A 144179-nucleotide genomic window follows, 5' to 3' on the forward strand; every position below is an offset into this window, starting at 1 on the left:
TTCCTTGCTTTTGAGGGAGACATGGGGACTCAGGCATGGAGGTCCACCAGCCAGTCAGTGACCAGGGCTCAGGGTTCCCCAGGACCCACTTGTGTGTCTCAAACCCCTCCCTTTGCCTTGGGGACCCACCCCACTCCCCACTCACTTCCTGGTTGTTGCAGAAGATTCCAGAAAAAAGCTTCCAAGCAGCTGTCGGGCCTGCTCACCTCATCATCCCCCACTTGAACCTTTGGCTTCTCCCCGAGCAACTTCTGGCCTAAAACGTTTAGTTATAAACACCTGAGAGTACCTGAGAGCTAGAGCCTGGTATATTAAAGGCCCTTTGGCAGGAAGCCACCGCTGTGTGGCCCAGATTTCAACAAAGGCCCCTTGTCACACACAGGCACCGAAGGCTGCCAGGCGGGGCTGGGTAGGATTGATTCCAAAAGAAGAAAAAGGAAGCCACTCTGCTTCCCCTCCCCCCCTTGTTTTTAAGCAACTTTACAGGTTTTGCTTTTAAACTTTGTATTGTGATTTTGGTCCCATGACAGCAATATGACGTGCTTGGTTTGATAAACTTGCTCCACCTTCACAGGACCCTCCACTGCGGTCTCAGACTCCTTGTCCCCACACCCACACACTGAGTGATGATCACAGTTTGGGACTTAAAAAGAATTCAGGATCAATCCAGGAGGAGCACCGTATGTTCCATCACGGCCCTCCCCAGCCTCCAGAGACTGACTGACCGGGGAGTCTGTGGAGGACACGTCCCTCTCACCTGCACGGGGCTCCCCCACTGTACAGACACTCAGAGAGCAGAGTGAGCGACTGAGGACCTGATGCCTCTTCTCCCCCACCCCCAAACGAGCCTGAAGCACTGCCAAGCACCCTCTTCCTGTCCACCTCAGAGGGACCTCTAGCCGGTCCCCTCCTTCCCTCCCATCAAGGTGAGGCCAGTTTCCCGCAGAAATCTCTGATCTCGGCTCGCAACACCCCACAGCCCCTTCTATTGTCTGTGCAGGACACCTTCCAGGAGCCTGGGCACTCCTTCGCCCCTGCAGTGAGAGGAGCCTGGGACCCCTCCTCTCACCAGTACCTGCTGCTCAGACCACTACGAGCCCCTCCCGTCACTCTCATCGCTGGCCTGGCCTTGCAGGTGTCCAGGTTTCGACGCCCCGAGCTCAATCTCTCCCATTGCCTTCCTGGGGCTGCTTCTAATCTTGCACAGACACCCCAGCTGACCTCGGGCCTCCTTCCCCTTCCAAGCTGACCCGGCAGCTCGCTGGACCAGTGAGGACAGAAACTGCTCCTGGTGTGCGAGCGTCCCTCACAGGTGGCTGGGCATTCTTGCAATGGCTGCCAAGGGCAGGTGAGGCAGGTGACCCTTCACCTGCTCCACTCTACCTGCCGCTCCCGGTTTACCTTTGTGTTTTGTTGTTCTGTTTGGGGGCCACGCCCGGCCGTGTTTGGGGTTCAAATCCAGCTGACTGCATGCAAGGTAAGCGCCCTAGTTGCTGTGCTGTCTCTCCAGTCCCTGCCGGGTTTTCCCCTTCCTGGCAGGTTTTCACTGCTGAAGCGTCTGGTTCTGCATTGGGAAATGCCTCTGGTCCCCCATGTCCCGAGCCACATCCTGTCATCACACCTCTCTGAAGGGTCACCTGGTGTCCCAGAGCCAGAAGCTTGGAAGGTGAGAGCTGCTGGCGACAGACCCCACGGCCAGCTGCTACCTGGGCAAGCAGTGATTCCCAAGCTGAAGAGCGCAGGTGCCCGGTAACCCCACCCTGCCTTGCCTCCAGGCCCGGTTTACACATGACTGACTGTTCCAGAGGGTCCAAGGCTTAGGGAGCCCCTGTCCTCCTCAGGCAACACCCTGGCAGGGTGCGCCTTTGAGGAAGATGAACCCTCAGTGGGGGTCTCCAGTCACTGCAGGAACTGGGGCCGTCCAGAGAATGCCTATCTCAGCCCATGCTGTTTGCAAAACACCTGGAGTGGAGCAGGAGACAGTGCAGACATTAAAGGCACATGCCTCATGTGCACATGACTCAGGTTGGTTTCTGGCACTGCATGGTACCTGAGCAGCACTAGAGGCAGCCCCGAGGCCCCTGAGCACAGTTGGGTGCTCCAGGTGTCCCAGCACTGCAGGGCTCAAGTAGCAGCGCAGCCTCAGGTTCTGGAATCGAATCCTGGGCCCAGTTGGTGGAAAATTGCAGGTGAGGGCTCCCAGCCTATTGAGCACCACTGGGGAGCCCCTCCACGCCCACCCGAGCAAAAGAGAAAAGTGCCATAGTTCAAAATTATCAGTAGGCCAAAGCAGCAGACATGCGCGCATGTAGCGTGTATGTGGTATGTCTATGCGTGCACATTTGTGTCTGTGTTTGTGGAGGACTAAGCTCATGGCCAAATCTGCTGCTGGGTCCCAGCCCAGAAGCAGGGGAGGTGGCCTGTCCTGCCACCCGCAGAGCCCTAAGAAGGGGTTGGCAGAGTGCTGCTGTGAGTGGCCGCACAGCAAATGCTGTGGTCTTGCAGGCCACTGGGTCTCGATTGCAGACTCACCTCTCCCATCACATTTTACTTAAGGACACGGGAAACTGAATGCAGTCACGGGTCACCAAATACTCATCTTGAATTTTTTTTTTCATCCACCAAAAATGTACAGTCATTCTAAGGGGCCTAGAAAGACTTGCCAGAGGGAAATTATGAGTTCACTCCCCAGTGAAGCCTGGCGATGCCCCCGCACTGACCCTCTGGTATGCAACAAAACATAGGATGTGTGTGTGGGGGGTGGGAAATGGTTGAAGTTTGTGGCATGTGTGATATGTGGAGTGTGTGGCGTGTGGAATGTGTAGCGTGTGTGAGGTGTGGTGCGTGAAGTGTGTGGTATATGGAGTGTGGTGTGTGGAGTGTGTGGTATGTAGCATGTATGGCATCTGTGGCGTGTGGTGTATGTGGCATGTGTAGAGTGTGTGATGTATTTTGCATGTGTGCAGTGTGTGGTATGTGGAGTGTGTGGACTGTAGCATACGAAGAATGTGTGGTGTGTGTAGAATATGTGATGTGTGACATGTGTAGAGTGCTATGTGTGGTGTGCGTGCAGTGTGTGTTGTGTGTAGAATGTGTGGTGTGTGACATGTGTAGAGTGCGTGGTGTGTGGTGTGTGTGCAGTGTGTGGTGTGTGGTATTATAGCATGTAGGGTGTGTGCAGTGTGTAGCATGTAAAGAGTGTATGTGTGTGTGTGTGTGTGTGTGTGTGTGCAGTGTGTGGCATGTGTCGAGTGTGTCTGTGTGCCGAGGAGTGTGCAGCACCAGGTGCCGGCAAAGCAGCAGCGGAAGGAATGGGGAGTTTTCATGAAAACAAACCCACGCAGGAAGGCCATCAGCTCGGGTCTCACGCTGTGGCTGGTGCTGGTGCTGGTCTCACCCCTGCAGGCTGGTGCTGGCCCGGTTACCCCAACAAGGATCCCACCGGAAGCAGCTCCCTGGGGACTTGCCGTCACCCCATCTTACCTCAGGCACCCAGAGGGGAACTCAGCCCCTGTCCTCCTCGGGTTGCTCCCTTGGGCCCACAACAGAGCTTGAGAGGGAAGGCGGGGGGGGGGGGGGGGGGGAGAGAGAGGGGGAGAGAGAGAGAGAGAGAGAGAGAGAGAAAGCACTCAGTTCTCTCAGTTCTTTCCCTTTGAACCCTGCTCCTTACACACACACACACACACACACACACACACACACACACACACTGATTGTGCACTACATATTCCTTCCCCAAATGCTTTGCCAGATTCCAATTTGGGGGACCCTATGGGGTACTGGGGATCAGATTCTGCAAGGTAAGAGCCTTACCCACTCTAGCTAAACCCATAGGCTTCACACTGGGATCTGGCCATTCTAAGGACATCCAAGACTTCTCAATGACACTGGACGTAAATCTTTTCAAAGAAGACCCTTCCCTTCCCCTCCACTCACCTCCTCCAGGCAGGCCCTCTGTCTTGCCCAAGAGGTCTTGCCTAGAATCAAAGCCTTCTCCATGCTCAGTAAAGAGCCTTGGGGCCTCAAACAAAGAAGCAATTCTAAGTTCTCAGGGTCAAGTCCAGGCTCACAGGGCCAGCCAACAAGTCCTCAGCCAGTCCACCCATTGGCTATTGCTTCCAGTAAGAAGGACCCAGGACAAGCGGTCAGCTGACAGAGCGTTTAAGATTCTTTCCCTGTCCCTTTGTTGTTGGCGATGACCAAGATGACGCTCACCGGCTCTCTGCTCCCGGTTCCAGCATGGCCCAGCCCTGCACTGCTGTGGTGCTGATGGTGCTGATGGAGCCCTGCAGTGCTGCCTGGGGCCGGTGCTGGGGATCAAACTCAGGGCCTCGTGCCTGCAAGGTGGGAACTCTGCCACTAAGTCAGCCTCCAGAGCCCTCAATATTGTTATTAAAAAATAATGTGATTTTTGTTTGGATTAGGGGCCACGCCCAGCAGTGCTCAGGACTTACTCCTGGGTCTGTACTCAGGGATCACTCTTGGAGAATTTGGGGGACCCTATGGGGTACTGGGGATCAGATTCTGCAAGGTAAGAGCCTTACCCACTCTACTATCTCTCCAGCCTTTCTTTCTTCTTTCATTTTTTTTGGGGGGCGGGGGGCGTCACTGATGGGCTGGAGCAAATAGCACAGTGGGTAGGGTGTTTGCCTTGCATAAGGCCAACCTGGTTCAATTCCTCCGTCCCTCTAGGAGAGCCCAGCAAGCTACCGAGAGTATCCCGCCCACAAGGCAGAGCCTGGCAAGCTCCTCATGGCATATTCGATATGCCAAAAATAGTAACAACAAGTCTCATTGGTGCCCACTCGAGCAAATTGATGAATAGTGGGAGAACAGTGCTACAGTGCTACACACCTGGTGATACAGGTTACTTCTGGTTCTGCACTTAGGAAATACTCCTGGCAGTGCTCAGGGGATCATTTGGGATGCTGGGAATGGAACCCGGGTCAGCTGCGTGCAAGGCAAATGCCCTCCCCACTGTAGGATCGCTCCAGACCCATCTCCAGTCCTTCTCTATGTGATTTTAGAAATATGTATCTTGATGGGGCGAGTGTCACCACATGCACTAAGCCTATCCTGGCGGCTTTGCTGTCTATGGTGCAGCACTGAGGGGTGTCCCAACAAGTACCAGACACACACTGGAGTGATCCCCGGATCTATGTGTGGCACGTGTGAGCACGAGAGGCAGAAGCCATGTGAGCACCTCCACCCAAGCACTGCCGGCCTCGCCGAGCACCATGGCCAGGGAGCACAGTACCCTGGTCATCGCAACATCAACAATAGAGGGGGGGGGTCGTGGAATGAAATTAAACAACTTTTGGGTAAAATTCTGTAGGGAAGAATGATGGAATTAAGATTGACAATAACAAGGCTGGAGAGAACATGCAGTGTGTGAGGCACTTGCCTTGCAAGCAGGAGATTAGGGTTTTTGTGCCCCACCACCAGGAGTAATCCTGAAGCACAGAACCAGGCATAAGCCCTGAGCATAGCCAGCCAGGTATGGACCACAAAAAATTCTCTCTCTCTGTCTCTCTCTATCTCTGTCTCTGTCTCTCTCTGTCTCTCTCTGTCTCTCTCTGTCTCTGTCTCTGTCTCTGTCTCTCTCTCTCTCTCTCTCTCTCTCTCTCTCTCTCTCTCTCACACACACACACACACACACACACACACACACACACAGAGGTATACTGTCATAAAACAAGCTAAAGCCAGCTGAGGCAAAGGCACCTCTCAGATCACTTTCAGTAGCTGCCCAAGATCACTGGAGCCCCGGACGGGAGCCCCCCCACAGGAAAAGGCAGCGACCAAAGCGTCTCCTCACACTCCTGCTCCCGTCTGACTCTGTCTTGCATGCTGCAGACGGAAGCCAGCAGTGCACGCTGCCCTGGTCCACCAGCTCACTGAGGTTCCAGAACCAGGTTCTTGGAGTTCAGTAGATGCCAGGTGTGGAATCACTCACAGTCAAGGAGTGTGGATCCAAGTGGGGGTGGGTCTGGGCCTCAGGGGTCTTTGCTGTGGGCGCAACGCCTTCCCCCTACTCAGGATGGGGTGGAATAAGGGAAACCTCTCAGGAGTGACCAGCCCTGGGTAACTACAGATACCTTTTTTTTGTGGTAGTTGTTTTGTTTTGTTTGGAGACCACACCCAGCAGTGCTCAGGGCTTACTCCTGACTCTGCACTTGGGAATTATTCCTGGCACGGGGCGGGGGTGTTGGGAGACCCTATGGGATGCCAGGAATTGAACCCTGGTCTGCTGCGTGAAAGGGAAGTGCCCTCCCGCTGTACTATCAATCCAGCCTCAGCTTTAGATATCTTTGGCAACTACTGAAAGTGACCTGAGAGGTACCTTTGATCAACTGGGTTTAGATTAGTTCGTGCCAGCCCACAGGTCTGGAATACTTCTCATTCCCCAAAGAAAAAGCCCTTTGTTAATATTTATCACGCCAGTTCACAAGTCACTGCTTTTGCAACTAGGAGACCCTTGGCCAAGGAGCAGAGCGGGCAGGAGCTGGGGAAGTGCAGTGCCCTGGGGAAGCCCCTGGCCGGTCCCCGAGGCCGGCTGTGTTTATTCAGCTCACACCACGGAGAGTTTAACCTAAGAAACACTCTCATGCTATCATGCTTCAGGGAAGAGGTAGGTTTCGGTTTTTTTTTTTTTCCTAATTATTTGATTTTTATTGGTAGAGGGAGGATGTTTGGGTCACACCCCTCTGTGCTCAGGGGCAATTATTTACTCCTGATTTTGTACTCAGGAGTGACCCCTGGTGGTGCTGACCATACATGGTGCTGTGGCCGGAGCTTGAGTGCGAGGCAAGTGCCTTATCCAAGATGTTCTCTCCAGTCCGGGGCAGATTTAAAGCAAATGATGGGCATTTAACAGTGAGTTTGGAGCCACCCGTGTACTTTGGTCCCAATCAGCATCTTTCAAAGATTTAATTTCTGGGCTAAGTGTGAGCTCAAAGAGTTAGTGCATATGTCTTGCATGCCCAAGGCTCCAATTTGCATTCGAAGCATGGGGTGGGGAGTGGGGGGGTCGCCCTGGTGGCCCCCAGCACCTCTGTGCCCAAGCAGAACCATGCTGCTGGCATGGGCACTACCTGTGCAAACTTCTGGCTAAATACAGCATGGCCTGGCTCCCACAGACCCCTGAATGTTGTCCCCCACCCCCGAAAGGTTTATTTTAATATGTTGATACAGCATCACATATAGACAGTTCTTCCCTAGCTGATGGTGGGACTCTGTCCTGATAAATTCATGGCACGGGGCAGGGCAGGGGGGAGGGAGGGGAATCTCTTCATTGAGAACGCTGCCACGGGGTAAAGCTTGTAGTTTCTGCCCAACACAGGGAGTCTCCTACACCCTGGATTTCTATTGAGCATCCAACACTGGCACTCAGACCTGCAGAAATGGGGGCCTGTCTGGACAAAGACCTTCTGTTTAAATTTATGATGGAAGTTTTTTTTTAATTTTTTTATTTTGGGGTCACACCTGGCGATGCTCAGGGGTTACTCCTGGCTCTGCACTCAGGAATTACCCCTGGCGGTGTTCAGGGTACCATATGGGATGCTGGGAATCGAACCCGGGTCAGCTGTGTGCAAGGCAAATGACTTACCCGCTGTGCTATCGCTCCAGCCCCTTATGATGGCAGTTTTATATGTCCTATTTAGTTGTTTGGTCTTGTGTTTGGGGGCACACCCAGTAGTGCAAAGGGCTTATTCCCAGCACTGCATTCAGGGAACCATATGCAGTGCTGGGGATCAAACCCATGTCAGCTGCATGCAGGCCTTACATGCTGAACTAGGTCTGCAGCCCCTCCCTCTGATTTTTCCCCTCTTTCCTTGCCTTTGCAGCTGTTGTGTTATGATGGCGGGCTGGAGCGATAGCACAGCGGTAGGGCGTTTGCCTTGCACGCAGCCAACATGGCCGACCCGAGTTCGATTCCTCCGCCCCTCTCGGAGAGGCCGGCAAGCTACCGAGAGTATCTCCCCCGCACGGCAAAGCCTGGCAAGCTACCCGTGACGTATTGGATATGCCAAACACAGTAACAACAAAGTCTCACGATGGAAACGTTACTGGGCCCGCTGGAGAAAATCCATGAACAATGGGACAACAGTGACAGTGTTATGATGGCCAGAGGCAGTGCCCCCCTGTGGCAGTGCCGGGTCTGCACACAGAACCTGGGGTGCTGGGAATTAAAGGACTCTTAGCCTCAGGCCTGCAAGGCCACTGCTCTGCCTCTGAGCTCTCTGCAGAGAATACCTTGGTTTTGAACATATTTTGAATAATATTTCGAGATTATTGGGTGGCAGAGGAGGGTGTCTCCTTGGCCTTCATGCCCTCTCCCCTTGGGGTTCTGCATTGCAGGATGCAGTGGGCAGCTTCCTAAACAATCAATTTCTGGTGTCACCTGCTGCTAGGCTGGACTTCTTAGAGCCAGAAGAGGGTCCTCTAAAGATTGTTCCAGAACTGCATCTCCGTCATGCATTCACTTCACTTAAACTGAGATGCACGGGTCCCTCAAACAGCACTCTCTCTCTCTCTCTCTCTCTCTCTCTCTCTCTCTCTCTCTCTCTCTCTCAACAGAAAACTTGGGGTCAGAGAGATAATCCGGGCATTAAGGTGCCTCTCTTACCTGTACCCAACCCTGACTCCATTCTCCCAAGCACCACATATGCTACCCTTGAGCACCCAAAGGAATGATCCCTGAGCACAGAGTCAGGAGTAAGTCAGAGCACAGCTGGGTGTGGTCCCCAAACTAACGAAAATAACAAAATTTTTCACTTTACCCATAGCCCTTCTCAAAGCCATTCTGTTCTTGGTTCGTGCCTTATTAGACCACGAGCACCATGAACACAGGCAGGGCCGTGTCCAAATCCTTCACCCCTACAGCCCACCAAAGCCTTAGTGTTTAACAAAGTGCCTCCCTGGCTTAGGGCACATCTATGCTTAGACTGTAGAGACACCGGGGCTAGGGGTCCCCAAGGCCTTTCCAACAGGGGCCTGCAGTGCAAAGGACCCCGCAGGTCCCAGGAGAGCAGGTGCAAATACTGCTACAAGCCACTGAGTAGCTGTCAGCCTGACGCCAGAGAGTCTAGTCTAGGAGTTCAGGTGTTTCTGACCTCCAGGCCACTGGTGTCACCCATTTCTCCTTGGAGAGGGTCCCTGGCTGCTGGGGGATGAAGACCACCCACTCTTGTGGCCTCCTAGGGGGTCTGGCGCTCCTGACCAGGTAGAAATGGACTTGCCCAGGTTGAAAAATGTGGTGACTTCAGCCAAGAACACTCTCTGCTGATAGGCTGGTGTGTGTATCAGGCGCTGCTATCTCACTGGTCTGCAGGCCAGTCATATCAGCTGCTATGTCTGATATTCTTGCATGGTCAACTGTGAAGTTTATGACTCCAACCAGGAGGACTGAAAGATGGAAAAAAGCATCTTGGAAATAATTGTACAACTTCACAGATCATTAGTAACTTGACTTCCCATTCCCCACCCCAGAGTTGGAATATGAGATTTATTTTCCTCCACCGTGAGTCAAAAGAAAAGCTACCCTAAGTTCTTTATACTTTTCGTAATGAAACCCATTTCTTTCAACATCCAAGGATCGAAAGGGACCAAGAGAAGAACCATAAATGAACCAAGTATAGAGAGAGCCTCGGCGTTCTGTGAGGTGGGTTCTTTGTCTGGTGGTAGATACTAAGAGTTCACATTGAAAGCTCAACCCTCAATATCCTACAGATATTAATGAACATTAAATCAAAATCCTTTGAGTAAAGCATCAGTATTTGCCATCTTAGTTTTTGTTTTGTTTTTGAATGCCAGGGATCAAACTCAGGGTCTCACACCTACAAGGCAAGTATCTTCCTCTTAGCCACACTGTAATCCTCCTCCCTTAGCTAAAGGTTTGTCTATTTTTATCTTCTCAGAGAATTAGAGCTTCGTTTTATTATTGTCTATTTTTCAGCTTTGCTATTGTCTATTTTTTTTAAATCTCCATTTCACTTATTTCTGTTCTAATCTTACTGTTGTCATCCTTCAATGGATTATAGGCTTTGTTCTTTTCTTATTTTAGGTTTAAGTTGAATTGAGATTTTTATTTCTTCCTTCGCTTTCAAGAGTATACTTTGCAGAGCTTGAGAGTTACTCCTGGCAGTACGTGAGAAACATGCGGTGCCAGGGATGGAGCCTGGTCCTCCCACATGCAAAGCCTGTCTGCTGAACCTGCTGGGCTGAAGCCTATCCTGTCTCTTGAAGTGCATCTGGATTGCCACATCCTTTCCTCTTTTGATACATCCTCTAGATTTTTGGTCTATCATCCATCTTTCCATTTCCTTTTCACTTCAGACTTTTCTATTTCTCCTTAGAATTCTTTGCTGACCCCATGTTTGTTCCATAGCATATCGTAAAATAAAGGAACTTGTGGAAATTAAACATGTTTTCTCCTGGTAGTTCATTTCTAGCTTCACATAATTGTGGTTGGAGAAGAGACACTTGATATGGTTTCAGCCTTCTTACTTCTAATGAGACCTGTTTCGTGGCCTAATGTACGGTCCATTTCTGTGTTTCATGAACACTTGAGAAGAATGTATTCTGCTATCAGATGGGATGTGCTTCTGTATATATCACCAACCAATCCAATATGTCCTTCAGATCAATGCTTCTTTATTAATTATCTATCAGGGATGACCTATCCGTTATCGGAAGTGGAGTGTTATAGTATCATGCTTATGTTCTTTTCTCCTTTAGACCTATTAGCAGTAACTTTATGTATTTGGGGACTGTGTTGGGCCCAAGCAGCACCAGGACAAGTATTATCAGAAATGGGCCCAGATTTCCAGAGCGCTTAGGAGCGCCCCTTACCATGCCCCCCAAAAAACAAAAAACACTCTCTTCTTTTGGGTACTGTGTTTTGCCAGAGAGGCATTGAGTGGCAGTCATGTTTGGTCTATAGACCACTTTTAGCATGTCTCTCCTACCCTGGGAGGGTCTTCACAACACCCTTTATTTGGTGCTCTCCTCCCTATCTGAGCTTCCTTCTCACCTAGCACATGTGGCTGGCCTTCAAGTCATGGAGCAAAATTCCTGGTACTAATCTGAGCCCTTCCTGGGTGTTAGTCTCCCGTTTTGTTGCTTTATGTTCCCCAGATGAATGCAATCTTTCTGTGTCTATCCCGCTCTTTCTGACTCATTTCGCTTAACATGATACTTTCCATGTAGTACCACTTGTATGTAAATTTCATAACTTCATCTTTTCTAACAGCTACATAGTACTCCATTGTGTAAATGTACCAAAGCTTCTTTAACCAGTCATCTGTTCTCGGGCACTCAGGTTTTTTCCAGATTTTGGCTATTGTAAAGAGTGCTGCAATGAACAAACAATTGCAGATGTCACTTCAACTATACATTTTTGCCTCTCTGGGATATATTCCCAGGAGTGCTATAGCTGGGTCAAATGGGAGATCGAATTCTAATTTTTTGAGAATCGTCCATACTGTTTTCCAAAAGGGTTGGACCAGCCTGCATTCCCACCAGCAGTGAAGGAGGGTCCCTTTCTCGCCACATCCGCGCCAGCACCTGTTGCTTTTGTTCTTGTGGATGTGGGCCAGTCTCTGTGGTGTGAAATGATATCTCATTGTTGTTTTGATCTGCATCTCTCTGATGATTAGTGATGTAGAGCATTTTCTCATGTGCCTTTTTGCCATTCGGATTTCTTCTTTGCGAAAGTTTCTGTTCATTTCCTCGCCCCATTTTTTGATGGGGTTGGGTGATTTCTTCTTGTGTAGTTTAACCAGTACCTTGTATATCCTTGAAATCAACCCCTTGTCGGATGTGTATTTGGTGAATATTCTTTCCCATTCTGTAGGCTGTCTTTGTATTTTGGTCACTGTTTCTTTTGAGGTGCAGAAGCTTCTTAGTTTAAGATAGTCCCATTTGTCTATCTCTGTTTTCACTTGCTCGGCCAGTGGTGTGACGTCTTTGAAGATACCACTAACTTCAATATCGTGGAGAGTTTTGCCAACTTTGTCTTCAATAAACATTATGGATTCTGGTCTGATGTTGAGGTCATAAATGCATTTTGATCTTACTTTTGTGCATGGCGTTAGGCAGAGATCTGAGCCCACTTTTTTGCATGTAGCCGTCCAGTTTTGCCAGCACAATTTATTAAAGAGGCTTTCCCTGCTCCATTTCACTTTTCTTGCCCCCTTATCGAAGATTAGATGATTATATGTTTGGGAGGAGATGTCAGTATATTCAACTCTATTCCATTGGTCTGCAGCTCTGTTTTTGTTCCAGTACCATGCTGTTTTGATTATTGCTGCTTTGTAGTAGAGCTTGAAGTTAGGTAGGTTGATTCCTCCCATTTTCTTTTTCCCAAGAATTGCTTTAGCTATTCGTGGGGGCTTATTGTTCCATATAAATTTCAGCAGTGTTTGCTCCATTTCTTTGAAGAATGTCGTGGGTATCCTTATAGGGATTGCATTGAATTTGTACAGTGCCTTGGGAAGTATTGCCATTTTGACAATGTTGATTCTCCCCATCCATGAACAGGGGATATTTTTCCATTTCCTCGTGTCCTCTTTTATTTCCCGAAGTAGCGTTTTGTAGTTTTCTTTGTACAGATCCTTTACTTCCTTAGTTAAGGCGATTCCTAGGTACTTGATTTTCTGGGGCACAATTGTGAATGGAATTGTTTTCTTCATGTCACTTTCTTCTCTTTCATTATTTGCATATAGGAAAGCCATGGATTTTTGGGTATTGATTTTATAGCCTGCCACTTTACTATACAAGCCTATTGTTTCTAGGAGTTTCTTGGTAGAGGTTTTAGGGTTCTCTAAGTATAGTATCATGTCATCTGCGAATAGTGAGAGCTTAATTTCTTCTTTCCCTATCTGGATGCCCTTAATATCTTTTTCTTGCCTAATCGCTATTGCAAGTACTTCCAGTACTATATTGAACAGCAGTGGAGAGAGTGGGCATCCTTGTCTCGTCCCTGACCTTAGGGGGAAGGCTCTCAGTTTTTCCCCATTGAGGATGATGTTTGCTGTAGGTTTGTGGTAGATGGCTTTAACTATATTGAGGAAAGTCCCCTCTAGAACAGGGAGGAATGCCCTGCCACAGCGGCAGGGTGGGACGGGGGGGGGGGGGAGGATGGGGGGTCGGAGGGATGATAGGACCCGTGGTGGGGGAGGATGGGCACTGGTGGAGGGATGGGTACTTGATCATTGTATAACTGAAACCCAAGCACAAAAATTTGTGAGTCTATAAGTATACTTCATGGTGTTTCACTAATAAAAAAAAATGATAAATAAAAAAAATAAAATAAAAACGCTATATCGCTAATGTTTTTAAAAAGGAAAGGAAAGAGCAAGAACTGAATAAATTATTTTAGGACAAAACAGCAAAATATGTACTTACTGGCTCTATATTGTTTCAGCATGAAAATTAGATATATGGTTTTAATATTGACATCCGTGTTCTTAATACTTTTAAAAACACTTGGTATAATGAATTTACATAGTGATTATTAAATATATATGTAAATTAAATGAATAGAGATTACATATTAAAATATTGTTACAGAAAATTATGTTCCTTATGCTATACAGAGAATTTTATTTAGTATATGTTTACCATAATTTTTGATATTTAAGCTTTTGTTATTGATGTCATTGTCTAAGTACTATGATCTCAGATACTCTGACAATTCTAAAATGAAATAAACAAGTTAGACTCAAAAAAAAAAAAAAAAACAGATGAAATCTCCTGGATGTGAACTTTAAGCCACATTTCTACCTACCTATAGTCTGCTGACCTATTAGGCTTTATCTCCTTGTGTTTGTTAATTGCTTCTAAATAATCTGTACATACAGACCTTGGTATGTGGTGCAGATAATAGGTACTGTTTGTGCATCAAGCTGAATTAAGCTCCCTAACCTTCACCTACTACTAAGTCATCCTTTAGTTTTTAATTTTTATTAATTTTTATTTATGGGTCACACCTGGCAGTGCTCAGGGGTTACTCCTAGCTCTGCACTCAGGAACAAGGAAACACTCCTGGCAGTGCTCAGGGGACCATATAGGATGCTGGGATTGAATCTGGTTCAGCCTTGTGCAAGGCCAACATCGTACCCACTGTGCTATTACTCAAGCCCCCTCAGGTTTTTTTTTTTTTCATTTTTATTTTGTTTCATTTGGGGCCCACCCCCAGAAAGTCTCAGGAGTGCCTCCCACACCCAGCAAGAAGAGTAAAGCAGGTAGGGTGCTTATTCTTCAGCCGATGCCACATTCTCTTTAGTTTCATACTCTCACGCGAAATGTAATGGTCTTCAATAATACCCATTCCCTTCTACCCCATGGGCCCTACCTTGGCCTGACATTTTCATGTCGATGCCTCAGCTCCCTATGCTGCCTTTCCAAAGTTCAGAGAAAGTGCTGGTATATGGGCTAGTTAGCAAGGGCTGGAAGGATCCCTGGGAGTTGTCAGTTATAGAACTGGTTCCTTCAGTGCAGGTCATCTAAAACTCTCTCCACTCGCAAGCTGTTTTTTGTTTTGTTTAGTTTGGTTTGGCTTTCTGGGTCACACATGACTATGCTCAGGGTGTTACTCTTGGCTTTGTTACTCAGGAATCACTCCTGGTAGTTCTTGGGGGACCATATGGAATGCTGAGGATCTACCCGGGGCCTGCCACATGCAAGGCAATTGCCCTCCCTGTAGTACTATTGCTCTGGCTCTTGCAATCTGTTTTTGCCTGAGAAATTTTGATGCAACCCAGATTTTATAGGTATATAAAACAGGTCTATACATTGAACATCTACTGATGATACGTGATAAAGAACTTTATTTAAAAATCACCCCTTTGCACCCAAAAGGAGAGAGAGAACAAAAGGGTATGCCCTGCCACAGAGGCAGGGTGGGATGGGGGGGGATGGGGGGTGGGAGAGATACTGGGATTCGTGGTGGTGGGAAATGGGCACTGGTGGAGGGATGGGTATTTGATCATTGTATAATTGAAACCCAAGCACAAAAATTTGTAAATCTACAACTGTATCTCATGGTATATCATTAATAAAAATTTTTAAAAAATAAATAAAAATAAAAATTACCCCTTTGGGGCTGGAGCGATAGCACAGTGGGTAGGGCATTTGCCTTGCACACGGCTGACCCAGGTTCGATTCCCAGCATCCCATATGGTCCCCAGAGCACCACCAGGAGTAATTCCTGAGTGTGTGAGCTAGGAGTAGCCCCAGTGCATCACTGGTGTGACCCAAAAACGAAACAAAACAAAAAATGATGCCTTAAAGGGGCCAGAGACAGAGTACAGCAGGTAGGGTGCTTGCCTTGCACGTGGCTAACACCCATGGTGGTCCCCTGAGCTCAGCCAAGCGTGACCTCTGAGTTCAGAATCAGGAGTAAGCCTTGAGCCCCACCAAGTATTGTTCAAAAACAAAAACAAGACAAAGTATAAATAAATAATTTTTAGGAAAAATATGAGCCCCTGGGTGAGAGCCCTCCCTGCCCCAAGGGACCCAGCAGCCGAAAACCTCCACCACCACCATGCTCAAGGCTGCTTTCCACACAATCATGCTGAGCCTCACGCATGAGTGAACCTATTCCTGGACCTTGAGACTCATCATAAGACACTCCCTACTCATTCTTCAAGAGTACCACACCACATCTGATGGGTTCAAGTAGAAGGCAACCAATCATAGAGGGATATATATATATATATACATATATATATATATTTACAGATATATACAAAAGTTCACAATGCTCAACTTTTAACAAGTTAGTGGTATCTTAAAGAAGGTCTCAATGGCCCCTGCTTAATAGAACAATCTTCACACAGATTCCTCTATGAATACCTTTTTGTAGCATTTTCAGTGGTTTTTCATAACAAACAATACAAAATATATTATTTCGGTTCTGCTTTGGGACAGAGCTTGGGGCTTGGAAACATCCCAAATCTGGTGGTGAGAAGGTGTAATGGTGGTGGGATTGGTGTTTGAATATTAAATGTAATCAAATATTGTGAACTACGTTATAAAACAAAAAAAAATTTTAAATGATCCCCATGTTCAGTTTTGTGACCCCATATGGGGTTTCAACTCACAGTTTAAGAAACTAGACTCTAGCACAGGGTTGGGAAATGTTTGCCCACAGGGCTGGGGAAATCCTATGATCTGCCCCTGGGGCAGGATGGGACAAACTCGGGCATCTTGGCTGTCCCCGGTTCATCTCCTTGCATCATACTGTGAACTGTTTTATAAATATCCACATGACACTTGGCAGAAAAAAAAAGGTGCCCCACCATGCCGTAGACTGGGTACATAAAACACTTTCAGCTGATTTGAGTTCCAGGCTATGAATATTCAGTAATAATACTCTGGTGAATGTTTGGATTTAGGGCTAAGCAAACTGGAATATCTAATCCCTCGAGTCTTAGCTATCATGTCATCAGGTAAAGTCCTTTTCATAGTTTGTCTTTTTTTAAACTTAGCTGTGGCCTTGTATTTTCTAATTTAATCTTGGCTTTATTAAGAGAATGTCCTTATTATGCTTCACACCAAAGTGTTTACTAATTGGGGTTACCAGATGATGCTGATGGTTGGTACAAGTTACTAGCCCCAGTGAGTTAATAAACCTTCTTTTTATAACAATATTTTGTTGCTGCTGATTTCCTGGGGTGGGGGAGGCAAAGTGGCTAGGGAGGCTGATGAGTACAATGCCAGCTTCTAGAAATCCCCAGTGACTGGTATTCCCAATGGGGTGGAAATATTTATGCAATCAATTTTATTAAGAATTGGCAGAAAGGTTGGGGCCAGGCCTCTGTGTTTATGGACTTTTTAAGTTCAGCAGGGCTGATTCAGTGCTTTACTTTATTAAATTACTTCAGCCTATGCCATCCAGGTAATCCCTGTGCACAAAAATAATTTGAATTTAGCATGATCATAGGTACTGGAAGTCTTTTAAGTTAGAATTTGGAGTGTTTGAAACTTTCCTTTAGTTATGGATGCTGACTAAAATAGCTCAATTTAATCTGCGATTCAACATGTATTACAGAAAGGCAGAAAAGTGTTTTAAAGTAGTTGTATTTTAATCTTGTTTTAGAAATTTGGTAATATAGTTTATATAGTTAATATAGTTTAAGGACAATGGAAAAATTAAGTGGAATTGTTAAGCTGATTTTCATTTGATAAACATATGAATGTGTAAAATTCTCATGTCCTGGGACTGGAGAGAGAGTTCAGAGGATAGGGCACTAGCCTTGCATACATCAGACCCAGGTTCAATCCCCAGCACTGCATATGGACCCCTGTCCACTGCCAGAAGTGATCCCTGAGCTCAGAGCCAGGAGTAAGCCCTGAACACCACTGGTCATGGCCCCAAAACTAAAAACCAAAAACAAACAAAACCATGAGCTATCACCTCATACCAGTAAGACTGGTTCACAACAAAAAGGAAAAAACAAAACAAAACAGTACTGGCATCATGTGAGGATAAAGAAATCGTCACTCACTGATAGAGGGCATGTGGACTGATTCGACCTTTTGGAAAACAGTATGGACACATCTCTAAAAGTTAATTGTACTTCCATAAGACAATTGTACTTCCATAAGATCCAGCCATTCACTTCTGAGCATCTACCTCAAGGGCCCAAAAACTTGATTCAGAGAGACATTTGTACTCCTATGTTAACTCAGAACAATTCACAATACAAAGGAAGGAAAGAAGGAAGTGAGGGAGGGAGGGAGGGAGGAAGGGAGGGAGGGAGGGAGGGAGGGAGGAAGGGAGGGAGGGAGGAAGGGAAGAAGGGAGGAAAAGAGGAAGGAGGGGAGGAAGGAATGGAGGAAGGAAGGAAGGAAGGAAGGAAGGAAGGAAGGAAGGAAAGAAGGAAGGAAGAGAGGAAGAAGGAAGGAAGGTATGAAATCTGCACAGACTTTGTTCTACTTGAATCAACAGCATAAAAAGAATAGGAATGCTCTGTTAGCATGTAGGCATGAAAAATTCATAGATAAAGGTGTGTAAGCATGAAATATTTATAGTTCACATTTTACAGATTCTGGAGAAAACTGTGTAACATATAACATATGCTAGGAATAATCCTGTTAGATTTTTTTATATAAAAAAAAAGAATAAGAACTCTAAAGGGAAATCAAAATTTCATCATGATGTAACATTTGATGAGGCTGGTGAAAGAATGAAATATTTTAATTCAAAGATGGGATTTATGAATGTTGGTCATTGGTATTCTGATAGTTCAAATACAGTAATAATTTTATGCTCTTAATCATGATTAAATTCTAAAAAAATGACGTATTGTAGATCAATCCATTTTTGTGGCTAGTTTTGTAACTTCTGTAGGTTTTTATTTATGGTGAGTTAGGGTTGGCACAGCGGGTAGGGCGTTCGCCTTACAAGCGGCCAACATGGCCGACCCGAGTTCAATTCCTCCGCCCCTCTCAGAGAGCCCGGCAAGCTACCGAGAGTATTCGATATGCCAGACACAGTAACAACAAAGTCTCCAATGGAGACGTTACTGGGCCCGCTCGAGCAAATCGACGATCAACGGGAGGGCCTTTACCTTTACCTTTAGGTTTGACTATAAGTGGCATGATCAGTTGTTGTACCGCAATAAAATTTGGTGAGTTTTCAACACCCAAAAGGAGAGAGAGAACAAAAGGGAATGCCCTGCCACAGAGGCAGGGTGGGATGGTGGGGGGAGGGATATTAACCATGGTGGTGGAAAGTGGGCACTGATGGAGGGATGGGTATTTGATCATTGTATAATCGAAACCCAAGCACAAAAAATTGTAAATCTACAACTGTACTTCATGGTGTTTCACTAATAAAAAAAAATTGGTGAGTTTTTAAGTTGAAAAGTTAAAAAAATTAACTGAAGGAAACGTTGGTAGCGTTGGTTACAGTTATGATTACTGAGCTGACCAGGAGTGATTGCTGAATGTAAAGCCAGGAGTAAGCTCTGAGAATGACTGGGTGTGGTTACGGAGGATTTCTGAGGTTTCAGTTTCAACTACAAAATTTTCTTATGTATGTATTTTCAGACTTGTGTATGTATTTTGGGGATTTGGGCCTCACAGGGCAGTGGCCAAGGCTTAATCCTGGCTCTGTGCTCAGGGAATCAGGGACCAAATGGTAGCTGGCTTCATGCAAGGCGGCACCTTAGCCCCTGGACTATTTCTCTGGCACTCTTAGGAATACTTCTTTGGGGCTTGATCACTTGACTTCCCATTAATCATCGATTTGCTCGAGTGGGCGCCAGTAACGTCTCCATTTGTCCCTGTCACATGCTAGTGTAGCCCAATGGCGTCTGCTCGTTCTAGGAACACGAAGAGCCTCAAACCGATCGTTCATGATCTTGATGAAGAAGTCTGACCATCTGGTAGGTGGGTGGCCACGCAGTCTTTTGACATCCCGTGGAATCCAGTTGGTAACAGCTCTAGTCCAGCGATCGTCTCTAAATCTCATTACGTGACCAACCCATCTGATTTTTGATGCCTTGGCAGAAGAGACAGCGTCCCTGATTCTGGATCATCGACAGAGGTCGGAACTCCAGATTCTTTCTCTCATTTGAGTGAAACGTGATATTCCAAGCATAGCTCTTTCGATTCCTCTTTGGGAGACCCGAATAGCGTTCTCATTCTGTTTTCTTAGGGCCCAGGTCTCTGAGGCGTATGTTAATGCAGGAAGAACAGTGGAATCAAAGAGATGTGCCCGGAGCCGGAAGTTCTTTGTCCTCTTAGCTATTTCTTCGATGCTCTTGAAGGCGTTCCAAGCCGCTCTCTTCCTCCTGCGCAGCTCGGGTGCCAGGTCATTTGTCATGTTGACTTCTTGACCTACGTACACCTAACTGTTGTATTCGGAGATGGTCGTTCCGTTGAGAGTGAATGGAGCGTCAGGAACAAGGCTGTTTCTCATAAACATTGTCCTCGTAAGATTCAGCTGTAGTCTGACCTTTCCACACTCACGGTCAAAGTCGGCCAGCATTTGTGCCGCTTGGCTGATGTTTGGTGTTATTAAAACAATGTCATCAGCAAAGCGGAGGTGGTGTAGTTGGCAACTACCTATCTTCAACTCTCATTCCTTCCCATTCCAGTCATGGCATGATGTTCTCGAGGGGGGCACTGAAGAGTTTCGGTGAAATGGGTCACCCTGCCGAACCCCTCGCTTGACATCAATGATTACTTCTTTGTAGAATGCTGAGATCCTGGTAGTGAATCCGTAATACAGCTCACGGAGGATCCTGATGTATTGAGTTTGAATGCCCTGATTGGCTAGGGCTTCAATGACCGCTTCCGTCTCAACAGAATCAAAGGCCTTCTTTAAATCAATGAATGTTAGACAGAGTGGCATCTTGAACTCCCGAGAAACCTCAATGAGCCTTGGTTATCGTGTGGATATGGTCAATGGTGCTGAATCCTTTGCGGAACCCGGCTTGCTCACATGGTTGTCCTTCATCTAGGGTTCTGCTAATCCTATTCATGATGACTTGAGTGAACAACTTGTAGATGACAGACAATAGGCAGACTGGACGATAGTTGCCAATGTAGTGGATGTCTCCCTTCTTGTACAGTACTACAGTCCTGCTGGTTTTCCATTGGGACGGAACCTTGCATTCAGACAAGTAGCGTGTGAAGAGCCAAGTCAGCGTATTGATGAGTACTGATGGCAGGTTCTTCAGGTGTTCAGGTCTGACCTTGTCTGGGCCGGGTGCTGTTTGTTTCTTTACCGACGAAATGGCGTGTTGGATTTCAGAAGGGAGTACATTGGGAACAACATATCCATCCTGTGGAATTTGGTATGTCGGCAGATGGACATGGCTATCGAAGAGATTTGAGTAGAAGTCACAGATAATCTTCTCCATTGCCATTCTGGAAGATGTGATAGATCCATCAGGACGTCGGAGGGCAGTCATCTTGGTCTTGTAGTTGGCGAAGGACAGGCGGGCGTTACAAATACTTTTCCCGGCTTCTGCTGCATCTACCAGCACTTCTGCTCTTCTCTCTTTGAGGTCTTCCTTGATCGCATCTCTGCACTGCTTTGCGAACTCGGACATTCGATTGAGGTTGCCTGAGGCATGCGCCAAACCACGTTGGCAAATAAGCTCAAGAGTTTTCGAAGACAGGCTTTTTTTGTGGCTTTGGGGATTACTAATAGAGAATATGGTATTTTTATATATTTGTTGGGTTGAGGGAGTAGAGATTGTGTTTAAATAATGGATTAGGTCAGAGAGGTGGAGAAACATTTTTCTGCCCAGGCCATTTGGATGCTGGAAACCTTGGAGATCGAGTACTGTATGATACTGGAGATCCTGAGTTGACATTTTTGCTTTGTTTTGAGGAGGCTATCGACACAGATGCCTATGAAGAAGGAAATTGATTGGGGGTAGGACTAAGTTAATCATTGCTTATTGGTAGTTCTGGTTTTATTAGAGCATTTTCCCCAAGTGGGTGATACTGCCCCCTGGTGGTCTAAACGACTGGGCGGTAACAGCCTCCTGCCCAATGGGGTCAGGGGAGGGGGCTGTCGGTTTGCTTACGAGATAGATTTCCAGTGGAATGCACATTCTTTTATTTTTTATTTTTTCCTGAAAAGGGGAAAATATATCAAGTCAGTTCAGGGACATCATAATGGTAAGAGGAAAGAGAAGAAATATTAATCACACCTGTTAAGGTTTGAAATTCGTGTTGCCATTGCTTGAAAATGTGAAATAGATTTTAGCAGTACATTTTCTGGACAAATTTTAGTAATAATGGTATGATCTTTGGCTTGCTGAAAGTTAAGATGTGGTAAGAGGAGTGTGAGAGCTGAAAAATATTTTCTCTAGTGAATGATGGTCTAACATTTTAAAAGCCATGTGTATTTTTCTCCAGTGATAATACAGAGATGGTGGTATACAGGCCTACAAGCATATACAGGCCTACAAGCACTACTGCTTTTGTCCTGCCCCTGATACAGACTGGAAATTAAGATTTTTTGGGGGGGGGGGGGTCATACTCAGCAATGCGCAGGGGTTACTCCTGGCTCTGTGCTCAGGAATTACCCCTGGCAGTGTTTAGGGGACCATATGGGATGCTGGGAATCAAACCCGGGTCTCCTGTGTGCAAGGCAAATGCTATCGCTCCAGCACCAAGAAAAATTTTTTTTTAATTTACGCACCATGATTTGCAAAGTTGCTTACAAAAGGGTTTCAGGTATGCATAGATTCCACATCCAGTGGGTAAGGTGTTTGCCTTGCATGCAGCCGACTCGGGTTCGATTCCCCTGCCCTTTTCAGAGAGCCCGGCAAGCTGCCGAGAGTATCTCGCCCACATGGCAAAGCCTGGCAAGCTCCCCGTGACGTATTCGATATGCCAAATACAGTAACAGCAAGTCTCACAATTTGTTGTGAGACGTTACTGGTGCCCGGTTGAGCAAATCGATGAACAACGGAGGACAGTGCTACAGTGCTACAGTGCTACATTATAATTATTGTAAAACGCTATTAGGTTTTACACTAGCTGATCTACTGAACTTACTGTTTCCATGATGAACATTGTACCTTGTAAGAATAAAATGAGGATAGGAAAATGGAACTCGCATACTAATAGTCCCATAAGATACTATAGTAGACTAAGGAAATTGGACAATCAGGAAATCATATCTATCATTTTGGAGGGCGTGGAGACGCACTCAGAGTTGCTTAGGGGTGATTCCTGGCTCTGTGCTCAGGAGCGACCCCTGGCAGAGGTAGGGGAACATATGGTGCTGGGGGTAGAAGCAGAGTTGGCAAACTCCTTACCGGCTGTTCTTGCTCTCTGAAGTAGCAATTTGATTTAGGTTAAACTAATGATCATATTCAGCTCATTCTGGCCCTGCTTAAATTCACAAAGGTTCAAAATGTATCTGACAGAAAGTGAAGTTCACACGGGAGTTTTCTAAAGACAAGTGGAACATGTCCCAGAAGGGGGGTTTTCCTGTCAGGCCTAAGCTCATCTGAACTGCCATCTGCACTCTTCCTTACCATGCCTCCTTGGGCGACCTCCCTGAATGACCTTCCTCTTTAGGTCTTAAACACTCCCTGCAGACTTTCTGTTGTTTGGAACAGGGGCCCACACCCAGTGATGCTCAGAGCTTACTCTGGCTTTCACTGTATTACTGTCACTGTCATCCTGTTGTTCGGCAATTTCCTCGAGCAGGCGCCAGTAACGTCTCTATTTGTCCCACTCCTTAGATTTTAGCAGCCTCTCCTTACTCGTCTTTCCCAACGTTTGGAGACTCTTTCAGGGTCATGGGAATGAGACCTGTTAGACTTACTGGTTTTGGCATATCAAATACGCCATGGGGAGCTTGCCAGGCTCTGCCCATGTAGGTGGGATACTCCGGGTAACTTGCTGGACTCTCTGAAAGGCATATATGTGTGTGTGTGTGTGTGTGTGTGTGTGTGTGTGTGTGTGTGTGTGTATATTTCTATGATTTGTTGCCAACTGTCTGAACTCCATCAAACATGGTGTGGTAATTGTGGAAAGTGGGTAGGAAGTGTCTTATGATATGTTGTGCGGCCACTTCGCAGCCATGCGGTTCGGAAAGCGGTCTGGAGTGTGGCAGAGGTTGGGTAGTGGAGGTCGGCTGCTAGGGTTGGGTCCCTTGGGGTGGGGAGGGATCTCGCCCACCCCCCTCTGGGGTGCCCCGAGTGAAAACAGCCTGGCGCGGAATCTCTACTCTGGCTTTACATTCAGGAATCACTCCTGGCTGACTCAGGGAACCTCCTGGATGTTGGGGATTGAACCCGGGTCAGCTGCGGGCAAGGTAAGTGCCCTGCCTCCTGTACGATCATTCCAGTTCCTTCTCCCTATACCTCCTATACCTAATCTCACTATCTACTTGTAGAATAGTGCTAAACCTTTTTTGGGGGGTGACATTTCTATGCTGTACTTAATTCATTAACAATAGTAACATTTGCTGTTTCTGAAGTAGCAGTAAACCATCTCTTTAAATGGTATAAAACATTCCTAAGGACTAGACATAGATGAATCAGCACAAGTTACCCAGAGCACAGTGAGCCATGCAAACTGAGTGGGGGGCTGGGGCCTGCACACACAGGCTCCTTCTGGCTCAGCTAGCCTGTCAAACTGCCCCTGGCACTGCCAAGGGGAACTGGCCTGCCTCCACCTGGGCAGGCAATTCCCCAGATGTCTGTGGAGTCAGTGACCTAGAACCCATTTTATAACCCACACTAAATGTAGAGAACAAGAACAAGTGTCCATATCCACAACTACAACAGGCTCTGTTTAGTACCAGCCACACCTGAAGCCTGACACGTGGTCGTGCATTTTACCGATCTCAGCCAGGATCCTGGTGGGGGTTATGCTAAGAGTCCTTTCACATTTCAAAGATGTGCACGAAGTGTGGGCTCTGAGCCTCACTCCCGGTGGCTCACAGAGGCCTGTGCTTCCAGAAAATTAATGAGATCACATTTCTAGAACCACAGGGCCACAGCCAAATAGCAGAGAATGTGCATGTCACCTTAAGCTCTGGGACAAGGAAGTAGCATTTTTGTAACTGAAAGGATTAACAAGTAGACTTTCAAGTTGCAAATTAACAGAATTATAAAAAGCTACCAAGCTGTGAAGGCAGGAGCAGACTTGCATTAATAGTTTGACATGACTGTTTCCAGCGAAAGCTCCAGGAGGCACCCGGAGCTAGCGCCCACCATATCTTGGTGCTTAAGAGGCGGAAGTTTATCTATGGGATCCTGTCTCACTGGCTGGCGGGCAATTTAACACCTCATTAGGAAAACAGGTATTCTCCAGGGTTTACTTTTGGGAGGCTGGCCCCAGACATGGGTGATAGAGTAGATAGCTTTCCTTGACTGCTCTATGCAATTACAGGTGATAGGAGGTTTGCAGTTCACATTTTTTAAAAAGAGACACAGAAAAAAAATCACAACAGAAGTTGACATTTCTAGGACTTTTATACCAAAGAAGATAATATCTGGAATATTTAGTAAAGTCATATAAAATATGCATGCTTCAGAATGTTTGACAGAGCACTTCTGGTTAATTACTGAACTCTGGCAGTAGGTATGTCTTATCTACCTTCCTCATAGTTTCCTATAAACTAAACTCTCCCTCCTCCCCTCCCCTTTTTTTTGGCACACCCAGGGTGTTTAGTGCTTATTCCTGGCTCTGTGCTCAGGGATCATTCCTGGAGGGGCTCATGGGACCATATGGGGCTTGAACCCTGGCTGACCACTTGCAAAGCAGACTCTTTATCTGCTCTGGCCCTCACAAACTGGCATTTTTTTGTTATTAGCAATCCTCTATTTTACATATTTCATAGTTTTTCAGAAAAGTATACAATTTTTTAAATGCCCTCTTGGAAGGAGCTATGCTAGCATGTTCGACTTCCAAACCCCCTAATTTCTGAGACACTTGGCTGAGACTTGTTACTTACTGTGCAGTGTGAAACAAATGTTCCAAGTTGCCCACTGACTATCAGCCCTCTTTTTCCCTCCCGCCAGGCCCTCCCCAGCCTTGATGGAATCTGCCCAATTACTACAACTGCTGACTAAATGCTGCGGGTGCCATTGAGATGACAGAAAGCAGCTGAAAGGATGCTCAAGTGTATACTGTCAATCACCGTATCTCAAGCAGCAGCGGTGGTTTGGGTACCCCAGCCAACGGCATTCTAAAGTAAGCGCAAGTGAACCGGGCAAGGTAGACTGGAGATGGCCTCAAAGCCTGCACGTTCTAAGAAAAACTGGTCAACATGGACTTAAAGTGCAACCTATTTCTAAAGCTAATTTTGCAAATAGTATTTTTTTTTTTTTTGGCTTTTTGGGTCACACCCAGCGATGCACAGGGGATCGCTGGTCGCCTGGCAGTGCTCAGGCGACCATATGGGATGCTGGGAATCGATCCCGGATCAGCTGCATGCAAAGAAAATGCCCTACCCACTGTGCTATCGCTCCAGCCCCAGGAAGTTATTTTCAAATCACTCCACTCATTCATTGCTTGAGCTCAAATTGTTAAAAAGAAAAAAATAAAATTTAAAGTTGATTGGATGGGGACAAAGAGTTGGCCAGCAACAGCAAGGAAATGTGCCTGTTCCCTCAGAGATGCCGAGGCTGACCTCTAAAGCAGCTGGCCCCAGTCATCCCCACAGCCCCTTCTCCTTTACCCAGGGCTTCAGCATAATGTGAACTTATATGCCGATTCTAATTATACACCTGTAGCTCTGTAGCACTGTCCTCCGGTTGTTCACCGATTTGCTCGAGCGGGCACCAGTAACATCTCCATTGTGAGACCTGTTATTACTGTTTTTGGCATATCAAATACGTCACGGGTAGCTTGCCAGGCTCTGCTGTGAGAGCAGAATACTTTCAGTAGCTTGCCGGGCTCTCCAAGAAGGGTGGAGAAATCGAACCTGGATCGACCGCATGCAAGGCAAATGCCCTAACACAACAGAGTCATAAAAAAAACCTGCCGGGCTGGAGCAATAGCACAGTGGGTAGGGCATTTGCCTTGCACGCAGCCGACATGGCCAACACAGGTTCGATTCCCAGCATCCCATATGGTCCCCCGAGCACCGCCAGGAGCAATTCCTGAGTGCATGAGCCAGGAGTAACCCCTGAGCATCACCGGGTGTGACCCAAAAAGCAAAAAAAAAAAAAAAAAACCTGCCAGATAATCTTTGCTCTTATGCCTAGTCTGCTATGCAACAACAAATTTAGAGCCGAATCACAAAATGGATGGAGCCTGAGCCCTGAGTTCCTGTCAGGAGTTGGCTCCTCCTTCAACCTTCTGAGGATTGTGGCACAAACCAGTGTCTCAGAGGATCCAGATCCTGACATGCTGGGTTGTTTATGATCGTCACCAGCATCACTTTAAGAGAGGTAGGTGCCTGGGGCCAGAGCAATAGTACAATGGGTAGGGCATTTGCCTTGCATAGTTGACCCAGGTTCGATCCCTGGCATCCCATATGGTACCCTGAGCACTGCCAGGAGTAATTCCTGAGTGCAAAGCCAGGAGTAACCCCTGAGCATCGCCAGGTGTGACCCAAAAAGAAAAAAAAAAAGAGAGAGGTGCTTGGGTTGGGGAGAGACAGAATTAAGTAAAAACAAAGATGAGAATATCGTATAAATGGTACAGTACCATCTGCTTTTTCCAAATGTTCAGCAGCTCTGACCTCAACTATTGTGCTAACATAGATTTGGCAACTTTTTCAATACTTAGGGTCATCCTTTTTCGTTTCCTCCCCGCCCCCCCCCCCCCAAATCTACTCGTCAGTTTGATTCAGTTTTGTGGTCATGCCTGGGGGTGCTCAGGGCTTACTACAGGCTCTATACATAGGTATCACTCCTGGCAGGCTTGGGGACCATCTGGGGTGCCAGGAATCAAACCCAGGTTGATTATGTGCAGATGAAGGAAGTGTCTTCCCCCTCCACTTCATTTCTCTGTTCCTAAGTCCACTGGTAAGTCTTTGGGTTTGTTTGTTTTTGTTTTTTGGGTCACACTCAGTGATGCTCTGAGGTTATTCCTGGCTTTGCACTCAGGAATTACTACTGGCAGTGTTAAAGGTTAAAGGTTAAAGGTGCCACATTCAAGGCTCTTTCAGAGTTAGGAGAATGAGACCCTTCACTGTTACTGGTATTTGGCATATTGGGTACGCCACGGGGAGTTTGCTAGACTCTGCCGTGTGGGCAGGTTACATTCGGTAGCCTGCCAGTTTGTCTAAAGTAGGAATGAGAGGATAAGATGTTGCGTGGCCGCGAATGCGGCCTCACACTTCTGGGGGTTGGGTTTTAGTCTCTGAATCTTGGCCGTTGGTGGGAGTACACAGCGCCAGGGGGCCAGTTGGTGGGTGTGACCCCCACCTACTGGAATTTGGAGGATCTGGGTGGAGGATACCCAGCCCCAATCCGAGTAGACTTGGAGATCTCGGCCCTGGAACCCGCGTGGCTTTGTTCCTCTGCCGGTACCTTCATGTGTGCGGAGAGTGGTCTCAGCATGGTGGTGGCTGGTTCTGGAGGTCTTCGGCTGCCGGAGCCCTGGTCGGGGCGGGGAGGAAAACTCAACCCGCTCCCCTCCAAGGGGCCCCGGCGAGGACAGCCAGGCGCGGGGGCAGGAGACTCTGCGCTGTTGTCTTCTGGGAGCTGGGTTTTATAGTCTTGGTACAGTATGGTTTTAATATTTTAAGACTTAAAGTTGTATTTAAGATTGTGTTCTAAAGCAACTGATGAGAAGAAAAGCTTTTGCTAAGGCTAACATCACTTAGCAAATACATTTAGTAACTGAAAAAAATGTTAAACAGTCTAACATTTTCCTAAAGACCAACTGAAACTAATATATCTAAATCTGTCCAAATGGTAATGTAAAGTTCAAAACCACTCACTCCTCCTGCTCCTCGCTTACCTTGCCCTGATGTCCATGATCCATGACATCACTATAACAACAAAAGTACAAAGACAAATCGACTGATAAATTATATATTACATGTTTATTAAGGGGCACAACTTTTATGTAAAATTTACACTTTGTGAAAAAATCAAAAATATTTACAAAATTTGTAAGATAGATTTATTCTAATTACAACTCAAAGTAGTAAATAACAATTCTTGAAAACTCACATTTGTTAGAGTTCTGTGTTTACAAATTCTTGGTTAAAGAGGCAGCTACAAAATTTGTCACTATACATAAGCAAGAACCAGCTTGCTAAATATATTTCCATTGAAAATCTACTGTTCTTTTTTACACCATTAGTGAACTTTTAAGTGGAAAAGAAATCAATATAAACTTATATGGCTTCACATGGCTTCAAAACTGTAACCTACACCCAAGGCAAATTTATGTATCACCCCTCGGTATGAAGACTGTGGTAATTAACAAAGTGCAGAAGTTTAACCATTTCGTTAATGTGTACATTTTTGGGTAATACTTGATTAAAAACAAACATGGTGAGTATAATGGTGTCTGAATTCCAATAATAAAACATTAACTGCCCAATAAAAGCAGTGTGACTGCAAAGCAGTTGCAGTTAAGATTCCAGTAAAGGACTGTTATTGGCATTTAAAAGAGCACAACAGAAGAGTCAGAAATTCTAATCTTACTCACTATTTAGTAAAGATGAGTATTTTTGCAAATTATCTTATGTGTTCCTTTAGTCAAATCTAAATTTAGAATTGGGCTAACACTGAATATATAGAAAGCACATACCGTGTTATAAATATTGCTAATGAGTAGATTTTCTGCTGTTTTTAGTATAGCAAGACATTACATAAATGTCTAGTATGGGTTTTATTTTCTGTAAAGCTTAACAGAACATTAGTGGTTTTATATAAATTATTGTATATGACAAATTTATTATTTCTACTATGGAAAATGCAGGACACTGGTATTAATCCTTATAAATAAAACACCATTTGTAAATTGTAACTCTGTCCAAAACATTTAATTCCTTCAATTACTCATGACTTGCTATAAAGTTAGGTTTATTTTTACTACTTAATATTAGTTTAAGAAACGCTTCTTCCAATACTTAAAATACGTTCCCTATTTTTAGCAGGTAGCAACAAAAAGAATAAAGACATACAAACTAGTCATTTTTCCAGTGGTTGAAATGAAAACAAATGGTGATATTTTTCTCTCTAATGCCAACTCTTTCCTAAAACACATTCCTCATAAAACGTAAAAGTCATGCTCTCAACACATTAAGTATATAAACGCATAGATTTCCAATGATAAGAGTGAAGGGAAATATTAAGATGCCAGTTACCAATTTATCCTTATAGCCTGTCCATCAGTTCCTCCCCTTGTCCCACCAGAACCACAAATTAATCTGTTTTAAGAATTACATACTTTTGATAAGATTCAGGTCCAAGAAGGTAATCTTCCCTGCCCACTTAAATAGATGCCATTAGGTACTTTTCTTTCTTGTGGCTACAGTGTATCATTATCGCTAAAGGAGTGAGCCAGGACTTTTAAGTATAAATTATTTTTACTCTGAATTTCCTTCCTAACTCTGCAGCCAAAGGATATTTACAAAAGTTGCAAATCTGGGGGGGGAGGGGGGAGCATGACCACAGTATGATTCTGAATAGAAGATCCAGACTGTGAGGAAAAAAGTGAGGCACATTAATGAACACAAACTGGATAGGCACATTTCTGGTATTTGTTAGTTTTAAAAGGCACACATTATGCAAATCCATATAAAAATAAATTAAATCTATAGCATTAATTCATCAAAACAATCACAACTTCTATAAAGTTAACTAACTGCAGAATTAAGTTTCTCTGCTGTCTTTTGCAAGCTTATTTTTAAAACACATTGCACTTGGAAGATTTAAAAAAATCATATAAAATACCATTTACACTTTATTAATGCTTAAATGATAATCAAATTATAAATTTTTGCATACAACTGAAACTCTGGTCTGATTAATTTTATGGCACATAACTCAATTTGATTGAGTATTCTAAAATTAACATCATCCAAAACTTGGAATTCACATTCTCTTTGTATCCATTCAAATCAAACTTAGTAATTTCAAAGTGATCTGACTCTAAAAATTTATGGAAAGCTAAATTATTTTGTGCTTGCTCTCCTGAAATTTTAGGCCTGATATTACATTATAACCTTTTTAAACAGACACACTGAAGGTAATTTGAAAATTCAGCCTATGCAAGCTCCATTTTACTGAGAATCTGAATGAATGTGCTTCCTGAATTATCGCAGTTGATCATTTACAGCATTGAAAAATCACCTCAGTGCTATTTCTGTCAATGACTCACTTCAAAAGTGCAATTTCATGTTTGTAGTCAGCTTTCAAATATGTCTACGTTTCAGAGACACAATGCAGGTTAGAATAGTGTTTGAAAAGAACAGGTGATGCAGAGCGGCAGAGCTGTCCTCCTCCCTGGAGCCAGCCACTTTCTGGGTCCATCAGCAGTCAGCCAGGTAGCGTCCTGCAAAACACCAAGCAGCCCTCTGCAGTTACCATTCCCCACGGCACCGCAGGGTCTCCTCACAGGTGCTGCCCCCTCGGTACCCTGAGACAAAGGGGATTTCCGAGTGCCAGAGCTTCCCTGGCAGACAGAGAAGCTCCAGGCCTCCCGGCTTACCAGTGGCAAACCGCTTCTTCACCAAGGACAGTCGGTAGCCGGTGCCCACGAGCTCGATGTCCACCCCAGAGAGGGTGTTTCCCTCACTGAGAAACTGCACGGCCAGGGTGGCGGGCTTGCCGGGCCCTTCGGAAAGGTCAAATTTTGCCCTGAGGGATCCAGAACCTACACGAAGGAGAAAAAAAATAAAGATAACTAATAAATTAATAAGTGCTGCTACTACTACTACACAGGTAACAGACAATTTCAAGCCAGAAATAAGTCAAATGAGCAAGTCAATTCTCGGTTCTAGGTTACAGTCATGACAGGTACCCAGTAAAACGATCACTGTCCTTTCTTCCCCAAAGGAGACTTTTAAAAACGAATCCGCATTTTCATTAGAGTCCACTTTTTTTTTTTTTGGTAAATCCAAAAAACTTTATTTTTTATTAGATCACCATGAGATAGTTAAAAAGCCTTCACGATTGAGTTTCAGTCATACAATGATCGAACACCCATCCCTCCACCAGGATACATTCTCCACCACCAATGTTCCCAGTATCCCCCTCACCCCCACCCCGCCATCCCCATCACACCTACTGCCTCTGTGGCAGACAATTTCCTTCTTACTCTCACTTTAATTATGAGCATTATGGTTTGCAATACAGATACTGAGAGGCTATCATGTTTGGTCCTTTATCTACTTTCAGCACACATCTCCCATCCTGAGCAATCCCTCCAACCATCATTGACTTAGTGATCCCTTCTCTATACCAGCTGCCTTCTCCCCCAGCTCTTAACCGGGGGCTTCCAACTGAGGAGCAAGGGCAAGGGACACTTCTCATTGAAGTCCTCTTGATCTAGGCTTTGTTATGTCCTCTCAATCTCTAGAGGTATTTATTATTTTGATTCCTCTGCTATATACATGTTGAAGTGTTTTAGAAAGAAAAAAAAAACTCAATGAAGGACAGCTCTGAGGGGCATCCTAAGAGAGACAGAGAGAAAGCTGAAGGGAAATGCTGAACACGGGGGGGGGGGGGGGGGGAACAGAAGGAAACACAGCCAGGGCTGTCGTGCTATTTTCTAGTCACCTATATAAAATTTAATTATCCTAACATTATTCAAAACAGGCACTTCTGAGACTCTTGGTCTTTGATATAACCATTTATTCAACATACCTTAGGCCAGCAGCATGAGAGAAAGAGTAATCAAATAATTATGATGATACATGCTACAAAAAAGGCTCTCATGGAAGAAGTGTCTGTCACAGAGGCAGGCTGTGGTGAAGGGTCTGGGGGCCAGCTGAGGGAAAATGGGGACACTGGTGGTAGGAAATGTGCACTAGTGAAGGGACTTGGTGTTGGAACACTGTATGACTGAAACCCTTCATGAACAACTTTGTAACTGTGTATGTCACTGTGATTCAATTAAAAACAAACAAACAAAAAAAGCTCTCATGAGTCATGTGCATGAAAGCGCAAAGAATATGAGGGTGAGGTCTCCGGCAGAGGAGACAGAGCACAGAGGAGGGAGGGGGCAGGGTGAGGTGAGAGAGCCGCATTTAGACTCTCTAGGAGCTGAATCCAATACAAGCGAGGGTGTTTCAGGAGAGGACAGATGCAAGAAACTGTAGACTGCAGCACTGTGCTCCCGTTGTTCATTGATTTGTTTGAGCGGGCACAGTAACGTCTCCATGGTGAGACTTGTTGTTACTGTTTTTGGCATATCGAATACGCCACGGGGAGCTTGCCAGGCTCTGTCGTGTGGGTGGGATATTCTCGGTAGCTCGCCAGGCTCTCCGAAGGGACAGAGTAATCGAACCCAGGTCAGCCATGTGCAAGGCAAATGCCCTACCTGCTGTGCTATCACTCCAGCTCATGCAAGGAACAAGTTCCAAGTATCATCCTATGAAATGTACAGCATGATCACAGGAAGCCACCCAAGATATGGAAGCCAGAAACACTGTGGAGAGTTTACAAAGGGAGAGGTGCAAAACGCAAGGATGACGCCTACATATGGCCACTGTCCACTTAAACTCCCACATGGCCATGATCCAGAGACACACAAATGAATCCCACACCCGAGCTGCAGAGATGACTCTGGACTTTGCAATAGGCCACTTTTGCTGGGCCTACTGCAGGTGCCGTCTCTCTCTCTGCCTGTCCCCTAGGAATCCCACTGGCCGCCATCTTCTAGAACTCAGCGAAAGCTTCCAGGTATGGATGGCGATGGCAGCAAACGCCAGGCCTCACGGGACAGGGGAGGAGTTAGCCCTTCTCCATCCCCCCCACCCTGATGGGACTCTGAGATGATGCTCACATACGGCCACCTTCTACTTAAGCTCCCACACGGCCACGATCCAGAGACACACAAACGAATCTCGGACCTAAGTAACTTGCTGCAGCGATCTTTCCAGACCCTAATTATTAAAATTTTAGAATTCCTAGAGCGTATGGCCACTCTCCCAGCTGCGCAACATTATACTGTATTCATAACAAGCAATATAAAACACATTATCACACTGCCTTTTCCGCAGGTTTGAGTGGTGGTGGGACTGGTCTCAAAATATCGAAGGTAACCAAAGTAGAGAAAGAAAGTACTGTGCAAATTGTCTGCTGCACAGCCAGGGGTAGTTGTGGAATGGTGGTGGTGGTTGGGGGGGGGGGGGGGGGCGGGAGGAATACTGGGTATTTTGGTGGTGGAAAACGTGCACTAGTGAAGGGATGGGTGTTTGATGAGTGTATGATCAAAGCTCAAACATGAAAGTTTTGTTACTGTACCTACGGTGAATCAATTAATAAAGGGGGGGATGCAAGGCGGGGAGACTACCCCAAAGTCTAGGAGCCCAGGTGACAGAAAAAGTGGATCAGCATTAGTGTAAGGAAAAGGAAGAGGGCTGGAGTGACAGCACAGCAGATAGGGCGTTTACCTTACACGCAGCCAACCCAGGTTCAATTCCCAGCATCCCATATGGTCCCCCAAGCACCGCCAGGTGTAATTCCTGAGTGCAGAGCCAGGAGTAACCCCGTGCATTGCTGGGTGTAACCCAAAAAGCTTAAAAAAAAAAAAGGAAAAGGAAGAAGGGAATGCACTTGAAAGTTACTCAGGAGTTGGGGTCAAGAGAGGAGAAAGGAGCACCTAGGAAAGTTCCCAGGTTTCTAGTTAAGAGAAACGGGTAGAACTGCTGGGCAGCAAGAGTGGCTTTCTATGACTCCCCGGACTGAACTGCAACACCGATCCAGCCCAGACTCTTGTGCATGGTGGCAGGAGACCAGTGGGAGAGCAACTGCTGCCTAATTCCTAACCATTCTTCAGCCTGAACATTCGATTCCTAACCACGGCACAACCCTTCACAGTTCCTCACATGCAATTCCACCGTGTGAAAGCACCACCACAGACCAAGAGCAGACACTCTGTCTCTCCTCACGCTTGAGAATTGTTTCTTGTCCCTCTGCTGGGCAGACAGAGAGAACAGAAACAGATTTCTAGTTTAGTTAATATTCTAACTTGGATATTTCTTCTTCAAAGCTGACAAACCAAATCAGAACCACATTGTCAAATTTTTCCACAGAGACAACAGTATCTTACTGTGAATCTTTCCATACATAGAGATAATACCTGAACAATACAAGGAAAATACAAAATAGCTGGTAAAGAGACTGGTGGGGTTTTTGTTTTTGTTTTTTATAATTTCATCTGTGGGCCACATCCGGCAGTGCTCAGGTCTTATCTGAGCTCAGGGATTACTCCTGGGGAGGCCATATGGGATGCTGGAGATTGAATCGAGGTCAGCCATGGACACAGCAAACAAGCTACCTGCTGTACCATCTCTCCGGTCCCAACATCTGTGTTTTGGGGAAAGGGAGGGAAGACTTGGGCCATACCCAGGGACACTCAGGGCTGACTCTTGGGTCTGCACTCAGGGATCACTCCTAGTAGTGCTTAGAGTAGTTACCCTGGGCCCAACTGGTGGCTAGTTTTAATAAAGAGAAATGACCAGGAAAGGTTACCTTAGAATGCTGGGATACTCTGTTAAAATTTTTTTAAGAATCTGGGGCCAGAGCGATAGTATAGAGGACAGAGCGTTTTGCCTTGCAAGCAGCCAACCCAGGTTCAATCTCTGCCATTCCATATGGTCCTCCAAACACAGCCAGGAGTAATTCCTGAGTGCAGAGCCAGGAGTTGCCCCTGAGCATCTCTGAGTGTGACCCAAAAAGAAAAAAAAAAAAAATTTAAGAATTTGTTTTGTAGGGTGTTCAGGCCACATAGCACTGAAGATCGAGCCCCAGGGCTTTGAACCATGACAGGCATGAGCCCAACCATTTGAGCTAAGTCTCCTGTCCCTGTTACAAGAAGCTGGAAGCCTCTGGGCAACTAAGGTCAAATATGTTTCAGCAGGTCACTGAGCTGGGATAGTGCTAAGCATTTTAGTGCTCATAAACACGCACAGAAACATTCACATGATTCACATGAGAACGTCACAGAAAAACAAAATCTTTTTCTTAGAGAAAACACACACAGTCTAGAGGGTGAAGAAATGTGCAGAGCTGCAGCAGGCTCTTATGCAAGGTGCTAACTTCCCCCTAGTGGTCAATTCTGGAACTGTAAATGAAGTGACAAGAGAACACTTCCAGAGCGTGGACCACCCGCCCCCCCACCTCACCCTCACCAGACCCATTTTTGATGATGACCTTCTAAACAAAGCAGGTTCTTACCTCCATTTTCTGATTTTTCAGAAATACCAGACAGCTTCCAAAGGGCTTTCATCTGCTCTGCATTCCTATAATGAAAAATGTTTTCAGCACAGTATCTTATAAAGGTACTCAATACATGTGTATGCTCAATAAACAAACACATTCTAAATATCTCACTAGAAGAACTAAACTGACCTCAATAGAACTAAAGTTACCTCAATTCTACCTGTGAAAAAATGTGTCTGTGAAATAGATTCAATGATCTTTCTCAATTAAAGGAAACTTTTCAAATTGTCTAATTCTCCTGTCTACCGGTCAGACAAGGAATATGGGAGAAGATGGAGGAGATGGTTCAGGACACTTAATGATGGAGGAAAGCACTTCACTGTTAAGTGGTGAAGCAAATATAAAGGTTGGTGAGTCTACACCAATAATACTGGAAAGGTCAAGAGGGGTAGTTAAATATCAAAGTACGACCATTATGTACTAATAGGTGTTCCTTTAGCTATGTCAGATGCTAGGTGTAAACCTGTAAAATTACTGTTTTTGTGTTTGTTTACTTTTAATTCAGGGAGTTAAAAAATCTGCTTAAATTATTGTTAAAGTTATACTCAATCTTTCAAGTCTGGACGATGACAGTAAAACTGGTTTTGTTTCATTTGGAATAAAGCTACTATGGTCCCACTGACTGTGCTCAGGGCCTCCTCCTGGCACTGTGTTCAGAGGCCATTCCTGGTGGTGCTCAGGGAACCGAAGGGTCCTGGGTATGAAACCCAGGGTTCCCACACACACGCACTGGGCGCTCTGGCACTACCTCTCTGGCCCCAACAGCATCTCTTACAGCACTGTTTTTTTTTTCTTTTTGGGTCACACCCGGCGATGCACAGGGGTTACTCCTGGCTCTGCGCTCAGGAATTACCCCGGTGGTGCCCAGGGGACCATATGGAATGCTGGGAATTGAGCCTGGGTCGGCCGCGTGCAAGGCAAACGCCCTACCCGCTGTGCTATTGCTCCAGCCCCACAGCACTGTTTTTAACGCTAAAACTTTCAGAACTGAAACCGTTCACGTCTGTAAGATGACTTTCACAATTTAAGGTCTCAAAGTTGGGGGTAGCAACAGTAATTCAGCAGGAATTCAGAAATCTATGGAAGTTACCAGACTGCAGGAGGAAGGGACTGCATGCCTGTGACGCCTCCGCCCACCGGCACCACCACCTGTATGTTAGAAAGCACGCCCGGCACAGCCATCGACTCCGGGTTGTACTTATAATCCACCCTGAGGTCGGTGGTGCCAGCAGCACACTTCCAGTATGTCGCAAGATTCAGAGGAGTGGACTGAATACCATTTGATGATACCTTTGAAGAGAAAGCAAACTGTCTTAGCACTGAAAAGCAAACAAGCATCACACATGGAAAGTACACCTACACACATGAGTTAGCAGAATCCAAAACAGAATGAACAAGCTGTCTGCTGCTAGACAGAGTTAAAAAAGTGGACTCATTTCGGGTCTGAAGCAAAAGCACAGCGGGGAGGGCACTTGTCTTGCATGCAGTTGAACTAGGTTCAATTCCTGGCATCCCATATGGTCCCCCAAGCCTGCCAGGAGTGACCCCTGAGCACTGCTGGGTGTGGCCCCCAAACAAACAAACAAACAAAACCCCAACACATTTCAAAGGTCTAGGAGTCCATCTAAAAGGTGTAGACCAGGTAAAATTTTACCCATTTAGATAAAAAAAAAAAAGCTTGTAAAAGATACTGCCCTGGCTCCAAATGGAAAAGCTCTGGTCCAAGCTTAGTTGCACAGCTGAGAAATCAACATGTAATCAGGCAATCGTTGCTTATGCACATAATTGTTGGTGCTAAGCCAGGACACCAGGACGGGCCTCTGGACGCTGCTCTGCAAGCAGGAAGCAGAAACCAGGCCCCATTTTCACATTAAGTGGGCAAGCTAAAACTTGTGAGTCCAAAGACCTGCAAAAGCACAGCACGCTCTCATACACCCGCCTAGCCATACATGATCTTGGCAGTACAAGGCAGCAGTTTCCCCTTCTCTTACACATCCTTAATCTGGATTGACCTTCAATATCAGTATGAGCCTTCTCTCTGCCCTATGTGTGACCGACCACAAGAATGTGGGGGACATAATCTGTAGAGCCTACGTGTCCAGCTCCATATCTTCCTCTGACGATTTAATCATGACAACATAGCTTTGACAGCATAGCTTTGACAAGACAAAGTATACCCTGACGTTCCCTTGACGAATGCTCATCCTGTAACTGTTTGTACTCTCTTTAGTGAGTCTTTCTCCGTGATGAAGTCACTAGGATGTAAATGATAAAAAATAGAATAAAAGGAGCCCTCTGGCAGTTGCTCTTCATCTCAAGCCAGACTGAGCCTTGGTCCTCCGAGCTCTTCACACTCCTCTCGTGTGTCTTGTCTCTGTGCCTCCGACCAATTGATCAATTACTTCATATAACACGTAATATCTGAACACCTTTCAATAGCCAACACAAAATTCTAAGGCTCATTATGAAGCAAAGGAATTCATCTAAAACAGAAAAGGATGTGTCACCATGGTCGTTCTGCAAGTCTTGAACTAGAATATGCCAACTTCAATGTTCAATTTCAATCAGGACTCACAGAAAATGGCACAATTTCTTGTGATTCTTTAGTGCTTCATTCAGAAGATTCCTTTCCTGTAAGTTCTACCCTGGTTGACACTGAAAATGAATTTTCTTTATCCTACCTTGCCCTCTGGCACTTTCCCTTCCTCCATGCAGGACTCATTCTTACTCCTGCCACCGTAAGGATCATTTCTGATAGGTTCAGGGGACCATATGAGGAGGTGCCAGGGATTGAACCTGGGTCAGCTGTGTCCAAAGCAAGCGCCTTAACCACTGTACCATCACTCTGACCCCAGGACTCTTATTTCTAACACTATAATTTATCTATTTATTGTCTATCTTACAAACTTCTATCAGTTAAGTAAGCACTAAATATTTGTTTAAAAAATGATAAATGAAAAACTGGAATAAACTTTAGCCAGTTTAAATGGTGTACTTTCTTTACTCTCTTATTTAAAGTGTAAACAATACAGAAATGTATGAAATGGAAAGTTTATTCCTTGTCCCCTCACTGCCCAATATTAACAGCCTGATACATGTCCTCCAAGACAGTTAAGCCATATGCAAACATGGATCCATTCCCAGGCTTTTCTGCAGAAGGAAGAGGAAGGTTTTAGGCTTGGGGCCATACCTGGCAGTGCTCACCCCTGGTGGGCTCAGGGGACTATATGGGATCCCAGGGATCAAACCCAGGTTACCCACATGTAAGGCAAAACACCCACCTGCTATACCATCACTCCAACCAGAATCGTCCCATCCTTAATGATTACAGTATTTAATTTTCTTCCTCTATTAAGGTCACCATACGGGGAGTTTCCTAACAATACTGCAGTGAATATCCTTTTTTACTTATTTCCGCCCCAGCCCACTTGTGTGATTTCTGTAGAATAGATTTCAGGAAGTGAAATGGTTGAATTAAAGGTTTCATCTATTCAACAATCTAATAGATCTGCATTCTAGAACACTATTAATCACTACTCCTTTTAATAAGTGGTCATATTTCTCTTACTAGAGAAATCTTTTCATTTTTGTCAACCTGATATCTAAAACTGGTAACTCACTGTTACTAATACTCTTAATGTTACTTGTTCTGATTATGAGTGACATAGAAACTTGACTGTAAATTCTCAACTGAGTCAACTTTTACTTACTGATTTACAAAGGTTCTTTGGAGGAAGCATTTGGTCTATATTTAAATATTTTTCTTTCAGATTTATTCTCAGTGCTGTTTGAAAATTTGTCCTCACAAGGTCTGGTATACAAAGACACATTTATTTTTGTGTCAAGTATCTCACTCTCATCCTGCGCGGCTTCTAGGTTTTACATCGTACTTAGAAAGATCTCCCACACTTCATGATGAAAATGGTAATATACATTATGTACACAGAGAGACTCATATATTCACCTATTTCTTTTTCTATCTATCTGATTTCTCTTACTTCTGTTATACGTTTAGCATATGTGGATTTTATTTTGGCTAAGATCCTGAGATCAACCTCATTTCCCCCCAAATCTTTAGCCTACTGTCCCTAAATATTTATCGAAAAAAATCCATCATTTCTATTGCCTAGAAATGCTCTATTATAATATATGCGATTTTCCACTTATTCTTAGCTTATTTATAAATAAACCGTTCCACCTATTGTGTTAGTGCTTCAACAGCTTGAAATGTGTTGCCTTACATTAAGTTTTTCCACTCAAACAAAAACATTACTCCAAGATATAATTTAAAACATTTCTTTAAAAAAATTTCAGTGGGCCACAGTAATAGTACAACGGCCACGTAATAGTACAATGGGTAGGGTATCTGCCTTGCATGCAGCCAACCTGGGTTTAATCTGTGGTATCCCATGGGGTTCCCCATGCACCACCAGAAGTGATTCCTTAAGCGCAAAGTCAGGAGTTCACCCCTAAGCATTAGGTTCTTTGTAAATCAAAGTTCCTTGTAAATCAAACATACTTTAATTGGAGATTCAATCACCTTATGTAGCACTGTAGCACTTCCTCCCGTTGTTCATCGAGTTGCTTGAGTGGGCCCAGTAACGTCTCCATTGTGAGACTTGTTGTTACTGTGTTTGCCATATCGAATATGTCACAGAGAGCTTGCCAGGCTTTGCCGTGCAGGTGAGATACTCTTGGTAGCTTGCCGGGCTCTCTGAGAGGGGTGAAGGAATTGAACCCGGCTCAGCCGGGCCTGCAGCTTGCTAGGCAAACGCCCTACTGCTGTGCTATCGCTCCAGTCCATTAAAATTTTCACAATCTCCAATTTCAGGTGTGTTGTGAAGATCATTGGTAATACGACGATATCATTTCCAAGTGGAATTGGAAATCTTATTTTTATGTCATTTCCAAAAGCAAAACAAAAAATTTTGGTGGGTCAGAGTAACTAAACGGGTAGGGCATTTGCCTTGCATGCTGCTGACCTGGGTTCGATCCCCCAAACCCCATATGGTCTCCTGGGCACTGCCAGAGGTGATTCTTGAGCACAGAACCAGAGTAAGCACGCTTGTATGTGGACCAAAAATAAAACAAACCAAAAAAAATAACAAAACAAAATTCTAGTATTGTAGAATGACCATATCCATGCCATAGAATTCCTCTCCTCATCTTCAGAATTCTACTTGTGACTATGTTGATTTTGGATGTCTACAATGACATGACACTGACCTGATACTTGAGTACATCGACGTTATAGTATGAAGCAGCTGGGTTCTGCTCTGAGAGCTTCTTGAGGTAGACCGTCACAGCTTGCATGTTCATCCAATAGTCTCTCGTGTTAGCATCACACTGGGAAGGGTCACTGCACACACAAGAAACAGTTATTATGATCTGACTGTGCTTTTCTGCGGTGACTGGGGAAAGACTAGACAAAAATGAATCAAAAGATAGATAAAAAAAATTAAACTTAGAGAATAAAGAAAGGAACACACAGCTGAAGATAATGACAAGGAGGGGCATATTAGAGAAGAATTTAACAGTAACTACAAGCATACTTCCAAAAGTTAAAAAACAAAAACAGATTACTGTTTAATCACAATAATTTTGAGGTCCTCAAACTGAATTATTATTGCTTTAAGGAAAAGGAGAAAAATTCTTTAGAAATTTAATCTTCAAGACAAAAGTACACAAACCTGAACACAAGTTGTGCATTTGGAAGAATTTGCTCTAATCTGCTGATATTTTTCACTCGGAAACATAGGACAGCTGGTGATGGATTGCTAGTAAAAACTTTAATAATTCCACTTGGAAACGATATTGTCATATCACCAGTGATCTTCACAATACACCTGAGATTGAAGATTATGAAAATTTTAGATGAGTTATATAGGGTGACTGAATTGCCAACTGAGGCATAATTGATTTACAAAGAACTTTATCTTTCATATATGTACACTTCTTTCAATCTAACTACAAAAAAATGATTCCATGCAAAATGATAACCTCGTCCTTTTTGTCTAAAATTAAATGCCAACACAAATGCAAGCACACTGGAAACAAGTCATTTGCTGAGCTCACCCCCTTGCTATCCTAAATGTCCATTTATAATCTCAATTTCAGACTTCCTGTTCATCTAACAGCCACTTCCCATTTCTCAGCCCCTTCTTTCTTAACATATCTCCAATATCTCCATCTTCATCAAAACCTCCATGCTCCACTGTGTCTAGAGCTTATCTACTATCTTCCCTCATCCCTTCATACCCTCGTATTCCTGGAATTTCCTGATCCCTCCTTATACATACTCCTAAACATCCCTTCCTTGTTTCTTTCTTACTGTGACTATTTGGCCAAATAATGATGGTTAAATTTAGCTCTTTATGTATGTTCAGCTTTCCCTAGTCGGACATAACCAGGAAAAAACCTATAGTCATATTGACAGAATTCTCACTTAAGCCCTTTTTGGGGTTCCCTAAAAATTCCCTTATACTCCCTATATTTTTTCATATCTTATTTCCTCTCTAAAATGAAATATTCTCTCCTACTTGTAATCAATGATTTTAAATTTTACCAGTCTCACACCAAATACCTGACCTAATTCTGCCTTTTGCCTTCCCTCCTGTATCAACAGATCTATGTGCTTCAGACAATCCTGCCACTCTGCATGGAATCACATTTTTTACACACTAAAGATTTTACTCATGCAGGTAACCTCTTTTGCACACAGTCAATATGTTCCATAGATAAGAATCAATCCCATCAGCATACACACGGAATACCTTAAGAGATATAAACACAAAATTCTCCTCTGATTCTACCATCTCTCCCACTACTGTTTCATCTCTTCCACTTGGAGCAAAAATCTTGAAGAACTGTCTATACTTACTTCCTTTCAATGCACAGGTCTGTATTTACATCCCTTCCACAACTGAATGTCCTCCAAGCAGGACTGCATTTTCACCACTTTTTTTTCATTTTGTCACATTGCTGTTGTGAAGGTCCAATAACCTTCAATATTGTTAATGTCAGTTTCTGTTTGTTTGGGGGCCACACCTGGTGGTGCTGGGGATGGAAACTTGGCTTCCCAGGTGCAAGGCATGTACTCCTGCCCTTTGAGCCACCTCCTAGACCCAATGGTTCATTTTCCTGAAAACTGTCAGCAGCATCAACTATCGCATCATATTTGCCTTCATGAAACAGTATACTCACTTGTATTTGGGACACTCTCTACTGGTTCTCTCATCTCTCCTATTGGGGGCAATCTCAAACCCCTTTGCTGGATTGATTCCTCCTGTTTTTCTAAACAGGCCAGGATTTAGTTCTCATAAGATCTCTTTCCTTTTCCAAGGCCCTGGCTTTGAGTATTAAACACAGTAATGACAAGTAAGTATTTTCTCTCTACCCTGGTCCTCCAGAATCTAGCTCTGACCTACAGAATCATGAATTCAACTACCAATTCAGTATTTCCACTAAGTCATCTTAATAGTAACTTCAGACTTTGTAATCCACAAGATTAGCTCAGCAAACCCTGACAACTGTTTTCAAAATATATTCAGAATCTCCTTATTATCTTCTCTACAAATGCCCTACAAGCCACCGTCACTAGGACTTACATGGAAGTTCATCAATCACCCTGCATCTGTTGTGAATCCTTCCAGTTTATTTTCTATAGTTAGTAAGCAAATACTCCTTCAGAAATATTCAGGGCACCACTCTAGTGCTCAAGTCTTTACATCTCACTCACAATGAACTTCATACTCGTGCAGTTCTGTAATGTCCAACTGGGTCTAGTCCCTCTGTCTCTGATACTCTTCTCCTTGCTTTTCCTACTCAGTGACATGGTTCCTTGCTATTGCTTCAATCTGCCACTTAGTCTTTGACCTCAGTCCTTAAATCTCGCACACGCTCTTACCTCAGCCACAGGCATGGCTTGCTTCTAAACGTCTCTCAAATATCTGCTTAAAGATTTCTTCCAACTGGGCCAGAGAGCTACAATAGCAGGTAGGCGCTTGATTGCACACAGCCAACCAGGTTCAATCCCTGGCACCCCAGACGGTCCCTTGAGCCCCACCAGGAGTGATCTCTGAGAGCAGAGCCAGGAGTAATCTCTGACCATTGCCGGATAGTGATAAGGATACTTTACTAAACAAAACAAAGCTCTCAAGTTTGCATTATCATAAAAGAAATTGGTTTCTTACACTAATGCAAGCTTATGCCAGACTGCTACACACATTCAAATACTTGATGGATGTATGTTCAATGGAATGTATGTATAACTAACATTTTGCATGAAAAACAGGGGTGGTTATTCATTCAAATACTTTAAAGGAAGAAGCGAATCCAATCTTGCTATGGTTCCATATCGCAGCATGCACCATGCACTACTCCAGTCCAGGTTAACACTGGATTTCAGACTGACATAATCTAGCTAGCCCACATTCCTATCTGATCAGTGGAAATAGTCAGATAATAAATCTATGTTTTTGCTTTTTTTTTTCCTTTTTGGTTTTTAGAACACACCTGGTGATTTTCAAGATAACTCCTGGCTCAGCATTCAGGGACTACTCCTGAGAAGCTTGGGGGCCCATCTGGGATGCTAGGGATCAAACCCAAGTTGGCCCGCATTCGAGGAAAGTGCCTCCCCGCTGTACTATCTCTCCAGCCCTGTGTTCTTGCTTTTAAGTTTGTAAAAATTTGTTATTCCTTTGGTGGAGCTTGCGGTGAATTAACACTGTATACCAAATTCATAAATGTTAAAACTAGTTTAAGCCTTATTACACTAATAATTAAAATAAATTAAGAAAGCTTTCTGGGACTCTCTTGCAAATGTTTTACTTTCACCAAAGAAAAACACTAAAGTCCAAATTAAGAGTTCCATCCCAATCTAGGTCAGCTGCTATTGTCCTACTCTGTAAAATGCTGGACAACAGATATGTCACACTGCTGATAAAGTCTGGGCAAAAGATGTAAATAAGCTCAGAATTCAGTACCCATGAGTGCTGAATATAGGTTTTATTTAAAATCTAAATAACTATATTGATAGCAGCAAAAAGCAAACAAAACAGCAAACCCTACCCTATACGAAAATAAAAACTTAAAATTCACCATCAGATTTCTGCCCCCCCCCCCCAAACCATCACCACGTTTCTTTAAAGAACTAACTTGGTGGGATCCGCTCCTTTAAAGTAGGCATTGACGGACTCTGTGAGGGCAACGGCCACAGGCAAGGTGTCTTGATTTCCAAGGCTGACAGGGCTGGGACCTCGTGATACACCTAGAATACATACAATCCACTGGTTAAATGCTACAGGAAGATCTTTATTAGCTACCAAGACAGGTGTTAGATTATTAAAAAAAAAATACGATTACTGGGATTACTGGTTTCAAAGATGCTGCAAGTACAAATATGAAAGTTAATAAATACAGCATAAAACAAATTGGGGCATAACACAAAGGACATAGGAAATTAGGAAACATGTCACACTGACTTTTCTTTTCAATAAAATGACACAGAAGGGCTGGGTTAAGGAATATCAGAAGAAAAAGTCCTTTACCTGAAGAGTGAACTTACTAAGACATAATTTCAAACCCATCCAGATACTCAATTTATTCAAGTTCCACCAATCACACAATGTAGGTTATCTTATTAAAATGCTGTTTGTCTTTAGGCTCTTTCTAGCCACTGGCTACTACTATCAAGTTTTACATACTCTTATTGTTCGACCTCTGTCAAATGCTTGTAATTATATCCCCACATAACCCTCGCCCCAATAAAGATGCCTAATGACATAAAACACCCTTGACATAAAGTTCACTCAGATAAGACACCTTTGGAGTCAAATCAGATCAAGATTAGCATTCATAAGCATAAAAAACATCAACAAATTTAATCTATACACATGTTTAGATTTTAACTTAAAATATCTGGTTTATTTCATAATTTAAAAAAAAACCTCAAATAATACACTGCTTTTTGTTTTTCTTTACAATGTTGTCTTTCCATTTATGCCTTAATAATACTGCTACTGGTTGAAATGCAGTGCCCTTTGGGTAAATAAATATGATGCAATTTTATAAAAATAAGCCAATAGAATAATTATGATTATTCATTCCTAAAGAAAAAATTAATATGCTGTGTTAACAGATACCCATGAATCTGAATGTTCTGTATACATTACAGAGAATTCACAGCCTTCAGGACTTTGGTGGGAGGCATCCCCAGCAGTGATCAGGAGGAAGAGTGGCGGAAGGCATGTGGGGATCCAGCAATTCTCAGCCAACCAAGCCAGCAGCTGAATCCAAACGTCAGGTGCGGAAAGGACATGAGATGCTGTGCAGAGCCAGTGGTGTCCTGACTCTAGGTCACCCCCAGAGGTGCTGGGGGACTCCAAGGCCACACCTGGCAATGCCTGGGGGATCGAGCAGTGTTGGGAAATGAAACTGGTTGCGTGCAGGCCAACGGCCTCTAACTACCATACGATCTTCCAGTTCACTGCAGAAACTTTTATTTCAAATGGTTCCCGGGGTGGGGGGGATTACTTTTAAAATACCTAGACTATAATAAATTCTTTTTTTCTTTTTGGGTCAGACCTGATGATGCACAGCGGTTACTCCTGGCTCTGCACTCAGGAATTTCTCCTGGCAGTGCTCAGGGGACCACATGGGATTCTGGGAATTAAACCTGGCTTGGCTGTGTGCAAGGCAAACGCCCTGCCTGCTGTGCTATCACTCAGCCCCGACTATAATAAATTCTGATAAACATCAGGATCCCCCTTCTGGACTCAACTGAACCAAACAATAAAACTGATCCAAACAATAAAAGATCGTTTGTTGGCTTTAAAGGCAAAAATGATGTTTTTGAGATTTTGAAGAAATTTTGATTTAGAAGTTCATCAAAGAAATCAGTAATGAAAAATACAAGGAAATAAAAGTGGCCACTTTTAGACAGTGGAAAAGAAAGCCGCCATCCCCCAAACAAAACAACCTCAAAGTTGCATATTAAAATTGAAAGTCAGATACGAAACTTTATTCAGGAAATCACAACGGTCACTATTAACCACTAATATGGGCTAGACACAATGCTCCTGATGTGTGGGGAAAAAATGTGAAGTTTTGAACCACAAGTAGTTCTGCAAAGCAGGAGCACACTTTGTGGCTAAAAGATGGGCCAAAATAATAAAGGACGTGAAGATGAGACTGGAAAAGATCTCAGGGAATGAGGCTTTCTAGCTCTGAAAAACACTAAAAATGTACAACAGAAATATCACTGGGTTTTTCATTAACTTAAGAGCACATGAACACAGACAGGGTCTTGGATTGAAGAGAAATATGACCGCTGGGAGTGAAGTCTGAATTAGGTGAAAGATGAGGTTATTTCATTTTGGGTCACACCCAACAGTTCTTAAGGGCTTACTCCTGGCTCTGTGCTCACAAATCACTCCAGAAGGTGCTCAGGGGACTGTATGTGGTATCTGAACTGGGGTCAGCCACATCCAAGGCAAGAACCTTAACCCCACTATTATCTGGGTGTGAGATGATGAAGTGAAAGATAAGGATCTGAACAAGAAGCAGGACTTCTGGGGACGTGCATAAGAAAATGTTAAGTGAAAAAAGCCAAGTAGTAAATTCACTGATTACAAAAGTAAGTATGCATTTTTCAAAATGCATTTAAAGTAGTTAAACCGATTTTTAATATGTTGGCCTAGAGGGTCATTCTGGAGTTCGTATTTTCAAAGAAATTCTGAAAGCCATAATCTTTTCATTTTAGAACTATAAGCTCTTAAATATGAAATTAATCTTTCCTGCTGAAAAACCTATACAAAATCGGGAACAATGTTTGTCACAGCTTTTGCATTAAAAATAAGTTATTCTTTCCAACTACATAATTTAGACATCTCAAGTAAGAATTCTTGAAATGGTTTCTCTATAAAATGTTTTACTCCCATTTTTTAGAATATGGTGAATATGGGCCAGAGCAGTAATACAGTGGATAGGGCTCTCACCCTGCACACGGCTGACCCCCGTTTAATTCTCGGTACCCATTAGGTCCCTGGAGAACCTCCAGGAGTAATTCCTGAGTGCAGAGCCAGAAGTAACCCCGAAGCACCACCAGTGTGGCCCCAAATTTAAAAAAAAAAAAAAAGAAAAAAGAATGAAAATGAGGCTCTTAATTACTTCCTTTCTCTGAACCTAGAACTTTTTTTTTTTTAATTTTATTGAATCACCATGAGATAGCTTTAAGTTTTCATGTTTAGGTTACAATCACACGATGATCAAACACCATCCCTCCACCAGTGCACACTCCCCACCACCAATATTACCGGTATACGCCCCCTTTCCCACCCTCCCCCTACCTCCATGGCAGACATAATTCCCCATAATCTCTCTCTACTTTGGGGCATTATGGTTTGCAATACAGATCCTGAGAGGTCATTCATGTTTGGTCCTTTATCTACTTTCTGCACACATCTACCATCCTGACTGATACCTCCGGCCATCTTTTTCTTAGTGATCCCTTCTCTATTCCAGCTGCCTTCTCCCCTTTGCTCATGAGGCAGGCTTCCAGCTATGGAGCAATCTGTCCCGTGTATCTACTATCCTTAGGTGTCAGCCTTATGCTATGTTGTTTTATACTCCACAAATGAGTGCAGTCCTTCTATGTCTGTCCCTCTCTTTCTGACTCATTTCACTTAGCACGATACTCTCCATGTTTATCCATTTATAGCAAAGTTCGTGACTTCATCTCTCCCGACAGCCGCATAGTATTCCATTGTGTAGATGTACCAAAGTTTCTTTAACGAGTCATCTGTTCTAGGGCACTTGGTTGTTTCCAGATTTTGGCTATTGTGAATAGTGCTGCAATGAACATATAGATACAGATGTCATTTCTACTGTGCTTTTTTGCATCCTCGGGATATATTCCCAAAAGTGATATTGCGGGGTCATATGGAAGCTCAAGTTCTAGTTTTTGAAGGACTATCCATATTGTTTTCCAGAAAGGCTGGACTAGTGGGCATTCCCACCAACAGTGAAAGAGTGTCCCTTTTCCCCCACATCCATGCCAGCACTGTGAACCTAGAACTTTAAACTCACAAGATGTAGGTTCTCATATGCCAGCTCTCTGCTGATAGTTTTGGTATTAAAGTATGTGTTTAGCTAGTTATCTTTCAGCTTCTTTTCTAATAATCTGATTTAAGAGCCTTGAAATTAAGATCAATTGACAATTCTTAATGCTGAAGAAAGAAGAGAAGCGAGATGACAGAAGACGCAAAAAGAATGACTGTTTTCATAACTGGGGATTTGATATCAGTGGATCTCATATAGGAACTGCATATGATTAGTACAAAACTGAAAGCGTTAAGCTTTAGCGTTATTCTTGATTTCTGCATACACTGCTGAAAAAAGAAAAATTAGATGAAAGTATTTTAGGTACACTTTAAGATCATTAGTCAACACATACATTTGCTTTTGATACAATACCTTGTGACGTCTCACAGTGCTTTTCAATTTCAGAGAGTGTCCCAATCAAATTATCATCTATCATATTTAAATAAAATAAAATGTTGCGGGAAAGGAAATGTTTTTCAAGATACAAGAACAAGAAGAACCAAAAATTTAAATCTAAAAAGAGAGCTGATAAGCATCTTACTAGAGGACCTTTTTTTTTTTTTTTTAAGTAGGGAGTACTGAACCCAGGGATAAGCAAGGAAAACATGTTCTCCATAGTTGAACTACATCTTCCAGTACATAAAATGAAATTTTAGGAGAAAAGATACCCTCATTCACTGCTGGTGGGAACATCAACTGGCTGGGGCTAAAGAGACAGTACAGTGGGTAGGGTGCTGGGGTGGCATGACTGACCCAGGTTCAACACCTGGCACTCCCCACGGTACCCAAGTTTTGCTGGGAGTGACCCCTGAGTGCAGATCTAGGAGGAAGCCTGAACACAGCTAGGAGTGACCCCAAAACAAAGTAAAACAGAAAACTCAAAAAACTAGAAACTAAGCTTCCATCTGACCCAGCAATTCCACCTTTTGGCATCAGTCCTCAATGGTGCAAAAACTCTTACACAAGATTATTCGCAATCCTATGTTCACTGCAGCACTATTCACAATAGCCAAAATCTGGAAACAACCCAACTGTCCAAGAGCACATGGCTGAATAAAGAAACTATGGTACATACACACAACGGAATACTATTCGGCTATAAGACAAAGTCATGCAATTTGCTGCTACATGCATGAATCTGGAGAGCATCATGCCGAATGAAGTGGGTCAGAAGGAGAGGGACAGATACAAAAATGATCTTGGTAAGTGGTATATAAAGAAACATATTTTAAGAAAATAATAAATGCCCAAAGGCTATAGAAACTGATAATTGGTCTTCAGTAGAAAGCATGCCACCTAAAGGTGAAAGGTGAAGTGCAGGATGAAGGGATGGGGGTGGAGGAGGGTCTCGGGGATGAGGGGGAGGGACAATGGTGGAAAGCAGCAGATATTCTGGTACATTGTGTGGTGCTACAATGTTTTATGCATAAAATTCTACCATTAACAGTGTTATTTTAAATGACAGTGCCTAAAATAAACCAAGACGAATTTAAAAACTGCAAAACTTTTGGGAGTCTGAGAGACTGTAAAGTAAGATGCTTGCCCTGCATGCGTCAGACCTGGGTTCAATCCCCGGCATCTCATATGGGCCTCAGAACAACACCAGTGATTATCCCTGAGATCAGAGGCAGGAGTAAGTCTTGAATACCACCAGGTGTGGGACATAACCAAATAAAATTAAAGAATTTTAAAGGGAGATTTAAAGAACCTAGATCATAAAAACTACACATACTCTATTCATTGCCTGCATTTATCAATGTCACCTACTTTTGGTTCCATTATCAGCATTGGCTTAAAGGACAAGGATTTTTCAAACTCAATCAAGACTGAAGTTTCCATCACAAAAAATAGAAAACCTTCTTAGTAATCTAGATATAATGAAAAATAAGTGAAGCATACTTATAACCTTTGGCGACCAAAACCACCTGTCTAATTCCTAACAAGGTTCATCTATGCTGGGTGTTTTGGATTTTGTGTTCTGAGATCATGTCCAGCAGTGCTCAGGTACTACTCCTGACCCACTTGGGGGTGACCCCCAGCAGTACGTGGGGAGTTACAAGGGGTTGAAACTCAAATCCAGCCCCCACACATGCAAAGTATGTACACAGCCCAATGAGCTCTCTCTCCTGCCCCTCCACCTATGTCATTTATGAAAAAATATTCTGTGGGAACAAGCATTTAAATTTCACATATACAAAAAAAAAATGAAATAGCAAGTAAAAATGAAAAGCAGATACATTGCTTACAGTTTAAAAATGGGGAAATGCTATGTTAACAAGTTAATAAAATGCGATGATAAGTTTGAATATTTGGAAATCACATCATTTTTTAAATCTCATTTCAGCGTACACATGCCTTTCTACTAACAGACAACTTTACTGGGCATTCACATATTAATTTGTATACTACTGAATATTTAATACTCAAACTCAGCATTCATCAGAATCACCTGGCAGGGCTGTTTGGCAACTGCTCGCTCCCTTCCCAGAGTTTCTCTCATTTAAAGGGGTTCCATTTCTAGGAAGTTTTCAGCTGCTGTGCATACATGTTCCGAGCCCAGGGGCTACAATCTGAGCACCATTAATTCATGCTCACTGCAAATCTGTGATTTACATTAACAAGGCGAAACCAGCTACTACTTAAAAGCAGTGACAAGAGGGGCAATTACTATTTTGGTGAGAAAACATTGCTACTATGCACAGCAGGTAGGGTGCTTGCCTCACACACAGCCAACCTGGTTCAGTCCCCAGCATCCTGTATGGTGCCCTGAGCGTTGCTGGGAATGATTCCTGAGCAGGGAGCCAGAAGTAAGCCTTGGGCATCACTGGGTGTAGCCCCCAAACAGAACAAAACACAACTATCCTGTTAAAGTGCTTTGTGCTCTGCTGTGCTCTGCTTAGAAAGGTAATGAAATTCATGAGAAGAATTAAGACAGAAAAGGAGATGACAGAAAATCTAGATGGAATAAAATAGTAAATTTATCTGGTAAGAAGGAGAGACAGATACATACTATCCCCAATATCTTTTAAATCTCACAGGGAAAAAAAAATTCATTATAAACACAAAATCCCTTCTATTGATTCTAAGGGTTTTGTTTGTTTGCACTTGGGGTCACACCCAGTGATGCTCAGGAGTTACTCCTGGCTCTGCACTCAGGACTTCTGGCAGTCCAGGGGGACCATACGGGATGCCAGGGATTGAACTTAGGTCAGCCTGAGTGCAAGGCAAATGCCCTACCTACTGTACTATTGCTCCGGCCCAATTCAAAGGTTTTAAAGTTCGAGCTTTCTCTGGAATGTGGAGAACGGCAAAATATTTTGTCTTAAATATTTATATTAAGTTTATAAACATGGTGCATTCTTTGTGGGGGTGGGAGGAATTTGGGCCATACCTGGTGGCACTCAGAACTTATTTCTGGCTCTGGGCCAGGCATCACCCTTGGTAGTGCTCAGAGGACCATATATGGGGCTTACACAAAACCTGCTGGAGGAAGCTTTATGGGTTTCTAGCAGGAGAGGCTCGAAAGTACGCTTTTTTGGTGGCTGGGAGTGTTGGGCTACATCTATCAGTGCTCAAGTGCTCTTTCTGACTCTGTGCTCAGGAGACCATACTGGTGCCAAGAATCAAACCAGTGCTAGCCGAAGGCATGGCAAATGCTTTCACCCCTACACTATTTCTCTGGACTACATTTCTTTGTTTTCAATGAGGGCCATTCCCAGTGGGGCCTGATTGTGTGGTGTGGGCTACGAGCAACAATCCTCCGCACTATTCCTGCCCCAGACCCCCAGGATACACCAACCACTGCTCACAGGAAGTAGGCAGTGAAAGGTATCAATTAGGGCTCTGCGATACTGGGCCTGGGCTCTACCACTCGAGCTAGCTCCACAGCCCAACTGTATACTATCTTTTTTGGGTTTTGGTGTTTAGGGACGACACCAGTGGTGCTCAGGGCTTACTCTTGGCAGATGATCGTATGTGGTGATACCTCATCTCTAAGAGTGTTTCAAAGGCCTGATATGAATATTAGTTCTCATGGCAAAAATCTTGCCCTTGACTTGTCTGTTTATGACAATGCTGAGAGAATGCTGGTAACACTGTAGACTCTCCTGGTCCTGCCAAGGGAATGTTTGTGGGCATCCCAACTTGAAGGGCCAATTCCCATAATGTCTACAGCATCACCTTTCTTGTAGATCTGCATGTGTGGGACAACTCCATGTTGGAACAACTCGATGTTTTCTAAAAGGTGTAGGGAATATAAAGTGAGTACCTCCTCCTTCCCTTCACAGTGGTTATTCTGGCAATTTGTTGGAAATAGCAGTTTTGGCCAAGAGACCCAAATTTGATGCATTCGTAACAGAGCTTGCTAGCTGTTGTTAAAATCCCCCTATTCAAATAATAAGTAAAAGTAAAGGCCCTCCCGTTGATCATCGATTTGCTCAAGTGGGCCCAGTAATGTCTCCATTGGAGACTTTGTTGTTACTGTGTTTGGCATATCGAATTTGTCACCGGGAGCTTGCCAGGCTCTGCCGTGCGGGCGAGATACTCTCGGTAGCTTGCCAGGCTCTCCGAGAGGGGCGGAGGAATCAAACTCGGGTCGGCCATGTTGGCTGCGTGCAAGGCAAACGCCCTACCACTGTGCTATCGCTCCAGCCCGTATTCAAATAATACGTATTCAATAATAATTCAAATAATACCAGATGTGAAAAGCAAAGGGAGAATGTAGTTAGCTTGATAATGCATCTCCAGAAAACCAACACTGGTGTTCAACTGTTGACTATTTCATTTGAAAGCATCCCAAACAGCCCACACGAGCTCTGAATGATGATTTCATCAGTGACTTTTTTTTTCATCAGTGACATTTACTTACCTATTGTTGGAGTATTGGCAGCACTTAATGAAGCAGCAGATGAGATAGAGGAAGAACTTTCAGCCCGTGCTAGAGGAGCAGTAGGAGGCGGGCTAGTATTGGTGGTTACAGGTGGACTGAATGGCCTGGGCTTAAAAACAAAAAGGGATTTATCAAAAAGCTGGAAATAAAATTCCTCTAGTATTAGAAGTTTTCAGATATCAGCTTAATTTTTATATACTAAACAAAATTTATTGCAGGAGTTCCTTGTAATTCATCTTTAGAAATGCTACAGGTCCAGTCATATTAAAGAATTAAAAAATGATGGGCCTGAAGCACTAGTATAGAGGATAAGGTTTTGCATGTGGCTGACTTGCATTTGATCCCTGGCACCTCATATGGTCCCCAAGTGCTACCAGTAGAGTGATCCCTGAGCGCAGAGACAGTAGTAGTTAAGCCCTGACCACTGCCAGTGTGGCCCCGAAACAAACCAAAACAGTATTAAAAGGTGAGAAGGCTGTTTTAAACTACAGCTGTTGAAACTTGGTTTGGGACCACACCCGACTCTGGGTTCTCTTGCAGGCTTGGGGGATCATATGTGGTACAAGGGATTGAACCTGGGTTGCCTATATGCAAGGCAAGTGCCCTACCTGCCGTATATCTCTCTGGCCCTGAAATTTTTTTCTATATTTCAAAGTAGTGAGCAAAATGACACTATTCTTGTCTTCAGTTGAGAGACATGAACACAGGTACAAGGTCCAGACAGACAGTCCAGCAGGTAGGGCACTTGTCTTGCATGTGGCTTACCTGGATTCAATCCTCCTCACTCCATACCCCCCCCCCCAACCAGCACCTCCAGGGGTAATCCATGAGTAAGTTCTAGCACTGCTAGGCGTAGTCCCCCTCCCCCCCTCAAAAAAATCTCTGGAGGAGTGGGGGGAAAAAACACAGTAAGGGGAGCAACAAAGGGCTGAAGGCAACCAAACTGGAGAGCTGGTCTGCAGAACCGAGCTTCCCGTGGTGGAAGTGATGGTGTGGATGGAGGGCTCTCGGGGACACTGGTGGAGGGAAGCGGGACTCAGGATGGGTGCGTGCTGGGAGTATGCACGAAGCCACCACAACACAGCACCACAATAAAAACAGGAGGAAAAACTCCACACAATTGCTGGGCCCCTCACAATAATTTATCAGAGAAATTGGTTTTCTACCAAGTACCCAGATGAGGTAAATGCTTTGTGCCGACTGTTCTATCTAGAAAAGGTGTCTTTGTTTTGTTTTGTTTTTGGGTGATACCCAGTAGTGCAGAGGGTTTACTCCTGGCTCTGCACTCAGGAATCACTCTTGGTGGCCTCAGGGGACCATATGAGGGGCCAAGGATTGAACCTGGGTCAACTGCCTGCAAGGCAAACACCCTACACACTGTCCTGTCTTTCCAGACTCCGAGCAGAGGTGTTCTGTATGGATGTGGTTCAAGACACCTGATAGCTTACACCTGGCCTTCCATTTCACTTCCACGAAGTCTATGCACTGGACCAGGGGGTGAAAGAAAGAAGTCATCATTTCAGCACTGGCTGCTCAAGCTTTTTCACTTATTCCAATATAGTACATTTCCAGCTGTGTACAATGTACAGTCATTAACAAAAGCTGGACACTTCGAGCTCACCAGGAGTAAGCCCTTAGTGCAGGGCCAGGAGTATGCCCTGACCACCATCAGCATGGTCCAAAGCCAAAAAACAAGAAAAGCTGAAACAGATGTTCACCAGGCCTCCCTGGTACCACACTTCTAAGGTCTAAGAATAGGCCACCATGTCTTCCTTAATATTTTATTTTAGGCAGAAGTACAAAAAAAGGTCACTTCTTAATTAAGAAACAAAGGACAAAAAATGATATTTTTATTTTATTATTTTTTCGTTTGGGGGCCACACCCTGCAATGCTCAGGGCTTACTCCTGTCTCTGTGCTCAGGTATCACTCCTGGCAGGGCCTGGGGGATTAGATGTGGTTCTGGGGATTGCACTTGAATCGACCATGTGCAAGGTAAGTGCCCTGCCCGCTGCACTCTCTCTGGCCCCAGGGATATTTTCATAATGTGCCAGACCTCTTTCCTCGTCACAACGCTCTGTGACAGAAACAATCACTAAGGAAACACAAAGGAGTAGCGGAAGTGTCAAATGGGGAAATTTTTTAGACCTGAGCGGTAATTTCCAAGCATTTAATTATAAAGAGGCAGATAGAAAAATATCACTTGCACCTTCTATAATCAAACAAAAACAGCAATGCCTGCATACATACTATTTCATTAATCCCCATGAGTTTGCTTGAAGTGAGCTTTGGTCTGGAAGTGGGCCTTGGAGGTGGGACAATGGTACCTAGAGAAAGAGGAGTTGTGGGCCGGGCTGAAAGAGGGGAAAAAAGTTTGAGGAAAATCATTAATATGCAATAATCCTTACATAAAAACAACCTACCATTAAGCAGAATTCAAAGCTTGTCTCTCAGAGGTTTTAAAAATAACATACAGATGTTTATTGAAATACTAAGAATCTATTAAATATGCTCTTTTTGAGCCAACAAAAATATTCCTAAAAGTCATTCATTTTCAATAAATTAGCACACATAATCAAATTTTTTATTCTTTTTTAATTACTTAGACACATAAAAATTAAATCCAATAAATTAGCTGGTGAAAATAAACCAATTTAAGGTATAAAGTCTTTATTTACTGAAAATATATCGATGTCACAGATAACAACTAAGGCCAAGTCTAGGAAGTTACCACTTTCTGACTGAGCAGATCGTCTCAAAATAAATGCAAACACTTACTTTTATTAAACTAGCAATTAAGTTGGCTTCTGCTGTTAACTTTTTAAAGGATCATTTAGAGAACTACCTCATGTGTACACTACCAATTTCCCCAAATCATTAAAATCAGTTTTGGTATGAGTCCACATATCTTAACTTTTCCTAACTCTTACACATTGACTATACATGACTTTTTCCCTTCTTCAAAAGGGTTGGGGGTTCCCAGGGGCCACTCTCAGCACTCTCGAACACTCTTGCTGTGCGAGTCTGATGGTCAAGAGCTGAGGCTGCTGACTGACTGGTGCTCAAGGCTACCTGGCTGCACCCAGAGGGATGTGGGCATGCCGTGCCAGGAGCAAGCACAGGGGCTGGCACAGGTCTGGTGTGTGTCCAGCCCTCTGAGCTATCTCCCTGGCCCTTGGCATTCACTATGTTGCATCGTCATTGATTAATTTTCAATTTTACAGCTCAAAGTTCAGAATGCTAATCATTACACCACTGGGCTAACTTCAGGGGCTGGCCAGATGGTTCAAAGGGCTAGAAAACAGTCTGCATGCAGAAGGCATAGGTGTGTTCTTTGGCAGCAGCTGCATGGTTCCCAAGTAGCACTGGGTGTGACCAAAAAGGAAAGGAGGGGAGGGGAAGGGCAGGGAGGAAGGGCTGATCAGAGAGATAGTACAGCAGGGAATTCACCTAGGGCTCTAAAGGTAGACACTTACTTTTAGAGTGTTTGTCCAGACATAGAAAGATTGCATTCATCTGGGGAACATAAAGTAACAAAATAGGAGACCAACACCCAAGAATAGCCCAGATAAGTACCAGGAGGTTTACTCCATGGCTTGGAGGCCAGCCGCAAATGCCAGAGGAAAAAGCAGCTCAGATAGAGAAGGGAACGCCAAATAAAGGGTGTTGGGAGGATCCTCCCAGGATGGGAGAAGCATGCTGAAAGTAGACCATAGACCAAACATGATTGCCACTCAATGCCTCTCTTGCAAACCACAGGACCCAAAAGGAGAAAGAGAGAACAAGAGGGAATGCCCTGCCACAGAGGCAGGGTGGGAAGGGGGCGATGGGGGGTGGGAGGGATGCTGGGACCCGTGGTGGGGGAGGATGGGCGCTGGTGGAGGGATGGGTACTTGATCATTGTATAATTGAAACACAAAAATTTGTAAGTCTACAACTGTACCTCATGGTGTTCCACTAATAAAAATTTTAAAAAAAAGTGTCTGTCCAATGACAGTACAGCAGGTAGGGCATTTGGCTATAGCCCAGTGGCCAACCCAGGTTTGATCCCAGACACCTTATATGGGCCCCCGAGTCCCACCAGGAGCATAAAGCCAAAAGTAAGCCCTGAGCACTGCTGGGTGTGCCCCAAAAATGAAAAAAACAAACAGACAGATAAAAAAAAGGAAGGAAAGAAATAATTTTTTAAAAAGGGAAGGAGGAAAAGAAATAATATGAGCTTCAATATTCTAATTAAAAATAATTCGTTTTTCCCCCTGGACAGCAAGATAGCAGCCGCCTTGGAGCTTTTTGGAAAGCCAGGTATGAGCCGGTGGTGGCAGGGCAACTGAAACTTCGTGGGGGGGTGGGGGGGGCGTTCCCGGCTCGTTCTTCACGCCCTACCAAGGTCTCGGGTTGCCCCCCCACAAGCAGCTCTCCGGCACGGCCATGGCTCCAGAGCCACAGAAACCAATCTCATAATTATCTGGCTCTCGGCAGAAATACTTCCAGGCCTAATAAGTAATGTATCAGAAATCCAAAATCGCATGGCCGCTATTGCAGCCGCATAGTATCATTTGGTTCTTGTAATCAGCTGTAGAAAACAAATTATTTCACAATGCCTTTTCAGCAGGTCTGATTTTGGGGTGTAAACTCTATACAACAATGGTGCATCTTTTGTTGAAACAACGAATCTAATCAAAGTAGATAAAGTAAAGTAAAAGCCCTCCCGTTGATCGTCGATTTGCTCGAGCGGGCCCAGTAACGTCTCCATTGGAGACTTTGTTGTTACTGTGTCTGGCATATCGAATACTCTCGGTAGCTTGCCGGGCTCTCCAAGAGGGGCGGAGGAATTGAACTCGGGTCGGCCATGTTGGCTGCGTGCAAGGCAGACGCCCTACCCATTGTGCCAAGCTACCGAGAGTATTGGATATGCCAGACACAGTAACAACAAAGTCTCCAATCGAGACGTTACTGGGCCCGCTCGAGCAAATCGACGATCAACGGGAGGGCCAAAGTAGATAGAGTGCTAATTAGAATTCATCTGTCTCACAGGCATTGGGAGGGGTGGGAGGGGGAATATATTGGGGTTCTTGGTGGTGAAAAATGAGTACTGGTGAAGAGAAGGTGTTTGATCATTGCATGACCGAGACTCAGACCTGAAAGCTTTGTAACTTTTCCCACAGTGATTCAATAAATAAATAAATAAATAAATAAAATTCTCACAGGTGCCAGAACAATAGTACAGCAGGTAGGTTGTTTTCCTTCCAAGTTCAATCTCCGGCACCCCATATAGTCACCAAGCCCACCAGGAGCCATCCCTGAGTGTAAAGCCAGGAGCAACCCATGAGCACTGCTAGGTGTGGATCGAAAATTAATAATAATAATAATAATAATGACTCATCATGGTAGAAATGAAATTAATGAAGCTCAAGTGTACATCATCAGATGTCATGAATGTATTAATAGTTCAATGAAGCATATAAAGTCAAGAATGGAAGCAAAATATTTAAATCATCTTCACATAAATCCTTTTGATGGATTTTAAAAGGACTGATTTGAAAATATGGGGTTACCATTCAGAGACTGAAGAATATAAATAAAAATGAACGGGAAAAGTGTATTTCAATTATGTTCTATACAATTAAAGATGTGCAAATTTGGGCCAGAGTGATAGTACAGTGGGTAAGGTGCTTATCTTGCATGTAGCTGACCCAGGTTCAAACCCCAACATCCTTTATGTTCCCATGGGTATCACCAGGAATGATTCCCAAGGCCAGAGCCAGGAGTAACTTCTGAGGATCTCTAGTGTGGCTCAAAAACTAAAAACATAAACTATCACTATCACTATCACCCCGTTGTTCTTCAATTCGCTCGAGCGGGCCCAGTAATGTCTCCATTCGTCCCTGTCACGTGCAAGTGTAGCCCGATGGCATATAGGGGGCTCCTTCAGGGTCAGGGGAATGAGGACCATTCATTGTTACTGTCTTTGACATATCGAGTATGCCACAGGTAGCTTGTCAGGCTCCTCCGTGCAGGCGGAATACTCTTGGTAGCTTGCCGGGCTCTCCGAGACGAATGGAGGCTTTCGGGGCAGCCTCTAACCACCTTTATAGGTGTTCCTAGTCAGGCATAGAGGCGGGTATGATACTCTCAGTAGCCTGCCGGGTTCTCTGAGAGTGAGAAGTAGAGAATAAGAGGTCGCTTCTGGGAGCTTGATTTTTGAGCTTCATTAATTTCTACCATGATGAGTCATATTATTATTTTTTTTTTTCGACCCGCACCTAGCAGTGCTCATGGGTTGCTCCTGGATTTGCTCTCAGGGATTCCTCCTAGTGGGCTTGGTGACCATATGGGATGCTGGAGATTGAACTTGGGTTAGCCGCGTGCAAGGAAAACAACCTACCTGCTGTACTATCGCTCTGGCCCCTGTGAGAATTATATTGAAGCTCGCATTCTTTCTTTCCCTTCTTCCATTTTTTAAAAAATTATTTCTTTCCTTCCTTTTTTTTGTTTTGTTTTGTTTTTTCATTTTGGGGCACACCCAGCAGTGCTTAGGGCTTACTTTTGGCTTTATGCTCCTGGCGGGACTCGGGGGGCCATATAAGGTGCCTGGGATCAAACCTGGGTTGGCCACTGGGCAATAGCTAAATGCCCTACCTGCTGTGCTGTCATTGGACAGACACTTTTTTTAATTTTTATTAGTGAAACACCATGAGGTACAGTTGTACACTTACAAATTTTTGTGCTTGGGCTTCAATTATACAATAATCAAGTACTCAAAAATATAAACAAATAAACAAAAATAAAAAGGGCCGGAGAGACAGTACAGTGGCCAGAGTGCTTGCCTTGCACATAGCTGACTGGATTCTATCCCCAGCAGGCTATATGGTACTCTGAGCCTGCCAGGAGTGACCACTGAGCGCAGAGCCAGATGTCAGTCCTGGACACAGTCAGGTATGATACCAAACCAATAATAAATAAGTAAAAATAAAGATGTACAATGTTAAACTATGTGAATGTGGCCAGAGACAGCCAAGGGTTCAAGGAGCACATCTTGCATGCCACCAATCCCTGGCACCACATGGTTCACTTTCCTGAGCTTAGCAGATATCCCTAGCACCATATGGTCCCCCAAGCACAGCCAGGTGTAGTCCTGAGTGGCCACCAGCACCCTTCGGTACCAGTATCCAGCAGCACCTCAGCACTGTTAGGTTTCTCACTGAACCACCTGCAAGAGAACCATCGGGAGCGGCCCCCAGATCTGTGAGTACTGCTTGGGAGTCTCCCCTGGGGCCAGGGAAATGGCTAAAAGGGCAAGAGCACATGCCTTGCATGTAGAAGTCTAAGTTCAATCCCAGCCCACACAGACCTCAGAGCACCAAGCTAGTGACAGCCCCCAAACAATATATATGTTGTTTATATATATTTACTTGATGATGAAGCTGAAGATGAGTCAAGAGATGGTCCAAACAGGGGGTCCCAAGCAAGTAGATCACTGGTCCCTTTCCTACATTTTAAAAATGAGAATTTTAAAAATGAGAACTTCAATAAAAGTAACATTTAAAAATGTAACATTTAAAAAATGAGAATTTCAATAAAAGAGTACTTAATTAACATAAAATGTAGTTACTTCTTTTTATTTCATAGAACTCTAACAGTTAAACATATATGACTGAAAAGCTGGTGATGTGGGGATATGGTTCAATGCTAGAGCAAATGCCTCTCATGTAAAAGACCCAGGATTCAACTTCTGGCCCTGTCATGGAAACACACACACACACACACACACACACACACACACACACACCAACTGGATATTCTGCCAATACTTAGCCAATACATGTTAAGTATTTGTTAACTGCTATAAGCAAAACCTACACTAACATCATGTAAATTCAACACGTTATAAAGCTCAAACTCTTCCAGAAACTGATAGAATTGGGATAATGACTTGAGTTTTACAAATGAAAAGCAGTACAAGGGGTTGGAGCAATAGTACAATAGTAGAGCTCCAGCAGGGAAGGTGTTTGCCTTGCACGTGGTCAACCCAGGTTCAACCCCCAGCATCCCATACAGTCCCCTGTGCACGACCAGAAGTAGTTCCTGAGTACAGAGCCAGGAGTCACCCCTGAGCATCCCGGAAGGAGGGAGGGAGGGTGGGAGGGAAGAAGGGAGGCAGGCAGAGAGGCAGGCAAGCAACACAGACTGAATGAGGTGCCAGAGGACACACAACTATTTAATTCTGTAACAGTGCCAGGTTTCTGATTCAGCTTGGCCTGAAGCTTGGTCAGAATGTTTCTTTAGTGGAATGAAATAAAACAGAAATGTTATATGGCCATACATATACAAAGGGGGAGTTCTCGGATACAGAAAAGTGCATTAAGCCCAAGCCACATGATAAACTTCAAAGAGCCAATGACGGTTGATCATGCGTGGACAGACTTTCTCTCCCAGGTGAAAGAAAACAGTGCAGTAAATGGTGAAGCAAGCATGCCTTTATATGACTGGGATGCAAATGCATGGACAAAAATTCAAAATTCTAGTGTCAAAAGACTGAACCAAAGACTGCAAAACTAAGGACTTTCCCCACTAACCTCTCCGATTCTTTAATAAAATCATCACACAAATTTTTTTTTCTCCATTTCACTCATATCCCTTTAAGGTGTCTGGTCCAGGTCTGGAGAGATAGTTCAGAGGCTAAGGTGAACACTTTGTATGCAGGAATCCTGGGGTCCATTCCTAGTATAACAGAAGTCCCAAGCACTACTACTAGTGGCTACTGCTAACTGTAGTCCAAAACCAAAGCCACAAACAGATGTCTAACTGCTAGATCCTGAAGTGCATGATCTGACCAGCACCTCTTGTTTTTAACCAATTAATTTGTTAGAAAGGTATATGTGGAACTTACTCATTAGGTATAGCAGAATGTCTTGATTTTGTTAACTCTTCACCTAATTAAAAATTAAGAAAGTATTTACAATTTCAGTAATAAAATTTTAATGTAAATGCCATATATATCACATTACTATGAACGAATTTTAAATTCTATAACAAATTATGAAGAAAAGGAGAAACAAGCTCTCAGTAAGTTATCTTATTTAAGAATATTAAAATAGTGGAATATTATTTTTACTTCTTCTAACACGTTAAGACATGACTTAAGAAAATTAAACCATGATAATCATTAATATAAAACTGCTGTTTAGAAGAGAAAAAAATATGGGCTGAAATTTCTGAACTTATTAGAAATGCTTAAGTATTACTCAAGAAATTTTTTAACTGATGACTCAAAAATCATTCGTGACTCATTTTTCAAGTTCTAATTACACTATTTTATTTTCTGAAACTATTAACTCTGAAGTGACATCTTGATTGTGAAAATTAAATAAGAAATTGGGGGGATGGTTACACCCAGCGATACTCAGGGGTTACTCCTGGCTCTGCACTCAGGAATTACTCCTGGCAGTGCTTGCGGAACCAAATGGGATCCTGAGGACCAAACCCGTGTCAGCTGCCCACTGTACTATCACTCCGACTCTGAAAATTCAAATTTTTTAACCTGAAACAACACTGTCTTTATAAAATAGTATGTTTTGCTATCTTTTGAATTTGTAATGTGAATTATTGCATAAGCAACTGATAGACAGGTGAGTAGCATCACTAATACAAAAATCAGGGTGGTTCATGAGCACTTTTCCTTGCATCTCAATGGTTTTTTTTAACAGCTGGCAATAACCAATGAACATGAAATGCATCAATATAAGCAACTACAGCAAAATATGTAGTGTATCGTATACCCATTTACATACGTGATCCCACCTGGCTGTCTGGCCTCCAGGGATGGATTGTTCCATTTTCTATCTTTCTGCTTTTACCCTCGTCTCCTTTAACTCTGTAATCCTCTACCTACTCTTTTTCTTCACATTCCCTATCATAAAACTATTTAATTTCTGCTATAAAGGTAAAAGTCTACTTTTAGTTTGGTATTTATAATGAACTCAATGGGTCTTTTAAATTATACTAGAATTTTACTTAAGACTGATGTTAGAGATTTTAAGGTATTCACAAAATTTCAGTTCTTCATTGGGCCATGTCAACTTTTCTTCCCCGGTGAGACTTGTTATTCTTAAACCCTACCAAAGAAACTGTTCTTTGTGACATGACTTAAAAAATAAGCCAAATTTTACTCATCGTAAAATACCTTACTACACACGAGGTAAAGTTATGAAATGCAGCTGAACAGCTGGACAATCTTAATCAGAAGTTATACTTTGGCTGTACTGATTTTTGAAAATCAGTGTATTAGTGTTTAAAGCATGCCTCAAAGCTAAAAGAAATACCCTAATCAGTTGTTTTCAATTTAATGAAAGTATCCTTCTAGTCTGTCCTTAAGGCTCACAAGAAAAGAGCATTTATTTCTCTACATATCAAAACTATTACTGACTTAGTAAACTGCCCAATAAAATTTAATATATAAGGTAACCAACTTAAATATCAAACTTACTAGATGAATTCCGATTCATCTGCACCTAGAACAGAAATACAAAAAGCAAATGCCATTTTTAAAAAATTTCAATTTAGTAATAAAGTGTTTAGTAAAACAGTACCAGAAACCAGTTGTTTTTAGTGTGTATGTTCAATTATAAATTGTATTTACATAAAAAGACAATACTTACTATAGTTTTTTTATAGTACAAACTACAGTCTGTAGTAGTCAATATTTAAAAATACTAAAATAGTAGTCAGTCTTTAGTAGTCAATATGCACTGTAGTACTGTCATCCCGTTGTTCATCGATTTGCTCAAGCGGGCACCAGTAACGTCTCCATTGTGAGACTTGTTGTTACTGTTTTTGGCATATCGAATACGCCACGGGGAGCTGAGTGATAGTACAGCGGGTAGGGCATTTGCCTTGCATGCAGCCGACCCAGGTTTGATTCCTCTATCCCTCTCGAAGAGCCCGGAAGCTACCGAGTAGTCAATATAATGTTTAAAAATACTAAAATCTACAGCCATAAAATAACTTGCTAATTAAAATTTTTTAACACAAATATTTTTAAATCAGGGTCCAGAATGATAGTACAAGGGTCTTGCCTTGCATGTAGCTAACTCGTGTTTGATCCTAAATACTCCATATGGTCCCCTAAGCCCCCAGGAATGATTCCTGAGTGTGGAGCCAAGAGTAAGCCCTAAGCACAGCCAGGTGTTGCCTAAAAACAATAAATAAAGAAAATGTATTTATTATAATAAATTATCTAACGCTAAATAAACCTTGTACTTACTGGAATGCATCTCTATCAGTATGTGGAAGGAAAACGGCATAGTGCCAATTTTGGAATTTATTATGTTAATTTCCTTTTCTCTTAATTTCTCAATTCCTTTCAGAATCCTACCTAGAATAGATACACCTTAAAACATTCGTGGGGAAGAGGGGGACTTGAGGGTGTACCCAGCTGTGCTCAGAGCTCATTTCTGCCGCTGTGCTCATCAAGATTCACTCCTGCCAGCGCTCAGGAGCCATATTCGGAGTGTGTGCGTGCAAGGCAAGTGCCTTACCCCGCTTCTATCTGGTTTTAGGCCACAGCCACGGGTGCCCAGGGCGTACACCTGGCTCTGCACCAGGGATTACTCCTGGCGGTGCTCAGGGGACCAAGCAGTACTGGGGATCAAACCCAAGAAAGCCGCAAGCAAAGTAAGTGCCCAACACACTGTACTATCTCTCCAGTCCCCAAGATGAATTTTTTTAATAGGATATGGAGATACAGCAAACTGGGCAACCAAAAGTACTTATGATACCCACTTTTCAAATAGCACATTAGATATATTCTTAACAGAATTTCCTGGTACGCATTAATGAATATGAAGTTATTCATATTTTAAATATAACTTTATTTAAAAACAGGAAAAAAAGAGAAGAACCCAGAGGAGAGAATTTGAAGCCAGAGATGATCTCAGTACCCAGAGACAGATGCTTACTAACATTCTGGTATACATTACTCTAGGTTTTAGTTTTATTTGTATGCATATTTTAAATTAGTTATGCTCTTTCCAATAAAAGTACTTAATGGTATCAAAACTTCCTACTTCATACATGTGCCTAACAATGCATATATACATCTACACGCTATCATTTATTTAATGTCATTAGCCTCAACACTGTGTAGTAATGTGGTAGAATAAAAATTTCAGTTCAGAATATCTTTTTGAAGGGAAAACAGTTCTAAGTTTAAACTCGAAGGCTGAACTTGTTCAAGTGGTAGAGTACATGCAGAGCACGTGCAAGGGCCTGAGTTTAATTCCTGGCACCACACGTTCCCCTCCAACCCCAGTAAAGCTGGGTATGGACTTGGTGGTTCCTTATGACCACTGGGGTGGCCCCTAAAAAATTTACAAGCTGAATAAAATTCTGGGTGCATTTCAGGGAGAAAATCGTATTTCTCTAAATAAATTCATAAAGACTGCTTCAAATATATAATGAAATAAGTTGATTGAAATACCTAAAACTTTATATTATCAAAGAAACAGGTTTATTATAAATTATGAGCATGTCCATACTATATTTTGAGCGTGTACATATTATAATGAGCATGGACATACTATAGTATGGACATACTACGCTGCCATTCTAACTTTTTTCCTGATAGTTTGGCATATCTGAATTTAGCATGTGACACAAATGGAAGTGGCTTTATTACTGTGGCTTTTTCCCCCAAGAGCTGGTTACAGTGCAATATTATTAAAACTAAAGGATTAATCATTATCCCTAACAATTCTTTTTTTTTTGGGGGGGGGGGTCACACCCGGCGATGCACGGGGTTACTCCTGGCTTTGCACTCAGGAGTTACTCCTGGCGGTGCTCAGGGGACCATATGGGATGCTGGGAATCGAACCTGGGTCAGCCGTGTGCAAGGCAAACGCCCTACCCGCTGTGCTCTCTCCAGCCCCTATTATCCCGAACAATTCTTATCGTTGCCTTTCCTTGCATGAAAAGTAAAACAATTGTAATAGTGACATACCAAAAGTGCAAAGATAAAATTTCATCTTTAAAAGTATTTTTAGGGGCTGGAGCAATAGCACAGCGGGAGGGCATTTGCCTTGCACGCAGCCAACCTAGGTTTGATGCCCAGCATCCCATGTGGTCCCCTGAGCACTGCCAGGAGTAGTTCCTGAGTGCATGAACCAGGAGTAACTCCTGTGCATCGCCGGGTGTGACTCAAAAAGAAAAAAAAAAGTATTCTGAAGGAATTCACTTACAAGGCCACAAAAGATGAGTGAAGACTAACTCAATTAATTCATAAAAGTCTGCCTGAAACAGACAGCACTGCTCATAATAATAAACATGGCAGAAATAGTGGAATTTCAACATTTTCACTTCATTATAAAACACATTTTCACAAGGAAAAAAAAAGTCAAAACTCGTAAGTATAACTATAAAACTATAAATTAAGCTTAACAAATTACAAATTAAATATTTTCTAATCCAATATGCTAACCTATTAAGTGACATTTTACTTAATCCTAAAGCTTACCACATACAGGTAGCTCAAAATAAAAGTATATAATGGCATCGATGTATAATAAGGCATATGAACTTGCTCATTTTCTTACGTACAGTTATTGCTGGGGGGAGTGATATATTCCCTATAGATTCTTTTAATTCATCCAAGGTAGCTTGGGAGTTATTTGGATGCATGGGTTTGATTTCTATCCGGTATTTCTTTGGCTCTTCATCTTCAGAATCAGAATCACTAGATGAGTAGAAATGGTTCTCTTTGGTATGTGAGTTATCAGTTAAAGACTTTAATTTTTAAATTATCTTAATGCATAACCAGTTTTCCACACATGTTATAAAAAGGAACATAAATCATTAAGTGAACTTTAACGGTAATGTAGTGATCAAGCAAACACCAAATAAGAACGTGAGGACATATTTTACTGTGATTAGTAAATATTTAGGAATTTTTATTAAAAAGATTATTTCACTATGTCTGTGTCTGAACACAACCCATAAGAATGGCCAGGTAAAAGGATATCATTCTGATCTGCTTCTGGTTTTATGCTATACCCTTCTTCATCGACATCAGGAATGTTCTATAGGAAAAAGGAGAAAAGAATTGACTGGAGTGAAGTACCCAACTACAAACACAAGTTACACCAGAGAAACACCAGATGTATTCCCGAGGGGCTGTATCATTTAGAACATCAACAGAATAACAAAATTATTAGCAACATGGAAAATCATTGAACCAGCTTCAAGGTCATACTCTATGCTTCCCATCACTGAAAGGAAAAAAAACTGAGCAAGAAAGAAGCTGGAAGGGAGAAGAAGGGCTCAGAGAGGAATGCCAGCGATTTCTAAACAACCAAACATTTACCAGGATTTCTATAAACTGATAATGCAGGTATGATGAAGGGAAGTGGTTAAATCAGAGACTGACAAGTAGAAATACAATTAAAAATCCAGGAAGAAAAGATGACAAGACTACCAAGAAAATTAAAATGATACTAAAACACCATCGCTCACCCATGAAAGTCAGAAAAATTTAAAGGTATGAAAATATACTGTTGGCAAAGCTGCAGAGAAAATGTTTTTATACTTTGGTGCTGTAAATTTAAAAAATAATAACAACATAATCCCTTAATCAAGATATATGCATATGTAAGAAGGAGAGGGAGAAAGATACTATTTCATCATTATTGATATAAGCAGAAACTGAAAAACACTAAGGCATCTGACAGAGCGGGAACTGGTTAGATAAATTATTAAATATTTACTTGATGACATAAGAGATGTTACAGAGTTACTAGGTCCTGTGATTGCTGATACAGGAAAAGCTTAAAAAATAAAATAACAGGGGCTGGAGAGACAGCACAGCGGGTAGGGCATTTGCCTTGCATGCGGCCAACCCAGGTTTGATTCCCAGCATTCCATATGGTCCCCTGAGCACCGCCAGGAGAAACTCCTGAGTGCAGAGCCAGGAGTAACCCCTGTGCATCGCCAGGTGTGACCCAAAAAGCAAAAATAAATAAATAAATAATAAAATAACAGTTCTTTAAAGGACTGATACTTTCAAAGTGTCAGGAGGAAATGTGGCCCAGTGGTAGAGAGCCAGCCAACTGCCTTGCATGTGTGAGGTCCTAGGTTTGATGCCTGACTAAATAAAGAAATAAACAGTACATTTTAAGAAAGAGCGAGTTCCAGGACACTTGTGGCTACCCTTCAGGGAGAAGTGTCAGGGAAAGGAGGCTTCCGGTTTTTAACGGTTCATTTTATTTAACAGTTATGTAATCTTTCATTTATGGCTAATCTTGTTTGTTAATTAAGAAACAATAATGGCTCACATTAACAGAGATAGTATGTTATTTTCTGCTGCTTTTGTAAAGGTCTGTGTCACTGAGCAAACTTTAGAAATGAAGGGAGTGTCACCAGGAAGAGCACTCAGAGGGTGGAGCCCAGGTTTTGTCTGTGGGAGCCCCGGGTTTGACTCCCACACTGCCTGATCCCCTGAGAACTGCTGGGAGAAGCTCCTAAGGACCTAGTCAGGAGGAACCCTGGATGTCTCCAAGAAACAAACCATAAAACAAAATACAGTAAGTAAATATTTGAGTCTGGTATAGTTTCTAAGAAAAAGCAATACGCTGAGCTGCTCCAGATTTAAAAATAAAGCATCCATTTTTCAAAGACAGTAAGGATGAGGGACCAGAGCAATAGTACAGGAGGCAGAGTGTTTGCTTTGCACGTAGCTGACCTGGGTTTGATCCCCAGTAGTCTATACACTTCCCCAAGCACCACCAGGAGTAATTCCTGAGTGCAGGAGCCAGAAGTAACCTCCACCATTGCTAGGTGGGGCCAAAAAAAAAAAAAATAGAAAGAAAGAAAGATAGTAAGAATTAACTTCTATTTAAATAGAAGGCATTTGAAAAATGCAAAGCGAAAATGCATCTGCAAAGTAATTTTTATAGTGAATTTACAATGGCATTTAATATTTTTCTTGAGAAGGTTTGTAAACAACTCAATATGAAATAGGTGCTGATATCAAAGTAAAATCTACTTACCAGTGAATCTGCATCCGGGCTTTCCCTGTTAAACAGAGTATTAAAAATATTCAGCTGTTTGATTTGATTGTTAAATTATATTGAAAAATTTTTATCATGGTAATAAAACATAACTTTCATTTAAACTCTACAAAAAATATTGAGAGAAATAGATTAAATCAGAAAGATTAAAATATGCCAAAGGAGGAGAGAGACGGTACAGGGGGAAAGGCACCAAGCTGCCTTGCATTTGGCCGAGTTCAGCTTAGTCCCTTTATCCCCAGCACTGCATTGGGTCGCCCAAAACACCACCAAGAATGACCCCTGGGCTCAGAGCCAGGAATAAGCCCTAAGCATCATCAGGAGTTTCCCAAAATCCAGAATAAACTACTTTCAAAACAATATACTCATGAATCATATCAAAAAAGCTGTAAGAATTTCTAGCAGTTTTTCATTTTTCAGGCAGAGAAAGTAAAAAGTGAAAAATTTCCCTCATACAATATACAGCTTAAAATATAGTCTAGATGTTTATTATAAACATATAATTACAGTATAAATAATTATAGCACTTTTATAATATTTTTCCACTTTCATAATATTTTAACATGTTTCATCTGAAGTACTTTCCATATGTAATTACATATGAGTGAAAAATAATTTCCTACAAGTATGCTAAATGCCACAGTTAAGATTCCAGTTGGAATAGATTTCAGGTCTAATGTAAAATATAGTTGAGAACTGGCTTTATCACTTAACCGACAAATAGGAGTTTCGACATAAGCTAGTGAAAAATATTTTAAATGCAATATCATACGTTATATGTTATATACTAATTTTATATTTTTAATGCCGTTAAATTAAATCTATACTCCATCCTCTATTTACCAAGGATGACCTACCATTAAAAAAAAAAAGTTAGGACTTATTATTCCCTCCCACCATTTAATATTTCCATTTATTTTTACTTACATCACTATGTGTCTACATGCTCAAAGTTGTCTTAAAAGATTTTTTTCACACTTCATTTTCTAATTATGTATTTGTTATTCAATAAAATTTCATTTCTCCCCCAAACAGTCCATTCATGTATCTAAAAAATCTTTTTGTTTTAATTGAATCAGCAAAAGTTACAAAGCTTTCCTGATTGAGTTTCAGTCATAAAATGATCGCACACCCTTCCCTCCACTACTGTACATTTTCCACCACCAATGTTGCCAGGATCCCTCCCGCCACCCCCACCAGACCCCACCCCCTGCCTCTATGACAATTTCCTCTTTCGCTCTCTACTTTTGGGCATTATGGCTTGCAGAACAGATACTGAGAGAGGCCATCATGTTTGATCCTTTATCTACTTTCAGCACCCATCTCCCATCCCAAGTGATCCCGCCAACCATCACTGACTCGGTGATCCATTCTCTACCATAGCTGCCTTCTCCCCCAGTTCATGAGGCAGGCTTTCAACCATGGAGCAGTCTTCCTAGCCCTTGTTCTCTACTGAAGAATTCTTATTAAGTTGTCAACTATAAGATTTCTCTTAGGATTAATCCTTGCAGAATTTTTTTGTTTTCTCTGTACTTTAATTTTTTGGATGTATATTTTATAAAAGTATTTTTGAAGTCTCAATTTCAAGACACAAAAGATTTCATCTTAAATTTTTTTGATTTGGGGAAAGAAAGGAGTGGGAGGGCAAAATGGGGGCGATGGGGTTAAAAAACAATTTTCTTTTGTCAGGGGCAGGGGGAACCATATCAAGCAGTGCTCAGGTTTTACTCCTGGCTCTGTGCTCAGGAATAATTTCTGGTAGTGTTCAGGTGACCTTATGGGGTGTTGAGGACTGAATGGGGGTCAGACACATGCAAGACAAGCATCTACCCTCTGAACTATTTCATCGGCCCCTTTTCTTAAAATTTTAGTAAGAAAAATTAACACATCTAAAATCAAGGATTGTGTGGGGCTGGAGCTATAGCACAGTGGGTAGGGCATTTGCCTTGCATGTGGCCGGCCCGGGTTCAATCCCCAGCATCTCATATGGTCCCCAGAGCACCGCCACGAGTAATTCCTGAGTGCCTGAGCCAGGAGTAACCCTTGTGCATCACTGGGTGTGACCCAAAAATAAAAATAAAATAAAATCGAGGATTGTGAATTTATTTGGAAAAACATATTTTTCACACTTTAGACATGTTCATACTTTGTTATTTTAATGTTTCTTTAATTCAAAAATCCTGTTCTTATAATATTAGAAAGAATTTCAACAATAATTAATATACTTACACTGACTCTGCATCCTTTTCCTTTTTAATTATTCCTGGTAAACCGAAAGTCTTTCTTTTCCTTGGTTTTACACCTTAAAAAAAATGTACATCATAACAGAAATAAATATCAATAAAGTATTGATATATAATAATTAGCAACTTTTTACTTTGTATGAAAATTATAAATGAAACTAACAAAATTACCAATAGCTTATTATATACGCTCTTGCTTCCTGGTAAGTATATTAAAATCACAAATTAAAATCTTGTGTCTTGGGCCTCGAGCGATAGCACAGTGGGTAGGGCGTTTGCCTTATACGCAGCCAACATGGCCTACCCGGGTTCAATTCCCAGCAACCCATATGGTCCCCCGAGCACCGCCAGGAGTAATTCCTGAGTGCATGAACCAGGAGTAATCCCTGAGCATCGCCGGGTGTGACCCAAAAAGCAAAAAATAAATAAATAAAAAAAATAAAATCTTGTGTCTTCACACCAAATTTCCTGATAACTATTAACAACAAATTTGGGCAAAAGGAAAGCTGCTAAGCTTAAAATTTAAATCAGGACTAGACCGTTAATAGATTTATCTTGTTTATTTGGCCTACTATTCACCAAAAGAATATAGAACATTCTTTTAATCTTCTCCTAGGTTACCTCTAAGTCCCCTCAGATAAAAATGCATTTGCAGGTATCTTTACATTTCAAAGAAGGTACATAATTCACAGCATAAGACATTTTTTTTTTTAATGAATGAAGGTCAAGCCAGATTTCCTGTCTAGAGAATCCCAAAATATAAATGTGCTGCTTAAATAAAAATATAAGGGGCTGGACAGACAGAACAGCAATCATAGTGTCTGCCTTGCATCTGGCTGTCTCAGATTCAATTCCTGCACCCCAGATGTTCCCCCCAAAGCACTGCCAGGAGTGATCCCTGAGTGCAGAGCTAGAAGTTAGCCCTGAGCACTGCTGGTTGTGGATAAAAAGATAATACAGGGCCAGAAAGATGGCTTAGAGGACCAGGGTACATCTTGCATGTGAGTCCCCTGCGTTCAATCCTGGGTACTGCATGGTTCCTCGAGCACTGCCAGATGTGCCCTCTAAGCCCCACCAGAAGTGTCCCCCACTCCAAAAATGACACGACCAATTCCTTTCACAGAATAACATAAGGGCCAAAAAGACAGTCAGCAAGTACTGTCTTTCTTCACCTGGCTGACCAGGGTTGACCCCTGGTGTGAGCCCCCAAGCCCCACCAGTATGTGATCTCTGAGTACTAAACAAGGAGTAATTAACCTAAAACAACAGGTCTCTCTCTCTCTCTCTCTCTCTCTCTCTCTCTCTCTCTCTCTCTCTCTCTCTCTCTCTTCCCCGTTGTTTTTGCTTTGGGGACACACCAGTGGTGCTCAAAGGTTACCCTTGGCTCTCCACTCAGGGGTCACTCCTGGTGAGCTTGGGGACCATATGGGATACCAAGAATGGAGCCTGGGTCTGCCGCATGCAAGGCAAGCACCCTACCTGCTGTACTGTCTCCCCATGCCCAGGTCTTCCTCTTCTGTGACTTCTCCCACCCCACCTCCTAATCGACAAGGGCCACTCCAGTGGTATTCAGGTAATCCGAGGCACTACTAGTTACAACTCAATCCTGTTGTACAGGTCTGGCATGTGCTCACATATGGGTGATACCTGGCAGTGTCAGGAGGCATGCAGTGCTAAGGATCAGAGTCACCCCCCCCCCCACAAAAAAAAAAAAAGTAAAAGGTCAGTCATACTATTGGAATTTAGTACTTAAAACTAAAGTAGCTTGGGGCCTGAGCAATAGGATAGGGCGTAGGGCATATGCCTTGCACGCGAATGACCTGGGTTTGATCCTTGGCATCTCATATGGTCCCCTGAGCACTGCCAGGAGTAATTTCTAAGTTCAGAGCCAATAATAAGCCCGACCATCATCAGGTGTTCCTTAAACAGCCAAAAAAAAAAAAAACCTGAAACAAAAACAAAAACTAATGTAACTTACTCTTCGAGAGCTACAGCATCAAAGTCTCATCTTAGTGATGAGCAGCTCACGGCATTTTTTTCTTTTCTTAGCTGAATGTCATTCAACTAAGTAAGCACCACAACCAGGGTGAGAATTCAGATATCTGGGAATAACGTACATGCTTCTAGGTAAAATTAACTCCCTGGTCTGTATGTTTACATTAAAATATTTTTTAAATTGGGCTAAAGAGAGATTACAATGGATAAGGTCCTGCCTTATACACAGCCAACGTGGGTTCGATCCCTGGTGGGGCTTGGTGGGTGCTCCAATCTCCTGGCTGGGCTTGGGGCACCCCCAACATCACCACCATCACACCTACCCCAAGTCCTGCCAGAAGTAATCTCTGAGCACTGCCAGGTCTGGCAGAAAAATAAAAAACATATATATCTCTATTATTTACATATATAGACATATATTTTTAAATAAAGTATGTATTTTTTTCATAAAAGACATCATCATTCACTAAAGAATGCTGAAGTACAAAGAAGTTAAATCTTTGTATTTCTATTTTTCATTTTTTATATTCCTGAGTATTTTTTATATTCCTCAGTATTTTTTCTCAGTAAAGTAGCAAGACAACTGTAAAACTCATAAAAACTTCTGAAACTGTAAGAAGTCTGCACCCCAGAGCTCCTAACTACTCCAATAATGACCTACATATAAACAACAAATCATTTATCCAAATTTCTATATAGGTCATGAAAATAACCAAAAGACTGCTGTCAAACTAATTCTAGTAGCTAATAAAACATCAAGCATCTCTTGGGCTTCATACAAAGACAAACATCAATTTAAAAGAGGCCATGTACTCTTTCTCCACAACAAATAAGGCCTCAGCCACTTGAAATGACAGTACAATTAGCATCATTAATTACTAAAAAGTAACCCATTGTAGAATATGCATTATACATGAATGAAACATGCTGAGCTACATATTTATGATAGAGTAAAGATAGTTCTCAAGACAGACAACAATCTATATATATATAAAAACAAGTACATGTTAATATTTTAGTATAGATATCCCAACATACTAATATTCCTCCAGGCATACCTATTACATTTTGGGTTTTTTTTTTTTTTGCTTTTTGGGTCACACCCGGCAATGCACAGGGGTTACTCCTAGCTCTGCACTCGGGAATTACCCTTGGCAGTGCTCAGGGGACCATATGGGATGCTGGGAATAGAACTTGGGTCAGCTGCGTGCAAAGCAAACGCCCTACCCACTGTGCTATTCCTCCAGCCCCAGTATTTTTTTTTAAGTAATCAATAGACTGTGCAGGTCTTCAAACTACATGTCCATATTTTACACCACTTTATGCCACTGGAGAGTAGCTTCTCTTTATTTGTTAGATATATAGTAGATAGCACAGCGGTAGGGCATTTGCCTTGCGCACAGCTGGCCTGGCTGAGCCAGGTTCGATTCCTCCGCCCCTCTCAGAGAGCCCGGCAAGCTACCGAGAGTATCTCGCCCACATGGCAAAGCCTGGCAAGCTCCCCGTGACATACTCAATATGCCAAACACAGTAACAACAAGTCTCACAATGGAGACATTACTGGGCCCGCTCGAGCAACTCAAAGAACAATGGGAGGACAGTGCTACAGTGCTACTACATTAAAAGCAGTCAATTTACCTTCAACTGCACTAGTAGGGTCACATTCTTCAAATTCAATAAGGCCTGAAAAAAAAACAAGATAAATGTTAGTTAAAAAAGAAAAACATATGGTAGTAAAAACACAACAATTCATATCTCATGACGTCTTTTTAATGTTCTGAAATGTGTTCTATATCTGACAAAGTATAAAATACAAGCAACTGAAAAAACCAAATAACTCAAACAGTTAAAAAAAATCCACCCGAGACTATTATTAGAATCAGAATTTATGGAAAACAATTTATAGTAAACTAGCTAACTGGAGAATAGAGTTCATCTGACACGGTGCTTCTACTCTGCACCAGAGAGAAACTAAGCCTGAGAAGATGCAATGCCTGAACGTGGGCCGTCAAGAGAGTCAATCCCCACCAGGATGGAAGCCTAGGCTCCACCTGAACTGGCAAACTGAGTCCTTTTACACTTTTAGACAGCAAATATACACTTGCTGATCAAATAAATTTATTAACCACATACCTAGTTATGATACTGAAATTACAAACCAGACTTCACTAACCTAACAAGGCAGTTCAAGGAATCTGAACATCAGTTTACAAGAAATGGGAAGAGTTTCTGTGTGAAGGATACCTGCAAAGTAATTTACCACTGGTATTGACTAAAGACTGGAAGAAGATGATAAAAAGGAAATCAGCTAGAAAACAAGAGAGTCCTCAAGTGACATCTGTTGAGACTAGTCTTAAATGCCATAAAATATGGGATATTTCATGTATGGGAAACACCAAATGTAGCTATTAAAGGCTGTGGCAAAAGTATAAATTACTCTTTTATTAAAATAGCCCCTGAGCATTAGCAGCTGGTGACCTCACCCCCAGCCTCCCAAAAAGAGGAAAAAAATTTCAAATCTAATTTGTATCTTTTTTGTTTTGTTTTGTTCTGTTTTGGTTTGGGTTTTGGGCCACACCCAGCAATGCTCAGGGAGTGCTTACTCCTGGCTCTACATTCAGGAATCACTCCTGGCGGTGTTCAAGCAATCATTTGGGATGTCGGGGATCAAACAGGGGTCTGTGGCATGCAAGGCAAGATCCTAGCCGCTCTACTATTTTTCCGGCGCTGTATCAAAATCTTAAAGAAATGTTGTGCAATGGAATACAGTTAGCAGTAACCTTTAACCATCACAAAGTATTTTGTAAAATGACAACATTAAAATATATAAATTATTTAATACATTTTATTGTTTATTATTTATATTATTGTTTATTATTTAATACATTTTATTGTTCGGGGCTGGAGTGATAGCACAGCGGTAGGGCGTTCGCCTTACACGCGGCCAACATGGCCGCCCCAAGTTCGATTCCTCCGCCCCTCTCGGAGAGCCCGGCAAGCTACCGAGAGTATTCGATATGCCAGACACAGTAACAACAAAGTCTCCAATGGAGACGTTACTGGGCCCGCTCAAGCAAATCGACGATCAACGGGAGGGCCTTTACTTACTTTTACTATTGTTTGGGAATCAATTTTAAACCTCGGGTTACTAATAGCGAAAGCTTTGTCTAGTTCAAAACTGACCTCAATACTCAAGTAAGGGGGCGAGACGATGCTTAGTGGCAAGTGCAGACTCAAGTTAAGATGCCAATGCCACCTGCACGTGACAAGGCAATCCAGACCGTCCATCAAGAAAGGGCCAGTAAGACGGCTCAGTGACTTGAGCATGGGAAGCTCATTCGGAACTTAACCCCCAATGCGGCCCCCACACTGAGGCATTCCTGATCAGTTCATAATTGGGGGCCCCAGCAAAGGAAAGTGTAAGAGGACACCTGAGCAGGAGCACTCGAGCAGGAGGGTAGGGCCTCTTGTCTTGCACGTGGCTGGCCTGGATTCAACTGCTGGTACCCCATGTGGTATTCCCAGTCCCACCAGAAGTGATTCTGGAGCACAGAGCAAGGTGTGGACCAAAACCAAGTAAAAATAAATAAATAAGGAAAAACCAGAAATAAGTCTGGGGTACTCCAATCAAGCCTATTTCTGCAGATGCTTGAAAGCACAGAACACTAGGTTCTAATCAGAAGTCAAAGTTAAGCCTCTTAACAAGTCCTTGACCCGGAAACTTCATGGAAAGAAGACTGAGGATGAATAGGGTGTGGCGGGGAGAAAACAGGAAGCAAGGAGGCAACTTAGAACAATGGGAGTCAATGACTTCATTTTCAAGTTTGCTCCAGGCCTGTGGAATGCAACACAGCCACATTCCTAGAAGCTGAGACAAGGGTCCAGGTAAGGCCAAGGGGAAGGGAGCATCCAACTCCTTAGTGGTGGGATGCAAAGGGCACAGGCCTCAAGCTTTGGTTCAGTCTCTGTCTCTGTCTGCTGGCTAATTACTGTGAACTACTCTCTTTTTTTTAAAAGCCAGGCAAAAATATTTTTTAAAATTTATATGGTGGGTAGTAACAGTATCTTTCACCATGTGTATTTTGGCTTTTTTCCTTTTGTTTGCTTTTGGGCCACACCTGGTGATGCTTCAGAAACTACTCCTGACTCCCTTCTCGGAAGTCACTCCCAGCGTATGGGGGGCATGGTGCCATGAACAGTACACAGTCTGCCACGCTCTCTCTCTGGCTCCCTTTTAGGTGTTTCCCTTCTCTTCCTCTCCCTATGCACACCCCTGAATACATACTGTTTTTCTTCTTCACTTGCTAAATCATTTGAAACATCAGAGTTACCTTTAACTTCAAGAATACTTAAATATAATGGATGATTCATGTATGAAATACTGGGTTCAAATCCAGGGTCGCCCCTGTAAAATACATGGCAGTACCCAAGAGCCACATTCTCAGCACAGAAGTATTTTAATAAAAAGATTTGTCGAAGGGCTAGAGATAGTGCAGGGGGTAACAAGATACCAGGCTTAACCTGCAACACCTCAGCAATATCTTATACAAGGGAATAAGGGCTCCATGGTGAAATACAAAAGCTTAACTTCCTTCTACGGAAACATTCTTTGATCATCCTTTTAGCAAATTATTTATAAAAAGCAATGTAAAACAAATTAATAGGGGCCTGCTACGGGGGTAGGCTCAAGGGGTGGGTGGGAAAACTGGATTTAATGGTGGTAGAATTGGTTCTGGAACATTGAATGTCTATAGCACTGCAGCACTGTCCTCCATTTGCTCATTCACCCATCTGCTCGAGCGGGCAACAGTAAGGTCTCACAACAAATTGTGAGACTTGTTGTTACTGTTTCTGGCATATCAAATATGCCACAGAGAGCTTGCCAGGCTCTGCTGTGCAGGCTGGATACTCTTGGTAGCTTGCCAGGCTCTCTGAGAGGATCGAAGGAATCGAACCCGAGACAGCTGCGTGCAAGGCAAATGCCCTACCAAGGTAAATGTACTATCACTCCAGCCCCATTGGATGTCTGTAACTAAACTAATGACTGTAACTAAACTAAGTTTTTTTTGAAAAAGAAAAAGTACTATCAAACCAGTATGGAGGGCACTACGATAGTACAGTGGGGAGGGCTTTTTCCTTATGCATAGGCGACCCGGGTCCGATCCCCAGCATCCCATATGGTCCTCCGAGCACTGCCAGGAGTAACCCCTGAACATTGCTGGATGTGACCCAAAAAGGCAATAGATAAAGGTTTTAAAAATAAATAAAATTTTTTAAAAATCAAAAAAAATATGGGCTGGAGCGATAGCACAGCGGGAAGGGCGTTCGCCTTTCAAGCAGACAACATGGCCGACCCGAGTTCGATTCCTCCGCCCCTCTCGGAGAGCCCGGCAAGCTACCGAGAGTATTCGATATGCCAGACACAGTAACAACAAAGTCTCCAATGGAGACGTTACTGGGCCCGCTCGAGCAAAAAAAAAAATATGGAGACTCCTCAAAACATTAAAAACAGATCTATTATATGTCCCATCATTCCATTGCTGGGCATGCACCTGCAGAAAACAAAACCCATAACTTGAAAAGACTGTCTGAAGCTGGAAAGAGTATAAAGGTTAAGGCACTTCCTTTGCACATGGCCAACCCTGGTTCAATCCCCAGAATGACACAGGTTCCCTAAACACAAAGTCAGAAGCAAGTCCTGAGCACAGCCAAAACAGACAGACACACAAACACACACACACACACACACACACTCACACAGAATTTGGTTCACACATAAAATGGAATATCCAGCCATAAAAGAATAAATTCTGCTACTTATGTCAAGTTGGAATCTGAAGGCATTGTACTAAGTCAGCAAGACAAACAGTCTACAGTCTCATTTTTAGGAAAAAAACCTCCCTAGAAAATGAACTTAAAAATAGAGAGCAGACTGGTGGTTGACAGAGGCAAAGATTAGAGGAGGGAAAACAGTGAAATGAGGAGAAAGGTGAAAGTGAGCAATGGTGGTAAGGGCTACAAATGTCCAGTTATGAGATAAGGAAGTCCTGAATATGTAATACGCTACTGTGGCTACAATTAACAATATGACCCTATGTATATCTGAAAGCTTTTGAGAGTAAATTTTAAAGGTTTCTGCCAAAAGAAAATAAATCGTCATTATATGTGTATATATATATATATATATATATACACATATATATATGGGATGGATGTTAAGTAAACTTACTGTGGTAGTCATTTTGTAATACAAACATATATAAAATAATTATGCTGCACATAACAATACGAATCCACTATATGCCAATTATATTCCAACAAAAAAATATTTAAAGTGTCACTGTATATAAGAAGTAGCACAGAAGAGTCCCAATGAATAGGAAACAATTTTAATGCTCTCAAAGTTCTTGACTTATATAGTAGAATTGGAGACAAAATTAGAGGTTATATCTGCCGATCAACAATGGGCTCAAGAAAACATTAATCTTTTTTTCTGGGGAAGAGGCTAAATTTTAAGTACACTTTTTAAAAAATGAACCAGACTTCTTTTTCTTTATAAAAAGTATATACAAGGTGAAATCATTTAAGAAGGAATTCATCCACCAGAGGGGGCTCTTACAAAACAGGAGAAAGAAAATGCCAACATTAATTTACAAACATGGTAAGCAAATGATGAATCAATAAAACATTCTTTAAAATGACTACCAAAAAAGAATCACATCCACACAACACTGGCTACTTCTTATAAAGTAAAACCCTTTAATTCATGATTATGTGGGAATAATGGTCTAAAGGGTTTGTTGGTATGATACTGATTGCTCAGAAAAATTTCTAAGAAATATAATTTTTTCATCACTGTAACAGGCCCCCAGATTTATCTACACAGGTACACCAAAGCTAAACAAAACATATTCAACAGCTGTAGCTAACTAGATACCAACCGCAAGTCAATAACAAAAGTACTATTTATCCCTTCCACTATAACCATACACACAACCCTTTTTCATTTATTCTATGAAAATTTCTCAAGGCCCCATAAAAGCATTTTACTTGCTTCCCAACTATTTCTACTTTTCAACTGGTTTTGACTTACAATCTCTTTTTCAAGAATTTTAGGGTTTTACATTATCTTAAGGTAAAGGCCCTCCCGTTGATCGTCGATTTGCTCGAGCGGGCCCAGTAACGTCTCCATTGGAGACTTTGTTGTTACTGTGTCTGGCATATCGAATACTCTCGGAGAGCCCGGCAAACTACCGAGAGTATTCGATATGCCAGACACAGTAACAACAAAGTCTCCAATGGAGACGTTACTGGGCCCGCTCGAGCAAATCAATGATCAACGGGAGGGCCTTTACCTTTACCTTTACCTTTACATTATCTTAGAGTCTTCATTCTTTTCATTTATGTGAACTTACTTGGCCATATTCTAATATCTCTAAAACAGAGACACGTTGCAAGAATTCTGGAATTTAATCTCAATTCTACCATGTAACAACAGCTCAGGCAACTCATTTAGCATCTCAACACTTTCCTTCCCTTTAAAACTTACTTATGTTTGTTTGGGGGCCATACCTGGCTGTGCTCAGGGTGTACTCCTGGCTCTGTATTCAGGGATCACTCCTGAGGATGTTCAGGGGACCGTAGGGGTGCCAGGTGGCATGCAAGGAAAACACCTCACCCACTGTACTATTGCTCCAGCCCCTCATGTTTAATGGGAAATCATCCATGTTTATCTCTTGAACATCCTACTTACCATCAGAAATGTTATATTATACCGATTTGCAAATTATACCTAGAGGCTCTTTTCAACAAAAATGTAGTATTCATATCCATAGAAAAGATATAAGCCAAACAGAGAAATTTTCTTCACAAGTACACAATTTAAGGTAGCTAGCAAACAATGACCCCCTACTTCCTTAAAAAAAAAAAGCTACAGTTAAAGTTCTCTAGCACATCGGATAATCTGATAGAGGAAGTAACCCTTGACCTGGCTCTTTATTCATTAGAAAAAACGGGAACTTATGGGATAGAAAAAAAAAACAAACATAACTTTCATAAGTGTTTTCAGTATAAGGATGTAAGAGCAACTAAGACACCAAACGATAAGAGGAGGTCATGTATTGGAAACATAAGCATGTCACACAGGCTTCAGTCAAGAGTACTGGAAACAGAATCAAAGACTAAAAAGACTTATTACAGCCAGATCATGACGGGCTTTGAAACCAAGTCCAGAGTCTAAATTTTACTTTGTCTAATAAAGAGGACAGTTCTACGCTAGTAATTGTATAGTCAAAATATGAGTCTGCTTTTACACGTAAAATGCGTTAGAAAAATCTTTACTGTGCTAGTGTCTGAAAAACTGCTAACAGGCTATTAATCGGGTGGGTGCAGAAAGAACAGAAAGGTGTAAAGAGAAAAGTACTAAGTCAGTAAGATGTGGAATCAAAACTCAGTAAGACGTCAAAATTAATGAAATGTGGGAAGAAAAAGGAAGTGTGTTCTGTGGCTCCCAGATTTCTTTACAAACCATTTAACCATTTTTTTAAATTCCAAATCATATTCCAAATCACATTTTTACTGATCCAAATTCTTTTTTACCTATAAATAAATACTTCACAAAAACATAGGACAACTAATTGAGAGATCAAAATACTGGAAGACAGCGAGGGTGCCGTGAAGGGGAAGAGAATGGGCCACTTATTACATATGGCATACTGAAAACACACTGATTAATAGTTAGATTCAGGATAACAATAATCACCTGTTCATAAAATGGGAACCAAAATTCTGGAATTAATTCTTTTGTTTATTTTGTTTCAGGGTCACACTCAGTGATGGTCAGGTTCCTTCTGGCTCTGCTCTTAGGAATTACTCCTGGTTGTGCTCAGGAGACCATACTGGATGTCAGGGATTTATCTGGGATGGTCACGTGCAAGGCGAGCGCTTACCCACTGTACTATAGCTCTGGACCCTGGTATTAATTATTTGCTTATGTAAGCCCATGCCTCAGTACCTAAAAATGTATCTGAAATAACTATTATCATTCAATAAATACATTTGTGAATGAAAAAAGAAAAAAAGCGATTAACTGGCATGTACCACTGGTGCACACTTGAATGTGGGTTAATTAACACCAACTGCAGCACCACCATTAATGTTTTAAAGTTACTATTATCTATACACTGGTCTCAATGCTGACAATTCAACCTCCTCGCCCATTCTCTTATTTTTGTTTTGTTTTGGGAGCCAAACTTAGCAATGCTCAGGACCAACTCCTGGTTTACACTCAGGAATCCTCATGGCGGTGCTCAGGGAACTATATGAGATGCTGGAGATCGAATCCAGAATGGTCACATACAAGGCAAGCGCCCTACCAGCTGTACTATCTCTTCACCCCCGCCCCCCACTCTTTCCCTTAATAAAATATCTTCTGATCACTTTACTTTCAAAAGTGTAAACTGCAATATATTGATTTAGTAAAGATTATAATGACCATTTTCAGTACCCATGGAAAGTCAAAAGAAAATTTTCAACCAACATATCACTGGACAAAAATGACATCTAAGTTATAAGACTTTTTCATTCTGTAATTCTAGGATTTAATGATTTAATGGCAGAAACACTCATCACCAGACAAAATATTTCCTTGCAGAGTTCATCCTCGTCTTACCAGGTCTTTCCTTCCCCGTGCCTTTTGACTCCGCAAGTTTCTGAATCAAGCTTTCAACTGTAGTGTTAGCCATGTTATTTATAAATTCTTCATGGACCTATAAAAATGAGATAAGGACTTTAAAAATAAATATTCTGACTATATTTCAAACAAAACTTACACAAAGAAATTAAAATTCATTAAGCCAAAATATTTCATTTTTGGACTAAAAACTTTCCACTTAACTAACATGAGGCTAGCTAAAGTATCAGGAGATCTATGGGTACTAACGTATGTGAGTGCCTTAAGATGTGTTATCACTGCCTAAGAAATCAAGGCCACTTCACTTCCTATCTCCATCTTTGAGTGTTTCAGAAACATTTCTTTCCCCGCCTATGCCTTATTTAAACACTGTGTTTTACCAAGTTGTTCATGATGATTTGTTACAGGATATTCCAACACCAATCCCATCACCACTATTACCTACAGGTAATTCTTATGATAATGAAGACATACAGACAGTGAAAACAGCTTTAGATCCTGAATAATAAAGAGTAACAGACTTCACCATTTTCTACTTGTTTCAATACACCCCTGAACGTTGTACTAAAAAACAAAAGCCTCTTGAACATTTTTGAAAAATTCATAAGCACAATTTCTACAACTTATTGATGCAGATCTTCTTAATTTAAAAATACTATTAATATATTTAATGGTATTATAATACTATATAATAATATATGTACTTATAATAAGCACATATTCTTTATCTGAAATAATTTATCATCTGAGTTTTGGATTTTCTTCCCCAAGCCTAAGTCTTAAATTTTTTTAGATGTCATAAATGAACAACAACAACAAAAATCTTTATGAGTCAGCTCCACAAAAGTAAAAAGTTTACCTGGCCTATTTGCAAATGAATTTCCTTTATGGCATTAGACAAGGATCCTATAATTTCCTTTATGTGAATGAGATGAGTTTCTTCAATATCTTGAAATTTCTGGGTAGCAAATACAAAAGTTAAATATATATATATATACACACACACATACACACAGAGATAAAACACATACACACACATACACACATACTGAAAAATCAAGACTTTTTTTTAAGCATCATCTAATACAGCTAGCCAAATAAAAGAAGGAATCCTTAATTATACAACATTTAACAATGCTTCCAGATGAATGTATCTAGCACACACACTAAAATACAAGACTGAGGAAAAAGTTAAAATTTTTGTTATGCCGCTTCCTAGGAAAAACAAACCTTTTCAGCATTTGAAACATAAGGAATGGTCAAAAGATTACAAGATGCAGAAGATAATCATAGAGCCACAAACATCTTCTTTCAACTTTTGAAAGCTGAAAAACTGTATTATCTCTCCAGCCCTTAAATATAAACTCCTTAGTTTTATATTTAAGGGCTGGAGAGATAATACAGCAGGACGGGTGCTTGCCTTGCATGCGGCCAACCCGGTTCAATACCTGGCATCCCATATGATGGTTCCCGAGCACCTCCAGGAGTAATTCCTGAGCATTGCTGGGTGTGGCCCCAAAACAAAATAAAACCAAACAAAAGTTTAATTTTTACAGATTTAAAGACTTTATGGCCTTGTTCATAACAAAAGTTTAATTTTTACAGATTAAAGACTTTATGGCCTTGTTCATAAACTCTCAAACCCATATTCAGTTCCTGAAATGTTAGTACATAATCTACCAAAGAGGAAGTCTCTGATCAAAGAAATTTGGGAAAGCTTGTATACTCTATCTTAGCAGTTTTCAACTGAAAATGGGAATGCTTCAGAAAACCTAGGAAAAATATTTAAACTACAAAAACATATAAATCCTCCATTATAACATGACAGGGGTTGAAAGAGGGGAAAACGTTACTCGGAAAAAATTCCCAGGTCATTCTGTTTATTCATTCCCCAGGAAGAACGCCATTTACTACATTTGGCTTTTCAAAAAACATACCAAAAACTAGAATACTAAAATAACAAAACTTGTCTCACTCAGCTTAACCCAGTATTTTCCAAGTTTCTTTGACCACAAAACCCTTTTTCTATTTTCCTTCTTCTCTGAATATCTAATAATATTTCACAGAATAAAAGTATTCATTAAAATAGCATCTAGAAAAAAAAAATAAAATAGCATCTGGGAAATGCTGAACTAGTCATTTTCAAACAAAATACATTTGTCATTTCTATAGCAAAAATCTGATTACACACTTTTGGTCAAATTAGTTAATTGAATTAAATTTCCTCATTCCTTTTTTACTATCCAAATTTCTAGAGCATTGAATTACATGATCAGAAATCACTGGCCAAATGAATGATATTTATATTTGTGGAAAGGATCTGAACCTTAAAAGTCCAAAATTTGTATCAATTTTATTCATGAGAAATGAAACAGAGTTCTTGTAATTGACTAAGCCAAAGAATACTGTAATTTAAGACCCAAAATGTGTGTTTACCCTATTTTTTGGCTGTGCCTGGGACAGAACCAAGGTCCCATGTAAAGCTTTGCTGCTGAGTCATGTCTCACATCCCCAGCTCAAGTGCCAAATTAATTTTAGTAATTGAGAATATATGTTTACATTCAACACAAAGGGAAAAAAATTAAATACTCAAGTAAATTCGAACCTTTTTTAATACAGGAGCATGATTCTATTTATGCATATATACTGAAGTCACTCTCACCTTAAATTTCAACAATTAAATACACAAGATATTTTCTCATATAGAAAAACCTAAATCCAATCACTAATGTTGTATGTGTAAGTCTAAATTCCAAAAAACTATGCTGCCTTCTCATTTTTTTCTGAAATGATACCGGGTACAGATTCTATAATAATTACATAGGAGTATCTTGAAGCACAAAACCATACAAAAAACTCATAAAGGATTCATATGCAATTTTGAAAAAAAAATGCTGGATTTTTTTCTTTTAACATTGGTATAAAAATTATCTGTGTTTAATTTTCTGAAGTACAAATTTACCAAACCACCCCCATCCGCAAAGTGCCAAATCACTTCTCCTCCGTTCCTTGGACTATTATTTCTGTTCACTAACACTGTCCTGGATAAGCTCAGTTTTGTCCTGAGAGTCTATGGATTTGTCTTCATTGGAGATTATTTGAATGCAAAAACCAGGGATTTAAAAAAAAAAGCTGCAGGATGGAGCTGGAAAGATAGTACGGGTGGTAAGGCGCTTGCTTTGGACACCAGCACCCCAGCTAGCTCCCCAGATCTTGCCAGGAGTGATACCTGAGCACAGAGCCAGGAAAAAGCCTTGGGCACTGCCTGGTATGGCCCCAAACACACAATTTCTTTTTTAAAGTTGTGGTCTATATGCTCAATGGAATACTAATCAGCTACTTAAAAAGATGTCCTTTTATCCTTTACTACAAAGACAGATGAATTAGAGGGTGTCAAACTAAGAAAAGTCAGGAAGAGAAAGATAAGCCAAGGATGACTTCATTCAGACATAGTATATAAAGAAAATGTGCTGGCTTTTTGATGAAGAGAAGATTCTAAGTACCTCCATTATTTAAAATCATTAAGTACAAGACAAGTTAGCAATGGGAATACAGTCTCAAGTGTTTGAATATAAACATGTTACCTTTCCTAAACAAATGAATTAAATGTTTTTCCTTAGATCTTAAAATTCGTTTTGTAAATATGTATTGCTATATTCCTTTTTAAAAAGTAAAAATCTTGTCAGGCACTAAAGATGTAATATGGACCAGGAAGACATACAAGGCTCTGCACACAAGGACCAGGGTTAAATCCCCAGCACCACAGAGAGCACTGCCAGGACCCAATCCTGAGCACAAGGTCAGAAGTGATACTTGAACACCTAATGCATGGCCCCAAAAACAAGCAAAAATTTCATTTTAATCCTTACTCTGAGAGTGTTGCATAACTAAATCTTGCAATTTCTTTATTTAAAATAAAATAAAAAGCTCATTATTTCAAGTTTTTAAGAGTCATTAACTGACAGTGAAAAAAATTTACATGAGGCAGCCAGAGCGATAATACAGCAGGCAGGGCATGTGCCTTGCATGCAATAACCAGGGGTCAATCTTCAGCACATCAGATGCTCCCTTGAGCCCTGCCAGGAGTGATCCCTGAGCACAGAGCCAGGAGTAAACCCTGAGCGTTTCTGGGTATGGCCCCCAAACAAACAAACAAACAAAATTTATGTGAGAAGTCTCACACTTTAATTCACGTTTACATCCAACCCAAAGGAATAAAACTTAAATACCCAAGTAAATTCTAATCTCTTACTCCAAGGCCTCAATTTTTTTGCCCTCTATTAAACACAAGTTAAGACTGACATTTTAAGATTCATAAAGATCTTTTCTATACTTTTTTTCTATATTTTTCTATTCTTACAGAGTGCCTAGCATGAGCTGAGAACAGTTTTAAGTGCCAACGAAACAGCCGAAAACAAACCAATCCCTCTCTCATAGATGTCACACCTTTGTGGGAGAACATAGACAATACAAACTGAGTTACAGTGCTCTGACCACGGTTCTGGCCTCTCAAATATAAAGACTAAGATCAATGTTCTGGGAAGGGACTCCTCCTAGCCTCAATACCAGGGAGCAGGTGATGCAAAAAGCTAGAGTTGAGCCAACGCATCGACTTATGATGAACAAGTAGCATAATAAATATTTGCTAGTGAGATTTTTTTTTTAATAGTTCGTGTGGCACCTCAGCTTCCATACCCAATCTTTCCTCACTGATACAATAAATCAAACTCAGGCTATATTAGATAAAGATGTTCGCTAAGGAGAATTCAGGTATGAGTCATAAAAGGCCCATTCTAAACCTGGGCCATCTATTCGTGCTGAGAATGATTCGTCTCAAGCATATGAGAGACAGACATGTTTTTACCGTCTGTGTTCTCTGACTAAATTGGAAGTTCTATACGTGCAGTATTTTATTGTTTTGTTTAATGCTATATCCTCAGCACTGAGTCATTTCTAAATTTTCTCCTTATCACAGATCACAGATCATCCTGTTATTCGTCGATTGCCTCGAGCAGGCCCCAGTAATGTCTCCTTCATCCTAGCCCTGAGATTATATTCAAGGCTCTTTAGGAGAATGAGACCCATCATTGTTACTGGTATTTGGCATATTGGGTACGCCACAGGGAGTTTGCCAGACTCTGCCATGTGGGCAGGCTACATTCGGTAGCCTGCCAGTTTGTTAAAGTAGGAATGAGATGTCATAATAAGATGTCACGCGGCCGCGAATGCAGCCGCGCAGTTCCGGGAGCTGGTTTTTATAGTCTCTGAGTCTTGGCCGCTGATGGGATTACACGGCGCCAGGGGGCCAGTTGGTGGGTGTGACCCCCGCCTACTGGAATTTGGAGGATCTGGGTGGAGGATGCTCGACTCCAATCCGAGTAGGCTTGGAGATCTCGGCCCCGGAACCCACGTGGCTTTGTCCCTCTGCCGGTACCTTCAGGTGTGCGGAGAGTGGTCTCAGCATGGTCTGACCTGGAGGTCTTCGGCTGCCGGGGCCCTGGTCAAGGCGGGGAGGAAAGCTCAACCCGCTCCCCTCCAAGGGGCCCCGGCAAGGAATGATTTCTCCTTATGCAGAAATCAATTTTTTAAAACTAACAAACAGCTAGAGCTAGGGCTGGAGCGATGGCACATTGGTAGGGCATTTGCCTTGCACGTGGTTGACCCATCTAACTCAGGTTTGATTCCTCCGCCCCTCTCGGAGAGCCCAACAAGCTACCGAGAGTATCTCGCCCACACGGCAGAGTCTGGCAAGCTCCCCGTGATGTATTCGATATGCCAAACACAGTAAGAAGTCTCACAATGGAGATGCCCGCTCGAGCAACCTGATGAACAACGGGAGGACAGTGCGACAGTGCTACAACAAACAGCTAACATAAAGATAACAACCAACCAGCACTGTTTTTATCATGTCAATGTTCTTATTTTCCCCAATTCTCTTTAAAAAAACTTTTCTGATCTAGCTGAATTAATTGCTTATCGTATGGCTACTACAATTTGGTCTCAATCTAGGAAACAAAGTGGGTAATTTTAAGGCAGTATTACTAAAACATCAACCCTGTGAATTTTACATTCTAACAACAAAAAACTACATGTCGTAAAAATAAGTACTACTTATCTAGTACACAAAACCTGTTTTTTTTTAACTGAATTACTGTGAAATAGTTACAAAGCTTTCATGATTCAGTTTCAGTTGTAAAATTACCTGACTCTCCACCAGTGTACATTTTCCACCACCAATGTCCCCAGTATCCCTCCCACCACTGCCACCTGACCCCATCCCGTGCTTCTATGGCAGGCAGCATGCTTCTTACTCTCTACTTTGGGGCATCACGGTTTGCAATACAGATACTGAGAGGCCCATATGCTTGGTCCTTAGTCTACTTTCAGCACACATCTCCCATCCCAAGCGATCCCTCCAACCATCATTGACTTAGTGGTCCCTTCTCCATCCCAGCTGCCTTCTCCCCTAGCACATGAGGCAGGCTTCCACACCATGGAGCAATCTTCCCAGCCCTTGTCTCTACTGACCTTGGGTGTTAGCCTCTTATTATGTTATTTTATATCCCACAAATGAGTGCAGTCATCCTATGTCTGTCCCTCACTTTCTGACTCATTTCACTTAGCATGATCCTCTCCATGCATCCACTTTTAAGCAAATTTCATGACATTATCTCTCCTAACAGCTGCATAGTATTCCATTGTGTAGATATACCATTAGGCCCTCCCGTTGATCGTCGATTTGCTCGAGCGGGCCCAGTAATGTCTCCATTGGAGACTTTGTTGTTACTGTGTCTGGCATATCGAGTACTCTCGGTAGCTTGCCGGGCTCTCCGAGAGGGGCGGAGGAATCAAACTCGGGTCGGCCATGTTGGCCGCTTGTAAGGCGAACGCCCTACCCGCTGTGCTATCGCTCCAGCCATAGTTTCTTTAAAACCTGTTCGAATTTAAGGCCTTAAAAACTCCAAAGAGGGGCTGGAGTGATAGCACAACGGGTAGGGTGTTTGCCTTGCACACGGCCAACCCGGGGTGTTTGCCTTGCACACGGCCAACCCGGGTTTGATTCCCAGCATCCCATATGGTCCTCTGAGCACCACAATTCCTGAGTGCAGAGCCAGGCGTAACCCCTGTGCATTGCCGGGTGTAACCCAAAAAGCCAAAAAAAAAAAACCTCCAAAGAGACAGAGGTTTGCCGCCTATGTGTTAGATCTCGAGTCTGATCCCCAGCACTGCCATGTCCCACTCTAAGCTCAGCACCACAAGGGGGAGTACAACCAGACTGCACTGGGGCCGAGCTCTGCTAGGAGTGGTAACCATTTTTTTTAAAAGTGTAACTAAAATGATAAAAATGACAACCTGGTGATGGGATTAGGGTCGGGAGAGATTGAAGGGGGCCATTCTGCTGGAGAGTGTTGTACAGGACCGTATACATGGATGCCTATCATTAACAGCACTGTAAACCTCAGCTATTAATAGCATTGTAAACCAGATCTAAATTTTTTTTTAAATACCAACCTGAGCTGTTTCTGTCATTTTCTGTTCAAAATCAGCTTTTGCTAATGCATATTTTTCCACATAAACTTTATAGGTATCTGTCGCTTTCTTCGATTTAACAGCTGCCTATAACAAAACAAAAAAACATTCTGAACCATACAAATGACATTTTTTTTTCTTTTCTGATACGAGTCACAGTGAAATATGAAGCATTTTAAGAAATGAATTCGATGTAACCAACTTCAATACTTTTTCCACGTTTCCTTAGCAATATTTTCTGTTACATCTATTTTCCATGTGAAGGGACAAGCTCGATAGTCAGGCGCAGTCAGGGGCAGTCAAGTTAAGTTCCTCTGCTTCCTCCCCGTGCCCCCCTTCCCCAGCGGTGACCAGGGTCACACACATTTGGCTGCCTGCTCTGCTCTCTGAGCTGAAGAACTAGCTGGGAGTCCCAGATCCGGTGGGACATGATGCTTTGGGGGGCTGTGTTCCTTTAGCTATAGGGCTCCTGCACTTTCCAGCTGTCAGGCTTGAGAAGTGGTTAGCCAGACAGGGTCACTCAGCTGGCCTCAGCACCACTCCTCTCTGGCCCTGGTGCTCACTGGAGACCACAGCATCCTGAGCTGCAGTGCTCACACACCTGGCCATGGTGCACCAGAACTCACACACCGGGATGGGCTGAGGGTCCCTGTCAGCAGTCATGAGGACTGCAGGCTGGACATGCCAGTGGCACTGGGGCAGACAGGTGCTTTCTACTGTCCCCAGGGCCCCCAGAGTTGAGGCCACATAACCATATTGATGAGACACAGAGTCACAAAGAATTCAACCTACAAAACAGGGAAGGACAGGATCAGGAAACGCTCCACGCTTTCCTAGTTTGTGAGTCTTCTTATCTCCCACACAACGTACACATAGTCCAAAGAAGGTGTGATGAAGTGCAGAGCCAAAATAAGCCCTAGTACAGCTGGGCAAGCACCACCCCCACCCCCAAGAAAAAAGGGGGGAACTAGTTTGGGAGACGATGGAAGCGGATCCAATTCACATCAGCACTGTCTAGGTTACAGAGTCTCCATAGGGTCTATGTAGTTGTCTCATCCCTATAATGCGAACGGCGGCATCTCTGGTTTCAGAGCTGCACCACAAATGCCACCCAGCAGGAGCTTTCAGGGGGGCTGCCCTGGTCACCCCAGGTTCCAACTCAGCAGCAGTCTTGCAATGGTAGTTTTTAATTACCTCTTTAACTTGGGACTTTGGGCCAAAACCCACCCTGGTACACACCACACCAGGGGGATGCTCAGAAGCTGCTTCCACTCAATGCTTGGGGGTTGATTTTAGCAGTGTTAAGCAAACCAATAAGTACCAGGGAACCAGCCGGGTCGCCAACAAGCAAAGTATGTGCCCTAGCCCCGCCCCATTAATTGCTTTCATTTAAAAAAAAAAGTTTTTTTTAAATGGGGGTCCAAAGAGATAAAACATGAAGACACTTATCTTGCAGGTGGCCTCTCCTCCGGCCGAACCCTTGCTTGATCCCTGGCACTATATACAGTCCTCGCAGTAGAGCATAGTCAGGGCTCACTTCTGAGCACGGAGTCAAGAGTACCCCCTGAGAACTCTTAGGTATGGTATCAGCATCACAGTAAGGACCACCACCACCTCCCTGGAGGAGCTGTGGTCACTGGGGCCAACCCTGGCAATATGTGCCCAGCAGTAACATCTGAGTTGTCCATGCTCTTGTCAGACCTGCGGTGCTATTCAGCTATTCGGGCCCTAGGGCGCTGCTCCACCTGGCAAGTACTGGGAAGGCATGCAGTTCCCTGAGACTGAAAGTGGCACGCATCCCACAAGTGTGAGCCACCTCTCCGGCTCCTAGTTACTTCCCTTCAGGAGCACTGGGACACTAGCCACAGAGCTGGCGAGGCCGAAGGGCAGTTGCCTTGCATGTGGGTGATTTGAGTTGAATCCCTGGCACTGCACAGTGCTCTATCCCAGCACTTGCCTTGAATGTGCCAGGCAGGCCCTGGGTTTGGCTCTGAGCACCACTGAGTGTGGCCCTCAAATCAAAACAAACAAGAGTCCAGGATGTATCTCAGTGGGAGAACACTTGTTTGTGAGGCCCTGGATTCAATTGCCGGCTTGATTCCAGTAAGAATTTTGTCCCTAAACTCTCAGCTCCCAATAAAGCTTTAAGCCCTAGCCAGCAGTTCCAAGACTCATCTTTTTAACTTCAGCTTAACACAGCAAGTGGAGATCCTTGAACTGCAACTCAAGTGAGGACTATTTAGTGTCTTTCACAACTTAACAGATACATTTCACTAACTTGGAGCTTAAGTTCAATCAGCCTGAACAAAGTCTATAGAGGGCTATGGGTTCTGTTCCGTTTCTGATCACAAAGAGTAATATTCTTCTTTTTGGACCCTCTTGGTTTTGCCATTGTATGTTTTATTCATAATCGATGCATCTGGAACACAGGATATTTTAAAACTCTAAACTTTTTTCCCCTCTCGTTTTTTTTTTCATTTTGGGGGCAACACCTGACAGTGCTCAGGGGTTACTCCTTGCTCTACATTTAGGAAGTACTACTGGCAGTGCTCAGGGGGACCACATGGAATGCTGGGGATCAAACCCAAGTCAGTCACATGCAAGGAAAGCACCTTATCCACTGTACTATCTTTCCTGCCCCAACCCCTCTCAATTTTTAACTACAGATATTAAAGTATCATGCTGAGTGAATGAAAGGGATACCGATAGACAAAGAATGATTGCAATCATTCGCAGAACATGAAAAAGCATAGTATAAGAATAATATCTAAAGACAACAGAAACAAGGACCAGGGGAACTTCCATGGTAGGAAGCTTGACGAGGGGGTTGGGGAGTGAAGTCAGGACAAAGGGACCACCATGACAATGATAGTTGGAAATGATCACTCTGGAGAAGAACTGAGCACCGAAATGAGGTAGATATATATAATGACCTTCATAACAGTACTGCAAACTACAGTGCCTAAAAGGAAAAAATGGGCAGAGAAGGGAAGACAGGAAGACAGACAGACAGAGAAATTTCTGTCGCAGAGGAAGCTGGGGAGGTGGTGGTGGAGGGAAACTGGGGACACTGGTAGCAGGAAACGTACACTGGGTGCTGGATCAATGTACGACTGAGGCCCAACCATGAACAGCTTTGGAACTGTGTATCTCATGTTGATTCAACTTTAAAAAAATTTAACAGAACTATATTATCCCAATTCCACCAGCTGATGTATTTATCCAGATTCTTTTCTAGTATTTTCCCATATACATATCTGTGTAGTTTTTTTTATTGCAATATAGTTATAATTTGTTTTTAATGGTATTTCAAACCCTTTAAAAGACTTAAAACTACTACTCCCTATGGCTTATTCCTAAATGAGACGTACCACATCAAACAAGTGAATGGTTAGTTTAAACTGTTTTTGAAAGGGGGGGGGGGGGGGGGACTATAAGTCATTAAAATGCAACTTGAGGAAAGGGTTGTGGTTTACCACAATACTACATAACTGTGTTCCAAATCAGCAATATCATCTACGACAGATATTTTGAAGTTATCTTCAAGTATTTATGCCTCTCAAAATATATCAAATATACCAGTCTTGCTTCAAAAAACTTTTACCTCATTCTAAACCCTATACCAAAACATATTTTGGTATGTTATAAAAATGTTCTGTAAATATGTCACCGGAAGAGAGAAATCATTCCTTTTTATGTAACTGCTAATCTATTAACCAGGCACAAGTTATTTTGCAAGCTAACTGTTTCACTTAGATAAATTACTAACACTCAGAGGCATGGAGTTTACATCTTTAACACGAGGTTGCTCTTGAGAGTCTACAGATGAAACACAGTGCTGCACATAAAAGTGCTCTGAACCCAGAGTGCAGTACCTGTGTTGTAATTACCTTTTCTATTTCCCTTTGTGTAGCTCCTTCCTTTTTCAAACGTTCTTGCTCGACACACTTGGCATTGTAATTTTCTTTGGATTTCTGGAGGGCCTGAGTTATGCTCTGAATGGTTTGAACAGCTTCCAGAGTTCCTGCAACTTCTTCTTTAGTCTGTTTAGATATAAAATGAGTCATCAAAATAACTGAACTTTAAAACACTCAATTTTGAACCAATTAATCCTTTGACAAAGAAGATACCTTTTTATGTGATTTTACTTGTTCTTCACCATACTTCTGAACTTCCTTTATTAATTCTTGTAATTTTCTAACAAGATCTAAGTGACAATTTGCCAATTTCTCCGTAGATGTTTTGAACACATCCCACACTGGTGCAAATGTTCTAAGGGGAAAAAAAACAAGCATGAGAATAACTCACTGAAAGAAAATGTTTAAGGTTCTAAATTAGAACCAAAGGGTTCAGCATTATTTAGCTAAGCAAAAATGAAATTAAAATGAATTGCTATCATTTTAGTGTCTTGGTGTTTTTTGGTTTTATTGGTTGGTGGGTGGGTAGGTTTTTGGGTCACAGCAGCTATGCTCAGAGCTCACTTCTTGTAGGGCTTGGGGTGTCAGGGGTCAAACCTGGGTAAGACTCATGCAAGGTTACTATCTCTCCTGTCTTTAAGTCACTAATTTTTAAATATTATTTGAAAGTTTTTTGACCTCAGGTACACAAAAATGGGTCAACAACTTATCACAGATCTGACTAGTCCTTTCTAAATTAAACCCGAGAGTATTCGATATGCCAAACACAGTAACAACAAAGTCTCCAATGGAGACGTTACTGGGCCTACTCGAGCAAATCGACGATCAACGGGAGGGCCTTTTTTTCTGAACTGATTTAGTTATTTAAACCTCTCTCAAAAGCCTCTTAATACACTCTAGGGGCTAGAGCAATAGCACAGTGGGTAGGGCATTTGCCTTGCACATGGCCGACCCGGGTTCGATTCTCAGCATCCCATATGGTTCCCCAAGTACCGCCAGTAATTCCTGAGTGTAGAGCCAGGAGCGACCCCTGTGTATGGCCAGGTGTGACCCAAAAAGCAAAAAACCAGAAAAATACACTCTATCAAAAAAAATTAGCCTATCACATTTCAATTTTATACTATTAGGGTGTTCCAGACACAGAGAAACCTTATACTGCATTTTATTGTAAAATCTTTATAATCATTGAACTTTTGAACATCTTAACTAAAGATAGGTATATATATATATAGTCTGTCTGTTCGGGGGCCACACTGGGCTATGGTAAAGGTTTACTCCTGACTTTGTAGGAGTGAAAGGGATCATTCCTGGGGGTTCAGGCAATCCTATGTGGTGCAAGGATTGAACGTGGGTTGGCTGCATGCAAGGCCTTACCTACTGTATTATCTCTTCTGCCCTGTAAAATATAATTTCCCAAATTTCAGATAATAAAATTAGATTAAGTACTCACTCCAGTTGTTAGAATTTGGATCTGTCCACAGAGCCACAGAGCCACAGAGACAGCTCCATGCAGGCTGAGTACATGCTCTGTATGCCGGAGGCATATATAACTGCCTGATTCCCCAGACTGCCAGAAACAAGCCCCAGCACTGAGCTGGGAGCAGCCCCAGAGCATCACCAGTTAGTGTTACAAAACAAAAATAAATAAATCTATATACAATTACTTCTTCCCAGCATTGTTAGACTAAAAGCATATCTCATTTCAATAGATTATTTAGCATCTTTTATCGACGAACACAATGCTTTCAAAACCAATTTTTAAGAGGAAAGTTTAATGTCTATAAAAAGACTATGTGGAGTCCGAAGAGGTAAGTAATACAGTGGGTAGGGCATCTGCCTTGCACACTGCCTACCTGGGCTCGATCCCAGCACCCCATCCGATCCCCTCAAGCCTGCCAGGATCGAGCCCTGAGCACAGATCCAGGAGTAAACCCTTGAGCACCGTTGGGTGTAAAAGACTAATATTAGATATTTCAAGACTAAATATTAGGTATTTCAATCATTTTAATAAAATTAATTTGAAGCAAGTTCCTAAGGATTTCTGTTCATCAGAAGTTAAATGAATTGCAGGAAACTGAAATGAGATGCATAAGATGGAATATTTACAATCCCAAAATTACATGTGACTCTGTTTAAGGGGGGAAATGTTTCATTTACTTCATGTTCACTAAGTTAACAAGTTCAATTTTATTTCAATCAGTCAAAAATGAACTCATCAAAGACACAGATTAGGTAAGAATATTATAGATTACTAAAGCACAGCGGGTAGGGCGTTCGCCTTACAAGCGGCCAACATGGCCGACCCGAGTTCGATTCCTCCGCCCCTCTCGGAGAGCCCGGCAAGCTACCGAGAGTATTCGATATGCCAGACACAGTAACAACAAAGTCTCCAATGGAGACGTTACTGGGCCCGCTCGAGCAAATCGACGATCAACGGGAGGGCCTTTACCTTTTACCTTTACCTTAAACAAATTATTTATGGATTATTACACTCTCAACAGAAACTTAAGTCTTGAGAACTTCACCTACATCAACAGTTGAAGAGTTCTTCAAAGAAATCCACTCACCCAAGCTGTGAACAATTGCTTGCAGATTTTGCCAGCTTCGTCATTGACCTGGAGTACGCCTCTTCTATTGTAGCTCTGTTAAATCGAATTTCCATATCACATACTTAATAACCAAACACATACAAAACTATCTAAGTATCGTTAAATTACGGGAACAAAAAGATAACCCAAATTATATGTTAAAATTATGCAGGAAACGAAGAGCTGGGCTGGAACACCCATGTGCATGCAGGAAGTACAGGGCCATTGCCTGAGCACCACCAGAAATGCCCGAAAACACAGCCAGGAGTAGTTCTTGAGCACTGCTGGGTGCAGCCCAAAGATCCAAAATTTAAAGTAAGTGAGCAGGTATATGGTCCTGAATTTCTGGCCTATTTTTACTAGACACAAAGAATTTATCTAATAAATAAATAGAGCTATTTATGACACACACAAGAAAAGAAAAAAACACTTAGGAGAAGTTGCTAATTTCTCATCTTTAGTACCAGTTGACTATTTGAATAGGAGTATAAAAGTGTTCTCTCTGGGGCCTGAGCGAAAGTACAGTAAGACTGCTGCCTGGCACACAGCTGACCTGGATTTGATCCCTGGCGCCCCATATGGCCCCCTGAACCCGAGAGGAGTAATCCCAGATCATAGAGCTAGAAGGAACCCCTGAGCATCTTCAGGTGTGGCCCCCAAACAAACAAAAAATCACCAGAAACAGAAGCCACAGTGACATAGAGAGTAAAATACTTGCCCTATACACAGCAAACCCAGGGTAAATTCCTGGCACCCCACATGGTCCCTCAAGCCCACCAGGCGTGATCCCTGAGTGCAGAGCTAGAGTAAACCCTGAGCACAGCCAAGTGTGGTCCCTCAAAAAAGTTCAGAAACAGCAGTGTCCATGGGGATGCAGGGAACCCCTCACCCACGGTTAGTGGAACGCCATCAGGTTCAGACTCTCTGGAACAGTATGGAGACTTCTCAAAAAACTGAAATAAAATCCCATATGATGCTACCTTGTTAAGCCCTTGTGCTTGATCTCGATCTCTTCCTCTCCTTCTTCCTCCTATACCTATCTTTTCTTCCCTTCTATTTGTTTGTTTGTTTGGTGAAGCAAGAAATGGTCTATGGAAACATATTTCGAAAGATGTGAGGGGAGAGAATGGAAAAAGCACATGTTCAAGGTAGAACACAAGGCTTCTCCAGTGTGGAAAGAAGCAAGCATGGAGACAAGCTAGTGAGACTCGTGTTCAAGGGAGTACACGGGCTTGAAGAGCAAGTCTTTTTCCTTTCTAACACTCTCCTTTCAAGAATATCTGCTTCAAACTGTGCAACAGACTGGGATAAAACTGAATACATATTCTGGTCCTTGGGCTGGGAAATGTAAAGATTAATAGCAAAAATGAAAACCTATATAGTAAGGAGCAGTTAAAAATTAATCTTAAAAATGAACTCAGAAATTTCATAAATACATACCAGAGCACAGAACACCAGGTCTGATCCGAAACAAAACAAAAATCATAAATACTACAGAGATAGATATGATGCTTAGAAAGACTGTAACAGGGTACTTTGGTTTGGGGGTGGGGGCATTAAACTCACACCTAGCACTGTTCAGGAGCTGTTCCTGGCTCAGTGCTCAGGAGTGACCCCTGGTAGTGCTCAAGGGACCATGTTTGTTTTGTTTTGTTTTTTGAAGTAAAACAGATTTTATCCGAGGTTTTTAGGAAGGGGAAGGAGGGAGAGAAAGTGAGAGACCAACACACTCAAGAGGGAATACGGGCGTCTCCAAAGGCGGAGGAAGCCCCTACACACAGCATAGCTGGAAGTATGAAAAAGTACACATCTCAAGAGGGGAGATGTGGGAGCCATATGTGCTCGGGTACCACATAGGCTTGGTCACGCAGGCACAAGTAGCACCTGGGCTCAGGCAGCACATGTGCCTAGGGGACCATGAATGATGCTGGGGATTTGACTCTGAGAGGCACAGCCAATGTACGTGTGCTGCACGTAAGGCAAGTGGTTTAGCCACTGGACTATCTCTCCGCCCTATAACAGTGTGTTTTTAATGTGGTCACACTCGGCAAAAGCACCTTGGAGTAGTTATCACACTGCTGAGCTCTAAAGAAAAGGCAGGACCAACTGACTAGGTTAGACCAATAAGCATACACAAAACCTGAAGAAGACTGTTCAATCGAACAGCAATGTCTCAGAAAAGAAGGAGGAAGCTGGATGAACTAAACTATAAAGGTAGTTTGGGATCAGATCATGAAGATCTCTATTTAAGACCAATGGAAGGCCTTTAGAATGCTTTAAAGGCTTAAACAGAAGAGTTAACAAATCCATCTATGATTTGTCTTTTCCTGGGGACCACACTAGCAGTGTTCAGGGACTACTTCCACCTTGGGGCTTATGAGTCATCTCCTTACTCAAGGGCCCACATGGTGACAAGGATCAAATCAGGGCAAATACATGTGATCCAGGCTTTGAGCTATGTCCTCAGTCTGATCTTTAACTTTTTAAGATTCACTACAATTTTAAATTTTAGAGAGATAAGTACAGGGAGGTAGAATGTCTGTCTTGCATATGGTCGACCTCAGTTCAAATCCCTGGCACCACAAATATCCCCCAAGTAACACCAGAAGCCACTATTGAGTACAGAGCCAGGAATACCCCTGAGTACCATTGTATGTTCCAAACCCCCTCCATCAAAAAACAATCACTACAATTTCAGTGTAGAGAACAAACTACAGGAGAGCAAGAATGAATATACATAAGGCAGGTAGGTGCTGCAGATATAATCTGTTTAAGCAAAAATGACATTAGTTTTGATCAGAAACCTCTAGGGTTTATAGTCTAGTGGGGAGAGAATGCAACTGACTTAAATATCACTGCTGTAAGATGGAAATAAATGCTATGAAGAAAAATAAAGAAGGGAGGAGGAGAATGGAATGAAGGGCTGACTCACTGCCCACTGGATCATAAAGGGATTAGATTCTGGATTTTTTTTTTTAAAAAAGGGATGACCCAGGAGCTCTGACCTTCTTGTGGTGACTGATATAAACAGAACTAAAAGAATAATGACAACTACCCTCAGTACCCAGGTAGATAGAGTGACATAGGGAAAGGCTAGGAGTCATGCCAAGAAGGCTGCGGCAGGGAGAGCAGGCGGTGAGGGCTATAGTATAGCATGTAGGGCATTTGCCTTGCAGGTGGTTGGCCCAAGTTCAATCCCCAATACCCCATATAATCACAGAGCTCACCAAAAGTGACAGTTGAGCACAGAGATAAGAAAAGCTTTCAGCACCCCTGCGTGTAGCCAAAAAAAACCCAAACCCAAACAAAGAAACAAAAATTGGCCAGAAGACATGCTAGGAGATGCGGACTTCTAGAGTCCCTCCTTTATTCTTGGTCATGATGATGCAAAAGCCAACAAGGAAAAGGTTTGCACACCACCCTCTGACTTTGAGACTCCCTCTTAAAAGTTAAGAGGTGAAATCCTGATAATTTCCAGGTGTGGCTCAAAACCTACTCCCCGCTCCCAACACACATGCAAAAATAGTGGAGGGGTGAAAGCCATAAAGGATTGATATTACATGATACATTCTATTTCCCATTCCCATAACCAATTCGTAAACTCCCTAAAATCAAAATCTGTATTTTACATTATATTCCCACAAGCAAGACAAGCGCCTGGCACACAAAAGACACGGGATATAGGAAAGACAATGGAGAATTATATCTAAAGTCAAAAATGTCCCATGTCATCCAGGTAAAGATCTTGCATGTTCTCAATAAAAATTATCAAGGAGGGTGAACTACAAAATAACCAAATTATACTGATATTTTAATTGGTGCTCTGAGGGGAGGGGAGGCCCGTCAGGCAATTCCTGGCCAACCACTCAGGGGTTTAATGTGAAGCTCTGGATGAACACTGCCAAGACCCTGCAGTGCTGAGGACGACTCAGGTCACACTGCAGGCTCAGACATCCAGGACTGTACCCAGCAATTATCAGGGAATCCTGTGGTGCTGGGGCATGAACTGGGGCCGGCCACAAGCAAAGCATGTGCACTAATCCCTGTACTCTCTCTCCAGTCTATATTAACAGGTTTAAAACTGTCATTTCCTAAAAGTGGTAAAAACAGTCACACTATAAACTGTAGAATTTAAATAAAAGGCAGGAAAAAGAATTGATCACAAGTTTAAAAAAAGTCTTCAAATTATTGTAATCTTTCTTTAATAACATGTTTGTTTAAATAAGTGGTGATTACTCTTTCCTAAAAACTACCTCAAGTTTTTTGTTATAACAATTTACCACTATATTCCGTGACAAATACGTAAATATGTTCAAGCAGTGACCTGCAAACCAGGAATTCAACAATGTCACTTGAAACCACTGCTTAACAATTCTCAGTATATAGATAATAGACAACCACTACTTTAAAGTATTTTATTGCAGCTGAAAAAACTGTGATTAATTACTTGGGTGCAAATCCAACTAAAACCTTATTTAAACTCTAAAATTAAACTTGATAATGAATTTTTTATACTTTCTAAAAAGTACATACCTTTCTCTTACAAAATCTGCTAGTTCTTTTGTTGATATCTGTCCATGTTTCATATTGTGGTAAAGGACATCAAAGCCACTATTTTTTTCCCCCTAGAAATTAAAAACATTTTTCATTAAAAAAAAAGAATCACATGACTTATAAACAATCCTATATTAACAGGCATGGAATTACAATACCTAAGTGAGTTGTCTTTCTTTACTTAAACAATTGCCCATTTTATAAATTTTTATAAATTTAAGGAATAAATATGCCTTAATTTTATTAAGATTTTTTAAGTTTTTATTAAGATTTATTAAGTTTTTATTAAATAAATTTAATAAATAAATAAATTTAAGTTAAGTGATAAGTGATTTAATATTTAACATTTTATTAAATAATTAATAAAATGAAACGATTAATTATTAATAAAACTATTAATTAACTATAATTACTATAAAATTAATAAAATATTCTAAATAATATATTTATATATTATATATTGTAATATAATATAATAAATTTAATATATTTTATAATATAATATAAATATAATATAATAAGATATTATAAAATAATTAATAAAATTATTGATAAAATAAAAATATTCATAAGTAAGTAAGTAAGTAAAGGCCCTCCCGTTGATCATCGATTTGCTCGAGCGGGCCCAGTAACATCTCCATTGGAGACTTTGTTGTTACTGTGTCTGGCATATCGAATACTCTCGGTAGCTTGCCGGGCTCTCCGAGAGGGGTGGAGGAATCGAACTCGGGTCGGCCATGTTGGCCGCTTGTAAGGCGAACGCCCTACCCGCTGTGCTATAAAAATATTCATAAATAAATTTATTTAATATTAAATAAATTTATTAAGTTTTATTAAGTTTTTGTTAAGATGTAATCTATTTGTATATATATGTAATTATTATACTTACATACAAGATTCTCACAAATATACACATACTTTGTTATCACTAAATATGGGTATATTATTGGCAATTTTATAACCATATGAATTTAAAGGCTAAAATTTAAAGAAATAATATACAGATTAATTCAAGAAAGGTAAACAAATGCTTTTCAATATATTACTAAATTCCATTTCAATTACTTTAAACAGATATTAAGGAAATACTGATTATTTAACCTTTGAATCTGCTTAAGAATAACTAATCAAAGGGCCAAAGTGATGGTACAGTAGGTAGTGCCTTGCAAGTGACCCACCCAGGTTCAATCCCTGGCACCCAATATAGTCCCAGAGCCTATTAGAAATGATCCCTGAGTACAGAGCCAGGAGTAAGGCCTGAGTACCCCCAGGTGTGGCCCAAAACCCAAAATAAAGTAGCAATGTAGCACTGTCTTCCTGTTGTTCATCGATCTGCTCGAGTGGGCACCAGTAACATCTCCACTGAGAGACTTGTTACCGTTTTTGGCATACTGAATACGCCACAGGGAGCTTGCCAGGCTCTGCTGTGCGGGCAGGATACTCTCGGTAGCTTGCCAGGCTCTCTTGAGAGGGATGGAGGAATCGAACCCGGGTCGGCCACGTGCAAGGCAGATGCCCTACCGGCTGTGCTATTGCTCCAGCCCCCAAATAAAGTAAAATTTAAAAATACTAATCAAGGAGTAGGAGTGACAGTACAAACGGTAGGCGCTTGCCTTGCATGCTGCCCACCTGGGTTCTACCCCTGGTATCTCATATGGTGCCCTGAGCCCCACCAGAAGTGATTCCTGCGCTCAGAGCCAGAGTAAGCCCTGAGGACCACCAGATGTGGCCCAAAACCAAAAAAGTTTTTAAAAGGGGAATAACCAATAAGGAGCCAGCGATAGTAGGGTGGGTAAAGAGCTTGCCTGCAAATTGCTGTGGCAGTAAGCCTGGTATAAATCCCCAGAAATAAATATGGTACCAAGTACCACTCCAAAGCAGAGTCAGGAACAGCCCCTGACCACCACGGGGTGTGGATCAAAACCCACCCCACCCACCATCTCTCTCTCTCTCTCACACACACACACACACACACACACACACAAACTCAATTCTGGGCCAGAGATGGCTCATCAAGCTGGAGGATCTGCAGGATATCCTGGCACTACGTGGTCCCCTAAGTACCAAGCCAGAGGTAATCCCTGAGCACTGCAGAGGATAGTACAAAAAAACAATAAAATCTTGGGGCTAGAGCAATAGCACAGTGGGTAGGGCGTTTGCCTTTCACACAACTGACCCAGGTTCAATTCCCAGCATCCCATATGGTCCCCCCCCCCAAGCACCGCCAGGAGTGATTCCTGAGTGCAGAGCCAGGAGTAACCCCTGAGCATCGGCTGGGTGTGACCCAAAAAGCAAAAAAAAAAAAAAAACCCAAAAAATCTTAACTTGAATTAAGGCATCATATATAAGTACTATCACAAATAAATTATAGTTGCTAATATAAGTCTTTTAATACACTTGAGTAGTGAGAAAAGGTATAGACAACAAAATTAATTAAGGGGAAATTAATGGAACTGGGCAGAACAATCCTAGGAAGTTTAATGCTATTTAAATCAGTAAGTGTCAAATAAATTAGCAAGTCACAACAAAGAAAACATTAGATAGAAACTAGTAAGATCTTTACAGTTAACTTTTTCTTCAATTTTTCAAATAATAAAAAACAATATAAAAAGCAAAAAAAGTCAGACATAAAAAGCAATAATGTAAGCAAATATTGCACAATCTGGAACCCAACTCTTCCTGCTGGCCAAAAACAGGAAACATAGAAGTTTCCAGTTCTGTTGAAAAAAATCATTAATAAACTTGTCAGCTAAAATAACGAAGCTAGTTTACCATACAAATAAAAATGACATATTGTAAGGAGATGAAAACTACTGCTGAATTGCACGTATCCATTTTATCACCCTTGTATCTGAAGTGAATAAAAGGTAAAAGGTAAAGGCCCTCCCGTTGATCGTCGATTTGCTCGAGCGGGCCCAGTAACGTCTCCATTGGAGACTTTGTTGTTACTGTGTCTGGCATATCGAATACTCTCGGTAGCTTGCCGGGCTCTCCGAATATGATCCTATTATATCAACACAAAACTATTTTTAATAGGCTATTAATTCAAACAAGCACAACTTCCTTTTCCTTAGCTAAATACAAATATAGAGTTGTACAACTAAGTTGACAACAAACTTTATGATCAAGTAAAATTGCAATTAAAGCCCTCAGGTCCTCAATATTTTACTAAAACTAGATGCATGCTCTTTGATTCAGCAATTCTACTTTTAGAAGTCCGGTTAAAAAAAAAGGATATATTAAGGGAAATGTGGAAAATCAGTCACTGCAATACTCTATAATTGTGAAACAACTCTAAGACATCCATTAACATTACTAGACAAATAAATGACAGTGCAATACAGTAGCTTTTGTTAAAGGCTGCAGTTTTTTTAAAGGGTCTTAATGATTAATCTTTTAAAATCTACCCAGATATACTATCAGTGGGAAAAAGGGCAAGATGTAATCACTCACAATAGCCAAAAATAACCAAATGTTTGGAAAAATCGAATGTCCTTTAAACTAGAACGTCCATCAAACTAGTGAATGTAAAAGCAAAACGAAGTCTATCTACATAATAAAATGCAATTCAGCAAATGAAAGTAATCAACACTGGGCCGGAGTGATAATACATCAGGAAAGGTGCTGGCAGATCCAGGTTTGATCCCCAGCACCCCATATGGTCCCCCGAGCACTGCCAGGAGTGATCTCTGAGCACAGAGCCAGACACCAGGAGCACCACCGAGTGGGGTCCAAAAACAAACAAAAAGAACTAAACACTAATGTTTAGTTCTATGAATGAAACTCATTTTACTAAATGAAAGAAGCCAGACTTGAGATTATTTACATGATTCCATCTACATGAAATGTCCAGAATGGGCAAATAACTAGAGAGATAAAGTAGATCAACATCTAAGAGTAAAGGTAGAAACCAGCAGTTGTAAACAGCACAAGGAATTCAATTACAGAGAGGATGAAAATGTTCTAAAACAGATTCACGTCATTCACTACTCAGTCAAGTTACTTGGGGCCAAGTGCTAGTACAGCAGGAAGGGCATTTGCCTTGCACTCAGCCAACCCAGGTTCAATCCAAGTATCCCAAATGGTCTCCCAAGTCCGCCAGGAGTGATCCCTAAGTGCAGAGCCAAGAGTAAGCCCTGACACAGCCAGTGTGCACCCCCCCCCGCCAACAAAAACTAAAACAAAAACCTTCAATAAATTAATTTTTCAGGGGGCTGGAGCAATAAATAGCACAGCGGGGAGGGAGTCTGCCTTGCACGCGGCCGACCTGGGTTCGATTCCCAGCATCCCATATGGTCCCCTGAGCACCGCCAGGAGTGATTCCTGAGTGCAGAGCCAGGAGTAACCCCTGTGCATCGCCGGGTGTGATCCAAAAAAAAAAAAATTAATTTTTCAGTATTTTTAATTGAAATACTTCAATAAAGTAATATTTTAAAAAGCAAGAAGTCGAGCCCAGAGAGAGAGTACAGAGTCAAGGTTGACCAGCTGATGCTGGTTTGAATCCCAGCGGCCATATATTCTCTTGAGCACTGCCAGGTGTGGACCAAACACCCAGTCCCCACCAAAGGGGAGGAAGGGAAGAGAAAAATAATACATAGCATCTTTTTGGGTGCTGTGGTCTGCAAAAGAGGAATTGAGTGGCACAGCACCCAAAAGGAGAGAGAGAAAACAAAAGGGAATGCCCTGCCACAGAGGCAGGGTAGGATGGGCGGTGGGAGGGATACTGGGATCAGTGGTGGTGGAGAATGGGCACTGGTGGAGGGATGGGTACTCGATCATTGCATAACTGAAACCCAAGCACAAAAATTTGTAAGTCTACAACTATACCTCATGGTGTTTCACTAATAAAAATTTACAAAAATGATACATAGCATCTTATTTATATTGAAAAATATGCATATTTGTATTGTAAAAATCTGAAGACAGGGACCAAGGAGGTGTTTCTAATGGTAGACCCTTGATTCACTATTGGAGGGCCTCCTAAGAACCACTGGGTGTGACCCCCTAAACATAGTTTTGACAAAAGACAAATATATAGCATATAAAAAATAGTTGCTATATATAGCTAACTATTAATAGCTAGTTATTTCTAGTAAGGAGAATGAGTACAGTAGATTAATAAAAAAATAACAGAGATAGTATAGCAGTATAGCAAGCAGGGTGCTTGCCTTGCAAGCACTGGACCAGGGTTAAATCCCTGGCATCCCATATGTCACCTAACACCATCACATTACTCCCATTACCCTGAGCACTGCCAGGAATAAATAACCCCCAAGCATTTCCGGTGTGACTCTAAAAACTAGAATAAGTTAAGTCTTTAATACAGAATAGTTAAAAGGCATCAGGACAAGAGTGGTTGAAGTGTGAATCTTAGTATGTGTCTGATAGTCTCGTTAAATCCTGCCTTCTCTAGAAAACAAGATGCAACATTTAGCTAAGTGTGAAAATATTTTCTTTGAAGAATCAATGAAGACCCATCCAGATACCTTAGATAGGAAATTCAACAAATTTGTAATAAATATGTAGTGACAGCCTGTGATGGGGGTGGGGGGGAGTGGGGATGTGGAGGGTGGTCGTCTGGAAAGGTTTTCTGGCCTCCAAACTTCAGTAGGAAGGATAAAATATATGCAAATAGGTTTCTCATTTTAATTTTTCTTTTTTAAAGAAACACCCTCTTTGAGGGGTGAGGGGAATTTGGGCCACACCCAGCAGTGGTCAGGAGCTACTCCTAGCTCTGTGCTCAAAAATCACACCAAAGCACCTTAAGCCCTGTTCTATCTCTCTGGCCTGCACAGTCTATAAGTAAGCAGGACATTCAAACACAAGTTACAATGTATTCTCCTTAAGATTCCCTTTATACGCTGAAATTGCCAAAGCTGGTCTCTGAGGCTACTCTGCAGAGTTATTAATAAGATACTCCTAAAGCAGAAATCAGTGAATTCTAAGATACAAAATGAGCACTGCTCATCAGTTAGAACTACTTGCTACGGGTGCAAGTCGCTGAAACACATCTGCGGTTGAGCAAAGAAAATAAATCTCATAACACAGGGAAAATTTTTTCTCACTCCTCAGATATTCCTTCCTAATCTTTTAAATTATACTTCACCTCTTCTAGTTAAATCCTTAAAGCCTTCTAAACAGATACTGCATGATTCAATAAAAATTGCAAAAGCAAACAGCTGAGATAATTTTTGTTTACTCTTTCAAATTTTCTTTAAGGGGTAGCGAAAGAATATAATTTTCATTACTGTCAAAGTGAAAAAAATAAAACTATCAGGGTGTTTGTTGGTTTAGTTTGGGGGGCGACACCCCACTGTGCCCAGGACTTACTCCTGGCTCTGAATTCCAGGATCACCACTGATGGGGTCAGGAGATCATATATGGTGCTGGGGAATAAACCCAGGGTGCATGCAAGGCAAACACCCTACCCTCTGTACTTTCACTCGGGGCCCCAAAATTACCACCTTTTACAGAATTCTCAAGTTTGTACTTGCATAGACACAGAAAGCTACCTTCTTACATAGGCATCTTGTTCACATTAATATTTAAACCTCTGATCCTCATAATTCATAAATGGAAAAAGCAAAACCAGTGAATACCTAAAAGGCAGTTCAGTAACAGCATATATTTTGCATATATGAGACCCTGGGTGCAATTACTGGCAACACATATCCTCAGAAAGGATTTTCTTAATCGCATGAGATCATGGCTGAATGGCGTTGAATGGTGTGGTGCTTAGTAATAGTTAAAATACCAAGAAACAGAATTATAAGTAGAACACACTTTGAATTTTGTATTTCTAAAGAAAATCTCAGGGGGCAGAGGGAGAGAAAATATATAATTATTTCCTGTCTTATCACAAAGCAATAGTTATAATTATGAGGGGAAACAATCTCTTCATTGGCTGTGGTTTCAACCAATTAAAAATGAACACTTCTCTTGTCTTTGGGAAGTGGCGGGAGGCAGGAGTAAGTTAGGGGAGGTAACACTAGGTTAAGGTTGGGGGGCGGACAGAAAAAGTGCCACAGAGGCAGAATGGGGGGCAGAGGGAAATGGGGGACATTGGTAGAGGGCACTGGTGAAGGTGAAGGGATTGATTGACAAACACCTAAAACTCAATCATAAAAATCACTGCAACTTCATAATTCACAGTGATTCCATTTTTTTTAAAGGAGAAAAAGTAACACTTAAGTTTAAGGCCTCAGAAGTATTGATCTGCATCACTTTTACTTTTACTTCTGCTCTTTTCCCGAAAGTCAAGTGCATCTTTCCTTATCGCTCCCTCTGGTGAGTCCATTCAGCAGCTGGGGAGGGTCAGCCAGAACAGGAAGGAAGGCACTTGCTTCGTCTGCAGCTGCAGCAGCCCAGACCCCAATCCAAATTCCCAGCACCAGCCTGGCTCCCTGAGCAGAGTGAGGAACAGGCCCAATGACCAGGGATGACCCAAAATACCCATAATAAATTAAACCAATGAATCAGCATCACCAGGTATGACCCAAAATACCAATAATAAATTAAACCAATGAATCAGCGGCCACATGTACCTGATGAGTCTCTGCCTCAAATTCATCCCACTGCTCAACGAACTTCCCAACTGAACACACTCTGACTTGAAGCCTTCCAGTGACATTCTCTTGCGTCCTTTACCAATAGCTACAGTACAGGTCCCAGGTGCTGTGGTCATGTTTACCTTTCCCTCTACGTATTACCAATTTATGTGGATCGCAATTCTTCAACGGTTCCACGACAGGTAAACTGAAAACCAAGTCCTTATTGCTTTTCCTTTTGTAAGTCTCCATGACACCACTATTTCTACGTGGTTCTCTTAAGGAATTTCTGTTAATCATTCGAGAATTATGTTATCAGGGTGACAACTTAGAAGACAACTCCATGATTCAAAATACTACTGTCAATGGGCTAACGCCGACCAAATGTACAGTGTGGTAACAAGCTTCTTTATTTTCCCAAGATTTTAACTAAGTAATTTAAGTATTTCTGAAATAATTAGAATACTTAAGATATTTCTGTATAAGAATAGAAACAAATCCAGACTTTTTATTAATCTTTTCTATATTAATATTCTTAAATCCTTCCCCTTCATTGAACTTAGACTAAATTATTGTTAATTTCCCACTGTCAACTTTTTCCTACAGCTAAGGCAAAAATCCAAATCTCCCTTTCATCACTCAAAGTATCTAAGAGCCTCTGTATAAAATTTAGTATTACATGAAGAGTTTTGTAATATCCATCTGCCTGTCAAGACTACTTGAACCAAGTTACATAAATCTGCAGTTTGCATCATCACAGCTCATTACACCTAAAAAATAATTTTGAATGTGATTCAATTGTGACTAACAATTACACAGTATTTTTTAAATTTAGTACACTTTACTTGCTTATGTATGTACATAGGTTATTACCTATATAAGAAATTTGTAACAGCATCTGCTTTTGGAGAGATACTAACAAGCTGAGAAAAGGAGATTTTTTAACAATATCTCCTTGTGTGTCTTTTGGATACCAAATCATATAAATTCTGTAATAAGCTGTTTTTAAATTCTGGCGTATCATCTAACCGGATTGTATCCTAAGCAGGTACTCCATACTTGCAGTTTAAATTTCAGAATTTCAACTATAAAAAGAGAAGTCTATATTCTGGATTTCTATGGTCACCTCAACTACTTTTCTCAAGAACCAGATTTTTTAACTACTATATAGCTAAATTATCTCAAAGCTATGAGAATAGGGCTAGATATGACAAGTTAGGAGAGCATCTGCCTTGCACGTGGCCCCCAGATCACTGCCAGGAACAGTCCTAGTGGCCCCTGAGTGCTGAGCTGTGTGGTCACACTGCCAGACCAAATCAGGCCCTACCACCGGAAGTTGCCATGGACAAGACACACACACCCCAAAACTGCTAGGGGTGGTCCCTCTTAAAATATATATGTGGAAATACATGAGAAAGTACTGTATAATTTTTACATCTTTCATCTAGGACATTAAATTTAGATTTAATCAAGCAAAATTAGTTTTATTTTCGAAAGACCTCTTTTTGCGGGGAGGGATGGGGGAGGGGGGGTTGTTCATTGGGCCACACCTGTGTGCTCAGGGCTTACCCCTGGCTCTGTGCTCAGGGAACCATTTGTGGATCAAACCTGGGCCGGCAAGCTGCCTCAGCCTCTGTGCTCTCTCTCCAGTGCCCAAAATCCTCTTAAGAGTAATCTCGATGTTTTTACCAGGGATCCTCCCCAGTCATGCTCAGTGCTCAGGCCTAGTGAAGCAGTGACGCACACCAGGGACACACCTGGAAGCACTCAGAGGGCCATGCACTTGCAGGGCTTGTACTCTTTCTGGGCTGTCTCCTCAGGCAAGCAATTTCAAAATTTCAAAAATAGATGAACAAAAAACTTCATCCTCTAAGTTTATCCATGTACAAATGCACCAAATTTTGGATATAAAACTAAGTGTAACAATTTTATTTAAAAGTGTAACAGTACCAATAAAACTAACATAGGAATGGAATGAAACTTCTGTAATGATTAAACAGTAAAAATAAATAAGGGGAAACATGACAATAAAAATACCTAAAATAACTGGTGATCATTCATTCTTGATGTGCTGGCTAGAAATAATCTTTGGAAAAACCACACCACACTAAAAAATGTCAGTTCACTGAATGTGATGTATGTTGGAGAATACTATTTCCCCCAGAAAAAAATGTTTCATACCAGTAACTATTCAATATGCCAAGAACAGTAACAAGTCTCACAATGGAGACGTTACTGTTGCCCGCTCGCTCAAGTAAATACAAGGAGCTCAAGTAAATACAAGGAGAGGACAGTGCTACAGTGCTACTTGGTGAAAACTGGGATTCATTATGTCAAGTAAAACTTTAACAGCGCATTTAAATCAAATGTGTTGTGCAAACTTATTTTTTGTCCCCCTAAGACGTAAACACCGACTGCCTGGGACCCACAGCACGAGAGTTTTCGGCCCCTGGAGGACCATAACACCCGTGTGTGCTGGCCCTGCTACTCAAAAGCGCCAAGTGCTTATGAGTAGGGTGGCGACTGGGACGCCAGCAGTGGCGAGAACCCCAACTCAGCCTGTGCAAGACCCCAAGTCACCAGAACAGCAGCAGGAAAAGAGGAGGGAAGGGGGAAAGGAATAAAAATCACCGAACAATTTTTGAAAATGAATAGGGGCCAGGGCCAGAGAGACATGACAACAGGTAAGGATCCTGACCTTGCACACAGCTGACCAGGGTCCAGTCCCTGGCACCCCATACGGTCACCTGAGCCTCCATGATTGATCCCTGAGCACAGAACCAAGGAGAAAGCAGGGGGCTCCTTCCCAGCAACACGCGGCCTCCAAGCATCGCCCTCAAGCCACATGGCTGTGGCTCTCCCAGTGCCCACACCACATCCTCTGGTCCAGCACTAAACCACCAAGTCAACTGGCTGAGGATTGTTAGGAATCCCCAGGCCTGAGCACCACTTAGGAGCTTCCCCCAACCCTCCCCCCTGCCAATAATAGTAATAATAGCCTATGAAACCTCATCCTTAAAATTAACATCTGGGGACCAGAGACACAGTAAAGAAGGCACTGCACTCTGACAACCTGGGTTCGAGTCCCAGCCCCCATATGATCCCTCAAGCCTACCAGGAGTGATACCTGAGTGCAGAGCCAGGATTAAGCTCTGAGCACTGCCCTCGCCCGGAAAAATATATGTGTGTCCACCCCCAAAATAGCACTGTCCATCCCGCTGTTCATCAATTTGCTCAAGCGGGCACCAGTAACGTCTCACAACAAATTGTGAGACTTGTTGTTACTGTTTTTGGCATCTCGAATACGTCACGGATAGCTTGCCAGGCTCTGTCGTGCAGGCAGGCTAGTCTCGGTAGCTTTCTGGGGTCTCAGAGAGGGGCGGAGGAATCAAACCGGGTCAGCCCCGTGCAAGGCAAACACCCTACCGCTATGCTAAGAATTGGCATAAGTAAATGTAAGATAGTATTGATCATCAAAAGATTGTGAACTGCACTTCTTTGCTACCTGCACAGGATAAAAAAAAAGTCCATGTGGCATGAATATATAATACCATTTATCTAAGATCTTGGACAAAAGAAAAATAATACTTTTCATTTATAATGATAAAAATTTCAGAGAATTTATAAGTGATTTAAAACTCATTAACCTAAAAAAAAAGATTTGAAAACCTTGTTTCCGTTCCACTGATTCCTGTAAAACAAGCCTCTCCTCCTAACTTTTTTTATGAAATTATTAATGGCAGCATTCATTTAATCTTCATTGATGGCAAAAATTCTAAAATATACTTTACAATAATTGTAAGAATTAGGTTATTAAATAAATTGGTATATCTTTCAATCTGCAGCAAACTATAAACCCCCAAAATAGCCATTTTAATTACTAAAGCACAATACTGACAAGGTAATTTTAAGAGAATTATAAACTAGTACTCAACTAAGATGCAGAGCAAAAGATAATATAATACTGCCGAACTGTAATACTTATCTATTCTTTTTAAAAAGTACATAATGTTCTGAAGGGTCAATAGCGTTTTTATATATGATAGGTAATGGTTTGAGTTTCTGCTATCAAAATTATTCTTTGTCATCTAATATTAATAGAAAAGAAAAACATTTTCAACTCCATTATCAATGACACTTATGCTTTGTGGCAAAAATTGACTTATCAGCAACAAAACACCTGTCTTATAGTATTTTTTCATTTATTTTTCTTTTTAAAGTACACAAGGGATACTTTAAAAAGGCAGGATGTGCTGCTTTCGTAACTGCTTAAAGAAAATCTGAACGATTCAAACTTTCCTCTAACAAAATGCAAAAACAGAAAGGTTTGTGTTTTTATATATAGGTGGGGGGAAAAAACCAATTAAGTTGCTGGGTTAGAAACTAAAACTTTAAATATTCCTAATAAGTCATTCTGACAAGTTTTGTTTTGACAGTGTCTCTTCAAATACTGGAGTAGGAGGGGGTGTTTGGTGGAACCAACATTACAACTTCTGTTTTAAGAAATTATCTTAGGTAGGCAAGAGTAACAGTACAGCGGGTCTTGCTTACAGACCGGCATCTCATAAGGTCCTCTCAGCAACTCCTGAGTACAGAGCCAGGAGTAACCCCTGTACCACCACGTGTGACCCAAAAAACAAAGCAAACAAACAAACAAAAAAACTGACATAAAATATTTTCTTAAAAAAGAAATCCCTTTAGTACAGAGAGATAGTACAGCAGGGAAGGGACTTGAAACCCCTGCATCCCACCCCGGTTCAGTCCCTGACAGCCCATATAGTTTCCAGAGCACTGCCAAGAATAAGCCCTGAGTGCAATCAAACATAACCTAACCACCTCCAACAAAAATAGAAATTATTTTATTAATGACCCTGAAATATAATACCCAGCTATCAAAATCTCAGAAATTAAGTTCTAGACTTCAGTCCCAATTCCAGGCATGGAAATGAAACGCTGTCTACTTTAACTATTCGGTCCCAAAAGTGGAAATGAAAGCAAAGACTGAAAGATTAAAAAATATTAACTTAAATTTGCAATTCTAAATTTCAGGTAACCAAATTTATTCCTGTTCTCCTTTCAGAGAAACAAATAACAGGCACACAAAAGTTGGGGGGGAAATATTCAATGTACATATTCAAAATAGCCAAAAAACATCAAATAAGGTTTTGCACAAAGCTCAGTTAACAGAAGACAGGAAACAGCTTCAAAATATTAATGTGCAATTTGGAATTAAGTTAGCAAACTTTAAAAACACTCATGCACCAAAAACTATGCAAAACATCATAAGAATGCCAATGTTTAAATGATTGTTGTAGATGGTTCATAAGCTACCATTATAAGGCCTAAATAAAGTCTGAGATTTACAAGTAATATCTAAAATTTTTTATGGAAACCTGAGACCTAGAATAGCCAGAATAATCATTAAAAAGACAAAGTCAAAGTCTGGAGGACTCAAACTTCCTGATTCCAAACTCAATACAAAAGCTACAGTAATCAAAACAAGGTAGTTATAAGGACAATGAGACACAACTGAAAATATAGAAATTCCACACACCTACAATTAGCTTCAATGGATCAAGTGCCTCTTCAATAACTGATGCCGAGACAAGATATCATATGCAGAAGAAATGAAGTTACACTTCTTTCCTACACAATACACAAAAATTAACCTTTATAGCCTTGAGTAAGAAAATAGTTATTTTCTTACTAAGTGATAACAGGAAAACAGGGGGAAAAATGGATGAAATTTTATCAAAACCTCATCAAAATTAAGATTTTGTGCATCAACAGACACCATCAAGAAAGTGAAAAAGGCAACCCATTAAATAGGGAGAAAATATTCACAAACTCACTCATAGTAGACATGTACACAAACTACAAAAAGAACTTTTACAACTCAACAACTTTTTAAAAAGGCCTAATCTGAAATGAGAAAATGGATGCAAATGTATGTTTTTCTGAAGAAAAATATATAAATGCGCAATAAGCACATGGAAAGATGTTCACCATAGGAGAAAAGCCCGTCAAAACCATCACAGTGAAACACAACTTCACACCATCTATTTACTTTAAAAGGTTTGATCCTTGGCACCCCATATAGTCCCCTACACACAGTCAGGAGTGAGGCCTGAGCACAAAGCCAGAAATAAAGTAAGCCTTGATCACTGACGGCTGGGTGCGGCCCAAAAACTAAAAAGAAAAGAAAAGAAATGACTAGGTCAGGTAGGTGGTTCAAGAGACAGATCAGAGCACATGCAAGCACTGTATTCCTATGCCCACCCCGCTGTCCAAGCACCACAGTGTTAACACTATTCAAAGGAAAAAAGACAAAACCAGTGCTGGCCAATATGTGGAAAAACTAGAACCCTCAGGTAAATTGTTAGTGGAAGTATAGTAAGGTATCCTCTGGCAGATGCTCCAGGTGTTAGGAGTTAACTACCTGGGCCAGGAGAGATAGTAGAGTCAGTAGAAGGGTTTGAGCTCCCACACCACACAGAGTCTCCCCAGCACAGCCAGGAGTGATTCCTGAGCACAGAGAGTCAGGAGTAAGTTCTGGGCATAGCCAGGTGTGCGTGACCAAAAACTTTAAAAGTTGAACCACATGACCCAGCGATTCCATATCCCCCCCAAACCAAACATGTCCTTACAAAAATCTGCATAAAAAAAGATGGAGGGCATGCTTTGCATGCAAGAGGCAGGGACTCAATCCAGGTAAGCCCTGGACTGAAAAAAAACTGCACCAGCCCCTGGATTACTACTGCTGGGTGTCGCGATCCCAAGAAATAAACGTGCACAAAAATATCCACAGCAGCATTTTTCACAAGTCAGAAAGTGGAAATGACCAAATGTCCACTGCTGACAAAATCAGAAATCAATGGAGTATTATTTAGGCATGAAAGGGTCTGGTCTCAATATATGCTACATGACGGGTGACCCCTGACTACATGCTAAATGAAGAAACCAGTCAAATGACGCACATGATCCCACTCACATGCTATGTCCACAGCAGACAAATCTACAGAGGCAGAACTCTACCGATGAGTGTCCTGGGCAGAGGGGTGAAGAACGATTCCTAGTGCATACAGGGATTCCCTCTGCTGTGATGAAACTATTCTAAAATGTACCGTGGGGAACCTGCAGAACTATGTAGTGCCTGAATCGTACCGGAGTTAATTTGGTGTCATAAAAAAAAAAAAGTCTAGTATTTATGTAGCTTGTAGCGAAGAAAGAAGACTTTCAGACAAACAACTTAACTATGAACTGATTCGATTACTCAGCAAGCCCGGGCTTGAGACGCTTCGGAATTAGAAATCAATACACACCCTCCTTATTCACTGAACCATCACTCCTGCAAATCGCTCTAAATCTTGCAACTAAAAGGGAATCCTGGCACTTGCAAACCCGCCAGACCTCAAAAAAAAAAAAAGATCCACCTAAGTAAGACACCTGAGTCAACGTTCCCATCCCGGGCAGAGCTGAAACTGGGCTCTTCTACTCCAACGAAACAGTAACTGCGGGGTCGGGGCGGGGGGCGGCGGGCGGCCCCACGGGAGAGAGACTCGGGAAATCCTTCTCCACAGACTGAACCCGGGACTAATCTGGAGTTCGAGGAGGGGTGCGGAAAGAACGAGGAAGGGGAAGGCGCGCGGGGCGCACGGGGGGAGTCGGCGCCTTTCGGCCCGGGGCGCCCAGTTACACGAATCCCAACTTTTATTCGCTTTGTGCCGAGGCCTGGAGGCAAAGTCCCCGGCGCCGCGCGACCCGGCCGGGCGGAAAAGCTGCACGGCCCCAGCCCGCACGGGACTTCGCGTGGAAATCGGGGGCGGAGGGGGGAATGGAGAGGAGACGAGGGGCGCGCAGGGGGATGCGGCCGGGGCAGGGGCCGTGCGGGGAGCGAGAGGCCGACGACGCAGCCCCCGGGCTCGGGCCCGGCGTCCGCGCCCGCGCCCGGAGCGCGCCCCGGAGCCTCCGGCCGGGCTGCCCGGCGCCTCCCGCCCCATCCGGCGCTTTGTCCCGCGGCGGGCGGAGGGGGCCGCACTGACAGCCCCCGCCCCCTCCCGCGCCGCGAGCCGGCGAGCCCCGGCGTCCGAGCGGGCTTCCCCGCCGGCGGGAGCCGACCGAGCCTCCAGCCCGGCCCGCCGCCGCCCGCCGCGCACGCAGGCCGAGGTCAGGCGCACGGGGCCGCGGGCTCCGCCACGCGCGGCCCGCGGCACCTCCCCTTACCCAGAAATTCTCGACGAAATGCGCCATGACCATCCTGCCGCCGCCGCCGCCGCCGTGCCGGGTTCCGCGTCCGCGCCCGCCCGCCGCTGTGTAAACACGGGCCCGGCCCCCACGGCGCCCCCGCCTTTCGCCGCCGCCGCCGCCGCCGCCGCCTTCTTCCCGGAGCCCGGCCCGCGCCCTCCAGCGCGCATGCGCCACCTAGCGGCCGCCGCCGCCGCCGCCGCGGGCCGGACCCTCAGACGCCGCCGCCGCCGCCGGCTGCGCGCATGCGCCCCGCGGCCCGCTCCGGGCGCCGGCTTTCCTTCGGCCTGTCTCTGTGTCTCTCTGTGTCTCTCTCTCGCTCTCTCACTCTCTCTCTATCTCTCCTCCGCCCGCGTGCAGCCGCATTGACCGCGCTCGTGGGAGTGCTGGAGAGCTGGATCCCGCGGAAGGAGCCGCCGAGCAGACGCCCCTCACCCTTTGCGGTGCCCGGGGGACACGGGCTCGAGCACGGAACAAAAGAAGGGCCCTCGGAAGGTCCCTTTGCCCGAGCCCTGCGAGGACATCGAAGGGACCCAAGCCCCGGACACGCGGGCGGGGACCGGGGAGGGGGCTGGCAGGGCTGGGGTGGGGAGTGTTGCGGGGATTGGCCTCCGGCCTCTCGGGGACACCCGGAGACGCCTTTTGCTCCCCGGGGTGCCTTCCTGTGACTGGGGGCCGAGCACCGAAACAAACTTTCCGTCGCCGGAAAAGGAGGAAACGCCCAGCGCTTGCCTGCGAGCCGCGAGAAGCGGGGGGCGGGGCCGGAGCGAGCGCTGAGCTCCGGCGCGACCCGGTTGCCCCGGCCGGCGGGCGGGCCCCCGTCCCCCGCCTCCAGCCCCGGGGCGCGCGCACCCCGCGGCCGGAGCTCGCACAGGCTCCGGGTCGTCTACGTGTGCAGCCCACCGCCTCCCCCGGCCCCCCGTTCCCTTAGCTCTGCGTGCACCTTTGGGAAAAGGAACGAGTTTCAACTTGCCTCTGCACTCACGGAGACGAAATCCCCCTTCCCACGCCTCGGTCTTCCCAAGTGAAAGGAGGGAGAGCCGGGATCCCAGTCCCCTAGAGAGGCGTCCAGTTCCCTGAACGTCTCCGCCAGTCCAACAGGGGCTTTTCCAGACCCACCGTTCTTGGTACCCAGCGCCATAAACGTTGACATTGGTGCGTGCAGTGTCATGTCGCAGATTTGGTAGCATCACACGTCTCCCTCTTGTCTCATGAATGATGCTAAAGTGTTGGTAGGTGATGGATTGGTAAGGAGTTTCGGGAATATATATATATATAATATTATATATTATAATATATTACATATTATAATATATAAATATAATATATATTATAATATATAATATGATATATAATATATATAATATATAATAGTGAGGAATTAAAGGCATCTAGGATTGGCTTTTTAGATAATTCATCAGGAGCCTGGGAGTTAGTTGACAGGGCTGGAGCGGGCATACTTTGCATGCAGCAGCCCTGGGCTCCATCCCCAGCCCTGCATGCTGTCCCCTGGGCACCACCAGGAGTGATCCTGCAAGCTCTGAACCTGGAGTACTGCCAGGCCTGTTACGTGTGAACCAAAACCCACAAGCAGGTTTTTAAAACGTCACTGAAGGACCCGGAGATAGTACAACAGGTAGGACCCTTGCCTTTGCCTTGCACGCTGCCCACCTGGGTTCAATCTCCAGCATCCCATATGGTCGCACATGTACCCAGGAGTGATCCCTGAATGCAGAGCCAGGAGTAAGCCCTGAGCATCACTGGGTGTGTCCCCAAAAACAAAAAAAACAATTAAAAATGCATAGTATATTTCTGCCACTCTTGATCTGATACTGAAAACCTCCTGTGACCAACAGCCATGTCACAGCCATGAAAACCTCCTGTGACCAACAGACAGACTTCAAGGAAATTTTTGGGTATTATTTGGAGGCCATACCTGGTGGTATGCAGGGGACCACTCTGTGCTTAAGGACCACTACCAGCAAGACTGTCCGAGGGCTTAGGGGACTCCTCTGTAGTGTTCAGTCCTTTAAGCCATCTAGAGAAACATGCCCTTCTAATGCAGAAAATCAAACCCAGCACCTCACACACACAAGACACGTATTTTACTGCTGAGCCACGTCCCTGGCAGGAAACATTTCTTGTCTTGTTTCTTTTATTGGTTTTTGGGCCACACCCAGCCATGCTCAGGGCTCATTTCTGGCTCTATGCTTAAAGACCACTCATGGTGGGGCTCAGATGACCATACTGGTTGTCAGGGATAGAAGCTAGGTTGGCCAAGTGCAAGGCAAGAACCCACTGTACTATCTCCACTGTACTAACACGTGGAAGATATCTTTTTATCTTTTGCCCTATGTCTTCCAGACAGAGTCAACTCCAGCTGCAGAGAAATAATGTAGGTGGTAATGGTTATTTATATTAGAAGTAGATTGATATTGGAATTCAGGCAATGAGCAGCAGAAGTGTTTATATAGGTAAGAGAAGAGAGAAATGAGTTAACTTGTAGAATCCTTCCTCTTAAGGTGAATGTAATAGGGTCTTGCATAAGACTGTATTGTTTTGCAAAACAAACTGATATCAAGTGCAGCTTTTCCTTCTCTTCATGTTCCAATTTTGTGGTTTTAGTCAGACACTTCGGCATCAAATTCAAATAGTTGCCTCTAGTACACCTCCATTTATACTCTTAACTTTGGTCCCATAGATATTGGAGTCAGGCCTGCCATGAAGATAAATATTTTTTGTGCGTTTTTTAAATTTTTTTTGGGGGGGGGGGGTATTTACAAGGTTCATTGGGGTCAAAACACAATATGCTGTAATTGCCCGGTATTTAAATTGGAAGATTATAGTAAATAGTGATTAAGATGACTAAATTTCAGACAAGATGGTGTAATATAAGAAGAATGTGGGTATCAGCCACCTTCTGTTCTCCCCAGTGAGGTTTGTGGAGATGCACATACACTCTGGCAGAGTACAGATAAGGCTCTGAAATCGAAACTCACTCACATGCCTTAAATTTCTTGTGCCACTCACACTGAGATCTTACTTATCCACACATTCTGAAAATTTTTCAACCTGACATAGATAGCAGGTTTTCTACTCACTGCCTTTAATGCCTGGCACTTAATAGCCACTCAGTAAATGTTCAGTGAAGTAATCGATGACTAACTGAGTCTTCATAGAAATGTCAAGGCGTTTAAGCCTTTGGGTATTTAATAACTCTGTTCTTCCTTTACTCAGAGTCTTAATTGTGCTAGCTCTTAGAACTTATAAAAATGTTATTGAAGAGGCCGGAGAGATAGAACTGGAAGTAAGGCACTGGCCTTGCATGTGGCTGACCCCAGTTCAAATCACCAGCACCACATGTGGAACCTGAGCACTGCCAGAGATCACCGTTGAGCATAAAACAGGGGAGAGAAGAGTCCTTGAGCACTGTCAGGTGTTCCCCTAAGTCTACACACACACACACACACACACACACACACACACACACACAGAGCGAGAGAGCTATTTAAAGTTCTACTTGATTCAATTTTTACATTATTTTCAAAATAATTATTCTACACTAAAATATATTTCTGAAAGGATAAACTCTATCTCTTGTACTTAAAAAAATACTTCTACATAAACAGGAGATCTATTGGGGGGATAGGTGCTCTCCTCTCTTTCTCTCTCTCTCTCTCTCTCTCTCTCTCTCTCTCCCTACCTTCCATCAGAGTGTTGTATCTTCCAAGAGATACAGTTGGTCTCCAAGAACTCTGACTCAGGCATGTACATTAATCACCAGAACAAACAGGGCAGCTACACAACTTGAAAAGTGGTAGCAAATAGGAGTATGAACATTAACACAATTCTAAATTCTCTGGCTTACAAAATATGCCTGGGGCTGAGGCTACAGATTGCACCAGAGCGTTTGCCTTGCCTGTCTGTGGAACAGAGAAGGACTATTGCGTCGGCCACTGGGTGCTGATATGTGAGGGCCCAGGTACAGCACACATGCACAACATTATATACATATATATGGCTTGTCTCCAAGATTTGAAGCCAAAGCAGCCAAAAACATTTCCCCTTTTTACTCCTTATTTTGATCTCCCAGTACTATTCTCGGGTTCACAGATCTCAGCACATCAATCAACATTTAGTTACAAAGGCTGTTTCTTCATCACTTCACATAAAATTAGTTCTATGCCAGAAGAGTTGGCTATAAAGTAAAACACATTTTCTAGTTTATTTTCCATGTAATTTTGCAAATGCACTTTGACTCGTCTCCAAGAACAGGGCCAAGAAGAAACTCCTCTACATCTCCTCTGCTTCCTGCTCATTTGAAGGGAGCGGCATCCTGTACCCGATGCAACAGTCCTTCTCTGTTTTGATCTGGACTTGACAATAACAAGTGCGAAGGGGCTAGACTCCATGAAGAGGCAGGAGAGCCAGCAGAGCCCTGAAGTCTGTGTTCCTTGTTTTTTCCGACTCACGGCAGCATATTGAAAGCAAAAGCTTCGTGCAAAACAAAAAGCAAAGCAAATGTTCCACAGATGGTAGCCCCGCAGGCTGCATAAGAGGCCAGGAGGCAGAGAAATGTTAATCAAACTACTGAATGGAACTAAATGTCACCCCCCACACAGTCTTCTGCTCAGATCAACTCTGGAGGGACACCTTCCCTCTCCTGCAGGCACACCCGGACCACTCTGGGTGTGGCTTCTTCTCCTCAAAAAGTGGACCCTCCTGTCTATGGAAAAAACATTGAAATACATGACATATTATTTATGGGTTTACACTGCTAAGTGACCATAGAAACTCAATAGAGCTTTCAAGAGTGACAAGGAAAAATGATGAAATCACAGGGAGTCAGAGAGACAGTACAGCGGGTAAGGCACTTGCCTTGCACACAGCTCTCTGGGATTCTATCTCTGGCAACTTGTAGAGTCCCCTGAGCCCTGCCAGGAGTGGTCCCTGAATGAGCGCAGAGTCAGGAGTGAGCTCTGAGCATAGCTACGTGTGGTCACAAACAATCATAAAAATACCTTTTTAGTGATGAAATTACAGAATGCCATAAAGGTGACAATAGCGCAAAAGAAAATATACAAAAACGTTTTCCATTTAGTGGAAAGGTAGAGGACATCATGAGAAACACATTAAGTTACCAGTATGTCGAATTATGTATTTAAATAAATGAGAGTCTAAAAAAAATGAGAAAATATGTGTATTAAGTGATGACATTGAGACAATTATTAAACATTTCAATTGTATTTATTGTAATGGTATATGATTTAAAGATCAGTTATTATTCTCTGGGGTTTTTTGTTTTTTTAAAATAAGGGTCATGGCTGAAGGTTCAGGGAAGCCCAGCATGGGGCTGGCTGTGTGGGCCGTCTTGGACGCGGACGTGCTGAATTGAGGTGTGGGGGTTCCTCAGGGCGTCCAGTGCAGGAGGCCTGAGCACTACACTTGTGACGCCTTCCTGGCCCTTGCTTTGTTTCTCTTGAATATAAATGCAAACAGGCCAACTCTTCCTTACATCTTTGATGAGCTCCTCTTCATTTATTCAGACAGCACTTTGTAACCGAGCAGTGGAGCTGGAGAGACAGTACAGCAGGAAGGTCGTTTGCCTCGTACTCAGCCAGCCCGGGGTTCCATCTCCAGCATCCTGTAGGGTGCCTCAAGCCCACCAGGAAAGATTCCCAAATGTGGACATAGGAGTAACCCAGGAGCACTACCAGGGGTGGCCCCGAAAACAAATAATAATAAAAATTGAGCACTTTACACAGTGAAAGATTTTATCTCTACTTTTCAATTTTCATATCAAAGCACAATGATCTACCAAGTTATTCATAGTTGAGTTTTAGACATACAATATTACAGCACCAATCTCAACACCAGTATCAACCTTCCCTACACAAGTGTTCCCAGGTTCTCTCCCTATCAAAATTGGGCCATGCCAAGTGGTGCTCAGGGGCTATTCTTGGCTCTTGGCTCAGGAATGACCCCTGCAGAGTTTAGGGAACCATATGTGGTACAAGGGACCAAACTGGGGGGGGTTGGTCACATGTAAGGCAAAAGCCTTACCTCTTACACTATCTCTGGTCCTAACAAATGTTTATTAAACATCTGTACCAAGTTAAACTCTCTTCCAAATGCTGGAGTTGGTGAACAAGGTGAATGAGGCAACTTCGCTCACTGGTGGCACGAAGTGTGGGAACACGTGTAAGTGGCTAAGGTACTTGCTATGGAGTATAAATGGAATAGTATGGCATTTTATGGGGCGGGGGGGCTCCTTCTTACCGAAAGTGATCTAAAAGGCCTCTGTGAAAATACCACATTAGCAGACACTTGCCTGAATCAAAGGAAGCAGTTCTGCAAACATCTGCAGAGAGGTTTGCATTAAAGGATCAGTTCCTGCAAAGGCCCAGTGGGAGCAATGAGTTGGATTTGTTCAAATAAGTGGAAAGGAGGTCAGCATTGATGGAGCGCAGGGATCAAAAGGGGAAAGATGAGAGATGAGGTTAGAGAGGGTGATTTGTAGTCTAAGCGATAGGGGAGGCCAGTGGAGGGTTTTAAAGCAGCAGAGATAAGGTCTGATTGTGTTTTAAAAGATCTCACTGGCAGCTTTGTGCAAAGAGATAGACAGGGCAGAGAGGAGGAATGCAGTAACTGGGATTCAGCATAGATAGATAGATAGACAGACAGACAGACAGACAGATAGATATGTATAGATATGTATAGATATATATTGTCTACTTGCCCTTTACTCTTCAAACCACTCTATTTTTTTTCTTTTTGTTTATTGAGCCACTCAGTCAGAGCTTACTCCTGGTTCTGCAAGAGATTACTCCTCATGTGTCATGGGGAACCATACAGGGGGGCTGAGGATCAAGCATAAATAAATAAATAAATAAATAAATATATATATATCACATGTATATATCACATTAAGGGCCCGAACTATACTATATAGTACAACAGGTAGGGTAATTGCCTTGCACACTGCTAACCTGGGTTCAAAACCTGGCACCCTAAATGACATGGCCAGGTGTGATCCACAAACAAACAAACCAAAAAATAACTGGTAAATATATGATAAATAAGAGAAATAGCAGCACGGAGATGGCTCTGGCAAGTTTTGATTCATTGAAGTGGTGGATACAAACCTGTTAAGAGTGATTTGAAGATAGGGCTGGAGAGATAGTATAGTAGGTAGGGTGGGCACTTGCCGTGCCCAGCCCGCCCCCCCCCTCCCCGCAATTGGCTCCCCTTGCACCATGAGGAGTGATCCGAGTGCAGAAGCTGGGTGGAGTAAGCTCTGAGCACCACTGGGTGCGGTCTGAAAATAAGCAAAGGGAAAAAATAGAGTGTTTGGAAGAGTGAAGGGGACGTAGACAGCCAGTGTAGATAACTCAGAAGTTGTCCTGCAAAGGGAATCTAAAAGCAACTTGCCTCTATTATTTTCCTTGGATTCTAGGAGGGTGCTCTTATTCTAGTCCCAGTTTTACAGTCAAGAAATCTGTGCCTGGAGATTCAATAAGTTGCCAAGATCAGTATATTAATTAATATATAGCATTAATTCTCTGTAAATTAATGCAGTTCTCATCGCAGATGTGGAATCATTTGAAGTTGTAAAGGAATCAATTCCCCTTTATAAGTTGTAAAGTGGAAACTGCTGTGGTCAAGTGATCAGCACCTTACAGGAGCACGAACAAGTGTTCTGAGGGCCTGGGGTGAGGCCTTGAGCCCCACACTAGCTCAAGGAGGCAAGGCCAGCATTTCCAGGGCTGGTTGAGGTAGATCAATGGGCATGAAAACGAATAAGGACCCCATGAAAACTTAAAGCTATGTTATTTACACTTAGTGTCTAAAGCAATTTTTTTCCGCTCCATACACACCATGGAGATTCGACCAGATTTTCTTGCACTCGTTCCCCTCTTACATGGCATTGCACTAGACACGCTTCTAGATCAAAATCTCCGTGCCCTTCTCAATATCACTCATTTTAATTTGTCTAAATTTTATTTATCTACTTTTGGTTTGGGCTGGAGCGATAGCATAGCGGGTAGGGCGTTTGCTTTGCATGCAGCCCACCCGGGTTCGAATCCTCCATCCCTCTTGGAGAACCCGGCAAGCTACCGAGAGTATCCCGCCCGCACAGCAGAGCCTGGCAAGCTCCCGTGGTGTATTCAATATGCCAAAAACAGTAACAAGTCTCACAATGGAGACGTTACTGGTGCCCGCTCGAGCAAATTGGTGAACAACGGGAGGACAGCGCTACAGTGCTACTTTTGGTTTGGGAGGCCTCATCCAGTGGTGCTCAGGGACCATTTGTGACCTTTCCCTGGGGGACCACGTGGTTGACCAGAGTTGGCCATGTGTAAAGCAAGTGCCCTACATGCTGTCCTATCTCTCCAGCCCATGGTTATCCAGTTTTAAATCTCATTTTTATCACATATGACAGAAAAACAGTCAGGCCCCTAGATTTACATAGACCAATGACTACAAAAAAAAAAAGGCTTCATCTGGGGAAAGGAGATACAGGTGAGTCTTCGAAGAGTCCCAAAGAGTATTTCCCTGGAACAAATATAGTCTTCACTGGCATTAAGGAGAAGACAGTAGAGGTGGGAGAGAGAGTACAGGGTGGGGCACTTACCTTGCAGGTGATGAACTAATTCCCAGCACCCCACGCAAGGTCTGCCAAGACCTGTCAGGAGTGATCCCTGAGCACAGAGCCAGAAGTAAGCCCTGAGCACCGTCAGGTGTGACCCCGAAACAAACAAACAAGAACAACAAAGAAGACTAAAAAAAGTACAAAACAAAACTGTAAGGTAGAGTTTATCAAAATGCTACTAATGAGTATTAGTTGGAACTGATTTATTGCAAAATAAATGTCCACAACTTTCTTTTTTCTTTTTTTCACACCTTTGCTACATTCGTCTTTATTTCTTATTTTTGGAAGTCTTAGAAATGACTTTTTCTTTTTTTTTCTTTTCTTCTTTTTTAAATTTTTATTAGTGAGACACCACGAGGTACAGTTGTAGACTTACAAATTTTTGTGCTTGGGTTTCAATTATACAATGATCAAATACCCATCCCTATGTCCGCAACTTTCTTTTTTTGGGGGGGGGTCACACCCGATGATGAACAGGAGTTACTCCTGGTTCATGCACTCAGGAATTACTCCTGGCGGTGCTCGGGGGACCATATGGGATGCTGGGAATCGAACCTAGGTCGGCTGTGTGCAAGGCAAACGCCCTACCTGCTGTGCTATTGCTCCAGCCCCTGTCCACAACTTTCTTATGTGTGTCAGATTTAAATCCATACCACGCACCAGAATTCAGATCATGAATGGCTGAACACATTTTTTTTTTCTTTTGGAAAGCTCCGATTTAAATAAGATTGTCTTCTTTTGGTTAAATGAGTTTGAGTTTAGTAATAATTCCAGGTCAGCCAGTTTCTCACTTTTGTTCCTCCTACAGATACAACTGGAGCTGGTCAGTCACAGTCGGCCTTTCAGAGACAGGGAATGCCATCTCAAGCCTTGGAGAAGTGTTTTCTATTTAGATTCATTTAACTGGTTACATTAACATGTCTAAATATTGAGCGAACCTCTTCACTGTTTCCTAGAGCAGAGGAAGACTCAACTGTGTTTCAAGTGAAGTTCATTAGCCTGGCCAGGCAATGACCGGGGATCATCACCCCTTTATCTTTTGAGCCTTAATTATGCAGTGTAATTAAAATTCCCTACATCTGCAGTGTTGTCTTCTACTTAATGAAAAGTGTTTTCGTGTGACTTCTGTATAAGATCAAATACAAAACATTCAACACATTCCTACATTATTTTTACCTCCTCAATGTCAGCATTAAAACATGCAAGAAATATAATTGTCCAAAAACTCAGATTCTAATCAAAATCTAGAGCCGTTCCACCCTAAACAGGACATCTGGTCATTGTATTAAAAAACAGGGCTTTTTTTCTTTTTTAAGCAGCAGAAGGAAGCCGACTGTAGAAGGAAGTGTGAGTGCAGATGGAACTGCAATGTTTTCTAGCCAATCTTTCAGAAAGACCATAAACTAGGATGTACTCTTTGTAGGGCAGTAATCAGCAAAGGCCAAGCTGGCGAGATCCAAAGGTGAAGAGAACCAACTTTCTTTCTAGCCTTAAAAGTCCACTGAAAGCCAGCTGCTCTGGCATACTTTGAAAAGCACAGTTTCAAGAACAAACTGTCACCAGTAATTTTTAAAATTTAAAGCCAGAAAAATCTTCACTATTTTTCCTTCCCACTTCCCACATGTCAGCTAAAACCAGTTCTTTACTTTATTCAAGCTATCTTTCAAATACATCTTCTCTAAAAAAAGAAAGTTGCTAAACCATTACTTTCTGTAAAATTGTATGCTCTTTGCTTTCTAACAGATTCTTTAGATTTAATAACTTATATCTATAGGGCTGGAGCGATAGCACAGCGGGTAGGGCGTTCGCCTTACAAGCGGCCAACGTGGCCGACCCGAGTTCGATTCCTCCGCCCCTCTCGGAGAGCCCGGCAAGCTACCGAGAGTATTCGATATGCCAGACACAGTAACAACAAAGTCTCCAATGGAGACGTTACTGGGCCCGCTCGAGCAAACCGACGATCAACGGGAGGGCCTTTGATTTGATTTGATTTTGATTGATTTGATATCTATCACCCAAAAATTATATACTGAACTTATGGTACATCGTTCATTTTAATTTTATGGGTCATACCCAGAGGTGCTTGCAGTTCTAGGGGCCACATGGCCTTCACCAGGAGATACTGGGGGAAGCAGGAATCAAACTCAAGACCTCGTGTATATCCGGCATGTGGGCCACTTCATGAGCTACATCGCTGGCCCTCTTTTCCTATGTATTTATTGCAGTTGTTCGTTTCTGGGATAGGGGGATGTTGGACCACAGACAGTAATTTGTTCGGTTCTCCCTCCCTCCCTCCCTCCCTCCCTCCCTCCCTCCCTCCCTTCCTTCCTTCTTCCTTCCTTCCTTCCTTCCTTCCTTCATTCCTTCTTTCCTCCTTCCTTCCCTCCTTCCTCCCTTCCTTCCTCTGCCCTCCCCTTCCCTTGCCTTCCCTCCCTTTGCTCCCCTCTCCTTTCTTCATTTCTTTCTTTACGTTTGTGTTGGCGAGTGCAGATTCATTCTTCTTTACTCTTAAAAACACATCACAGGGAGAGGGCTGGAGGGAGAGATGTCAGCTGAGTGTATGCTTTGCATGCTGGAGATCTGATTCAATCCCTGGCCCACATGCCCCCCTCCCCCAAGCATTTCCAAGGGTGATCTTTTTATTGTTATTATTATTATTATTATTAAATTAGTGATTGAGTTTTGGCATAAATATTATGTTCCAGTCCCTTATTTATTTATTTGTTTGTTTATTTCAATGAATAAAGTTTCCCTCCCCTCCCCGAGCAGAGCCCCGGCAGCTGAAGACCTCTGGAACCAGCCACAGCCATGCTTAAGACCACTCTCCACATGCTCAGATGAGCCTCGTGCATGAAGGAACCGGCAGAGGAACCCAGGTATGCAAGACCCGGGGCTGAGATTTCCAAGGCTGCTCGGATTGGGACTGGGTCTCCTCCACCCAGATCCCCCATCTTCCAGTAGCTAGGCGCTACACCCACCAACTGCCCCCAGCGCTGTGTAATACCATCAACATCCAAGACCCAGACTATAAAACCAAGCTCCTGGAAGCACATGGCCGAATTTGGGGCCGCGCAACTTCTTATTGTCTAGTTCTCGCTCTTGGAGAACCCTGCAAGGCTACCAAGAGTATCCTGCTACACGGCAGAGTCTGGCTAGCTCCCCATGGCATATTTTATATGCCAAAACCCAGTAACAATGATGGATCTCATTCCCCTGACCCTGAAAGAGCTTCCAATGTGGCCCTTGCTAAAATCTCAGGGCTAGGACGAATGGAGACACTACTGGTGCCTGCTTGAGGAAATCAATGAACAACGGGATGACAGTGATACAGTAATTCATTTATTAATATTTGCTTTTTGGGTCACACCTGACGATGCTCAGGGATTACTTGTGGCTCTGCACTCAGGAATCACTCCTGGCAGTGCTCGGGGGACCATATGGAATGCTGGAAAGGTAAACGCCCTACCGGCTGTGCTATCACTCCAGCCCCATCCAAGGGTGAGCTTTAAGCACAGAGCAGAGGTAGCCCTTAAGCACTGCTGAGTGTTGTCCCAAACCAAAATCAAAGAAAAAAGCAAATAAAAATACATCATTGAGGCAGGGAGAGGTATAGAGAGCTGGAGTTTAAATGCACAAGGTGTGCATTCAGGAGGCCCAGGTTCGACCTCCAGAACTGCATGGTCCCTTGAGTCCCACAGTTGTATCCCTGGAGACCCCCCAGCACTGCTGGTCCTCAGCATTGAACCAGCAACCAGTATCACAGGAGTCCCCACAGGTCAACCAAACACAGCTTGAGAAAGCTTCCCAAAATCAAATCATCTCTTACTTTTTAGTTTATCTATGGGATGTCATATTTGGGGAGGAAATGTGTGTGTGTGTGTGTGTGTGTGTGTGTGTGTGTGTCTCCATTACATTAATTCATTCAACAATTGTACCGTGCATTATGTGTCATCATTGTTATAGTTTATGTTATACAGCAGTATATAAAACAGGTAAATCCCGCCCTAAACTTTATTTATTTATTTATTTTTTGCTCTTTTGAGTCACATCTGGGTGATGCACAGGGGTTACTCCTGGCTCATGCTCTCAGGAATTACTCCTGACAGTGCTCGGGGGACCATATGGGATGCTGGGAATCGAACCTGGGTCAGCCATGCTGGCTGCGTGCAAGGTAAACGCCCTACCGGCTGTGCTATCGCTCTAGCCCCCCGCCCTAAATTTTACAGTGCAGTAGGGTTGATAGACAAAAATAAAGTAAAATAGGGACTGGAGTGATAGCACAGCGGGTAGGGCGTTTGCTTTGCACGCAGCCAACATGGCTGACCCAGGTTCGATTCCCAGCATCCCATATGGTCCCCCGAGCACTGCCAGGAGTAATTCCTGAGTGCATGAGCCAGGAGTAACCCCTGAGCAACACCGGGTGTGACCCAAAAAGCAAAATAAATAAATTAATAAATAAAGTAAAATATGTGTTAGTATATGGGTAAATATGGGATAAGGAAAATTGCTTTATTAAACAAACAGGGTCAGGTGAACGAGACCAGTTGTAGTTACTGGTTTTGGCATATCGAATACACAACGGATAGCTTGCCAGGCTCTTCCGTGCGGGCAGAATACTCTCGGTAGCTTGCCAGTCTTTCCGAGAGGGGTAGAGGCTTTTGGGGCTACCTCTAATCAACCTTGTAGGTGTTACCATATTTGAACCCTATCAAATACGGTATGACAATTCCGGAAGATGGGTATTTAGTGTCTTATGATGTGTCGCGCGGGTCCGGAAAGCGTCCTGAAGTGTGGTGACGGCTGGGTAGTAGAAGTAGTGTCGATTGCATTAACATATGCCTCAGAGACCTGGGCCCTACGCAAACAGGATGAGAACGCTATTCAGGTCTCCCAACGAAGAATAGAAAGAGCTATGCTTGGAATATCACGTTTCACTCAAATGAGAGAAAGAGTCCGGAGTTCTGACATCCGTCGACGATCAAGAATCAGGGACGCTGTCTCATTTGCCAAGGTGTCGAAAATCAGATGGGCTGGTCACGTAATGAGATTTAAAGACGACCGCTGGACTAGAGCTGTTACCGACTGGATTCCACAGGATGTCAAAAGACCGCGTGGCCGCCCACCTACCAGATGGTCAGACTTCTTCATCAAGATCATGAACGATCGGTTTGAGGCCCTTCATGTTCCCGGAGCGAAGAGATGCCATTGGGCTACACTAGCACGCGACTGGGACAGATGGAGACGTTACTGGCGCCTGCGCCTGCTCGAGCAAATCGAAGACTAACGGGAAGTTAAGTGATTAAGTGATAAGTGATAAACAAACAGGGCAAGGATAGTACATACAGTATTTAAAATGACAGAGGACTTTGAAAGAGAATAAAAGCGAAAATAAATAAAAATTAAAATGAATAGTAGAGGAGATCCCAACAGAGGAACTCTGGAATTAAACTGCCTGAGTCCTTTGCTGGGTATTTTTGAGGTTGTTTGCTGCTCTTTTGGTTCTGGGGATCAAATCCAGGGCCTTATGTATGTGACATATGTGCTTTGTTACTGAACTTTATTTCTGGCCCCTAAACTGCCTGAGTTTTATTTTCTTTGAATCTATTTGTCCTTATGTTTATTTTGTTTTGTGCTTCATGGAGCAATGCTCATTGCCTACTCCTTGCTTCTGTGCTCAGGAGACCCTGTGGTGCTAGGGATTAAACCTGGGCCTTTTGCATGCAAAGTATGCACTTAGCCCTTTGAGCCATCTCCATTATCTCCTGCCTGGTTTGAATCCTCACTTCTTCAGGGCACTTCTGAACCCAGTGACCTTGGGGAACAAACTTAATCACTTCTGTTCACTCAATTTATATACTTGTAAAATGAGACATGACACATAAAAGTACCTACCTCAAAGGGTTCTTAAAACTACTAAAAGTTATTTTTAAAGCCTCTTACAATAGAGCTGGGCAAATACAAATTCAGTAAGTGGACAGTATTCTTATTGCAAAGAGGAGAGGGGCTATGGTTCAGAGGAGTCGTCTCTGAGGAGTCCTCTCTGACGTGGGAATGATGTGAAGGAGGCAATTCTGGAGGAAGATCTGGGTGGTGACGAACAAGATGGTGTACATGTCTTGCATGGGTGAGCGAGCCTGGATTCAGCCCCAGACACTGCATGATCCCCTTCTCTGCACTACTGGGTATGATCCTGATGATTCTTCTGCATTTCCCGGAATGACCCTTACAAAATTTAAGTCAAAGAGTCATGATGAGGTTGCTATAGCTAGAAGAGAATGAGATGTGCAGGCCCTGCGTGAAATCAGAGGCCTGCACAGGTTAGATCATTGGAAACCTTCAGGTGAGGCTGAGGGCTGGAGGGCTGGAGTGCGTCCTGCAGGCAGGAAGCCCAGTGTTCAGCCCCCGGCATTGTATGGTCCTCCCCACATCCCAGTTCTGCTGAGTGTGAATCCTGAGCCTGGAGTGCCCCTGAGCACTTTCAGGTGTAGCCCCCAAACCATCAAACAAACAAATTAAAAGGATCATGCTAGCTGCTATGTGGAGAATGGGCCGTGGAGGGCCAGGGCAGCAGTTCAGTGCACATGCACCAGCCGATCACTACCAAACTGCAAGACGTAGTAATAAGGAGATAAGAGCAAGAGAGGGAACAGAATGTTCACCACATTTCTTTTTGCACAAAAAGAAAGCTATGTGTTTACATGCACATTAAATATATCTTTTAGTGTACATGTCAATGTATGTGTACACACTTTCGACTTATGAACATTTAATATGAATACTTTGTGGACAATCTCTGAACGCTAGATTTGACTTTTCTTCAGTGGAGATGTCTATGCATCAGCTATGCTAACTTCGCAGTCAGCCGAGAGGCTGAGAATGTTGTGGTTACCTCTACAGAGAGAAATCACAAGACCGAAAGGGAGCCTGGCTCTTGCATCTTTTGAACTTTGTTCCATGTAATTGTTCTCACTGTTTGAAAACTTAAACATTAAAAGGAAAGAAAAAAGTTAGAATCACTTTACTCAGACATGAAAAAAAAAACACAACAGACTGATAGATGGGGCTGGAGGATGGCTGGAAGGGCAGGCGCACACGCTCTGAACGCACGAGGCCAGGTTTGATCCCCAGCGTAGTAAAAAGAGAACTGAGCGCCAACTGCTATGGCCCCCAAATACACATTTTTTTATAAAAGATAATTATAATGCAGGGAATATCATAATCATGAGTATTTGTAGATATAACGAAACACATTAGAAAGCCTAATGGGGCAGGTTGTAGGGAGATAGCAAGAGGCCTAGCTCTGGTCCCAGCATGTGGCTCACTGAGCATAGCCCCTGCCCGAGCAGAGCTGGGTTAGCCCCCAGCACTTCTGGTAAGGAGTAAAAACCAAACCCACACAAACAAAACAAAACAAAACACAGTTGTGGGAATGTAGTTGTTGGACTTTGGGCAACACATTCGACAACACATTCCCGTGAGGAGCAGCAAGATATTAAGATGGATTAAGTGTGTGATAGGGGAAGACACAAACATCGCCACCACCAAAGCTGCTAGTTCTGTGTATACTCAAAATAAAAGAAAACAACAAAAATACTTTTCTGGAGGCTGGAGCAATAGTACAATGGGTAGGACACTTGCCTTGCAAGCGGCCAACCTCGGTTCGATTGCCAGCACCCTGTAAGGTTCCCTGAGCATTGCCAGGAGTGATCCCTGAGCACAGCGCCAGGTAAACCCCTGAGCATTGCTGGGTGTGCACCCAAACAAAACAAACAAAAAAGATATTTTCTTGGTGCCTGTATTGGAGGGAGTGGGCCCACACCCAACAACGCCCAGGAGCTCCTCCCAGCACTGTGCTTGGGCTTGGGGCTGTGATTGGGGAACCAACCACAGAGGGTGCTGGTGAGCCAAGGCGGCTGCCTTCACCCTGGCCCCATCTGTCCAACCTCTCCTGTTGTCTTTTTACTGCAGTGACTGAACTGTGTCAGCTGCATCTTCTTTACGTCACCATCATTTCCTCAGTTTTATGGGACCTTTCTACAGTCTCCTAGCAGCAAACATTCTGTGCAGAAGTCTGAAACAAGACTGACTTGTTTCTCCCTTTTGGCATCATTCTTTACAAGCTGCCTTTCCAAAAGGCTATTTGATTTCTCTGATGTATGAGTTTGTTTTCATTTTAGGGCTTTTTGGGTCACACCCAGCGATGCTCAGGCATTACTCCTGGCTCTACTCAGGAATTACTCCCGGCGGTGCTCAGGAGACCATATGGGATGCTAGGGATCAAACCCGGGTCAGCTGCGTGCAAGGCAAATGTCTTACCCAATGTACTACCACTGTGACCCCTGATTATGAGTTATTACAACTTAACTTGTCATAGGCGTTCCACTGCTTTTATCTCCAAATAAAAACATCCTAACAAAACCTGTTTTTTCCTCCTGGTGAGATATTCTTCAGATCAAAGGCAGTCCCAGGCCCTGGGGGTTCAGGGACCTTGCTGTGCCCAGATCTTGGAAGAAAAGGGAAAATGGGGGACCGGAGTGATAGAACAGCTGACTGTGCGCTTATCTTGTATGCAGCCAACCCAGGTTCCAATTCCAGCATCCCATATGGTCCCCTGAGCACCACAGGGAGTAATTCCTGAGTCCAGAGCCAGCAGTCACCGTTGATCATTACCAGGTGTAGAAGTAATTTAGATTTGCTTTCCTCATAATAGGTCATTTTAATCTAGTTTCAACCAGTAGCAGCTTTTTATGAAAAAAAAAAAAAAGATGATTTCCTCTTTTTTAGTTTTATAAGTGTTAAATAAATACATAAAGTAGCAACCAAATGTTATTGTAATAATTCTTATAGCATTTTCAATTTTCAATTCCTTTTAAATTTCTTTCGTGAAATTTTAATCAAGAGTAGATGAAATGTTAATAATATTCTTTGAAAGAATATCCAGGAGGTTCATAAATGCCTGAGTTATCACACAAGGCTGATTTTTAAAAGAATAACTAAAACAACAAAGTATTTTGAAAACAAAAAAAAGACTTTGGTATCTGACAAGCAGTGTCTGCCCGTAATATGTCATGTCTCTTCAGTCTGTTGATATAAGGTTTATTTCGGGAACTTTATTTTGAATTATATTTAATATATATTACTTCTTAAATGCACACTAGAATGATACTTTATCTAATGTCAGTGTTTTCATTTATCTATAGAGTTTGTGTGTGTGTGTGTGTGTGTGTGTGTGTGTGTGTTTGGGCCACACCCAGCTGCTTGAGGGTTACAGCTCTGGCTCAGGGATCACTCCTGGTGTGCTCAGGGGACCATACGTAGTGCAGGGAACAGACCTCTTCTGCTGCATGCAGGCAAGCACCCTGACTGCCGTCCTTCCTCTCTGCCCTGCTCCTTCTTAACTCAGACCTTTTCCATGTTTGGTTTGGAGCTGTCCTCTGGGTGCCCACCCCTCTGTGTTTGCTGCAGTGCTGAGTCCTCTATGCTTCTTCAAAAGTCACGGCCACATTTGCAGCTCTTTTAAAAATATTATTTCTCAAACGCTCTCTTGAATGACACTTTATCTAATGTTAGTGTTTTCAATCATTTATTTATCAGAGTACATTCTGGAACTAAACTGAAATGCTCTCCAGTCCTTTCCCTTTCTTTTGGTTTGTTTGTTTTTGGGGCACACTGGGCTGTGTTCAGACCTTGCTCCTGGCTCTTCATTCAGGGATGACTCCTGGTGGGCTCAGGGAAATATATGATGTCGGGGATCGAGTCCAGGTTGGCTGTATACAAGACAAGTGTCTCCCTCTAAGCCTGGTCTCAATTTTAATCTGTCCCATAGTGAATATTCTTCATCTGAAATTTGTCTGGGTTCCCCTAACTTATTTTCTTCTTAAATCTCTTTTTATATTTCTTATGCTAGCTTCTCTTCCTCACTCCCCCAGATTTACTTATTCAGCTTTTGATATGGTGAGCCTCCCACAGATTGGTCCCCTGCTTGAATTGGGGCTGCACTGGTGGTCAACAGAACATCCTCATCGCAGGGCAGTGAGTCAGCTCCTTCAGGCCTTGCCTTCCACTGGGCAATCTGAGGTCCAAGGGTTGCCATGATGTGGTCTTTCTCCTCCCTCTCAACAACGCACTGCTTCCTGAAAAATACGATTAGTCTAGGATATTTCTTGCTCAAAAGTACTTCCTCAGCTTTTTCTCAGCAGCACATTGTCTCCTCAGAAGTTCCCGCCAGCAGAGCCCCATGCCATTGTGAAAAAAAGGGGATTCTTTCCCCTTGATCTCCAGCTCTCCCTCCTTCCCTTCCCTTTGCTGCAGTTGCAATGACAAGGGTGGTGGGATCACACACATTTGCTTGTGGTCCCAGAACACTCAGCCTTGGTGCGCATGCGCGCGCACGCACACACACGCACACACACATGCCTTTTCTTTCTTTTCTTTTCTTTCCTTTTCTTTTCTTTTCTATTTTTTTATTAGTGAAACACCATGAGGTACAGTTGCAGACTTACAAACTTTTGTGCTTGGGTTTCAGTTATACAATGATCGAGTACCCATCCCTACACCAGTGCCCATTCTCCACCACCAATGATCCCAGTAGCCGCCCCTCCACATCCCCCTCACCGCCCTGCCTCTGTGGCAGGGCATTCCCTTTTGTTCTCTCTTCCCTTTGGAGTATTGTGGTTTGCAATAGAGGTATTGAGTGGCCATCATGTTCGATCTATAGTCTACTTTCAGCACGTATCTTGCATCCTGAGAGAATCCTCCAAACATCCTTTACTTGGTGTTCCCTCCTCTATATGAGCTGCCTTTTCCCCCAGCATGTGCTGCCCCAGCTTCCAAGTCGTGGAGCAGACCTCCTGGTACTTATCTCAACATTCTTGGGTGTACATCTCCCATTCTGTTACTTTATATTCCCCAGATGAGTGCAGTCTTTCTATGTCTGTCCCTCTCTTTCTGGCTTGTTTCACTTAGCATGATACTTTCCATGTAGAACCACTTGTATGTAAATTTCATGATTTCATCTTTTCTAACGACTGCATAGTATTCCATTGTGTAGATGTACCAAAGTTTCTTTTACCAGTCATCTGTTCTTGGGCATTTGGGGTTTTTTCCCAAATTTTGGCTATTGTGAACATTGCATCAATGAACATACAAGTGCAGATGTCATTTCGACTGTACTTTTTCGCCTCCCCAGGATATATTTTCAGGAGTGGTATAGCTAGGTTAAATGGGAGCTCAATTTCTAATTTTTTTTTTTTTTTTTTTGCTTTTTGGGTCACACCCGGTGATGCTCCTGGCTCATGCACTCAGGAATTACTCCTGACAGTGCTCGGGGGACCATGTGGGATGCTGGGAATCGAACCTGGATTGGCCATGTTGGCTGCGTGTAAGGCAAACACCCTACCTGCTGTGCTATCGCTCCAGCCCCTCAATTTCTAATTTTTTGAGAATCGTCCATACTGTTTTCTGAAAGGGCTGAACCCGTAGGCATTCCCACCAACAATGAAGGAAGGTCCCTTTCTTGCCACATCCGTGCCAACACCAGTTGCTTTTGTTCTTTCGGGTGTGGGCCAGGCTCTGTAGTGTGAGATGATATCTCATTGTTTTGATCTGCATCTCCCTGATGATTAATGATGTAGAGCATTTTATCATGTGCCTTTTAGCCATTCGGATTTCTTCTTTGAGAAAGTATCTGTTCATTTCATTACCCCATTTTTTGATGGGGTTGGATGTTTTCTTCTTATGGAATTCAACCAGTGCTTTGTATATCCTTGATGTCAACCCCTTATCGGATGAGTATTGGGTGAATATCCTTTCCTATTCTGTAGACTGTCTTTGTATTTTGGTCACTGTTTCTTTTGAAGTGCAGAAGTTTCTTAGTTTAAGGTAGTCCCATTTGTCTATCTCTGTTTTCACTTGCTTGGCCAGTACAGCCTTTTCTTGAGGTACTCAAAAGAGATCTCACATTCCAGTTGCTGTACACCTCCCTTCCCCCTCTGCATGCACCCCACCCCCAACCCCCCATTGGCTGCAAGTCCCAGCTCAGTGCATGTGGGGATCCAACTCATGGCCTCGTGCTGCCAAGGCAGGTCCTTTCTGCCCTGAGTGGGTCCCATCCCCCACCGGTTTCCAACCTTTCCAGGAGCTTTCCTAAGCCTCATGTTTACTGCTGGTGTCCTCAGCGCTGCCTCTCTGGGTTCCTCTATCTCTGTCTCATCTCTGCACTGTGGGGAAATCCTTCTTCCTCTTTTAGCTTCCCGTGCCTTCGGTTTCATCAGATATGGTGTAGGCATCACTGTTTCTCAGTCTTGTTATTTATGGGCAACTTTGAAGAATCAGAAAAGTTCTTTTCTTTGTCCTGGCAATATCTGAATACTTCAGCAGATAATTCTTCATTATTGCTCCCTGACATCTAGTAGATCTTTTCAGCCCAAGGCCCTCTTTAGTTCTGAAACGTGTTCATAGTTTTTTTGAGTGTTTTAAAGAATGAAATTCTTTACCCATATACTTTCAGAGCTATTGTCCATCCCTCTCTCCCTCAGCTTTTGGGCTACACCTGATGGTGCTCCAGAACTACTCCTGCCTTGTTGCTTGCAGGTCACTCCTAGCAGTGCTCAGGGAGCCAGTTGCTATACAGGTATTCAAACTTGGGCCTTCTGCATGTAAAGCATGCGCTCTGTTGTGTAGAGCTTATCTTTCTGTTCCACGTGCAGGTTGCTTTCTTTTTATTTAATTCTCTTTCTTTTTTGATTTCTGGGGCATACCCATCTGTGCCTAGGAATTACTCCTGGCACTGTGCTCAGGAGGGAGTCCCAAGTGTAAGGGACCAATCCAGGCCTGTCTGCAAGCAAGGCAAGTGCCTTCCCTGACTGACTCTTTGGTCCCTCATCCACGTCTCTTCTGAACACTCCTTGTTTCTGTCTTCCTTTGTCTCTTCCAACTTTCCCTCTTTACATTCTCTTTTGCCTTGTCTTTTTGCATACTGTTTTGGAAGGAGCTTTCAATTTTCAAATTTTTTCATTACACAACCAGCCTGATAATGAAGCTAGCAGTCATGTCATATTTTAAATTTATTTTATTTTATTTATTATTATTATTTTTTGGGGGTCACACCTGGTGACGCACAGGGGTTACTTCAGTCTCATGCACTCAGGAATTACTCCTGGTAGTGCTCAGGGTACCATATGGGATGCTGGGAATTGAACCCGGGTCGACCGCGTGCAAGGCAGATGCCCTACACGCTGTACTATTGCTCCAGCCCTTAAATTTATTTTTATTTCCTCTTCTCCCCTTCAGTTTCTGTGGTGATTGTGATGACATGGGATCTCACACCTGCTTGTTTGTGATGCTCAAACACTTGATTTTGATGCTCAATAGGGGTCACACACCTCATGGTGGTGTCACATACTTGGCCTTGGTGCTCACCAGGGGCACACAGTTCAGTTGTGGTGCTGAGATGCCTTCGGGTTGCAGTGCTCACCAGAGTTGCACTCCCTACAGTGCTCAGGCTGGCTGGTTTCTTGGGCTTCAGCTGGCACTTGGCACAGAGCCACCTGCCAACAGTGTTCAGATGGCCCTTCGGTGCCAGGGATTGAACTCAGGGCCTCGTACATGCTGGGCACATGCTCTACCACTGGAGTAGATGTCCGCAGCTGAGTCATCAGATATTTTAATTTTGTATTTCAAAGCAGATATCTCTTTTCCTCACTTAGTTGAGAATTCCTGTGTACCTGGCATCTGCTGCATACTTAGATTACAGGAATATGCCTCAGTAGAGAGTTATTCAGACTAGGTAGATGGTTTCTCTGGTCTCCTTTTCCTTGAGGCTTAGCTTCCTCTGAAGCAATAACACCTAGGTAAATGGTTAACTGCCTGCTCTGAGGAGGAGGGAGAAAGCCCTGATTTACAGTGTTTAATGATTGCTATGGTGTTGCCTGCCCAATTCAAAGCAAGAAATGGAGCCTTGGCGACTGGGATTTGGGGAGAGACACACGTGCAGCCTGTTCTGCAGTCCATAATGACCATGTCAGACACCTGCAGCCTTGCCTCTCATCTGAGTGGGCACAATGGAGCAGCCACGGCAGGAGGCCTGGGGTCTACAGGTCGTCTCCCTGGTTTCTTTTGCTAATGTTCACAGGTCGGGTTTCCTCCAAGACCTCAGCTCTACTCGGCCAAGTGCTGTCAGTGTCTTCCCACTCATTTCATTCTTTTCCTCAAGTCCTTACTATATAGGTCTTCTTTCTCCCTCTTTCTGCTTTTCCTATGCCACTTTGCTTTTTTTCTTTTTTGTTTGTTTCTTTTCTTTTGTCTAGCTTTACTCCTGCTCTGCACTCAGGGATCACTCCTAACCAGGCATCAGGGACCATACTAAGTGCCAGGAATCCAATCTGGGTCCACTGAGTGCAAAGCAAGTGCCCTATCTGCTATACTATCTCTCCAGCCACTGCTTTGATTTTCTGTTTCTATTTCTTTTCCCTATCAGTGGGATCTGGAGTGGAGGCCAAGACCTGGAGGCCCTTCTCTGAGTTGATGCCTTTGTTTCTTAGCAGTCACTTCCTCCACTCAGGTGAGAGAGAGCATTGCAGGCCGAGAGCACATGTGCTGCATGAAGGAAGCTGGGGTGTGAGCCCTGCACTGCGTGGTCCCCCAGTACCATGAGAAGCAAAACAGAGCAAGAACAGAGACAGAAGAGCCTATGCAACTCCAGCACTGCCAGAAATGGCCCGAGCAAAACACATGCACATGAATACACACACATACACAGACACACGGAAACACGCAAATGAACATATACACAGACGGACACACACAGAAACACACACACGAATATATGTACACACAAAGCACCAGATAAGAGTACAAGGGTTGAGCCTCTTGCTTTGCACAAGCTGACCCAGAATGGATCCCTGGCACCACATATGGACCCCCCCAAGAACCCCCAGGAGTGATCCCTGAGCATTTCCAGGTGTGGCCCAGAGAGAGGAAGAAAAAAATGTTCTGCTCTACTGACTACAAGGCTGGTTCTCCTGCCACCCTGAGAGTTCTGTGCAGAAGCTTCTGAAATTACCTGTCTCTTCTGGGCACTAATGTGGGAATACAGGCAAACTTTTCTCTTGGAGCAGCCCAACCTCTGGGGCAATGAATACCCCAGAGGGACACCAGGTGGTAGGTAGACTTCTGGAGACAGGAGAACATTTTCTGCTCTCCCAAGCTCAGCTCTGCGGGACTCACATCCCAGTGCTCCATGGATCCCAACCTCCAGAATGGCCTCTCTGGTCTGGACCCCTAGGTCATAATCAAGAGGCAGGTTGACAATAAGCCCACGTTCTTTTTTCTCTTTTTGGTTTTAGGGCCATTCCCATTGGTGCCCATGGATGCATGTCTAGTGCCTGGGGATTGAACCTGAGTCATTGGGGTGCAAGGCAATTGCCTTAAGCCCTGCACTAGCTCCAGCCCATACTGTTATTCGAAGCTATTAGATTTGGACTGATTTGCTGTGCAGCAACAGAAGTTCCTGGCTGTCAGCTGCATGTCTCCACAATTCCAGAGCAGTGTACATGGGTTTAGCCACAGGTTCTGGCAGTGATCGAGTCCCCACCCCCATCCCCACTTACACAGAATTGTGGAGTTGCTTCACAAAAGGAAGATTAGAGCGAGCAAACCCATAGTCTTCCTCTGGTTTACTTTTTACTTTCAAATCTTTAATATCTTCTCAATGTAGTTTTATTCAAAGCATGATAAGGAGACCTGGATTTAAGGTTTCCCAGTTTACCACACAATATATTCAATCAGCTTTACATCATTTTGTTAGTGATTTAAAATATGATCTTTGGCCACAGAGATCATACAGGGGTAAAACACTTGCTTGCAAGAGGCTCACCTGGGTTCAATCCTGAATCTGCATAGGATTCCCTGAGCACAGCAACAGCAAACCCTAAGCAGAGCCAGGACTAAGCCCCGAGCACGACAGGCCCTAAGCCCATCCCTCTGAAACACACACAGGGACACACACACGTACACACACATACATGCACACACACTCACACACAGACACACACGTGCATACACATACACACACACACAGTCTCACACATATGCATGAGTGCGCATGTTCCCTGCCCTTTCCGGCTGAAGAATTCAATGGCCTGAATGCATGCTCTCCATGCAGAAGACCCAAGTTTGGTTCCTGACAGTGCACATGGTCACCTGAACACTGCCAGGTGTGGTCCCAACCCCACCCCAGCCCAAAGCAAAAGCAAAAAAAAAAAAAATCTGTCTTTTATCACAAGTTGAAATTCCAAACAAAATACTATGAAGGTCAAGGGGAACAAGAAATAAACCAGCGATAAAGAGAGGGAAAACAAGAAAACTGACTTACCGACCTTTACACTGGATGAGAAGAACATTTGCATCTGTTGAACATTCATAACCACTAGCTAGCACTCACATGAATTTGTGCCCTGAATTTATGTTGCCTTAAAGCAACAATAACAACAAAACCAACTCAAGCAGAGAGTTTACTTCAGTGATTCTGGTTATTCACTTACCAAAAAAGTAATAGAGGCAACTAAATATCCTCACTGGAGGGTAATCATTTCATGCCTCAAGAATTTCCACAAGAAAAAATGCTCAGGAATATGAGAACAGAGAGAGGGAAAAAAAATCACAAAACTTCAGGAAATCTTACATGAAGGAGATACCAGAATCAAGTATACAGATTCAGATATTGAAGAGATCAGATCTATAGCTGGAACAACCGTGCAATGCATGTTTACATTTTAAAGAGATTGAAAATAATGAGCAAAGAAGTAGGGACTGTAAAATCACCGTATTTTAATAATAATTAACTAGAGCCTTCAGTTCAATATCATTAGAACTTACAAGGCGGGTGGCAGGGAAAGAGGGGTACAAAATGGAAGATTAGACAGGACCAAAGACGGAACTCGCCGAAGACAGTGAGAAGGAAAAATGTTTCTGAAGACAGTGGAAAAGAAACACAGTAATAAAAGGGTATTAAAGGAACAGATGAGGCCAGTGCTGCAGCTCTGAGGTAGACCATTCTAGAAGCTGGGCGAAGATGAATGAGCCGTCAGTCGAGAAGTTGTGGCCAGAACAGAGCAAGGGGACAAGTCTGATCAGGTTTTGTGAGCAGGAACAAGATCACAGAAACAATTAGTAAGTGACTAGATAGAACTTAAGTCATATTAATTACTGATTGCACCAATTATTGTGTATGTTAGCAACCATGTTAGTAACCCTTGTGTATGCTAAATGAAAAAGGTTTCTCAAGTAGCCTGTAACTAGCCTATAAAAGTCCTT

At 42.9% G+C, this 144179-nt stretch overlaps 1 protein-coding gene across 2 annotated transcripts; it reads right to left on the bottom strand.

Moving 5' to 3' along the window:
* Positions 1–28479: 28479 nt before the first annotated feature.
* FCHO2 (FCH and mu domain containing endocytic adaptor 2) lies at positions 28480–118356 on the bottom strand. Of its 2 annotated transcripts, none has more exons than XM_056112522.1 (25): positions 118193–118356; positions 102402–102493; positions 97848–97922; positions 95494–95635; positions 95254–95406; positions 91346–91450; positions 84693–84791; positions 83813–83909; positions 75781–75825; positions 72134–72206; positions 69884–69908; positions 67858–67918; positions 67440–67603; positions 64333–64357; positions 62737–62779; positions 61264–61335; positions 56097–56205; positions 53827–53956; positions 45015–45126; positions 41549–41704; positions 41085–41217; positions 36949–37148; positions 35814–35878; positions 31120–31284; positions 28480–30963 (listed from the first exon to the last, which is right to left on the bottom strand). In XM_056112522.1, the coding sequence occupies exons 1-25, from the start codon at positions 118223–118225 to the stop codon at positions 30941–30943; spliced, it is 2397 nt and encodes a 798-aa protein (XP_055968497.1). In that variant the 5' UTR covers positions 118226–118356; the 3' UTR covers positions 28480–30940. The 2 variants fall into 2 exon arrangements, with proteins under 2 accessions (XP_055968497.1, XP_055968496.1); XM_056112521.1 differs by having other exon boundaries at positions 56097–56200; positions 61259–61335.
* Positions 118357–144179: the final 25823 nt, after the last annotated feature.

This window comes from Sorex fumeus, unplaced genomic scaffold (assembly GCF_029834395.1).
Source record: "Sorex fumeus unplaced genomic scaffold, SorFum_2.1 ptg000018l, whole genome shotgun sequence".
Lineage (NCBI taxonomy): Eukaryota > Metazoa > Chordata > Mammalia > Eulipotyphla > Soricidae > Sorex > Sorex fumeus.

Excerpts from the sequence above, each read along its gene's own strand:
- FCHO2 (XM_056112522.1), bottom strand. The coding sequence starts at position 118,225 with ATGGTCATGGCGCATTTCGTCGAGAATTTCTGG. Across the intron at positions 56,206-61,263 it reads GACTCATCTTCAGCTTCATC|TTCAGCCCGGCCCACAACTC; the intron begins ATCAAGTAAATA and ends TTTTTCCCCTCT. Across the intron at positions 35,879-36,948 it reads TCCCTTCCTCCTGCAGTCTG|GAATGCAGAGCAGATGAAAG; the intron begins GTAACTTCCATA and ends TTTTCATTATAG.